Source organism: Lissotriton helveticus, chromosome 3_1, assembly GCF_964261635.1.
Source record: "Lissotriton helveticus chromosome 3_1, aLisHel1.1, whole genome shotgun sequence".
Lineage (NCBI taxonomy): Eukaryota > Metazoa > Chordata > Amphibia > Caudata > Salamandridae > Lissotriton > Lissotriton helveticus.
Genome location: NC_136061.1, coordinates 1,473,048,083 through 1,473,192,261, shown reverse-complemented (window position 1 = coordinate 1,473,192,261; position 144,179 = coordinate 1,473,048,083). Strand labels below are relative to the sequence as shown.

The 144,179-nt window shown below is 44.9% G+C and overlaps 1 long non-coding RNA gene across 1 annotated transcript; it reads right to left on the bottom strand.

Annotated features, from left to right (window-relative positions):
• Positions 1–55,996: 55,996 nt before the first annotated feature.
• On the bottom strand, positions 55,997–139,786 carry LOC144825005 (uncharacterized). The gene is made up of 4 exons (XR_013609235.1): positions 139,706–139,786; positions 139,172–139,235; positions 134,417–134,449; positions 55,997–57,538 (listed from the first exon to the last, which is right to left on the bottom strand). It is a non-coding gene; the product is annotated as an uncharacterized LOC144825005 (long non-coding RNA).
• Between the last annotated feature and the right edge of the window lie 4,393 nt (positions 139,787–144,179).

The window sequence follows — 144,179 nt, the reverse complement described above, 5'->3', positions numbered from 1 at the left end:
CCCTTACCTCCCCTCGTCTAGCCACTTAGATCCTCTGCGGAACTCATAGTGCAGAGTTGGAGCTGCTGGAAGGTGGGCTTTTGGGTACTGCTCCTGAGGAACAAAACAAAAAAACTGCAAACCTTATATTAGGTTCCTGACAGAATAATCCGCCCAAGAATTCAGTTCCTCCCGAGCAGTACACAAAAGATGGCCACCATGAACCATCTCTGTGCCTTGATGAATAATCTCCAGAAGGAGCTTACGGCTAGCCGTCAAGAAACTGCAGCCTTAGCTGGTAAAGTAATCCAATTACAAACTCGATTGGATTCTGGTCATACCGCAAGCCCTTCCCAAACAAATGTTACAGGTTCCTCTTCATCTATTTCTGTGTCAGTACCTACACCTGTTCCTCTTGCACCACCTGAGAGATTTGCTGGGGAACCAAATAAATTTCAGACCTTTTTGACTCAAGTGCAATTGCATTTTATGATTAAACCAGCTTCTTTTCCTGATGCTCAATCCCGTATAGCTTTCCTAATTTCCTATCTTAGTGGGGATGCAGCAATGTGGGCAGTTCCTTTGGTTCAAGCTGATGATCCTTTGCTTTATAATTGGACCAACTTTAAACGTGAATTTGAGAAGATTTTTGACAGAAGGACTATTACAGGATCTGCTGATAGAGAGTTACTTGAACTAAAACAGGGGAATAAGGATCTCGTTCATTACCTTACACAGTTTAACCGCTTGATAGCAGAAACTGAGTGGCCCGAGGAAAAAAGGGCAGCCCTATACTATCAAGGTCTTAGGGATGAACTTAAAGATCTCATTGCCCCTATAGATCCTCGACCACGGTCTTGCGCCGATTTAATAGCCCTTAGTTTACGATTGGATCATCGGGTTGCGGATCGCAAAGGTGATAAAAGAAAAACTGATGTTAGGATTTTTACTAGAGCAAAGGAAAAATCACACCAAGACGGTGGAGAACCCATGGAAGTTGGTAGTTTAAGAAAACCATTAACCACAGAGGAAAAAGACAATAGAAGAAAAAGCGGTCTCTGCCTCTATTGTGGGAAAAAAGGTCATTTTGTCAGAGACTGTCTTCTTAAGCCAAAAGGTTCCTGGCCCCGTGATAAAGCTTTGAATAAATCGGAAAACTAGGAAACTCGAGATTGGATCAGGAGGCTTTTTCGAGTTCATTACCCTCTCCTGCACAGTCGATTGCTAATACTTTACAGTTAACAGTACCACACTTAATTCTTAATGTCCAAATCAAGATTACTGAGCAGAAACGTCTGCTGGTAGCAGCCATGATAGACTCAGGGGCGACCGGGAACTTTATTGATACCCAGTTTGCTAAAGAAAGAGACATACCGATTTTAGAAAAATCTAAACCAGAACTGGTGTACGCTGTAGATGGGACACAATTAACATCAGGAATGATAACTCATTGTACTAGTGCTCTTCTTATGACTTGTGACACGAATGGTAAAAAGCCTCAAGAAAGTATTTCATTCGAAGTGATTGACGCACCTCAGTTTGGAATAATTTTGGGGATACCCTGGTTAACCTTACACAATCCAGCAATAGACTGAGTAAACCGTGCTGTTGATTTCTCTTCTCAGTGGTGCCAACAGGAGTGTTTTTGTTCAAACAAACAATCTAGAGATACTCCAAGTGCCTTGTTGCGTAGTGCTTCAGCTCTTTTTGTATCCACTGCTGCTGAAAAAGATATCGAGTTACCACCTGTTTATGAATCTTTTGCTGATGTCTTTAGAGAGCAGAAAGCAGAAAGTTTACCTCCTCATAGGGATTATGATTGTGCTATTGATCTTGTGCCTGGGGCCAAAATTTCTTGCAGCAGGATTTACGCTCTAACTGACCAGGAAAACCAACATCTCTGAGACTATTTGGATACATTTTTAAAAAATGGCTTTATTAGACCCTCCAAGTCTCCGGCTGCCTCACCTCTTTTTTTTGTGCCCAAAAGTAGTGGAGAATTACGCACTTGCATAGACTACCGAGCGCTCAATAATATCACCATTAAGAATCGGTATCCACTACCATTAATACCAGTTCTCTTGGACCAAGTGAGATCAGCTACTATCTATACCAAACTTGACTTGCGAGGAGCCTACCACTTAGTTCGCATAAGACCTGGCGACGAGTGGAAGACGGCCTTTCGAACTCGTTTTGGCTTATTCGAATATTGTGTAATGCCCTTTGGCCTATGCAATGCCCCAGCCGCATTTCAATTTTTCATTAATGATGTCCTTAGGGATTATCTAGATCGATTTGTCATTGCTTATATTGATGACCTCTTAATTTTTTCATCTTCCCCGGAAGAACATTTACAACACGTCAAAACCATTTTATCCACTCTAAGAACACATGGTTTGTTTTGTAAACTGTCAAAATGTGAGTTCCACACTAAAAAAGTTGAATTTTTGGGTTTCATTCTTTCACCATCTGGCATAACTATGGCTCCTAGAAAAATCCAAGCAGTAATGGAGTGGCCCACTCCATCCTCAGTGAAAGACATCCAACGGTTTCTAGGATTTGCTAATTTTTACCGCCGATTCAATAAAAACTTTTCAACTTTGGCTACTCCCTGAACCCATCTTTTGAGAAAGAATGTGAAATTCACTTGGACTCCGGAAGCAGAACGATCGTTTCAAGATCTCAAAAGAACTTTTACACAAGCACCGGTTCTACGACACCCTGACACTGAAAAACCCTTCATAGTTGAAGCCGATGCTTCTGACTACGCCATTGGAGCAATTTTGTCGCAGAAGGATGTAGAAAGCAATGAATTACATCCAATTGCTTTTCTTTCAAAAAAGTTTCTACCTGCGGAAGTCAACTATACAGTAGCAGAAAAAGAACTCCTAGCTATTCGACACGCTTTCAAAGAATGGCGTCATTATTTACTTGTGGCCAAACATACCATAACTGTTTATACTGACCATCGGAACTTACAATTTTTACGATGTGCAAAAGCTTTGACTCCCAGACAACTTCGTTGGACATTGTTTTTTGCAGAATTCGATTTTGTAATTACCTTTAGACCAGGGATCAAGAACAATAAAGCTGATTCATTATCGCGGTATGACATAAAACCTGATGATGCACTTCCTATTCCCAAACCTATGAACATGCTGTCTAGTAACCAGGTTATTGGGGCCACAATGTCAGATATTTTTTTTGACCAAATAAGACAAGCTATGCCAATACCAAAACTGTTATCTTGGGTCCAAGAAGAACCAAATAGATCCATCCATCAACATTTACCCTTTCACTCAGATTTGCTATATGTACCAACAAAAGGTCTACAAACACAGGTTTTGCAGTGGTGTCATACAAGACAATTAGCTGGCCATCCAGGAATTGCAAAAACCAAAGAACTAGTACGAAGAAATTTCTGGTGGCCAACCTGGAGTAGAGATGTAACTTCTTTTATTCAACTGTGTGACATTTGTGCTCAAGACAAGACAGAACATGGAAGTAGAAAGGGTTTGTTACTTCCTCTTCCTACTCCAACTGAGGTTTGGGAAGATATTGCAATGGATTTTATCACCGACTTGCCAGAAGATCAGGGAATGACAACTGTTTTAGTTGTAGTGGATCGTCTATCAAAGATGGCACATTTTGTTGCTTGCAAGAAACTTCCTACTGCTTCCCAACTCGTACAACTTCTTTTACATCATGTAGTGCGATTACACGGTTTACCACGATCTATTACTACAGACCGTGGACCTCAGTTTATCGCACAAGTTTGGAAGAATTGGTGTGCTTCCTTGAATATCAAAAGCAATACTTCCACAAGTTTCCATCCCGAAACAGATGGACAAACGGAACGGGTAAACCAGATTCTGAAACAATATTTAAGGTGCTACCTATTCAAGAAACAAGGTTCTTGGACGAGTTTTTTATGGGAAGCAGAATTTGCATACAACAACTTGCAAAACTCATCAACAGGAATGTCCCCGTTTTTTGCTGTTAATGGTTGACATCCACATTTCTCACCTCTATTATTGACTCAATCAAAAACAAACATACCTTCGTTGGATACACATTTCCAAGAAATGAGAAAGGTCACTGAATCATTGCAGAAAAATTTACTGAAAGCCAAAGCTTCTTATAAGAAGTTTGCGGATAGAAAAAAAAAAAAAAGCCCCAGAGTATCAACCAGGAGACATGGTCTGGCTTTCTACTAAAAACTTTCAGTTTAGGAGACGTTATAATCAAGAAGAGTTCGAGGTTCGCTGTATTAAGGATAGCAAACGAATTAGAGGGAAGTTATGGTACCTTTTGTCCTGGAAAGGTTATGGACCAGAGGAAGACTCTTGGGTTTCTCAGGAAAACATTCATGCTACCCGTTTGATACGGCAATTTCATACACGTCACTCTGATGCCGTGACTTGAAATTCCCCTTGAGAGGGGTGTTTCCATTTTTGTTGGGGGGTACTGTCAGGATCTGTCAAGCTCCATGACCTTTTCTCAGTACCTTCCTTGGCCTTGCTGTACCTTGCTGATTTGATCTATATCTTATTGGGCCTTACTATTGTTTGCCTATGACATTTTGCCTTATGTATGCACCTTTTGTTCGCTGATAACAATGTATGCCATATTATCCCACTGATACTGGTAATACTGTTAGTTTATTCTTTAGGCCAATGCTTGTTTCACTGAATCATTGCTTACTCGTTAATTTACTTGGGCCAATGCTTGTTTTGTAGTTAGTTGCTGCTAAGGATGTTTTGTTCCTACGCAGCCACCATAGTTACTCTTGGGTCTATAAAAAGGGACCACGCCCTTGGATCCGTGCGGATTATTCTGGAGTGTTCTGCAGAGGTGACTTCTCCCTGCTCTGCTTCCTGAGGCTACGGTCATCTTCCAAGGACTTCGTTTCCAGTTTCCTGCAATTTGGTGGTTTCCTACCACAGAGATTCGTTAGAAGACGCCGCAGGTAGGATCCATCCTATTTTCTTTCGCCCCCATCGTGAAGAAACCTTTTGACCTGCGTGTCTTGGTGCAATTCCGATCTAGACCTTCATCTGGCGTGTTTTGGTGCAATAAATCAATCCTGTGCAAGAGTTTATTTCAGAACGGATGTCTTTCAGCTGAAAGCTCCGATTTTACATTTTGGTGCAATAAATCTGTCCTGTGCAAGAGTTTATTTCAGAACGGATGTCTTTCGGCTGAAAGCTCCGAGTTTATATATATTTCATGTTTTGGCAGTCAAAGTATTACTAGCAGACTAAACATTAGAAGTTACTTGTTAAAAAGAAATAATTGACGCAATATAATTGTGAAATTCTTTTACATCAAGATTTTTTTTGCCACAATCGAGTTTTTGGTTTGTTTATATTTCTCTTGACATAATCTTTGCAGACAGTGTTTAGGCAGAGGTTAATTACTCAAGAAGTATCTTTTGTGACAAACTATTCAAACAAAGAACAAGTAATCTTTGGGTTCTTTTAGCATTCAGTTTCATTGGAAATATAAACGAATGTGATTATTTGATGTCATTTAATTGCATAAACCTATGAAGTAGATCTGAACTGCAAGAGTCTATTTAAATACTTTTCCTCATTATTCTGAATAGAAGAATATCATTAAGGAGTAGAACATATTATTTAAAGTGTAACCATTAGCTTTTATTTCCGGAATTCAGGGATTTAGCGTCAAGAATTCCAACTTAGACACTACAGTGGACCTATGCTCCTGTGTTCCAGTTTTTTGTGTTTATCTCGTTCCAGATATCCCTCCCCGCAGTACCCTCCCTTACCTCCCCTCGTCTAGCCACTTCGATCCTCTGCGGAACTCATAGTGCAGAGTCGGAGCTGCTGGAAGGTGGGCTTTTGGGTACTGCTCCTGAGGAACAAAACAAAAAAAACTGCAAACCTTATATTAGGTTCCTGACAACGGGAAGGTGACGTGCGGTGAACTGAGGTAGGGCCACACGAGCTGAGAGTGTACTCGTCAATGTCCAAGGGGAATGTCCCGGAGGGTTGCGGAGGACGGTGGAAGGTGTCCTTCCAGGGCATGATGCTGTGGGCAGAAGCAACCAGAAACAGGCAAATGGCGGAGTTGAATGCTACAGACTCCACTTTTCCACCTTGTCAGTATCAGTTACATGTAGAGGACGACAACCTCCAGCCCATGGGCCCAGAAGCCACCGACGTACAAACAGAGATCGACCATGAATTTCAGGGCACACACTCAGAGGCACCAGAGCTGGAAGGGGATGCAGTCTGAGATGAGGCCTGTACAATGACATGGACTCTGCCATGTAGAGGGCAAGACTCAGTTCAAAATGTATGACCTACTCCACCGCAGTGTGTGCCTGAGCCAGAGGTCATCAGAGGCCCACAGCCACATGTGGTAGGCATGCGTGGCACAGAGTCAGTAGCACCAGGTCAGTTGTTGGTAGTGTCCCATCACCTCCGTAAAAGTGAGCCTTTTCTCCACAGGACTGAAGCGCGTCTTCGTCTTACTCCTCTCCTTGCGTACTGTGACATGAACACTGCCATGAAGATATCAAGACTCAGTTCCAAAAATGCGACCTAGTTGGCCGCAGTGTTGGGCGATGGCTGCAGTCAGCGGGGATTAACCGCTGTCCAGTCATCTCCTCCTGAATCTCTAACACATAACGTTGGAATGCCATTTGTATCAGATTTGTGGGTGACATAGGTAGTGGCACCATAGCTGAGCGTGTGTTTAGCCTGCGACAATGCCGTGTCCTGCCGGTGACAAACAGCATTGGATTGGTGTGAGGCCTGCAGGACCACAGTGTGGGCCAAAGGCCGCAGTCAGCAAGTGCCCACAGACATGTTTGGTGCGAGTACTATTCACAGCCTTGGTGGCACCACATCAAAGGGAGTATAGTGGCTTAACCTCAGCCTTAAATGATGGCCCCTGCCAGGATGTAATCAAGACTCAGTTCAAATTGTGTTTTCTCCTTTTTCGCTGTGTCTGCTTGTAGAGTATGTCAACGAGAATGGAGTTCTGTGGGCCTGTGTCGCTGAGTCTGTGATGGTCCAAGTAGGCTGCCAAGGTGTGGGCCTCGGGTCTGGAGCTTGCACAGGCATGTGGTGGGCCCTCTTCAACACACGCCGGTGTAGGCAGATGAGCAGTGAGGCCTGGGTGCGCAGGGGCGGGAAAGACGGTTTTGGGACCAGCGTCCCAGGGTGCAGCAGGCGCACAGATTCGCAGGCAACACCGCTCATGGTGAGGCGTAGGCCTCCTGGCGGGGTGAGGGGTACCACCCTGGCAGGGACATTGGGCATTCCAGTAGAGAACCATGCCCAGAGCTACGTGCTTTTTATTGACACCCCTAGGCTGGCCTTACGTATGCCGGGCTAGCCCACTCCGCACACGCTTACAGGGGGGGAAGTAACAAGCTACATTTCAGCGATCTTCCCCACTGGCTGGAGTGACATGGTTGCGTCCACTGTCCAGTACACTCCATACACCAGCGGTGTATGTCGACATGGATATGTGTGTGGTCTGCATACTGCAGCACATCCATGCCACAATTGGCATTGTGTATTTTCAAACAACAAGGAGCCCCAATATCGTCAGCACAGGACCTCGGGGAGCAATGATTATGAGAACAACAGTGGTCCCATGCAACATTAATTAAGTATCTAGATAAATACAGACACAATGGAACCTGTATTCGAATGACTTGTCCAGCCGGACAGTGGTCACAATCCTTTAATAAATTCAACTGGATAAATAGAGAATATCCTTCAACACTCTCTCGTCGTGGGGTACAAGCCTGTACCACATTCAAACACACAAAACACTTTAGTACAATCAAAGTGCACAGAAAGGGCTTTTAGGCAAAAAAGCAAAACATTTTCTTTGGATCATAATATGAACAAATGTTTTCAAGATGCGCCATTACAACGACAAGGTACATATTATATACACACAGTATATGGCACACAATTAAGTCGACGGCGTTTCGATCCCACTTTTTAAATCAAAGGGATCATCATCAGGACATTTTAATAAGTGCCTAATAATTTCAAGCCTCTAGAACCATACGATAACTTGGCATAGGGTCATGATAAAAGGTCGCCGCGATGGGGACCAATCAAATAAGAATGGATTGGTACCGGTTAAGTCGGTATCACAGGGATCTCGCATTGCGAGCTGGATTATGCTTGCCAAGCATAATGTCCTGATGATGATCCCTTTGATTTAAAAAGTGGGATCGAAACGCCGTCGACTTAATTGTGTGCCATATACTGTGTGTATAAAACATTTGTTCATATTATGATCCAAAGAACATTTTTTGCTTTTTTGCCTAAAAGCCCTTTCTGTGCACTTTGATTGTACTAAAGTGTTTTGTGTGTTTGAATGTGGTACAGGCTTGTACCTCACGAGGAGAGAGTGTTGAAGGATATTCTCTATTTATCCAGTTGAATTTATTAAAGGATTGTGACCACTGTCCGGCTGGACAAGTCATTCGAATACAGGTTCCATTGTGTCTGTATTTATCTAGATACTTAATTAATGTTGCATGGGACCACTGTTGTTCTCATAATAACAATTGGCATTGTGTACATTCTCATTCATGGGTCACTTGCCTCCTTTGCACATGCCTGGTTCCCACCTCTACCCAAAATCTGCTATTGTGTGGCTGAGGTGCCATGCCGTTGAAGGCTTCTGTGCACGGCTGACCCGGGGTCCCCACAGTGAGTTGTGCTGCTGTGTCTGGTGGGTGAACATGTTGTTTGGCATGTTGTATGTGAGTCTGTAACATGCACATTCCCGGAGTTGTGAGCTGCATGATTGTGGAGTTGAGGTGTGTGGTGTGTTCATTTTGTACTTACCAACAAGCAAGGCATTGTTGTAGGTGCCATCCTGGAAGCGCTGGTTGATGATGGACTGTCAGGAGATGTAGTAATCATGCACAATGCCTGTGTAATTGGCGACGACATTGAAGAGTCCCCGGTGGTCCACTATTGCTGCACATTGATTGAATGCGTGTGCTTTCTGTTGCGGTAATTGTGTGCAGTGTCGGCAGGGGGCACAAGTAGGACATGTGTGCAGTCTATTGCCCCCAAATCATGTGGGAATCCATCTATGGTGTAGAAGCCTTGCTTGGTCTCCAGCTGTCCTGTGCAGTGTGGGGGAAGTATAGGTACTGAGGTACTGAGGTACCAAGCTGATGATGGCATCCAGGACAGGTATGAGGAACTTTGATAGCGCTGGCTGTGAGACTCCTCCGACTCTGGCGGCTGTTGGTTGGAAGGTACCAGAGGCCAACAGATCCAGCACAGCCAGCAGCTTTGTCTGCGGAGGGATGTTGGTTGTCCACTGTGTTGGTACAGTCAGCCTGTGGGCAATGATGTTCAGGATGCGGAGGATGGTTGTCCTTTTGAGCCTGTAGTGGGCAATGACATACTCTGGTGTCATGTCTGTGAGGCTTGTGCATTTTCTGAAGGTTTGCTGTCTGTGTCTGCGCTGCCTCTGTGGTGGTCTGGGGCTGGTGCGGGGGTTCCGGGGGTGGTGGCGGTTCTGGGGGTGTTGGCGGTGGGCGTTGTGGCCCTGTTGGGGCTCCCATCTGCATGATCAGTAGCTCCATGGCATCTGTTGTTCTTCAGGTGTGGCGCTGGGCTGGGCTCCCTTTTCTGGTGCAGGCTACCCTCTGGCTTTGCATCAGGTCAGACCAGATGTTAATTTCCTGCTGCTAACGTGCCTTATCGCATGTTTTGTGATCTTATTGCCGTTATTGCCGATCTGGCTGGTGGTTGTGAATGTTGCGGAGTGGTGCTGTCGCAGCTTTTTGCACAGGAATGCCTATTCTGCATCTCATTAGCAATAGTTGCCGGGGCCCTCCGTGGTGATGTTTTTGGCTGCTGCTATTGCAGGTAAACTGGTGCTATGGGCTGTTAGCACTAGCTTGTGAATGGGGTGATATATTTATTGCGACTTTGGCTGCGATAAAGTGCCGTAAACTCAGCGATGGCTCTTCGAGAATATGCCCCCTATGTGTGCTGCCATCCTTCCTGTCCACCCCTCAGCAATGCCCACCCCTCACCCATCTAAAAAACAATAAAAGTTCCTGGGGGTCTGTCAGCCTCCATACCACCCTCTGCTTTACTTTCCCATTCCTATCTCACTCTTTCCCCTCGCGATTTGAGAGGAGGATCCAGCGTTCAAGTGACAGTGGTTCAATGAGAGCTGCTCTTCAGTGGGCCCCATGATTTGAAGACTGTGCGGGATTGTGAAAAAGCATAGCTGATAGGGATTTCTTTTATTTTCCTTTTTTTCTATCACCATGGATCATAAAAGTACAGATACTAGAATATCACATTTAAAACCATCCAATCCAAATCCGTAAGCAGCATGCAAATTACATACCTCAAAAGTACACATGTTATACTTGTTGATATGCTATAATTCCTACAATTCTTTATGGAAATTCCAGCATGAGCAGTGCAATTTTTGTAGGCACTGTATTTACAACACCTGTGGTCTACACAATACTGTGAGTACACAGTAGCTACATAGAATGCCTTTGTGCAACAAGTACAAACACAAGTAAAAGACAGAATTTAAAACCAAAAAACGTGCAATCACAAAAGCACAACTTAAAACAAAATGTAAAATTCAATGTGACATAATCATTAGGGAGTGTTGCATAATATAGTACAAAATACGATAAATCCCGCACCAAACCCTCCGACAGAGTTAACCTAATAATTGCGGATACATTTTGAGTGCCAAATCCAAGCAGCCATAACAAATCTTGAAACTACAAAAACCACCAACCTAGAGCCATCAGTCCTTAAGATACTAAGGGACTCCATTTGTTTTCTGATGCACAAGCTCCTACACAAAGGCAATAGTCATTTTTTCCGCTGACGGTCGCAAGCAGGACAGATGACCAAGATGTGAGGGGCAGTCTCTGAGTATCCTATGCATGTAGGACACTCTTCACCCTCATTTCGTATGCCAATCTACTTTGTGCAGAAAACCAAGGTGGAGAGGGACTGGTACCTAATCTGTGTAAACAGTTTCTGTGCCACAAGGAGGTTCATATCGTCAATCTCCTTTTCATACACAGGGGGCATTTTGAAATAGACAAAATATATGTGGCGAGGGTGCCTCTGCACCTTCATACAGTCTCCACAGATACATACACTCCCAATAGGCAGATTTGTTAGCCGTTTTAGAGACAGAATTGGATTATGCCAAATATTTTTTCAGCCCCTACTTACCCAATGAGGTTCTGGCAAACAACCATGGTATTTTGTAGGCACATGGGGTAGATAGAAGATTCTTGAAGGTTTCCCCATAAGCTTCTAGAACAGGCAAGGTACAGAGACTATGCCAATAAAGCAAAGGCCTGGACTCAGCCTCAAAGGAGATCTTCCTAATTGCACAAAGCAATAAACAATGGAATCAGGGGAATACTTCTGGGGAGGGTGAAAAGGGACCTTATAAAACTGCTTTCTGCTGATGTTACGATGTTACAGTTGGCATGGCCCCAAATGTCAGAGCCATACTGTTAGACTTGGCCCTTTTTGCAGGGTTATCCCTGAACTTTCTGCCTCCCTCATGGTATTTTTTCTGACCTGGTGTTGGTGGTTTTAGGACTCTGGGCACATTATCACTGCTGTTCAGTGCTAAAGTGCATGCTCTCTCTAAGGCACACGTGGTAAGATTGTTCTACACCTGTTTGGCTTATTTACTTTACCTATCAGTACCCAATAAAGTGGTATCTCATATACCCAGGGCCAGTAAATTAAATGCTACTGGTGGGCTTGCAGCGCTGCTTGTGCCACCCACCAAAGTAGCCTTTCAAACCTGTCTCAGGCCTCTGCCAGTGCAGGGCCAGCACGCGCAGTTTACTGCCACTGTGACGTGGCACCTAAAGTGGTTGCCATGTCTGTGACTTACCTTTTACTACATATCAGTCACCCCTAAGGTAGGCCCAACCTAGCCCTATGGGCACGGTGCAATGTAGGTAAAAGGTAGGAAATGTGCCTTAACTAAGTGGCATGTCTTGGTAGTGACAAACAGTCATATTGGTTTCTCACTACTGTGAGACTGCCCTCTCATAGGAATGCATTAGGGATTCCCTGATATGTGTTTCCATGGTAATTCCTGATCAGGGAGGTGTAGCGTAGTTTGGTATGTTTGGAATAGTGGTAATAAATGCTGCATAATGGTGTGCACAGATTTATTAGCACTATTTTAGAAATGCCACTTTTAGAAGTTGGCATTTCTGTGTGCTATATGTCTTTGTGCCTCCCTGATGTGTAATGCATGTCTGGCTCTGGAGTGACAGGGGCTGGGTGAGTCAGCGCTAGGCTGAATAGGGAGATATGGATTTGAAGTGGTGGGAGGAGTAGCACCTGGGTCTGAATAGGACAGAGCCTACCTCACACAATGCTTGCTCCACCCCCTGTAGTGTATATGGGGCCAGGACCCAACACTAACAATGAAGGTGTGGTGCACTGTAAATAAAATATGTAAGTGCCCCTCAGAACTGTTTTGGACTGGGCCCCAAGCCATGTGCCAGGGCAGAACAAAGAAGACATGTGGTATAAGTATTGGGGCTGTGACCCCATGATGTTGTTGTGCTGTTGGTGCTGGCTTTGGGCTGAAGGACTGCTGGGTGCTAGGAGGAACTATCATAAAGCCTCCCTTCAGCTAGAGGGCCCAGTGAGCCTGCCTTCCTAGGCCCTGCTCTCCCCCTGAGGACTTTGGGGCTTAGCGCATGGTGAGCCCTTGATCCTGCCCCTGCAGTACAAGAGCGCAGGATTCCTTGGAGGTGCACATTTTGCATGTTGGATCCTGAGAGGCGGGCTCCTCCTTCAAAGTGTACCATGGAGCCTCATGTTCTTGAAGTGCCCTAGTGCTTCCCTGCCAAACTGCCTGGTTGCTAGAGCTCATGGGTAGCTCTTTCTGGTGACTGCCCAGCGCTGTGCCTAACTTGTGTGGAGCTTGCTACTGCGCTGCAATTGACCGCCTCTGTGGTCTGAGCAGATGGTCACAGTTGCAGGGTCGAGGAGGCAGCCGAAGTCGACAGAGATTTCGCTCCGTGATCCACAGCACTTCGCCGGCGGGGCTGAGCCTGGTTGCGGGCAGTAGTATCTCAGTTGGAGAAGCAGGCGGAAGTCAGGCGAGACAAGCCTGACTGTAGGCGGGCGGGACCATATGCCAGGAAGTGAACAGGGGAGGAGGACACATGGTCCCTCCCTGTGCGGCGGAAAGTGAAGCCGCAACAACTACCGAAAGACCCCAGGGGCTCCCGTGTTGCTGAGCAGCACCATGTCCCTAGAAGGCAGAGCCAAGCGAGACCAATTCTCAGACAGCGGGGCAAAGAAGATGAAGCCGATGGAGGCTTAGCCCTGTGTCACGCCGCTGCTGCACCATGCCTTGCCAAAGGAATCAGTGTATACCAGGAGGGTGGTGGGGTGAGTGACCCCGCCGTGTTTGGTGTCCCGGTTGGAGGAGGCAGGATTGAATAGCCTGTGCTCCATTGAGATAGGCAGCAATCCCACTTGATTGCAGACCACTGCCCAGGGTGATCCGTCTTTTGCGTCCAGCGTCCAGAAGGAAACCCCCGATGGAGGACCCGGACAGGCTGAAACAGATTGGAAGTACCTCAGGAATTGGTGCTGGGGTGCGGGTTCATATGACCAGCTGATTACTCAGATGATACCTCATTGGAGGGGTATGCAGGCAACACTAGCACTACGGGGTGAGCCCTGTGTGAGGCGCGACACCTTTGGTGGGATAGCCCATGCCACAAGGTTTGGGGAAATTGTTGTGTCCAATGTTACCAGGCTACCCAAGAGAAGGTCTCATTTTGTTTGGTCCCCCTGAGCAAGGAATATGTAACTTTTCTTGTATAGTTTCACAGTGTTCATAAATTGATCAGTTCCCCAATAACAAGGCTGTTGTGTTGTGATCTAAAACACAAGATACATTTGTTTGAAGAATATTGTCTCACAAGTCCATGTGAAGATAAGAATCGAAGAAGAATAAAATATACCACGGACATTCTATTTGGACAATTGTTATTGGTTGAACTGATCAATTTATGAACATTGTGAAACTATACAAGAAAAGGTACATATTCCTTGCTCAGGGGGACCAAACAAAACGAGACTTTATTAATGCAATTGTGACAAATTGCAATTTGGCAGTACAGGGTGGTGGCTGTCTGGACTCCCTTAGTAGCAGAGTACAAAATAATTCATAACAGAAACACCTAATCCATCAGACATTGCGCAGGAATACCTTACTACCCATCTGTTGGAACTTACCCAAGAGAAGGCCAGGAGGCAGCAGCGATGTATATGTGATGCCCTAAGGTGGTGACAATATATATCATACTGTGCAGTTTGATCCCCAAAGGAGGGGGCATGCTGTGTTTACAGAATAGGCTGTGCTGCCAGTGTTTACTATTGTGCGCTGTGGCAGATGTCTAGGCATAATGTGCTATCCTTAGTACCCATGTGTGCAGTGTTTATTATGGTACACTGCTGCTGATTATGTTTGGCATAACATGCTATACTGAGAAGTGCTATGATGGTCATGCCTCATGATTGATGCCTAATGTGTGGTGCTAAGAGCACCTTTACCAGTAGAGACTGGTTGTGTGTCTTCCTCAATACTTGGGTGTTCTAATAGTGATGACATTGGCCTGATTCGCCCTATAATGTATACAATCCCCTGTAAAAGTAATACCTTGTGCCAGGTGGCACAGTGTACATATGTGATTATGCTCTAATGTGTTTTATGAGTAATACAAAGGCTATTTCTTTATATAACCTTGTGTGGAGTTTCCTTTGGGGTGTGCCTAGTGTGTCGCTGCTGTGTGAGTGTGTTGCACAAATGCTTTAGACATTGCCTCTTCGATTAGTCTGACTGCTCTGCCAAGCTACCAAGGGGGTGAGCATGGGTTATCTTCAGTATGTAACTCCCTTGCCCTGTCTAGAGTGGCTGAAGTGCTTGCCCTAGCCAACCAGCAAATCCCATTTCTAACACATACATAATGGCATCCAGAGCATTTACATTATATATCGCCTGTGCTGCAGCAACTCTCAAGCAGATTTAAATAAAAATCTTTGTCAATCATGTTGTATAATGTAGCAGTGAGCAATGGGATTTTCGGACCTGCACAGACCAGTCTAGGTTTTATGAAAGCCTTAACTCTAGATAGTCAAAGTGGGATACCTGGTCTATAAGGTCATTGTTAGAATACAGCTTAGATTTCTAACCCTTGGTCTTTGCAAAATTAAAGGTCAAAACTATGTTACAAAATGTTATAAAATCGTTCAGCAGCAACGAGTAAGCTGCTTTTTTCATGCAAAAGGTGAACAAAATGCACCTACAACTGGCTGAAGAATCTTTGAACATTGACTCCAACTTACATTTGGATCCATCTGCCACTCTCTCAGTGAAGGAAACTCCTAGAGCCAAAAGCTGCTCTTAAAATTAGCGCATGGCCACTAATGGATCTTCCATCCTTCTTGACGGCCTTGGACTCCATCAATTCTGGATCTCCACTAGACCATCTCTCCCCTGCTAAGCTCAGACTATCCAACGCCTCTGTTCTAAATGTGATTGTAGAGATCCTTGACACCTCACTGAGGAAGGGAATCGTACCTCAAAGGTGGAAGCATGCTTTGGTCCTTCTTCTAAAAATAAAGCCAATCTGGATCTCCCTAGTTGATCTAACTACCGCACTATCTCCCTTCTCCCACTTTTTTAAAAAATGTTGGAAAAACATGTTAATGCTGAATCTTAACATTCATTGAGACCCATTTGCTCCTCCACCCATCACAGTCTGGCATTAGGATGGCACTCAGCATAAGTCTGCTCTTCTTGGCGTAACTTAATGTCTCAAACAGCATATGGATTTATTAGAGGACCGTCTCCTCACAGATTTCATGCAGCAGCGCGCAACGTCCCTCACATATCGGAAGCTCCTTAACAATATGCCCGACCCTACACTTAGGCTGCGGGACCAATGGGTGGCACATGTGGGAGATATGGACGATACGGAATGGTTGACGGCCCTGGCATCCCCTAGTGAGGTGGGCATATCAGCCAAGTTCCGACTGGTGCAACTAAAAATAATACATCGGGTGTATTACACCAGAACCACCTTGCACAAGAGAAAACGTGCAACGCACCCATTCTGCCTTAGGGGATGTGGGGAGGAAGGCACACTTTTCCATACCCTGTGGGATTGTCCAATTATAGTAGAATACTGGCGACAGGTCCTGCGCACTATTTCACAGACACTAGAGGTTTCCTTCCTGCCCGAACCACGAAAATGTCTTCTGAATATATGGGACCCCACTGATCTCACTCGCTATGGTCAAACCTGGGGTACACTCAGCCTCATGGTTGCAAAGAGAGACATAGCGCAGAAATGGGGCGTGACAGAACCCCCAACGTTAGCGTTGTGGTGTAGAAATATGGACTTGATCATGATAACGGAGCGCACAGTATATGTAACCAGGGGGAGTCCGCGTAAATGGAACAAAATTTGGGCACCTTGGAACACTTTCAGGGGGGACTTATGTGACTTGCTGCCAGAGGAAGATCTGGATAGTTCAGATGACGAAGACGGAGAGATATAGAGATGCGATACACTCGCGGACTTATTTAGCCAGACGAGATTCATGAGATGAAACTGCTGTCTTGAGAATTGATGCACTGCCTAAACTTTCTTGAACAAACATGCATGTTGTATTACGGATTATTTGATCGCCTGTCTCCTCCTGTGCAAATGTAACTTGATTATGTGATTGCTGTCATGATTGCCAATGTTATATTCAATAAATACACCTCTAAAAAAACAAATAAAAAAAAACAGCATATGGATTTGGGAAAAACCACAGCGCTCATTCTGAGCACGGCCTTCGATACAATGTCTCATGCCATTCTGACTGGCAGACGAGTCAGTGGGCATTGAAGGCTCAGCCTTGAGATTGCTTGTTTCTATTCTGAGTGACTGCCCCTTTCAGGTCTTCTCCACCTCCGCAAGATCCAAGCCTTTAGCCTTGACCTCCGGTGTTACCATAGGGTTCTGCCTTGATCACTGTGCTCTTTAAAATCTGCATCCAACCATTAGCGGACTTAATAGAGAAATGCAGGCTCACCCTATTCACATACGCCGATGACACACAGATCATCTTTTCTCTATCATCCGCGCAGCACCATGATAGATCTTTGCTGAACATGGGTCTGAGGAACCTTTAATTATGGATGAATGAGAGCGTGCTTAAGCTCAACAGTGATAAAACAGAGGTTTTGGTCTTGGGTAATAGTGCCTCCCTCGGGGGCCCCAAACATAGCCTGGACTCCTAAGAACCTTTGCCTACCCTATCTACCAAATCAAAAAATGTGTGTTTCATCATTCATGATAAACTCTCACTGAAACCACAAATAGCCAAGGTCACTGCCATCTGCTTTTCAACCATTAAATGGCACAAAACAAATCTTTGGTTAATTCCCTTAGCAGCCAAAAGAACTGTCATTCAGGCATTGGTCATATCCAGACTGGACTATGGCAATGTGCTGTACCTAGAGGCTGATATGACCTCAATACTCCATTTGCAGATGGTTCAAAATGATGCTGCTCGGCTACTCTTTCACTTACCTCGGAGGGCCTCAGTTACCCCCCACTTCAAGAACTCTACTGGTTCAAGGTATCCAAACGCATTGAGTTTAGGGCTTTGTGCTATATTATTAAGGCCAAATATGGCCTAGCGATGCGATACATTTAGGAACTGGTGACTCCTTACTCGCCCACTTACCCACTGAGATCTTCAAGTCAGGCGCTGTATTCCATATGTAGATTTCACTTCCCCTCGATTAAGGGTCACTTCTTTTTCTATCTAGGCCCCACACTGTGGAATGCCTTGCCTGCCGACCTCAGGAATTGGAATTCCCTGCTTGCTTTTTCGCAAAAAAATGAAAACTCTAATTGTACTGTGGATTATTTTTGTCGTTTCTTGGACTTGTGGTAACTCTATATAAAATATACTTATTTTTGATATAAATCCTTGTGTGGTGTCCATTTGTAGTGTTGTCACTGGGTTACTGTATGTGGTCACAAATGCTTAACTTACAACGCCTCTGAGATAAAGCCTTGCTGCTCGTGCCAAGCTACCAAGGGGGTGAGCAGGGGTTATTTTAGGAGTGTAATCCCCTTATCCTGACTAGAGGAGAGGGTCCCTATTTGTCACAAGTACCTGACTGTAACAACTAGAGACCCCTGATTCTAACACTGGTGGTGAGCAGAAGGGATTCTGGATTTGCATTTGTGACTCATATACAGTGATTGGTGAACACTACTTAGAGAGTGCAGACCATAACGCTACCACGTACTTCTGATACTTGTGTTTGCCAGGGATCTCCATTTTGCGAAAGTAATGTCTGATTCAACCATCATGGAAGAGGCAGCATCCGTTGCATCTGTTGACAGTGATTGGGAGGAATAGAAAATGGAAAGCTATACCGACAAGCAGCTCAGGAGCTTCTGCAAAAAGTTTAAAATTCCCCTGACTGGAATCTCCAGGTAGGCGCAGTACCACAAGGGGCTGAGGGCCTGGATGGCGGCAAGGAATGCCCCTGAGATTTAGTGGATTATCAGGATGCAAAGCAGCAGCTTGGTGGACCACTGGGTCCTGAAAAGAGAGGTGCACCCTCCCCAGTGGGTAGCAGTGTTTCTGCCCAAGGCCTCTCTGCAGAAGAGTTGGCAGACAGAAAAGAAAACAGGATGCATGAAATGGAGATGGCCAAGCTCAAATTGAATGGGCAACTGGAGTTAGAAAGTAAGAAAATGGCTCTAGAAGAAAAGAAAATGCAGTTTGAGCATGACTTGATAATAAGGAAGCTTGATTTGGAGCTCAAGAGCCTTGAGGCCATGAGTGTCTCAGCCCAGCAACAAGAAATTTCGGTAGCTCAGGAAGTGAGCTTTGCTGAGTGGGAGGTGGAGTCCAGCTCAGATGGTGGCAGCAAAATTGAATTTTCTAGTGCTGAAGCAGTAGTTCACACACCCAGAGATGTGGCACCTGACTTGGAGGGGTTAACATACACCAGGAGGTTCAAGGACATGAGGTAGCTCCAGTAGTGTACAGTGTTCCTGAGGGAAATAGGGTAACTGGCGCTGGGGTTCATGGTCCTAATAGTGGGAAGGACACTCTACTGACTCTAGATGAGAGGTGCAGGGAGAGGGGTTCCCCCAAGGTTGAACTCCTGGTATGTGAGTGTGAAGACCACCCAGAAGAGTGTGGGTTGAATGACAGAGACAGTAAGATACTGTCTTGCCAATCTTAGTAGAGTGGTGTGGAGTACGTGCGCGAGGCACTGGATTGTGAGGTGAAGGATAGTTTGGTGCTCGTGCCAAGCTACCAAGGGGGTGAGCAGGGGTTATTTTAGGAGTGTAATCTCCTTATCCTGACTAGAGGAGAGGGTCCCTATTTGTCACTAGTGCCTTCCTGTGCCAACTAGAGACCCCCAATTCTAACACCCATCATTTGAGGCTTACAACATGGCAGTGCAGCTGTAGTGGGTCTTGTTGTGGTTGGCATGGTGATACATGGGGAAGACATGCAATGGATCCAGTTCCTCTTAGCTATCCGTGATCCAAACGTTTCTGTTTCCCAAAGCCACGCCCCTGTTCACATGATCATTGCAAGTCAGGATTGCATTGCATGGGTCTGACTAGAGTCTCTTACCTTACACACCATGTCCCACCGTATTCCCTTATTTACAACAAGGGGTGGTGATGGACAGAGTCTCTGAATTAAGCAGAGTACTCTCACCCAGTCAAGAGATCAGGGCTAGATCCAACACCGTTTTTTAGCTCATTGCACCATCCCAGTTTCAGAACCTGGCTGTATGCAAATTAGTCTGTCCCTGGCCCAGTGCATCATGGGAACAGGGCAGACCAGACTACAAAAGCCAATTCTTACACTGGGAAGGAAACAAGCTTCCGGGGACCGGTTTCTGGCATTACAGCCGTCTTCGGCCCGGCTTGCTTGAATCCTGATGGTGCAATGAGCAAGGGACTCACATCTGAGTATACCCTTCCACGCTTAGGGTGGACAAAATTATTTACAACAAGGGGTGGTGATGGACAGAGTCTCTGAATTAAGCAGAGTACTCTCACCCAGTCAAGAGATCAGGGCTAGATCCAACACCGTTTTTTAGCTCATTGCACCTTCCCAGTTTCAGAACCTGGCTGTATGCAAATTAGTCTGTCCCTGGCCCAGTGCATCATGGGAACAGGGCAGACCAGACTACAAAAGCCAATTCTCACATTGGGAAGGAAACAAGCTTCCGGGGACCGGTTTCTGGCATTACAGCCGTCTTCGGCCCGGCTTGCTTGAATCCTGATGGTGCAATGAGCAAGGGACTCACATCTGAGTATACCCTTCCACGCTTAGGGTGGACAAAATTATTTACAACAAGGGGTGGTGATGGACAGAGTCTCTGAATTAAGCAGAGTACTCTCACCCAGTCAAGAGATCAGGGCTAGATCCAACACCGTTTTTTAGCTCATTGCACCAGCCCAGTTTCAGAACCTGGCTGTATGCAAATTAGTCTGTCCCTGGCCCAGTGCATCATGGGAACAGGGCAGACCAGACTACAAAAGCCAATTCTTACACTGGGAAGGAAACAAGCTTCCGGGGACCGGTTTCTGGCATTACAGCCGTCTTCGGCCCGGCTTGCTTGAATCCTGATGGTGCAATGAGCAAGGGACTCACATCTGAGTATACCCTTCCACGCTTAGGGTGGACAAAATTATTTACAACAAGGGATGGTGATGGACAGAGTCTCTGAATTAAGCAGAGTACTCTCACCCAGTCAAGAGATCAGGGCTAGATCCAACACCGTTTTTTAGCTCATTGCACCATCCCAGTTTCAGAACCTGGCTGTATGCAAATTAGTCTGTCCCTGGCCCAGTGCATCATGGGAACAGGGCAGACCAGACTACAAAAGCCAATTCTTACACTGAGAAGGAAACAAGCTTCCGGGGACCGGTTTCTGGCATTACAGCCGTCTTCGGCCCGGCTTGCTTGAATCCTGAGGGTGCAATGAGCAAGGGACTCACATCTGAGTATACCCTTCCACGCTTAGGGTGGACAAAATTATTTACAACAAGGGGTGGTGATGGACAGAGTCTCTGAATTAAGCAGAGTACTCTCACCCAGTCAAGAGATCAGGGCTAGATCCAACACCGTTTTTTAGCTCATTGCACCATCCCAGTTTCAGAACCTGGCTGTATGCAAATTAGTCTGTCCCTGGCCCAGTGCATCATGGGAACAGGGCAGACCAGACTACAAAAGCCAATTCTTACACTGGGAAGGAAACAAGCTTCCGGGGACCGGTTTCTGGCATTACAGCCGTCTTCGGCCCGGCTTGCTTGAATCCTGATGGTGCAATGAGCAAGGGACTCACATCTGAGTATACCCTTCCACGCTTAGGGTGGACAAAAAGGAAGCTTGTTTCCTTCCCAGTGTAAGAATTGGCTTTTATAGTTTGGTTTGCCCTGTTCCCATCATGCACTGGGACAGGAACAGACTAATTTGCATACAGCCAGGTTCTGAAACTGGGATGGTGCAATGAGCTAAAAAACGGTGTTGGATCTAGCCCTGATCTTTTGACTGGGTGAGAGTATTCTGCTTAATTCAGAGACTCTGTCCCTCACCACCCCTTGTTGTAAATATTTTTGTCCACCCTAAGCGTGGAAGGGTATACTCAGACATGAGTCCCTTGCTCATTGCACCATCAGGATTCAAGCAAGCCGGGCCGAAGACGGCTGTAATGCCAGAAACCGGTCCCCGGAAGCTTGTTTCCTTCCCAGTGTAAGAATTGGCTTTTGTAGTTTGGTTTGCCCTGTTCCCATCATGCACTGGGACAGGAACAGACTAATTTGCATACAGCCAGGTTCTGAAACTGGGATGGTGCAATGAGCTAAAAAACGGTGTTGGATCTAGCCCTGATCTTTTGACTGGGTGAGAGTATTCTGCTTAATTCAGAGACTCTGTCCCTCACCACCCCTTGTTGTAAATATTTTTGTCCACCCTAAGCGTGGAAGGGTATACTCAGACATGAGTCCCTTGCTCATTGCACCATCAGGATTCAAGCAAGCCGGGCCGAAGACGGCTGTAATGCCAGAAACCGGTCCCCGGAAGCTTGTTTCCTTCCCAGTGTAAGAATTGGCTTTTGTAGTTTGGTTTGCCCTGTTCCCATCATGCACTGGGACAGGAACAGACTAATTTGCATACAGCCAGGTTCTGAAACTGGAATGGTGCAATGAGCTAAAAAACGGTGTTGGATCTAGCCCTGATCTTTTGACTGGGTGAGAGTATTCTGCTTAATTCAGAGACTCTGTCCCTCACCACCCCTTCTTGTAAATATTTTTGTCCACCCTAAGCGTGGAAGGGTATACTCAGACATGAGTCCCTTGCTCATTGCACCATCAGGATTCAAGCAAGCCGGGCCGAAGACGGCTGTAATGCCAGAAACCGGTCCCCGGAAGCTTGTTTCCTTCCCAGTGTAAGAATTGGCTTTTGTAGTTTGGTTTGCCCTGTTCCCATCATGCACTGGGACAGGAACAGACTAATTTGCATACAGCCAGGTTCTGAAACTGGGATGGTGCAATGAGCTAAAAAACGGTGTTGGATCTAGCCCTGATCTTTTGACTGGGTGAGAGTATTCTGCTTAATTCAGAGACTCTGTCCCTCACCACCCCTTGTTGTAAATATTTTTGTCCACCCTAAGCGTGGAAGGGTATACTCAGACATGAGTCCCTTGCTCATTGCACCATCAGGATTCAAGCAAGCCGGGCCGAAGACGGCTGTAATGCCAGAAACCGGTCCCCGGAAGCTTGTTTCCTTCCCAGTGTAAGAATTGGCTTTTGTAGTTTGGTTTGCCCTGTTCCCATCATGCACTGGGACAGGAACAGACTAATTTGCATACAGCCAGGTTCTGAAACTGGGATGGTGCAATGAGCTAAAAAACGGTGTTGGATCTAGCCCTGATCTTTTGACTGGGTGAGAGTATTCTGCTTAATTCAGAGACTCTGTCCCTCACCACCCCTTGTTGTAAATATTTTTGTCCACCCTAAGCGTGGAAGGGTATACTCAGACATGAGTCCCTTGCTCATTGCACCATCAGGATTCAAGCAAGCCGGGCCGAAGACGGCTGTAATGCCAGAAACCGGTCCCCGGAAGCTTGTTTCCTTCCCAGTGTAAGAATTGGCTTTTGTAGTTTGGTTTGCCCTGTTCCCATCATGCACTGGGACAGGAACAGACTAATTTGCATACAGCCAGGTTCTGAAACTGGGATGGTGCAATGAGCTAAAAAACGGTGTTGGATCTAGCCCTGATCTTTTGACTGGGTGAGAGTATTCTGCTTAATTCAGAGACTCTGTCCCTCACCACCCCTTGTTGTAAATATTTTTGTCCACCCTAAGCGTGGAAGGGTATACTCAGACATGAGTCCCTTGCTCATTGCACCATCAGGATTCAAGCAACCCGGGCCGAAGACGGCTGTAATGCAGGAAACAGGTCCCCGGAAGCTTGTTTCCTTCCCAGTGTAAGAATTGGCTTTTGTAGTTTGGTTTGCCCTGTTCCCATCATGCACTGGGACAGGAACAGACTAATTTGCATACAGCCAGGTTCTGAAACTGGGATGGTGCAATGAGCTAAAAAACGGTGTTGGATCTAGCCCTGATCTTTTGACTGGGTGAGAGTATTCTGCTTAATTCAGAGACTCTGTCCCTCACCACCCCTTGTTGTAAATATTTTTGTCCACCCTAAGCGTGGAAGGGTATACTCAGACATGAGTCCCTTGCTCATTGCACCATCAGGATTCAAGCAAGCCGGGCCGAAGACGGCTGTAATGCCAGAAACCGGTCCCTGGAAGCTTGTTTCCTTCCCAGTGTAAGAATTGGCTTTTGTAGTTTGGTTTGCCCTGTTCCCATCATGCACTGGGACAGGAACAGACTAATTTGCATACAGCCAGGTTCTGAAACTGGGATGGTGCAATGAGCTAAAAAACGGTGTTGGATCTAGCCCTGATCTTTTGACTGGGTGAGAGTATTCTGCTTAATTCAGAGACTCTGTCCCTAACCACCCCATGTTGTAAATATTTTTGTCCACCCTAAGCGTGGAAGGGTATACTCAGACATGAGTCCCTTGCTCATTGCACCATCAGGATTCAAGCAAGCCGGGCCGAAGACGGCTGTAATGCCAGAAACCGGTCCCCGGAAGCTTGTTTCCTTCCCAGTGTAAGAATTGGCTTTTGTAGTTTGGTTTGCCCTGTTCCCATCATGCACTGGGACAGGAACAGACTAATTTGCATACAGCCAGGTTCTGAAACTGGGATGGTGCAATGAGCTAAAAAACGGTGTTGGATCTAGCCCTGATCTTTTGACTGGGTGAGAGTATTCTGCTTAATTCAGAGACTCTGTCCCTCACCACCCCTTGTTGTAAATATTTTTGTCCACCCTAAGCGTGGAAGGGTATACTCAGACATGAGTCCCTTGCTCATTGCACCATCAGGATTCAAGCAAGCCGGGCCGAAGACGGCTGTAATGCCAGAAACCGGTCCCCGGAAGCTTGTTTCCTTCCCAGTGTAAGAATTGGCTTTTGTAGTTTGGTTTGCCCTGTTCCCATCATGCACTGGGACAGGAACAGACTAATTTGCATACAGCCAGGTTCTGAAACTGGGATGGTGCAATGAGCTAAAAGACGGTGTTGGATCTAGCCCTGATCTTTTGACTGGGTGAGAGTATTCTGCTTAATTCAGAGACTCTGTCCCTCACCACCCCTTGTTGTAAATATTTTTGTCCACCCTAAGCGTGGAAGGGTATACTCAGACATGAGTCCCTTGCTCATTGCACCATCAGGATTCAAGCAAGCCGGGCCGAAGACGGCTGTAATGCCAGAAACCGGTCCCCGGAAGCTTGTTTCCTTCCCAGTGTAAGAATTGGCTTTTGTAGTTTGGATTGCCCTGTTCCCATCATACACTGGGACAGGAACAGACTAATTTGCATACAGCCAGGTTCTGAAACTGGGATGGTGCAATGAGCTAAAAAACGGTGTTGGATCTAGCCCTGATCTTTTGACTGGGGGAGAGTATTCTGCTTAATTCAGAGACTCTGTCCCTCACCACCCCTTGTTGTAAATATTTTTGTCCACCCTAAGCGTGGAAGGGTATACTCAGACATGAGTCCCTTGCTCATTGCACCATCAGGATTCAAGCAAGCCGGGCCGAAGACGGCTGTAATGCCAGAAACCGGTCCCCGGAAGCTTGTTTCCTTCCCAGTGTAAGAATTGGCTTTTGTAGTTTGGTTTGCCCTGTTCCCATCATGCACTGGGACAGGAACAGACTAATTTGCATACAGCCAGGTTCTGAAACTGGGATGGTGCAATGAGCTAAAAAACGGTGTTGGATCTAGCCCTGATCTTTTGACAGGGTGAGAGTATTCTGCTTAATTCAGAGACTCTGTCCCTCACCACCCCTTGTTGTAAATAATTTTGTCCACCCTAAGCGTGGAAGGGTATACTCAGACATGAGTCCTGTGGTAAATAAATAAATAATACCCTATTTTTGACTAGACATATATCATAACAGATAGCTCAATAAATAAGAGTCAAGATTCGAGGTAGTAGGAGTTTTGCAGGTTTAATACAGCATAAGGACAGGAACAGGACAACCTGCATAGGAATAGGATGACAGGGCCCAGCAGCTGCTGGGGCTGGGTCTGGGATGAGCGCGCTCTAACTTTTAATAACAATACACGAGCATATATACATAGCGCAAACACATAGCATTACATTGCAGTAGGCGTAGCAGTGGGTGGAACAGAAGGCGTGACGCGTAGCAGTCGCGAAAGATAAGAGTAAAAAGAAGGTGTAACTCAGACATGTGATGCAAACGTAACAGAATATGTCATGAATGGGCGGAAACATAGGAGGGGGCTACCTAAGGAGCCGGGACCTCTAACCTGATGGTGCGCGCAAACTGGCAATGACGTGTTACGAGGAGAAGCTGGGGGCTATGAACTCTGTGCTAGGAGCAGAGACTAAAGTCTGGAGGGTCGGAGCGACATGTACCTAAACCCTATCTAGTATCTGATGTTTAGAGAACATGTTGATATAAACTAGAAGTCATGAGGGGAAAGGCTAACTGACTCTAAGACTGGAGCATGCATTTATTCTACCTGTAGTGCGTGATGAAGAATATTAAATGACCATTAAATACAGTATTTCTCTTAACATGGAGCCGCATAGGCTAGACAATGACGGAAACTATTGATGTAGTTCAGTAGCTTAGGAATGCAGAGAAGGAAGACTAAACTGATAACTGGAATCATAACATAGTCTTGGCAGACTCAGAGGCAGAGCCAAGCTGCACCGGGCACTGCGAGGCAGGAAGTAAGTGAAAGGTCGAGGATACAGGTGGGGGCTGGATCACTCCTCAGCGAGGCTTCAGGAGACATGAGCTGAATCTGATGTCCGGGCCCTGTTGAGGCCTGGAAACGGGGACTTTATAATGAAATAACGTGCACACTGAGAAACGTGGCAACGTAGCTTTACATAGGCCTGGTATTCGTAGTATTCACGAGGACTGGAAACTGGCATACTAGAGGAGGACACAACTATAATTGCGTCATTAATCGGACATGGGGAATAACATATGCATATTGGTCATGCACACATAACATATGATGGATGACACGTAGGGACACAGAACATGACAAAATTTACTTTTCCACATTCCCTCCTTGTCACTACGTTTCCATCAGGAAACATCAATACTCATGATACCATCTATCATTTCATACAGTACCATTTGTTCATCTCGAATTGTCTTGGAACGGGATTTAGAACGGGGCTTGGGACTAGGAATACAAGAGGTAGCACACATGCCGCAAATCGCAGGGCCACATTGTATACAGAGGCAGCAGCTGAATATGATCGCTACTGCGATACCTAGAAAGGACAGGACTTTCCATCCCCAGGCGGAAATTATATTCCAGAACCAACCGGACCATGTCCAGGTGCCTGGATCTTGGTGTAATAGATGGGCAATTTTATGAAGTCTGGTTATAGCTGAATAAACAGACGGCGCGTTATTTGGAATAAAAATGCAACAACTGGATCCGATGACTCTACAGGCCCCGCCCCTATCGGCCAGTATGACGTCAAGGACGAGACGATTCTGGAGCACAACAATTCTCATAAAGGATTGCTCTTCGGTTAAGTTACCTAGAGCGGAGGCAGTCTCATCTACTACAGCTTCAAGGGTTCTTGTTAACCTACGGATTAGCTTACTATTTACAACTGTACCTAAATAAGGGAACACACCTTTATCAATATCAATGAATTGCTCTGCAGCAGTTTCAGTATAATCGACAATCGGGAGGTTTCTCTTGTGTCTAGTATGTACTAGGAAGGAGTTCCTAAGGAAAACAGGTGGCAGTAGGAAGGCAATGTAACAGGTTCCCTCCCAATCGAGGGGCAGACGAGCATATGCAGTTTGACCACAAACAAAATAAGAATGACGTGAAGCTTTAAAAATAGATTTCCCACTGTCACTATACTGGATAATAGTAGTACAATCACTATGTCCTACGTGTACAGAACCATTATTTCGGACACATAATTCGCCTTTGACTGGTAATACTGAAATAGCAGGTGAGTCTGGAGTAGTATCAGACTGAACATTCAGGACCATGAAATTCGAAGAATAGTCACCTAAATTATACACTTCATTTTCTAGATCTAAACCTGTTCTGTGGGGGAAACCTTGCTTGTCTGGGAAACATGTACTGTTAAGAAAAGACATGTCTGTTGAGGATGACGTTAACGTGGACCATGCTCCACACGAACCATTATGTGAAAAAGGATAAGGAAAAAGTGGCAGAACTCCCTTCGGTGTCTGGAAAGGGGGGAGTCGACCACACACCCAACAATTAGTGGCATTGCTGGTCTGGTGTGAATAATGTAACATGCGGATAAATGTATTGTTACGCATAGCGAGGCGGTATGAATATTCGTGAGGAGGCAGATCACTAAACGTGTGTTCTACTGTAACATTAGAAGGCTTATTTACATGAGGAACTGGAAAACACAGGAAAAATGCGTAACTAGTGCAGGAAATCATTATGCTGAGAAATAATATGAAACTTAGAAAAACGATACATCGGTTTGAGTTTTGACTAACTCTCTCACTATGGGGGTCTATTTTATACATATCAGAAACAGTCTAACCGTTTCACCTAGGGGAGGACTTAGACAATCAAACTGACTGACTTATTTTACTAGACCGGAGTTTCTGTTTATACTCCTGCTGCGGAGTTTTCTCTACCAAGGGAGGGGTTGTATCAATGTCATTTGCGGGACAGTCCTTAGGAACAATGTTTTGACAAGTCTTGATATCCTGGGAAATGATTTTAAAGACCGGCTTTAATCCGTAGAATTTCTTGACGTGCGAAAGGTGCACCCAGCCGCGGCGTCCTTCCAATTTCACAGCTGTACGGGTGGTGAGGAGGACCTGACGGGGCTCCTTCCAACGTGGCTCCAGCGGACTTGATCTGTCAAAGTTCCGGACGAGCACCATCGAACCTGGAACGATTTCATGCGGTGCCACCTCGGTATTGTCTGGAAATGCGGCGGCAACCTGTGAACGACATGAGTTGAGGGCAGACATCAAGGAAGCTAGGTAATCTGTCAGCATATTACATGAAACATCAGTAATACTTCGGGGTCTAGGAGTACCCCACATGTTAGGGGGGCGGCCGAAAACGACCACATACGGGGACAGACCTGATCTGGAATGTGCGACCATGCGCATGTAAAACAAAGCGACTGGCAGAGCTACTAGCCAGTCCACACCCTTATCTTTACATATTTTGGCAATTCGAATTTTCAGAGTCTGATTATGTCTCTCGACTAGACCGGCTGCTTCAGGATGGCGTATACAATGAAACTTCCACTGGTACCCTAACAACAGGGAAACGTGCTTCATCAACTCAGATGAGAATGGCTGACCGTTATCAGAATATACGACTCTAGGGAGTCCATATCGAGGGAAAAACTCACGAACCAACTGCTTGGCAGTGGTCGCGGCTGTGTAATCGGGGACTGGATATGCTTCTGTCCACCTGGACAAAGCGCATACAACTACAAGGACATACTTGAAACCTCGACATCTCTCCATCTGAATATAATCCATCTGGAGGACTTCAAAAGGGTGGTCAGGGGGCTGGAAACCACCTTGTTCCACCGGGACACTTTTACCTGGATTAAACTGACAACATATCATACAGGTACGGACTTTCTGCTTGGCTGCAGCTCGTAAATGCTTGTTAAACCAAATGTTCTGGATACTGTCTAACATTGCTTTTTCTCCTAAATGTGCTGGACTATGTGCGGTATTAATGATGACTTGAACCATAGAGTCGGGGAGAAACCATGTGGTTCTACCCTTTGTTAACCATCCTTGATCTGTCTGGACCCCTCCTTGTTCAGACCATTTCTTGATTTCATCGGGAGTAGCATGTAACTGGATATCTATGACATCTTGAGTAGGGTCTTTAACTGTCATACATGTAGTCGGATCTGGAGTATGTGTCTGTGTCGGATTAACTTGAATGTCTGGAGTCTGTGCTGTAAGCTTGGCTGTGCGATCTGCTAGATCATTACCTTGGGAAATAATGTCAGTAACTTTCGTATGTGCTTTGCATTTCATGATAGCAATAGATGTCGGTAAGTGTATGGCATCTAACAGAGCTTGAATAAGGAGACCATGCTGAATCTTGGTTCCATGAGAAGTCATGAAACCTCTCTCCTGCCAGAGCACTCCAAAGTCGTGTACAACTCCAAATGCGTAACGTGAATCTGTGTAAACATTAACTTTCAGGTTCTTGGCGTGTATACAGGCTTGTGTCAGAGCAACTAGCTCTGCTGCTTGAGCGGACAGGGTATCAATACGGTGTGTTTCAATAACTTCGGTGTCAGTAGTCACTGCATACGCGGCGACTAGTTCTCCTGTACTAGATCTCATACATGAACCATCCACATAAAGTGTCAGGTCAGGGTCTGGTAACGGAATATCTGTCAGATCTTGTCTTGGCTTTGTCGTAATGTTAACTACTTCCACGCAATCATGTGTGGCTGGATTTGAATTAACTGATGGTAACAGTGTAGCAGGATTCAGGATGTTGCAGCGTCTAATTTCTATGTGTGGCTGAAACAGTGTCAATTCATAACCTGTTAAACGTGCAATTGTCAAGTGCTGTGTTTGTGTTCGGTTTAAAAGAACTTCCACGGAGTGTGGGACTTGTACTGTCAAGGAGTGTCCTAAAACTATGGAATCACTTTGTCTGATAGCTAGGGCTGCGGCTGCAACTGACTTGAGGCACGCAGGCAGAGCCTGGGCTACAGGATCTAGTGTGCTCGAAAAATAAGCACAGGGCTTGTATTGTCCTGCTTGATCTTGTGTAAGAACAGATAATGCTGTACCTTCACGTTCAGTAACGAAAAGTGTAAAAGGCTTACTGTAGTTCGGTGTAGCTAGAACTGGAGCTTGGCATAAAGCTTTCTTTAACTCGTTGAAACTAAGTGTATGTTCAGATGTCCAAGGGAGGACAGTCGATACGGCTGCCTCCTGTGTTGTTAACTGTATCAGTGGCTTGGCTAGAAATGCATACTGGGGAATCCATTGTCTGCAATAAGAAGTAAGGCCGATAAAGGCACGTACCTTGGGTCTTGGGCTGAGGAAGACTCGCTATTAACTGGATACGGTCTGGTGTCAACTGCCTACCCCTCTTGGACAGTAAGTGTCCTAAGTAGACCACTTGCTGGACACAGAATTGAAGCTTCGAAGGGGACACCTTGTGTCCCATCTCGGCTAGGAAATACAGAACCGTCAGTGACGCTCGCTCGCAAGCACGTTCAGAACGGGCTGTGATCAGTAGATCATCGACATATTGGAGCAGGGCAGTGTCAGTTGGCATGTGAATATTGTCTAGTTGTCTCTTAAGTGCTTGACTGTAAATACTAGGGCTTTCTGTGAAACCTTGAGGAGCGCGTGTGAACATATAGCTCCTTCCATTTAAACAAAATCCGAAAAGAAACTGGCTGTCTGGATGGATGGGAACACTAAAAAATGCGTTCTTGAGGTCTATGACAGTGAAGAACGTGGCTTCGGAATCAATGGCTGTCAATAGGGAAGAGATATCTGGGACAACTGGGTACTGAGGAATAATACATTTGTTAAGTTCCCGTAAATCAATCACTAATCGATATACTGGGGGTGCATTTGGATCAGTACGTTTCATGACTGGAATGATCGGAGAGTTACATACATTGGAGTCAGTTTCTACAACTACTCCTTGAGCCATGAGCTCGTCAATAATTTTGGATAAGGCTGCTACAGCCTCAGGTGGCAATCTATACTGCCTGATTCGTGGTAACACTACACCTGGTTTCAGGGTCACACGATGGGGTGTGATTTGCATGTAACCTACATCAGTTGGACCTTGCGCCCATAAATGCTGCGGAACATTGGACAGTCTGGAATCAAAATCTCGTAATACATAGTGACCCTTAAAGTCACGTAGGAACAGACGTATTCCCTCTGGGGAACAACATATAACTGCACCTAACTCTTTCAGTGTTTTAATGCCTAATAGATTTTCTGGACATGACTTAGTAAGTAACAGATCAGTAGTGCGGGACAATGGACCTACTTCTAGAGTGACTGGCTTTGAAATCTCATTAACGATAGGCTTTCCTGAAAATCCAAGGGAAACATTTCTTGAGCCTGAGAGCGGAGCCCCTGGAACTTCGGCATGACTAATTGTGGTCCTACTTGCCCCTGTATCAATCAAAAACTTTCTGTCTTTCCCTAATACTTGACTGTGAACATAGGGACCTTCTTGATCTACAGGTATCTCGATGAGAGGCAAGCCTACCTCCCTCTCTAGGCTGTTTCATGAATATGGCTGGTACTCTGGATACTCAGACTGTGCATACTGGTACATCTGCGATGTAACATGCTGTGTTGCAGCAATAGGCTGCGGTGCTGTAACTGTCTGTGGTGCATTCTGTGACTGAGGAGTCTGTGAAACTTGTTCTTGTCTAGGCGGACGTGGTCTTTCTTTAGTCTTACCAGTAGCTATGTTATGTTTCAGAACTGCACACTCATTTATAAAATGACCTGGCTGTTTACAATAATTGCAGTTCCCTTTAACGGGAGCTGCAGGATGACTGGCTTGATTCGGACCCCTCTTCTGACTGTCTTGAGGAACAGATTGTGCAACTAGTACTTTCATTTTCGTGTCTTTCATACGTTTTCTCTCGTGTTCTTGCTCTTCCCTGATTCTATTCTGGTGGTACTGGAGCATCTGGAGCATCTGGGACGGAGTATTTGCTTGCCAGGTGCTTTCGACTTTCAAAACTCGGTTTTTAACTTGTGGGCTTGAATTCTCGACTAATTTAGTAACGAAAAGGTGAGGGTATGACTCACTACTTGTCTTGAGGCCACTGTTGATACTAAAGCACTTTTCAAACCTAGAATAAAAATCACTAATATCTTCATCTTGTTTCTGTTTACAGGCTGAGATTGCATCCCAGTCTTCTTTTCTCGTTGTTAATAATCTGGGTAAAACTTGAATTAATAATTCTGGTAATTCTTTACATTTCTCTCCAAGACCAGTACCTGGTACACGTATCTTATTTTCTGCTTCTAGGACTGCCCAATCTATCTTTTTCTCTCCCACCTCCCATTCTTTTTCCTTTAGCTTTTCATACACCCCTGCGGGCAGCAGAACCTTTAACATTTTAATGATATCTGGGTAAGTGTATTCTCCCATACGGAGCATGTCTTTTAATTCTCTATGGAACCCTGCTGGATCTTTATCATGACAGGGAATTAATTTCTTCATTTCGAGGAGTTCCATCTTTGTGATCGGAGTGTATACAAACACTCGCTGCATTTCGCCACCCGCTCCTCTGACTGGGTGGACTTCTCGTAACGGATTCTGTCTGTCTATGTAGAATGATTTACTTTCTGGGGGTGAGACATGAACAAAATGCGGGTTCAAGAATGTTCTATATTTGTGACGCTGTTCTAGAATGACACTAATTAAATCGGTACCTAGACCTCTCCATCTATACTGGAGTAACTCGTTCAAGATATCATGTAACGGGCCTGGATCAGAATGTTGACCCTCATACAGAGTAATGAGGTGCTGAATCATATACATACCCACCAGTCGCTGCTCGGCTGGGGGCATTTTCAGAAACATTTGTGCCACTATTTCGTCTGGAAAAGTGGTAGAATCAGTAATCCATCTGACTGCTGATCGGACTAGTTCCTGTTCATGCATAGTACTTAACTCACTGTAACCGATTCGTGATTTCAGAATGTGATCGGTAGCTTGAAATACTTGTTCTAGGGAACCTTGTTCTGGTGCTGAATGATGGAAAGTTGGCTTGTGTTCTAGACGTAAATGGCGATCTGGAAATCTAGGTTTTCCTACATACGCTATTCTGGCAGTATTCTCATCGTCTTCCTCTTCAGGATCAGAGGTACTTTCTTTCTCGCTTACTTGTGCTGCTTTACGCTGTTCGTGTATCTTTATTATCTCTCTACGGATTTTCTTGTACATACTTTCCATGGCACCAATGGTATTGTGCTTTCCTTCGGCTATATTATCACTCCACTTTGTCAGGGTTTTCATTTCTTCCGGGTCTTTAGACGGATAATCCTGTTCCCTTATTAGACAATTAATTAAGAACTTTAATATCATGCGCTGAATATCGGCTTTCCTTTGAGACATGGCATCACTAATACTTTGTGGGTCATCCCCTGTACGGATGAAACGATATATCCTGTCTAGATCTTCTTTCATATTCGGCAGGGTGACTAGATACTCGGTCACTCTCCTTACGCGTACGGAATATAAAACCATATTAAACTCGCCTGGAACTGGGTCATAGACACATTCGCCAAGGGTTTGCCTGATTTCTGCAACAGACTTATTACTCTTAGGAGTACGCTGTGATGCTTGAGCATGTAATTCGAGTGCTGATAAACGCTTGTATGGTGGCGGAGTTTGAGGAAGACCTCCTCCTGCGGCCCCTAAACTAGAATCATCAACTGATGCTTTTCGTCCTGGCAGGGTCGGTAATTGTAACGTGGGCTGGACTTGTATGGCGGGCTGACCTGGGGGAGCTGTTAAGGGCACCCCGGTGTCTGGAGGAGCAGGAATTACCTGATTTACAGGGACTGGCGGAGTGCGAACAGGATTTGCATATTCTGGGACTGTGTCGTCCAGATAGGACGAAATAAAAATATCAGCTGCGGTCGGTTTGTGACGTAGCTTGGTCGGAACTAACGGTGGCGGGAAATTACTGGATGCCTCCGGGGTCGCTTTTGGCAAGCCTTTGGCAAGAAGAGGATACATACCCTTAATGAGGGCATTCCTCTGTCTGTCTGATTGCTCAGTTCTAACTCGTTCACCTATCTCGATTAATTCTCTTTCTTGGGCTCGTTCTTGGGATTCTCTACTTAGTTCTGACTTTCTGATTTCTTTTTCGGTTCTTTTATGAGCTTCTTTGCGCCATAACTCGATGGCATCTTTCTGTGATTGTCTGGCTTTCTTTTTCCATAATGCCTCTTCTACTCGCATGATGCATTCGGCATCCCATGTACCCGATACGGGCCATCTATACTTTTCTTCTAACTGTTTGGTATATTCTACCCATAAATCTAGATACAATATGGCGCTTATGCCATGTTTCTGATACATAAAGTGACCTGGACTGTCCCTGGGCGGGACGGGAACTGCTGCTTCCAGCAGACCCTTTCTAGTTTTTAACTGACGTAATTTTGAGAAGAGCGGCATGACTGGACTATAATCTGGACATAATACAATACACAATAAACACGAAATCACGTCGCACTCATACCACAACATTAAAATACATGACGGACATTTAAAATAACAGTTCGAACAGAATACTACCTGGAAATACTGAGAACAGAACACATGAATTTTCTCGAGAACAGAACTGACTAGAACAGAAACGAGATGCACTGCTGAAACAGTACGAAACTTACCGGTCTCATAAAGAGACACGTCAGGACCCGTATCCACCGAAGTGGACACTTCGTTTGTGGGACTGTGTACCACCAACCCACAGACCAGAGTCAATTAAATTGACCCTGTCTAGATACCACCCCAGTAACGGTACTCACCGGGCAGCAAGAACGGAAGGCCTCGGACTGGACTGGACTGCTACGACGACGAACTTCGGACTTCAGTTACGGGTGGACCTCCGGATACCTCGGACCTTGGACTCTTGGCTTGGGCTCTGGTCGGGACTCGCCGCGTTCCTCCACCGTCTCGTCTGGATGCTGGACCGCCTCCTCCGTCTCCTCCGTGGGCCTGAGGGATACTTGAGCAGAAATATCTGCCACTGCGCAGAAGAGTTCCGTCACGACTGCAGAGGGTCAGGGGTCGGCGTGGCTTCACCGACGCGTGGGGAAAGGGCAAGTCCCTATTCGGGCGCCATTATGTGGTAAATAAATAAATAATACCCTATTTTTGACTAGACATACATCATAACAGATAGCTCAATAAATAAGAGTCAAGATTCGAGGTAGTAGGAGTTTTGCAGGTTTAATACAGCATAAGGACAGGAACAGGACAACCTGCATAGGAATAGGATGACAGGGCCCAGCAGCTGCTGGGGCTGGGTCTGGGATGAGCGCGCTCTAACTTTTAATAACAATACACGAGCATATATACATAGCGCAAACACATAGCATTACATTGCAGTAGGCGTAGCAGTGGGTGGAACAGAAGGCGTGACGCGTAGCAGTCGCGAAAGATAAGAGTAAAAAGAAGGTGTAACTCAGACATGTGATGCAAACGTAACAGAATATGTCATGAATGGGCGGAAACATAGGAGGGGGCTACCTAAGGAGCCGGGACCTCTAACCTGATGGTGCGCGCAAACTGGCAATGACGTGTTACGAGGAGAAGCTGGGGGCTATGAACTCTGTGCTAGGAGCAGAGACTAAAGTCTGGAGGGTCGGAGCGACATGTACCTAAACCCTATCTAGTATCTGATGTTTAGAGAACATGTTGATATAAACTAGAAGTCATGAGGGGAAAGGCTAACTGACTCTAAGACTGGAGCATGCATTTATTCTACCTGTAGTGCGTGATGAAGAATATTAAATGACCATTAAATACAGTATTTCTCTTAACATGGAGCCGCATAGGCTAGACAATGACGGAAACTATTGATGTAGTTCAGTAGCTTAGGAATGCAGAGAAGGAAGACTAAACTGATAACTGGAATCATAACATAGTCTTGGCAGACTCAGAGGCAGAGCCAAGCTGCACCGGGCACTGCGAGGCAGGAAGTAAGTGAAAGGTCGAGGATACAGGTGGGGGCTGGATCACTCCTCAGCGAGGCTTCAGGAGACATGAGCTGAATCTGATGTCCGGGCCCTGTTGAGGCCTGGAAACGGGGACTTTATAATGAAATAACGTGCACACTGAGAAACGTGGCAACGTAGCTTTACATAGGCCTGGTATTCGTAGTATTCACGAGGACTGGAAACTGGCATACTAGAGGAGGACACAACTATAATTGCGTCATTAATCGGACATGGGGAATAACATATGCATATTGGTCATGCACACATAACATATGATGGATGACACGTAGGGACACAGAACATGACAAAATTTACTTTTCCACAGTCCCTTGCTCATTGCACCATCAGGATTCAAGCAAGCCGGGCCGAAGATGGCTGTAATGCCAGAAACCGGTCCCCGGAAGCTTGTTTCCTTCCCAGTGTAAGAATTGGCTTTTTTAGTTTGGTTTGCCCTGTTCCCATCATGCACTGGGACAGGAACAGACTAATTTGCATACAGCCAGGTTCTGAAGCTGGGATGGTGCAATGAGCTAAAAAACGGTGTTGGATCTAGCCCTGATCTTTTGACTGGGTGAGAGTATTCTGCTTAATTCAGAGACTCTGTCCCTCGCCACCCCTTGTTGTAAATACCACCGTATTCCCAGCATTCCCCCTGCTGGTCCTCCCACAGTTTCCTGGTTCCCACACTGACCTGTGAAGCTGGCACAAGCAATCCCTGACAACAATCCGTGACCTCTTTGCCGCAGGCCATCTCCTTACCTTTCACCAACTTATCTCCGACCATGCTATCCCTCTAGGGCAATTCCGTACATACAGACAGCTGCACCATATATGCCACATGCTTTTGTCTATATACAACGAGGAACCTCAAACACCCTTTTATACTTTCTCTTCTACACAGGGGAGCATGGCGCCATGTGAGAACGTGGTTCTTTAGGGCCAGACTGGAGCACACTGGTATTCCACTTGTCGCATTGCTGGGCAAATAGGAGTATGATATTGGCAGGGTATTGCATGACTCCGAATGCGAACAGGCTCTGGAATTTCCCCAATGAGTGTCTAGAAATGGCCATTTCAAAAACATTCAATTCTCCATTCTGCACCAGGCCTACCTGACACCAGAGCTACTGAACTGTTACTTCAATATCACTCATCTATGCTGTCCACACCGCTGCACGGCTTTCTCTGATTCAGCATATGTTGCCCTGCCTCACCTTCTCCTTCTAGTGGTTACAATATGATGACAGAAGTTACCAAACTCACTGACCTCGAAGCATGAGAAGACTGGCCACTTGGCATTTTTATGCGTAGGAAGTGACACAGGGTGTGACCATGTTTTACCGGCTTGGCCTCCTGCTGGCAAAGAGAATCCTAACCTTACAGTGAAGGGTTGTACATGCCCCTCTGGTCACTACTTTGCATGGAGTGCTGCAGAAATGGGGGAGGGCAGAGGGTAAGGACCTGCAAAGCAAAGAAATTCAGCATCTTTGTAAGCAAGCAATTTCAATAGCTTGGGATACCCTCCTTGACCACTTTTAGCAACACACTGCAATGATGACTTTACCCCCGTGAAGCTTAATAGGCCTGACAGTTACAAATACATGAGTCTGCTTGTCACCTAAGTCTTTTAATCCCCCCGCTGGGAGATCCAGAGTCCATACGTCCTATACACTTTAAGGCTGCCTGCGTATGACCAGTGGCGAACTAGGAGTCCCCCTCAATCCACAACCATCACCAGACACAAGCCTTTTATATGCCAGGCCCATTCCCTGGCCCAGCTCCCTGTCTGCACAATAGATGAGGCTCTGCCTTGGCTCTGTCTCAGTGCTCTTGGTAGTTAAGATCTGATCTACCTATCAGTCCAAATTGCTACTTCCCTACCCTACTTCAGTGGTAACTTCGCAGTTCGTTTGAAGGACTATTAAGCAGGCAGCAATACAGTGTCTCTTTACCTGTTACCCATCAGTGAGATGTATTGACAGTTACCTCACTTACTCCTCTAGCTAGCACACATGTTGCTGCCATGCAAGTCTCTGTGTAATGTGATGTAATGGGTACTTGTATAGCGCTCTGTTACTCCACGGAGTGTGCTGGCTCTCTACACCGCAGAAATTGACTGACGAATGACCAAAACCTTTAATTCTGACTGAAGAGCCATGTTTTCAATGTCTTCTAAAACTTTGCAGAGTCTACAGTGTCCTGTAATTCCAGGGGCTGTTTGTTCCATACCGATGTTTCTAAAAAGTAAAAGGACTGCCCACCAGCTCTGAATCGCTGAACCTGAGAGATTTTGGCAAAAAAAGTGTTGTCTGAATGAAGGCATCTAGTTGTAGCATAGGGAATAGTCCCTGCTCTGAGGTTACCGGCACCAGAGTGATGGAGGGCCTTTGGTAGCAGTACCACTGTCTTGAGGAGAATCCTCTTCTTAATAGGGAGCCAGTGCAATGACCTCAAATGTGGAAATACATGTGTTCTCAATAAGAGACCCAACAGGGTACAGGCTGCTGTGGATATAACTCCCACTCATTGGAACCTCGATACCGAGAATATTGAGGCTGGCCTAGCCCGGTACAACCCCACTATTAATACGGCCATTGATGTCCTGGCCCCGTTAAAACTAGGGACTAAATCAGCGAGGCATACCCAGTCAGGTTGGTTGACTCCTGTACTTAAGACAGAAAAGAGCCCATGCAAAAAACTGGAGCGGCGCTGGCGGCTCTCTCATAATGCATTTGACAAAGCACGCTATAAATCACCTCTATATAATTACCATAAAAATATATAACATGTGCACAAAGTTCATATTGCACTGCAACTAGAGCAGGCCAGGAAGGCTCCTAAAACCCTTTATCAGACTCTTAAAACTTTTACTCACCCAGATACATGCAACAATGAGCAAGCCCCGATGCAAGCCCTGTGTGACCAAATTGAAGTACTGGGTTTTTAAGAACCCAGTGGTGCCAGGGAACACACCCTAAGACTTCGAGTCCTTCCTGTCCCAGACTACAGAAACACAGAGTCTTCTTGGTGAAGTCAAAGATCGAATTTATTGGCTGCAGCCAGTAACAGGTATCCTAGAAGTACAACACGGTGTATATTCTCAGGAGACTGCTCAACCTCACAAAGCCAGCCATCCGTTTTTATACAAAATATTATGCTTTAGGCAAACATTCCTTATTTTACAGTTGACCATTCACATATTTTGATGACAAAGAAAAAGCAGATTCATGATGACAAGCCCATTTCAGTTTGTCCAGCCCACAATCAATTTCCCGGCAAGGCCCAACATTTTCATCAGATATCGGACGGACCCCTAATAAAATCGGGCACCTCCTCCTCGTAAAGCAAGTCATAAAGAAAGAAACAGAGACAGGTGTGTGCGAGATTAGGCATGGCTGTGTTCAATGAACGGTTTATGATATGCAGCACCTTGATCCTAATCTCGTTCGGCCACCGCAAAAGAAACTGGCCGAACAGGTTTGGCTTTGGGCATTGGAGTCAGCTTGCCCAGGTCACACAAAAGTCAGTTAAAGGTGTACGTGTCCCAAATGACTTTATTCGGCCTTAGTCATCGGCCTATGTTAGGGCAACCACAAAATGGCTGCCATACACAAAATGGAGCTCGAGGGTTCAGGACGAGATCCCTGATTTCAGGGTGATCTCGCCACTTGAATACGCCGAAAATGCTCGTATATAGTGTACTTGTCATTCTCGGTCCGCTGATACCAAAATCGTCATGATACGACGATGTTTATGACACGGGTCCAGAATTTTCAGTACTACAGCCCCTCCTTTTGCCCTTACATAGGCAATCAACCTACACTCACGCTAATCTGAGTCCAGGTCTATATTCATAAAATCATTGAGATGTTGCTGTAGCATCATCCTATTACTTAGCTCGTCCCTTGATACAGGTTTCCTTACACATGATGTAGCACAGAGGCCACATATAGCAGGAGCACACTGTACGCACAGACAGAACAGGAAAAGGATGGCTAAAATCATCCCAATGACCATCAGAATCTTCCATCCCCAGGCGGATATCAGTTCCCAGAACCACCCCATCAACGACCAATCTCCTTTATCCACATGAATAGATTCAGAGATCTTATGTAGTTTGGAAATGGCCTGGTACACTGTTGGAGGGTTATCTGGAATGAAAACACAGAACCGCGATTGGATCACTTTACATACCCCACCTTGGTCTGCAAGTATGACGTCTAACACGACCCTGTTCTGAAGGGTCATAAGGCGATCCGACTGGAGCTCAGCAGTCAAGTTACTAAGGGCACCAGCAGTTACAACTACGGTGGATTCAACCACCCTCGTCAATAGCCTTATGTTCCTGCTGTTAACCATAGGTCCCCAAAACGGCAGAAAACCCTTAAAGAAGTCTCCAAATTCTTGTCCCACAGTGTCTTCTTTACTGAAGACACCTCTAACTATCCTAGTCTTATGGTAATCTGCCGCAGCTGTGTAGTTGGGTGGCAACAGGAACGAAACAAAACATGTGCCCGAGAAGTCAGGGGGCAACCATGTGTAGGCTCTATCATGACAGATGAAATAGGTACCCTTAGCTGCTAGGAACGAAGGGGAAGTCTGAGACGCAAAAACATATGTCTCAGTGCAGATACTCTTCCCTAACTGAGCTCCGGGATTCTTGCCATTACCTTGCAGACATAGGTGACCCTGATGGGGTACAATCCAAATCGGGGAAGATCTCTTTGCTCGCTGGTTTTCACTCAGAGTAACTCCATATCCGGTCACGTTCCATCCAATATACGCTAGTGTCTCATCTCTCGGGATAGTCTCATAGGCAGTAGCTTCTCTAATCATATCTACTATACCCTTAACTAGAGCACTATTCTTTGGATTATCTTTTACAGAACGTAGGGGGTGGACTTCATGGGCATAGATGAACATCGTTCTGTATGCCCACACAGAACCATTATGGCTAAAAGGCAGGACCAGATAAGGGATACCTTTATCAGTAGTATGAGGCATAAGACCACACACCCAACAGTAGGTCGTGTTCACTACTAATTGGTGTTGGTGTAAAAGCTGAACGAAAGAGTTATTGATAAACTCTAATCTCCTAACGGATTCATGTTCAGGAAAAGGGTGAAAAGAATGTGAGGAAACAGTAGAAGGAGGCATGGGCTGTACAGTTGGTGCAAATGTTACTCGAAAATAAAATAAAACATATCCTATTAAAAACATCATTACACTAAGCAACATAAAAATGCAAAATATCAAAAAGCTTTTTCTGGTCATTATTATACACATTTTGGTTTTAAAGTTCATCTCTTTGGCAGGTCTCTCCATCTCGAAAAACTCCATCCTCTAACCTTGCTGCTCGCGGAGGTAGGGTGTTCCGTGCCTAGGAATGCGCCTGTCAGTCCAAGGGAAACGCCCAAGAATCAACCAGAACCGTCGACCTTGTGTCTTCGGTTTGCACTCCAAAGACTTGTCGCCCGCGTCCCTACAGCTGAACCCGGATGGTGGTTCGAAAAACAAAAATAAAAAAGTTTCTCAGATGAGAGAGCTGCGTTTTCAAAAATAGCAAAGCAAAAAGGTTTTTATTTGTCCATAGTTCTCGGCCTCAGATTATAACAGCTTTTTCCAGGTAATGTCTGGTCTTGGAACAACAGTTCTGTCTTGGTAGTGTCCAATCGAACTGACGGTGGCACAGCTTCCTGTAAAAGATTGTCACTTTCACGTTCAGATTTTGTTCCTTTTACGCGTGCATCGCTGAAAGGCAGAAAACGAGGCACAGTCTCAGTCTCAGAGTCAGCAATACCCTCCTGGACCCACCGGTCGTACGGCAGAGGCAAAGGGACCCTCTTACAGTGTACGCCGTGGATCCAGTTCCGCTTGCCTTCCACTCGCACGGCGGATCTTGTTGACAAAAGGACTAGGTGAGGGCCGGTCCAGCGGGGCTGATCATTCTTTGTCCGCTGGAAGTTTTTAACTAAGACCCATGAACCAGGATCGATAGTGTCCTGGAGCTTCAGAGACCTGAGGCAGAGTATCGTGAACCTGTTGGTGTAAAACACGCAATTTATCCGTCAAATCATACAAATAATCAAGCAATACAGGGTGTTCAATCTCACTGAATTTTGTCGGCCTAGGCACTCCCCATATGTTGGCCGGGCGGCCGAACACGATTTCGTAAGAACTAAGTCCTACTCGTGAATGCACAGTCATTCTTGTCGATAGAAGTGCTAATGGTAAGGCATCGGGCCATTTAAGACCAGTGCTTGCTTGTATCTTGGCCAGTTTAAGTTTTAACGTGCCATTGTAGCACTCTACTAGTCCAGCTGATTGGGGGTGATTTGCAGCATGGAATTTCTGCTGGATTCCTAGCCCTTCACATACTCTCTTCATCACTCAACCCACAAATTCACTCCCATTATCACTCCAGACCATTCTCGGTAGGCCAAATCTGGGGAAGAATTCTTTGACAAGGGCTTTAGCTGTGGACATGGCAGTGTTGTCTTTCAGGGGATATGCTTCTACCCATCTCGAAAAGGCACAAACAACAACGAGTACGTATTTCAAATTGTTGTACCTTTCCATGTGGATGAAATCTAGCTGCAAAACCTCGAACGGGTACGTTGGAGGCGCAAAATGACCAGCTGGAGTTGCAGTTCCCCTACCAGGATTGTATTTCAGACACACCATGCAATTCTTGACCACATTCTCTGCACACTTAGGAATTCTAGCATTTTGCCATACCGGAGCCAACAACTTACAAATCCCTTTCACACTGATGTGAGCCATTCCATGGGCCATTGTAACCACTGCAAGCACATATGCATCGGGTAACAACCATCGCTGATGGTCTGACAATTCAACCCAACAACCATTTGCATCCAATTTACCCGTACTCTCTCTCCACACACTCAACTCTTTCTCTGTAGCTTCAGCTTGAATAGACTTCACACTCTCTATCGTATCTTCACACATTCCGATGTCACCAACCCATCTCGCAGGGCCTGCAACATACATTTGACTCATCACATCTCTCGCTGTTTCTTTTGCGATTTCATCAGCAAATGCATTACCACGACCAACATCATCAGTAACCTTCTTATGTGCACTGCATTTCACAATCGCGACTTGCAACGGCAAGGTAAGTGACTCGAGGAGCTCATTCACCAACTGACCATGCTGAATCTTAGTTCCATGAGACATGAGGAACCCACGTTCCTTCCACAATCGTCCAAAACTATGAGCCACACCAAATGCATACTGGCTGTCAGTATATATGGTCACTTTCATTCCTTTTGATAACACACACGCTCTTGTAAGTGCAATCAACTCTGCTGCTTGAGCTGAATTATGTGGGATACGTGCAGCTTCAACAATCGTATGCAAAGTCGTAACAGCATATGCTGCAGTCGTATCACAATTCGGAAGCTTGAAGCATGAACCATCCACCCATAAGGTACCATCACACTCCACAAGAGGAGTGTCTCTGAGATCTACTCTCCCTTTCGTTTCTTCTTCTGTATTAAGAAAACAATCATGCTGTTCAGAAACATCTGTTTCTGCTACAATCGACAACAACGTAGCTGGATTCAATGTGTTGCATCTTTTTATGTGCACATGACTCGCTAAAAGTGTCAACTCGTAACCTGACAATCGAGCACTAGTTAAGTGCTGTGTCTTGGTCCTGTTTAACAAAATGTCCACTGCATGTGGAACCATTACAATCAACGTGTTATTCATCACTAAACCAGCAGATTGTCGAATAGAAACTGCTGCTGCCGCTGTGGCTCTCAAGCAACTCGGCAACGCTCTAGCTACCGGATCCAAAGTCGACGAAAAATACGCGCATGGACGTTGCTTGTCCCCAAAAGACTGTGTCAACACTGACAATGCACAACCTTCTTTCTCATGGACATACAGTGTAAAAGGCTTACTGTAGTCGGGGGTACCCAACACAGGAGCCGAACACAATGCATCACGCAATTCGGAAAAACTTCTCTGACAATCCTCAGACCATGGAAGGGGATTCGGTGTATCTTTACGAGTCAATGCCACCAAAGGTTTGGCCAGCAAGGAAAAATTCGGTATCCATTGTCTGCAATATGACGTGATACCCCAGAAAGCACGCACTTCTCTCTGTGTCACAGGCACACTCAATTTTGCAATTGCCTGAATTCTTTCTGGGGTCAGTTTCCTTCCCTCCTTCGATAAGAGATGACCTAAGTAGGTCACTTCTTGTCGACAATATTGTAACTTTGAAAGGGACACTTTGTGATGCAAATCAGACAAATGACGTAACAATGACAACGTTGCTTCTTTACAAATATCCTCAGTATCTGCAGCGACTAGCAAATCGTCAACGTACCGAATGAGCGTAGCGCCATCAGGTAGAACAATTGTATCAAGCTGTGTTTTTAAAGCCTGACTATATATTGATGGACTCTCACAATAGCCTTGGGGAGCGCGTTTGAACCGGAAGCTTCGTCCTCCTAAACAGAAGCCGAAAATATCCCTGCTCTCCTCGGCAATCGGGATGCTGAAGAAAGCATTCTTCAAGTCAATCACCGAGAACCAAGTCGCAGAGCTGGAATCATAGTCAATAGGGCAGTGATATCAGGAACGACTGGAAATTGTGGCACAACGATTTTGTTCACCTCTCTAAGATCAATCACAAACCTATAAACAGGTGGCTGAGAAGGGTCAGTACGCTTCAAAACAGTCAAAACCGGGCTATTGCAAACGTTGCCTCGTGTCTCTTCAATTACATCTTTTTCAATCAAATCATAAATGATCGCTAGCAACGCTTTCTCACCTTCACTAGAGTTCTTGTATTGGGGAATACGTGGCATTTTAGCATTCGCTTTTAATGTCACAACATATGGCGGTATTTCCAAAAGACCCACATCATTAGGACCAGTAGCCTAAAGAATATCAGGAAGAGATAACAATTCTGCCGGAAGTTTATTCTTCAACAAATACATTGGGGAGACCACTTTCTTACCCAGTGTAAGCTGTACTCCTGAAGGAGAACAATACAAGGTTGCATACAATCTTTTTAACATATCCAATCCTAACAAATTCTCACCACAACCTGTCATCAGAATAAGGGGTGCTTCGAATTCACAAGGTCCAACAGACAGAGACATAGGACTAGAAATTGGGTTCCTAACCGGGGCGCCAGAAAAACCTACTGAAACATTCATTTCGCCAGACAAAGGGGCGCAAGGGAGTTTAGAGTGCATAATAGAACTCTTTGTAGCACCAGTATCCAACAGAAAAGGCTCTGACACACCTGATGTAATCACCTCAACATAAGGTCCACTCTGATCTACTGGAACTGAAACGACTCCCTCTCTTTGTCTATGGCTGTCCTAGCAATCATTACCTTCCATATTTTCATCTTCTGCATAGTAGTCATCAGCATAGTACTGAGTCGTCCTACCGGACGCGTTATTCTGCTGATCAAAACTATTCATTGAATTCTGAGGAGGAAATAGACGTGCGTTCTGGGGGAATCCTCCACACTCTCTACCTCTAAGATTTTGTGAAACACCTCGACCTCTTGTGCTAGAAACACCATTCATACGCTGTAACAGCATTTCCAAACAACATGTCGATATCGGCTAAATTCATAATGCATGAGTCTGCAGTCTGAGATAGTTCCTTGTAATATCCTGCAGGATTTTTACGGGGGTAAGGCAAAGTCTGCTTAAGGGCCAAAACTTCAGCTCGCTTCCAAGGAACATGTACAAAAACACGCTGAAAGTGTGCTGGCACAGCATCAATTTGATTAGCGACATCAGCTGCAACGGCATCCTTCCATACCGGAGGAACCTCTCTCATTGGGTACTGTCTCGCTTTCCTCCTAACAGAGGGACCGGGCTCAAACAACGACCGAGAGATAGCCTCCCTTCTAAATGACAACAATGTCGCAACTGCTCTTTCAACATCGAAACCCACAATCATTCCTTTTGCAAACTCGAACCATACACGGCACAACTCAGGTGGATTGGGCTCCAAATCATTATCTTCCAAATCCTCACAAAGAAAAGCACACATTTTTTCGAAAATGTATCTCTGCTTTGGTGCTTCCCACTGGTGGAAGACATCCATAACAGACCCTAGCTCATACCTTGTGGGATCTGTAACCCATTTATGTGCCAAATAATCCAACGTTTCCCGCTCTCTAGAGTCGGGCAGTTGACTACGCAACTGTTTGTGCGTTGAAACAGGGGTCATACTTGCTGCCCCAAAAAGAGGAGATAGGAGACTAGCAACAGTGTCAGTCATTCTCTGTTGAACAGAAGGAGAAGTTGACGAAAGAACAGGCGGAAAAGCAGAGTGAGGCAAGGCAGATGCAGATGCAGACGCAGTAACAGGAGGAACATCAGAAGAGGTAGTCGATGCAGTAGGCAAAGTTGTAGGGAGTAAAGGCGGAGCAGGTAGCAAAATCAGCGGCCCTTGAGGGGGCTGCGCCGTAGCAGTAAGAGCCAACTGAAGAGGAGCTGGCGGTTGTGGAAAAACCTGAGGCACAACAATCGGAGGTTGCACAACTAAAGGTTGCATAGGTGCAGTAGCACTCTGCGCATAGGGTGGTGGCGAATTCAATAAATGTGACATTAGAGGGTCTTTCTCAAGTTCTTTTGCTGCATTCTGCTGAAGAGGCAGCAAAACTGGATAGCATTTATCGATTACCATTTTACGATGCCTCTGCAACTGCTCACTCGCTTGTTCTTCTTCATTATCTTTATACTGCATAGCAGCTTGCATTATCGAAATACCCTTTTCTCTTTTATTCCTTTTAGCTAATTTAATTTCTTTCTGTTTGGCTTCCTTTCGCCATAGGCGGAAAGAGTCAAACATCGCCGGCCGGGCTTTCTTCTTAAAGAGTCTGACCTCTAGATTATCTAAAACCTCTGTGTCAAAACTACCATATTTGGGCCACTTTAGAACACCATCCTTCCTGGTGTATCGGATCCATACTTCAATATATGTGATGGGGCCTACGCCATGCTTCACATAGATAACCATTACATGAATGGGGTGGCCCATAAGGTATGGACCTGGACACTTATAATTATCAACAAACAGTGGTCCTAAACCTATTGATTATATCATTAGATCAAATCTAAAACAGTATCGATATTCAAAACAGGAGACCATAATCAATATGTTATCTATAACTCAAAGACTCTATCTTCGAACAGAACATTGCACCACGGATAAAGAAAATATGTTTCAGTTTAATATTTCTCTATATTCATTCATTTACATTATTTTTGTCAATAAAAAACGTAGGTTGCCCCAAGACAGGAGCGTGCAAAAAGAAAAGATGTGATCCAGAAAATGAAAACAAATGAAAAAAAGGGGAAAGGAATTACACAGTAGTGATTAAGAAATAGTTTACACAATTTTACAGTCAATACTGGGTACAAAGTTCACCGTATTGAACACCTGGCCAACAACTGAGTTCATATAATTGCAATCAGCACCATTTGTAGTACATATACATAGATGTTCTAAATTATGCACTGTCTACAATGTTGGCTAATAAGTGGTCCTAGGTGTATATATTGAAATTGTCGACGTTTCGACTCGACTTATTCCCAAACGGGGATTTGGACCTGGGGATGGCGAGTCTTCATCAGGACAAGGGATAAACGAGGCAACCCAGGGGATATTGAATAACCCCTTTGTGATAGAGAAAACGATGTAGGCTGATCAAAATTTACCACATCTCAAAAGGAATCCTTCTATTCATATATTGATCCATGTCCGATTGACACTAATTCATGTTTGACATGGTGGGCAGTACCTTAGTGTTAGTGAAAAAACACACAGGACCCCCAAGTCGGTCAATTTTTGAAATTCTGCTCCGGGTTATACTGGACACTGGAGTAAGCTTCTATATTGCTCCTCCAATGATTAAAAGGCAGTGGTACTCCAATTTGAAACCAGCCGTTATATTGAAGATAACAGCGTTACCATCCGAGCCTCACAGTGCTTCTGGATGGCGATACAAATTAATATGCTTCCATTAAACGGCTTCACAGAGCCGCTCTGCCTCACGGAGGGAAAATATCTGCATCCGAGCCTCCCAGTGCTGCAGGGTGCCGTGAGGCAGAGCGGCTCTGTGAAGCCGTTTAATGGAACCATATTAATTTGTATCGCCATCCAGAAGCACTGTGAGGCTCGGATGGTAACGCTGTTATCTTCAATATAACGGCTGGTTTCAAATTGGAGTACTACTGCCTTTTAATCATTGGAGGAGCAATATAGAAGCTTACTCCAGTGTCCAGTATAACCCGGAGCAGAATTTCAAAAATTGACCGACTTGGGGGTCCTGTGTGTTTTTTCACTAACACTAAGGTACTGCCCACCATGTCAAACATGAATTAGTGTCAATCGGACATGGATCAATATATGAATAGAAGGATTCCTTTTGAGATGTGGTAAATTTTGATCAGCCTACATCGTTTTCTCTATCACAAAGGGGTTATTCAATATCCCCTGGGTTGCCTCGTTTATCCCTTGTCCTGATGAAGACTCGCCATCCCCAGGTCCAAATCACCGTTTGGGAATAAGTCGAGTCGAAACGTCGACAATTTCAATATATACACCTAGGACCACTTATTAGCCAACATTGTAGACAGTGCATAATTTAGAACATCTATGTATATGTACTACAAATGGTGCTGATTGCAATTATATGAACTCAGTTGTTGGCCAGGTGTTCAATACGGTGAACTTTGTACCCAGTATTGACTGTAAAATTGTGTAAACTATTTCTTAATCACTACTGTGTAATTCCTTTCCCCTTTTTTTCATTTGTTTTCATTTTCTGGATCACATCTTTTCTTTTTGCACGCTCCTGTCTTGGGGCAACCTACATTTTTTATTGACAAAAATAATGTAAATGAATGAATATAGAGAAATATTAAACTGAAACATATTTTCTTTATCCGTGGTGCAATGTTCTGTTCGAAGATAGAGTCTTTGAGTTATAGATAACATATTGATTATGGTCTCCTGTTTTGAATATCGATACTGTTTTAGATTTGATCTAATGATATAATCAATAGGTTTAGGACCACTGTTTGTTTATAATTATGCTTCACATAGAGCTCATAGGTTGGAGTTCCAATCGGAGGAACCGGACACGAGTCCTCCAATCGGGAATCCCTATTACAACCAAGACAAAACAAATTTCCAAGTCTGCTAAGACCAGGCATCTTCGCTCTCTATTCTAGCTTCAAACTTCAAAGGATTATCGAAATACGATAGTCTCGTGAATACACGAGTCCCTCGGCTTTGGTACTTGCAAGTTCCAAATCAAAGATCCCAAGGGGATACCCAAACTAAGAACCAAACTAAGGACTGGGAGACTCTCCACTTATACTTAACAGAGGTATCGATGACGTCACCAGAAGACTCGTCTATCGTTTCGCTCTACAAATCATCAAAGGGTCCAAGACAGGGCAATAGTCAGGGCAGCAGTCCTTCGTAGCCGTCAGGAAGCAGGGAACCTCGCAGCAAAGACTTTCGGACCACGAACGACATACAGGGGTCGATGAAGTGGTTGGCCTTCCTCCAGAATTTTCACACGAAGCTCCTCACGAACCTCTAGCTTGGACCGGTACCGCTGAAATCGCCCTACGTTGGGCGCCAACTGAAGTACTGGGTTTTTAAGAACCCAGTGGTGCCAGGGAACACACCCTAAGACTTCGAGTCCTTCCTGTCCCAGACTTCAGAAACACAGAGTCTTCTTGGTGAAGTCAAAGATCGAATTTATTTGCTGCAGCCAGTAACAGGTATCCTAGAAGTACAACACAGTGTATATTCTCAGGAGACTGCTCAACCTCACAAAGCCAGCCATCCCTTTTTATACAAAATATTATGCTTTAGGCAAACATTCCTTATTTTACAGTTGACCATTCACATATTTTGATGACAAAGAAAAAGCAGATTCATGATGACAAGCCCATTTTCAGTTTGTCCAGCCCACAATCAATTTCCTGGCAAGGCCCAACATTTTCATCAGATATCGGACGGACCCCTAAAAAAATCGGGCACCTCCTCCTCGTAAAGCAAGTCATAAAGAAAGAAACAGAGACAGGTGTGTGCGAGATTAGGCATGGTTGTTTTCAATGAACGGTTTATGACATGCAGCACCTTGATCCTAATCTCGTTCGGCCACCGCAAAAGAAACTGGCCGAACAGGTTTGGCTTCGGGCATTGGAGTCAGCTTGCCCAGGTCACACAAAAGTCAGTTAAAGGTGTACGTGTCCCAAATGACTTTATTCGGCCTTAGTCATCGGCCTATGTGAGGGCAACCACAAAATGGCTGCCATACACAAAATGGAGCTCGAGGGTTCAGGATGAGATCCCTGATTTCAGGGTGATCTCGCCACTCGAATACGCCAAAAATGCTCGTATATAGTGTACTTGTCATTCTCGGTCCGCTGATACCAAAATCGTCATGATACGACGATGTTTATGACACGGGTCCAGAATTTTCAGTACTACAAAATTGCTATGCATTTCACAAAGAAAATCGATTTAATATATGACAACATTACCCGAGACGGAAGCTGCCAACATAGTTCCCTTGGTGGCAAGTACTGTTCCTGCCTTGTATACAGAAGCTAGAACACTTCCCCTCGCTGACGCCCAAGGAGGTAGAGTTTCTACTCAACAAGGTTAAATCTGGCTTACCTCTCGATATCATCCCGGCTAAGACCACCTCACTGCTGTCCAAACAGCTTGCTACCCCTATCTGCTCTTTACTAAAACTATCACTGGAAGAAGGACTTCTCCCCATTGTGTGGAAGGCAGCGCAAATAATGCTGATATGCAAGAACCTCAAGGTCCCTATGGATGGCCTATTTAACTATCGCCCTATCTCGCTGCTCCCTCTCCTGAGTAAGATTTTAGAAAAACATATTAATAAACACCTCTCGGACTTTGTTGAAGCCTCTGGTTGTCTGGATCCCTTTCGGTCAGGCTTGAGACCCAGACATAGCACTGAGTCAGCTCTGATTGCTGCCATTGATAACATCAGACAGTCACTCGACAATGGACAGGCAGCTCTATCGGTGCTGCCTGACCTGCCGGCGTCTTTCGACACTGTCTCTCACCAAATCCTGCTCAGAAGACTCAGTGAAATTGGAATTCAAGGGACTGCCATGCAATGGACACAGAATTTTCTGTCAGACTATCAACTTGGGCCCTTTTCAATCCGAGATGACGGTACTGACTCAGGGAGTACCCACGGGATCCGGTCTCAGTCCCACTCTATTTAACATTCATGTTGCCCCATTGGCAGGATTACCTAGGGATTTAGGGTTCACACCTATCTCGTATGCTGATGATACCCAGCTTCTACCCTCCTTTGACAAAAACAACCCCAATACTCAGACCATCTTCCCAGAAGGTATGAAGACCATTGCCTGGTGGATGAGAAATAATTTTCTCCAGCTTAATGCAGGGAAAACTGAAATAATGCTGTTTGGTGACGCATCTCTGAGATGGTCTCTGAACTGGTGGCCAGCGGAGCTAGGATCCCCACCTACCCCCAAGACCATGGAAAAAACTTGATGGTCTGCCTAGACCAGAAGTTGCTATTGAAGAAACAGGCCTCTAATACCACCGTGTACCTGCTTCCATGTCTTAAGCCTTTTGCGAAGGGTATTTCCCTTCCTTCCCCTGTCCACTCGGAAAACCCTTATCCAGACACTAATGATAAGTCGCCATGATTATTGCAACACTCTGCTGATTTCAGCGAATGAAGCATCATTAAACAGACTACAAGTGGTCCAAAATACAGCAGCCCGGCTCATTTCCAATGCTCCCTCCCGCACCTCTTCCCTTACCCTCTTGCAGAGCTTGCATTGGCGCCCAGTGCGCAAGCAGGTCTATTTTAAGATATGTTGTAATGTACACAAATCTCTAAATGGTAAAGTTCCCAGTTATCTAGCAGATACATTTATGAAATACCAGCCTCCCTGGGGACCTTGATCTGGGTCCAAATCTCTTCTTGTGGTTCCACACTGCAAAAAATCCCAGCAGGGCGGTAAAGTGCTCTTCCATTTAGCCCCGACTTATTGGAACCAACCACCCATCCAGTTTCGGGAGTGCGACGATCACTAGCAGTTACGGATGCTTCTTAAGTCGGCACTGTTTTAATTGGTCCCTTTCTCTGGAAGACGACAGCAAGGTCCTTGTGGAGAGACTCCTTGAGGGGTGATTCAAGTGCTTTATAAACTATAAATCAAATCAAATCTGTGTTGTGGACCACCTGCAATTTATTGATGAGAAAGTCCAGAAGAATCAGGTACACAAAATTGCCATAGCCAATCCTAGATGTTATTAGAGCCTGTAGTACCTGTTTCTTAGCTTCGAAGGAAAGAAAATGAAGAAATGTCCTCAGCACAAGCAGCAATCCAAAACATGTCCCTACTAACGTGTTTTGTTGACCTGAGGTACAAAGGAAAGATGGTCATCAAATTAAATGTGTAGATTCCTTACTGATCGAGCTTGGTGACCGGGGGGGGGGGGGTAGGAAGGGGGGACGACACATCCACTGGCCTAAAGGATTGCCAAAGCACTATTGCCATAGTACCAGAGAAAAGTTGCATTGCATTTGAGCTGGCAGCTTGTTAACTACAGAAAAACTGCTGCCAGACAGGTGCAGTTTTTTCACCAGGGAACACTTCCTCCCTACCCCAGGAGAACAGTAAATGGGTGTCATCAGCATAGGAGATGAGAAGGGCGGAATTCGAACGTCTTTACCTCGCCCCACAAGGAATGAAGCCAGCCAGCTCAGTACATAACTCCTAATTTTAATGGACTAAATCCGGGCCAAGGGAGTGGTGTAGGGTACTTGTTGAAGGCTGGTGCAGTTGATAATGTTTTTTAATACATAAAGGTATTGTAGCACTGTCTTTATTCTTAAAGAACACCCCAATACAAACAGTTTATAAAACACAAACTTACTGCTTAAAGCCACTGTCTATATTCTAAAAGATACTAGAAAGTCCAACTGATCCTTCCAATACATCCACTTGAAGGGATGGTGACATAGGCCTCACCCATAGGTTTTCAGAGTCACTGCCCTCAACAACTTTATTTAGGACTACATCCGACTGTCCAGGTAACACTACAACCTGGGTCATTACTTTCCTTTGCAGCCTTAAAGAGAGTCAGTCTAGAGAATTGGCCTTTTCAGGAACAGTCCTTCAACCGTCTTCCTCATCAAGAGCTCCAACCAAAGTCAATTCCCTTTTGGTCTGCTGGATCGTCCAAGTCTCAGTTATTCCAATAACTTCCTCTGGCTTTAAAGAGGCCACATTTGCTGACAATTGAGATTAACCTTCAGAACCTGGTTCAAAGGAAAATCATGAATCACACCTCAGTCCTAAGTCAGGTAGACAGCATTACTCTGACAGCATTCCTCTTCTTGCGATTTAACTAAATTGGACCTTATTACAAGTTTGGCGGTCCATGGAGAGCCTTACCATCGGTGGCCGTCCAACCGTGGCAAGCCCAGCCATCCAAAAGCTGTATTATGAGTTGGGCAGATTGGCTTTACAAAGACCGCTGTGAAGCACTGACACTACCAGGGAACTCCGACCATGGCGCTCTATGAGGCTGTGGGAGGCTTGGACTGCCAGTGATACTGCCCGCCCAAATGCGAGTTGCTTTACAGCCAATGTCACCATGGCGGTCAAACCACCACACCCTAGATGGCAGAAAGGGAGTTGTATAATGCCAAAACTCACCTCTATTCACCTCTACTTATCTTCTACTGTGATGGAGCCCATCGGACACGTCTTGCCACTGCTCTACCTGCTCAACCACATTCAAAACCAAGTCTGTCATGGATGAAATTAGTGGTAAGTCATACAACTACCTGTTGCCATAGACTCCTCTGCAAAACAGTAACCCGCCATGAACCAGGCAAGGGATATGGGGTTCCTAAGTAGTTTGCACATATACAGGGACCCTGGCTGGGATTGTTTCAGAACAATCTTAAAACATACGCCTCTAACAAGCCCTCCTAGACCAAAACCTTGATACTGCAGAGACACACTGTACACAAATATACGTGATTGCAAATTATAAACACTGATAGTAATGTGTGCATTAAGTTCACAACAGCACCTCCTCAACAATATCACAGCTTTAAATGTCTGTCACACACCTCTTTCTCACTTGTCTCCCATACTACTACTGTTCTTCACTAGTCATGCAGCTTGCCATTTCTCAAGTGTTGGGAAAGTGACATTGAAGTGAATACAACTACCATGAGGCCTTATCACTCCAACTAAGATTCTACACTCCTCTTGCCCCTTCTCGCTTGTCTACCACGCCACTCTTGGACTTCACTTGTCATGCAGGTTACCATTTGTCAAGTGTTGGGAAAGTGACATTGAAGTGACTACAACTACCATGAGTCATTGTCACTTCAACCCTACCCAAGATGCTAAACTCCGTATGCCTCTTCTCACTTGTCTGTCATGTGACTACTGAAGTTCACTCATCATGCAGGTTGCCATTTGTCATGTGTTGCTAAAGTAACATTGAACTGGCTACAACTATCATGAGGTTTTGTCACTCCAACTCTAGCCAAGATGCTACAGTGAATGTGACACACTCACATTGCAAACATCCCAGGTCCGGTTCTGATGTCAAAGAAACATCTGTATGGATGTGTAATTAAACTGAAACCCTCCCTCTCTGCTACAACTCTGTATTGGTCTCGCACCTATCACCCACATGAAAAGGCAATGTCAGTCAGTGGAATTACATATGATCAGTGTGAGAAGTATTCTAAGGGCACAATGGAAACTCTCTCTGCAGCATGGATATGCCTCAAAAAGGGGGAACCTTGAAAGGCTGGGGCACAGTATATTTTGCACATGTCTGACAAACTCCATTTGCACTGGACCTAGAAACTGAGCCATATCAAGGACAACCTATAGCAGAACCAAGTACTATGCATGCGTACGCAGTGGGTAAGTGCAAGTTATGAAAGCAAACACAGATCTAACAGCATGTGGCACACATCTGTATGAAATATCTGCACGTAACACACAGCAAAATGTACACGTGTTCATGCAGGACTCCACAAAGGTATGACAAGATGAAACCCTCAATTTGTGGCTACACAAATATCTAACTTCAGCACATGAAACACATATCCAACCTACATCAAAGGGAGAAGTGCAAGCTAAATGATGTTGACAATGGCCAGGCCAAGCTGAAAAACTTACCACATAACATGTCACCCAATGCAATGTCTGCCACACTTGGATATCATCCCACATAGACATCCATACAACATTTCCCCTTATCCTGTCTAACTCCAGCACATGGCTCCAAGGGCACATCATAATAACCACTTCAACTGAGTCAGCAATTCAGGAAGAAACAAATACAACTGTACTCACACATCGCTAACTATACAATAACATCAAATTGTTGGAAAAGTAAAGGACCAATGTCTTCAAAACTGAGAAAAAATGTATTCAATGGATGACAAAACAAAGGCAAATGGCCAGTAGATTTTGTTATTCATGCATAGCCAGCACAAGGCTGTGACACAAAACTTGCTTTTATGGACACTGTCAAGTGATCTTCTCACAAAGGGGCATCCATTGGGCATATCAGGTACCTCGAAGATGGTACATGGGAAGGAGGGGCAGAGGTTTAGGGAGGGGTGGGTTTGCCCTTTGCAGGGTGCTTCTTGGGTTTGGGGGGTTCTGGGGTGGGTTTAGCTTTAGGAGTTTTTTTTCTTTTTTGGGCTGGGCTCAGGGGGATGGGGAGGCTGTTTTTATGGGTGGAGTTGGAAGTGGAAGAGATAGGTTTGGGTGTGGGAGGAGTTTTTGGGACTTTGGGACAAGGATCAGCTTTCACAGAGGTAAGGGCAAAAGCAAACAAGTGAGATTCATGTGGAAAACAGGTAGGGTGTTGGGGATGGATTTTGGTTTGCGAGGAAGAGGACGTGGAAGTGGAAGCTAGGTCTGCTGTCTGCAATGGATATTGTGTTGGTGTTTGTTATGTGCATGACTGTGCAAGTTTGCGTTTTTGGGTGGGAGTGATGTGGATGTGCTGGGTGTTGTGCAGGGGTCAGTGCATGTTGCAGTGATATCTTTGGGTATGGTTGTGTCTGTTTGAGGGTTCTGTGATGTTGTGGTGGTGTCTGCGTATATGCTGGGTGCTGAGGAGGGCTCTGTGGGTGCGGTGTCTGTTGGTATGGTAGTGTCTATGGAGGGGTCAGTGAGTGTTGAAATAGTGTCTGTGGGCATGCGTGTGTCTGTGGAGGGGTATGTATGTGTTGCTGTGGTGTTTGGGGAGAACTGAGGGTGGTACGGAGAGTGAGTATCTGCTGTGTGCATGCATGTTCGTGTTTTTCAGATGCCTTCTGTTTGTGTGTGGTGCCTGTGTGTGATTACGTGTATGCATGCTTAGGTGTGCGTGTGCTTGGGATAGGAAGGGTAATAGGGAATGTGGCTGGGGAAGGGGTGGAAGTTTGGGATGGGTGGAGGGCTGGCATGAGGAAGAAGGCCAAAGCCTGAAAAGATATCTGTCGGGCAAACATGGCAGTGTGAATGCCTTCCAGGTAGGAAACCACCTGGTTCAGCTTGCTGCTCTGCTCCTGGAGGGGATTCAGCACTGCAGTCTGACTCACAGAGATGCTCCTCAGGAGGTCAATAGCCTACTTATTCAAAGCAGCAGGATTAACAGGAGCTAAGGTGCCCAGAATGAAGGCAACCTCTTCCCTCTTAAGGGAGAGGGAATTGCCAACTCGTGGGGGGGACAATAGCGAGGATGGCGATGGAACTGGAGGTGGCAGACAAGGATGAAGGTAGAACTTATCCTGTTGAGTCTGCCACCACTCAGAAGTGTCCACTGGAGGATGATTCAGAAGATGACAAGCTTGAGCTGATGTCCTCTGGGGCACTCCTCACACCCTCTTTGTCACTGGGTCCCTTTGTGTCTGACGACTCACATCCAGAACCATTGTGACCAGCTGTGTCTCCACCAACATTGGTTCCTTCTCCTCCGCTTGCACTGGATGTATCTGAAATGACATGTAACATGGGTTTATTGCAATTGCGTTTCCACACCTAACCATCACAAATCCACTGAAACATTGGAGAAGTACACATATCACACCAGCTTCATGGTTCACTCCATAAGCTTAAAATTTAGCATGAGCATGCATGTTGCATGATCTGCAAACAGTTGGGTCCACTCTTGTCATAACCCAAGACAGGCCCAAATTAATTGATGGAATTCTCTATACTCCATCCTCATGTCCATACTAAGACAGTTGATCACCTTGAATACTTTGGCACCTGTTGCATACCATTGTAAAAAGATGTAACCAAATAGGATGGATGCAACTATGAAATTTAGACAATGCTCACACAAAGCCAGATGCAAATAAATCTAACTATTACTCTTAACACATCATGATGTCATGAAGGACAATTTTAACATCAAGGTGCCATCAATTACTGTTGTTGCAGATATCATGTCACATGCAAAAGCTCATTGGTCACTGATGAAACTTTGCACTCCAAATTACATCATATGTCCACTACCTAAAAGGTCAGATTACAGCAGTACACATGTAGTTGAGCTATGTATCACATTTTGCAGATAGAATTCCATGTACACATTGAGGTTCAAACATTTGGGAGAAAGTAATTCTGATTTTATACAACACAACACTCCATATAGCTATATGAACATCCCCAATCCTGCTTGGTACAGGTGATGACACCTGTCATAGATTATATATCCACAAGTGAATACATCTTTGATGGTTTTGGGTGTCCATGAAAATCTATGACCTGAAGATTTAGGAACACTAGAGTCCTAATGGGCAGACACATCACACCACTCTTTAGTATTGAATACTTAGATTGCCTTGTGAGGATCGGTGTAGACACTCACATATGTTCCCCGGAGTTCTACATCTCACTCACTGAAGCATGTCACCTGTCAGTGAATGAGTGTATTGAAACATTATTGCAGATGAACTATCAACTGGCAAATGCACTACTGCTGATGACATCAGCAATGTCTGCACTCCATTTTCAGTGTATAACCAGCACTGACCAATGGGAACTGTTGTACAGTCACTGCATGCACTGTGAACTAAATGGCATGTCACATGCAATAGGGCCACCATCAATTGGGAGACAGTAGTGAGGGTATATCAGTTCTCACGCAAGCAAGACCAGCTGCCAGTGTGCTACCATTGTTACCCAGTTTCACTGGGAATATGAGATGAGTACTCAGTCAGTCAGAATATCTTTATTCGACTTATTAAAGTCATACAAAGAAGAGAAAAAAAGTTAAAAACATTTCATACAATTTTTCTTCGTTAAGAACAATAATATAAATAGACATTTTAAAAGGTGTTTACAAACAGTTAAAAAAGTATTACATTCATAAAATGAGTATAAGTAATGAAGCATTTACTTTAGGGCGAAGTTTGGCAGACAGCTTTCACCCTTGAGGCGGCTACCAGAAAATTAGCTATGCAAAAAGTAATGTGGGGATTAGGCAATAATTGTAAAAAGAGCAGGGCCGGTCTCACTTGAGTAGAACCAGCCTCTTTAAGAACAGGGTACAGATATTTTTTTCTCTGCTCTAAGTACAACCCACAAAACATGACAAAATGCATTGTGCCTTGCACAGAGAACTGGTCGCATCTACAGGGAGAAGCTAATTCGGGCTTCTGCCAATTTTTAAAAGAACCTAAATAAAAGTGTAACAAATTAAATCTAAACTTAGTTAAAAGAAACCAGTGAAAAGGGATTGTAACAAATCCAAGATAAGGTGCAAGTGAAGATGAGCTAACCAGTAGGCAATGTTCCCTTACTGATGGTTTCTCCAATTCGCGTTCTTCACGACATGCTTCCTTCCTTCCCCTGAAAGATTTTTTTATAAAATCGATGTCATGCGTCTTAATATTCTCAGGGGAGGAAAAAAGCTCCGGTCTTCCCAGCTCTGAGAATGCTTTAGCCAAATAGGCCAGCCATGGGATCTTGTTAGAATTGTCCAAAGACAGAACGTCAAACATAATTTTATGGTTTAGAGGAAGATCTTCGTTCATCCACATTTTCAGCCAGAAGATCAAAGGGGCCATGCTCAACGTGTCTGACAAAAAATGTAGGCCCACTTCTTTGTGAATAGAATAGGTTGGGGTTGACTGTGGTACAGAAAGCAAGGTTCTAATGAATATATTCTCTGCTCTCTGAATTAGATCCAAATTTACATACCCCCACAAAGCGTAACCATATAACGCAATGGCCACAGATTTGCTCTTGTAGATTTTTAACAGAGCTTCCATAGGCCTAGCCCCTAGCTTACCAGCAAAGCCCAAGAGTGCTGATGATGATCTAATTACAGCCAATCTATTTGCTCTTATCTGTGGGCCCCAGGTCCCTTTCTGATCAAACAGTACGCCTAGGTAGGGGAATGTAGATACCTTAGAAACAATATCCCCCCTGCAAAAAAATGTTTTATGTCTCTTCTTGCTGCACTCACGCCCCAACACCATTGTATGTGACTTGGTCACATTTACCTTAAGATCCAATCGCTCCATAAATGAACCGAAGGCATCTAAAAGGTGCTGGAGGCCAACACCCGTACGAGCGATTAGTACGGCGTCATCCGCATACAGAAGTGCCGGGATTTTATCAGCTCCTGCATGCGGGACGTCGGCTTCCTGCTCCCCTAGGTGTGCGCCCAGACCATTAATATAGATGGTGAAGAGCAAGGGGGCTAGTATACAGCCTTGCCGTACCCCCTTTAGGGATTTAAAAAGGGGAGTACGTCTACCATCATTCGTTACGCGTACAGCTGCAAAGAGCTCCTGGTGCAGAGTGGCCATGAACGAGACCAAAGCCTCATCAATGCCCATCTCCAATAAGATGGGCCACAGCTTTGACCTATTGACCAAGTCAAAAGCAGAGGAGAGATCCATAAATGCAAGGAACACGGACCCCTCCTTGGCCACAGTATATTTGGAGATAAGCAAGTAAAGATTAACGCACTGTTCAAAGGTCCCTTTTCTTTCTCTGAAACCATATTGTATTTCGGACAACCCGCCACAGCTCTCAACATTTTCCCTCAATCTAGATAGAAGGACTCTACCTAAGATTTTTACAGATGAGTCCAAGAGGGATATAGGCCTATAACAGGCAGGATCATCCCGCTGGCCTTTATTTTTAAAAATAGGGACGATAGTAGATGTACCCCATGAGGCAGGTACTGGGTTGCCATTAACTGCGCTAAACACGTTTGCCAATACCTCTGCCCACAGTTTTGGTGAGTATATAAAAAAGTCAGCGGGGACACCATCAGGGCCGGGTGCCTTATGCTTTGTGGTCGCCAGGATAGCTTTTTCCACTTCTTGGTGGTTAAAAAAAATGGGACGAGCAGCTACAATGACCGACGGGACACCTTTGGTTTCTTCATCATCATCTCCGTAAACTTTTTTAAAATGAGACAGCCATTTTTCATCGGAGATAACGCAGTCCATGGGTTCATTATTATCGTCTGGGAATAGTGGCTGTTTGATAATCTCCCAAAATTTTTTGCTGTCCTTCAACATTGCCGCTGAAAGGAGATTTTCCCACGTTTCGCGTTTGATGGTGTCCTTTCGTTTCTTTATGGCAGCTTGTAGATTTTCCTTAATCTGGTAATATCATCTTTTACCCTAGAAGTGTTTTTTAGAGCTGCCAGCAATGATCTGTGAGCTTTAGAGCATGCTGAGTCAAACCAGCGCTTGTCTCCTGGGGTTCCTTTTTTTGACTTAACTAAGAGATCTTGTGACACCAGGCCACATATTACCTCGAATGCCTCTACGATTTCTTTGCCCAACCCACAAGCATGTTTACAAATCTCAACCTTATCCTTGATCTTAGGAAAAAAAAAATCGTAAAATTTTTCCGGGATCACTTTAGACCATTTCACTCGCCTATCTTGGTCAGTAGACTTCAATGGGTGGGCGAGCTTTACTGTTGTTGGGGATGTTCCCATATGGGCTCCCCACGCCACTTCGAGTACTACCGGGTTATGATCACTAAAGTGTGTTTGTACTGTGCGATAATCCGTGACCCGGTTTAAAATACCTTGTGAGACAAAGATGTAGTCTATTATTGTGCCTTGATGGGCACCAATAAAAGTTGGCAGTCTCGGGCCGCCATCTGGTTCATGCAAGTCGAAGTTAGCAAGAAGTTCTTCTAGCTCCTCCCCCTCAGTGGAGTGTTCAAAGTGGGATCCCTCTAGTCCTTCATCCCCATCATCACTACTTCCCCTACAGGCTAAATTACACGGGTGAATATTAAAATCGCCTAATAAAATATACTCGTAGTCGTACTTGATATTCTGGCTTACTAATTTTAAAATACTATCTAGGTTAGTGACATTACAACCTCTATGATCACTGTTCCCAGAATTATAAAAATGTATGTATATAATCCTGCTACTGTTGTTAGTCGCTCTTTCTACCATTAAGATATTATGGGAATCGGTGCTAATCTGCCTACAGCTTCCCTTCAAATCTAAAGAAAACAAGAGTACAAGGCCTCCCTTGGCTCTCCCCATACGACTGGGAACTGCTGGTTTGGTAAAGCTAGTAAACCCATCCCACCAAAGGTTGGCGGATGTGTCCCAGGTTTCCTGGAGAGTAATAATATGGTGGCCTAAAACAAAGCTTGACCATGCCTTGTCCTGTCGTTTGGCATTTAAACCCGCTATGTTCCAGCTTATCATCTTGCAAGAATCTGTAGATTTCTTAGATTCTGGGTGCCGCACCAGTGCCCCTTCAGATACTCGTACCAATTGGGTCCCCTCAATAATTCCCACTTTCAGAGGGCTCTGTGAATTATCACTAACAAGGCCCCGGTTTGCACTGTGCTCAGGCAGATTTATTGTGGGAAGATGATCACTCTTTAATATAACTTGGCCTTATTGCACTATCTGATAGCTGGGCTCGCTAAGGTCTAGACCATTAATATGTTGTCCACTCTTGGCTGATGGCGCATTAAAAACATCTTTTGCCAGATCAGTGTCCTCCATAAGTCAGTCGCAGTCATTTAAATTCGATAGAACTCCATACCTATTCCCCATTCCCAATCCCCTGTCAAAAGGGGTAGCTACCTGGCCCCATCCACTGGCTATCATATTCCACATGGGTCGTGGGGTATTTGGGCGCATCAAAGGCTGTTCATTTCCCATCCGGGATATAAACCCATTTCCCTGCCCTCTGTGGTCATAACCCGGGGTACCTAGTCCCCATCCATTTATAGTGGGCCCATTTAACATTGGTGTTCTGGCTGGTGGCTCAGTCGAATAGTTATATTTTCCCATCCCGCGACTAATCATAGGATAAGAACAATCATTGTTATATCTGGGTCTGATTTCCCCTCCCCAGCTAGTGGCTTTTGTATATCTCCTAGGTTTAGGGATATTGGGGAAGGTAGCAATCTGGATCTCACTATAGAAAAATTTCAGGGTAAGGGGGATTATAGAGCCACTTCGTCGTTGAGGGGGAAAAATGTTAGACAAGATATTTGGGAGTACATCTGCATTAGCGAAGTTTAATATCACACAATCCCCCTTAAACTTTTTTGGCTTGTTCCCAATCCATGGTACCCTCCTTGTCATTACAATCTCCCCTGCTAATTGATCAAGCCCTTGGTATGCCATACGCATATTGTTAGTGAGCCAGTGTAAGGCTTTATCCTTTAGACCCTGATTAGATTCTGTTTTGTCATGTGATATAACAGGAACATTTGCCAGTACGAGTACTACTGGTGAGGCTTCCATGATAAATTGTGATGAGTCATCCCCTTGTTGTAATGGTGCTGACACGACAGATATTGCTGTGGGGGGATCTCTTACTGCTTCCTGATTGGGTACAGATGGTGGTGGTAGCTGCCCTAACGGAATAGTCTGTATTTGGCTTTCCGTAGGGGTGACCTCCACATCTGTAGCCACCGGTTTTATAACAAGAGCAACTAGATTCTCCACCTCTTCAATCAGCTTACATTGTGACCCACCCAACTTTTTAACCTCAGCAGTTAATTTGTCCAGTTTCCCAATCAATGGCTTAATGATAGTCCTGATTTTCGTGTCTATCATATCTTGAATCCTGTTAAAAAGGTCGTCGTCAATGATACGTCTAGACTCAGCGTCAACATCAAACTCCACATTTTTTCCTTCGCGCCTGGGTGGTGTGGCCGGCTTTTTCCTTCCTTGCTGTTTCCCCCCGCGTTTTGGCTGAGATTTTCTGCAATTTCTCACGGCCCGTACTACGGGCGGCGGGGGCGATAGAACTTCATCAACCGTATCTATCTGTTGGTCAGAGTCAGACACTACATTTCCTGACAAATCCACTAGCTGGTCTAAGTCTTCATCCTCATTACCAATGTCTTGAGAATTTGAGTCTGGGATATTTATAGAGGGGTTTAGTGACGTTGTGTCTGGCATTAATGCACTTGAGGAAGGACTTGCTGGGAGCAAAGTTGGTGATTGGCTCAAGCCTAGGGATTGTCTTCTTTCGTTGTTGATCTTACTGACCACTTGTACTAAATAAGAATCTAAAGTGTTTAGTGGCTCAGTGACAGCAGGAACCAATTTCTTAGGCATGTTTACAGTTGGATTTTAGAAAGCTATCAGGTATCTGAGTGAAACTCACAGAGTTAGCTCCGAAGATGTTACACAGAGCTAGCAGGACAAGGGGATATAGCAACCATGCAACAATAGACAGTTTCTTGGTCCACTCAACTAATAAGCCATACATAGATGATGTCTAGAGTTCAGTAATGTGCAATCATACTATACAACACTGATACACGGTGAATTACTCCATCGGGTACAGTACCTTGGCTGATAGATGGTGGAAATATCAAGGGGGTGGCCTTGCCTGGCCTTTTCGTGCCTCTGAGGGCCACAGAGGGCCCGCCCTTTGCCCGGGCTTAGCCCCGCGCTGTGCCCCGCTCACGTCCCGCTACGCGGAGGGGGCGTTGTTGTTTTAAGCGCCTCCGGGCGCCTACTTGCGCGTCACTACCGCACGCCCCCGCAAAGGCTCCTGGGGGTTGGAGTCCCCCCGCTCTGCTTCCGCATTGGTGGTGAGAGGCGGCGGCAGAGTGGACTCAGCTCCTGCTCCTGGTCCCGCTGGCAGACTCGTTCTCTGCCTCCACAAAGGTAGCGTCTCCTCTGTTCCCTGCAAATGTTTGTATGGGCTCTTTTCACTGAGCAAGGTGTCTTCTCAAAATGAGAGAGTTGGATGTAGACAGGACTCTGCTGTCTTCCAGGTCCGAAAGACAATGGACACAGCACAACAGCATTCACCTACTACCACACTTACACCGACAATGACACATCTTGCTTGTGGCATATGGGCTACCAGCAAAATGGTTGGTGAAATGCCTGTCTCTAACACTCAAAGTTGCCAATATGACATGTAAGACGCTGGCCAGCACTCACCCTCGTGTTGATGCTATTGGGCCCTCACCTGACAGTAAATATACCATTGTATGTGCAATAGGTAATACAGTAGCCAAGCAGATGATTTACATTTATTCAACTATTTAAAAGTAATCCACTATCTACACTGTTCATTTCTGAGATGTGCAATAGGCCTGTACAGTATAAGCAACACCATTAGAAACTTGTCAACAGACATTTTTGACTAAGGGGACAGTCATTAGTGATAGACACACATTGACACTGTGGGTGAATGGAAAGAAGTATCAGGTCAGGGAATCACCTCTGTCACCATGCCTCATTTTATCCATGTAACAGCTATTAGGGCTACTAGTGCTACAGGTGATGCTATTTGGGAACATCAAAAAATCAGCAGGTCTACAGGGATATTACTCTTTGCAACAGTTCTCCTTCCACAGTCAGGTCTTGCTCTCTGGAGGCTGAGATTACTTACCTCACATGAACTTCACATTTCCAAGAATCCAATAAAGAAGTGACACTGGAAGCAGCAGGGGGGCAGGGGGGATCGGGTTAAAAATAAAAATAATCACTTACCTCCCAGCTGACCAGCAGGCTGTCCAGTCTTCACTGCCTCACCTGCATCCTGTTCCTGGCTTCATGAGATTAACAGGAAGCAGGAAGCACCAGGGATCCCTTGTCCCCCGCAGCCAATCACAACGCTGCAATTCCACGTTGTAATTGGTCTGAAAGCCGTGACACAGCGCTCAGTCACTGGATTGAGGGGTGGGCATGTACTTCACGCAGGCTGTAATGAAGCCTGTATGGAGAATATGTTGTATGTGCTTGATTGTTTGGGCAGCCCAAGAGTGCCGGCCAATCCCTCATGCTCAGATAGGGAGTGTAAACCACTCCTCCCCCTGCTTTGAGAACATCCCAGCCCCACAAAGACCCCACAAAGGGAAAAATAAAATGATAATAACCTCTATGGTGTAGTTCCTATTTCCCTTATAGGCTCTGCGCATTGGAATAATATACACTATAGTTTTTGCATTGGACTGAGGACAGTATGCCCCTATCGAGAGTATTAAACCTAATTAATTTGTGTGCCAGCTAACTCAGAGGTCACTAGAAACTTCTCGAATAAACAAGAAGGGAGTATTTTCTGACAACCGCATAAACATGACAACTTTGTTTCCCTTAGATTCGGAACAGTCTTAGAATCTTGGAAACAATAGGTAAGAGTTTCACTCAGTCAATCCAGCATGCTTAGTTTCTTCAGAGTTACACAGAAATAGATAGAAGGGTGTTTCAATAAAAGGACTTATTAAACAGTCGTATTTCCCGCGCAAGAGATATGAGCTGTAACAATCGCAAATCAGTATGCGAAATATAATACGTACATCGTAAGCAGTAAGAAGAAATAATACTGCAATAGCATGGTCTTTTAGCTATAACATATATTCATATATACATACATAAATAACACAGGCTAAAATATGGATACTCATCTGATGCTTCTAAGTAGTTCTACCCAAGTGTACCTAACCTAAGCGTAGTACGAGGTAAGAAGTAGGTGCCGAATACTAAGCTAGTATTACGTTTTGTATGCCAAGAGTCCCTCTAGGTTCTAGTCGTCTCCATACCTTAGAATGAGAGAGGTTGGAATCTCTTTCCTGGATCTCAAATTCTAACACCCCGTAAAGGGAGTCAGAACACCGGTAGCTGGAGTCTACGCGAGCAGAGAGGACAGCATCTGGTCAGTGCGTCAGGCTGGGATACGACTCATCCTGGAGTTGTAGTTTCTTCCGAACCTGCAGAGGCGAGCCGTGTCTTGCAATCGAGCTGAGCCATGGCTTGCCTTGGTAAGGGAAGGTATATTTATACCTGGTAGTTGGCTAGAAATGTTAGCATTGACGTAAAGTTGGGCAGAGGAAGATGTCACTAATGAACCCCTTAAGGAATAGTAGTTCATGCATAATAAATGAGTTCTTGGAGAAATCTATAATCCAAGCAGTGAAAATCCCAAAGGCTTAAGGGTGTTGTTTTTAATGTGGGATGGACTGATGTAGGTGACCATGCCTGTATTTGGATAGCATGGCTGATGCCTAAATAAGGACTGGGATTCTATGCCTAAATAAGGACAATGTGAGTTGTGCCTATATAAGGACATGATTCGGGAAACCTATGTACCGGTATCTAAATCGGAACACAACACCTCAAGTTATTCTCATTTTATTTTTCCTTTTTATACACTGCATAAAGCAGTGGGGCCACGCTCCTCCGCCTTTAGCGGAGGAGCCCCCACTGATTTCTGCCCATTTCATGTGTGAACATGCATTTGGGTGGCACTCTGAAGGGGTCTGTGAGCTATAACTACCTCTCAGACAACTATTTTACAAAATCTACTGTGAGCTGAGTGTTCAGTGGAACGGTACAGTTGGCAAAAATCATCCTCAAATGCCAACAACAGAATAATGACATGGCTCATGGTGTAAAGCCTACACAAAACAATACGTATACGCCATGATGTGATTTGAGAACTAATTGTAGTTACTATGAACCTGATCCCTGCACAGAGATCTGCCTGTAGCACAAGTAGAAATCCCTCTTATCACGCATTGTAAAGGTGACATTCTCTCCACAAAGTCCAAGGCCCCATTAACCATCACATGTGTGCCCGAGGTAGGTACCACATAAGGTATGCAACCAGCATAATGCTTACACTCCGACACGCAGAGGCAAATTGTAACCTATGGAAATGGAAAGGAAGCAGGGAAATGGAGTACAATATGTATTTGAGGAACTTACCTGTTCCTCTGGTGAGCAATAGAGCTTGACATATGGGGGAAGTGCCTCATTCTTCAGGGCATCGAGCTCCTCTGGAGTGAAGGGAGTGGCACTATAACCTGTAGTGTGTGCCATTATGGCACCCAGAGGTGGCAAACAGCAGCTAAAATGGAGGAGGCTGATAGCAGCCGTGTCAGGAGGCAAGTGAGAACTTTTCAAACCCCTGCATACATATGTGCCGCATACGCAGCCATCAGCATGGGCGCACAGAGCCTCGGATAGCGACCGCCACTATCCCCTGCGTTAGTCTATGGCTCTGACTGTTCTGCATGTGACCGCCTACCACGCAGTCACCTACTGCCAGCAGTGTACGTACAACAAGTCCTATTAGCGAGGACAGGAATCCGCCATGTGAGAGGTTGGAAATACTTTATTGGTGACAGTTAAGTGTGTCACCACCACTACAAAGAAGGACAAACATGTTTACATTTAAAATGCTCCCATTCCCATGTCATGTCCAGTACAAAACTTAATCTGTGTAGTGCATTACTGTGCACATAGGTAAAATGTGTGTGGCGCACTGTACACCGTGGTTGGTGATATGTCACATGGAAAGTCATGCTACCCTCACTATAGTGGCAATTTTATTTTTCTGAATTGATGATGTGCACAGTTCTGTAACAGATCTATAAAGGCCACCTGGGGATAACTGGTGGATGTTTACGATTTTACATTGATGATGTAAACTGAGTAGTGCTTCATGAAGCATTCATGTTCAGACACATTACCTTTGCCTTACTTTTCACATATGTTACTTTGCACACTGCAACCAATATACATTTTTGTGTTACTCCTCACATATGTACCTTGAGAGAGGGAGGAGATGTCATGCTCCAGTGTGTACTGCCCATTTCCAGACCTACACACCATGAAAGAGCGACATGCAATCCAGAAGTTCAGTTTGAATCGTCAAGTTATCCTGGCTTTATGTAATCAGTTGGAGACTAATCTCCTATCTCACATCAATAATCCTACATAAATCCCACCACTTGTTAAACTCATGCCAGTTTTGCATTTTTTGACCACTGGCTCATTTTGAATCACTGTCGCTATTTCAGGTGGAATGTCACAACATATGTTCAGCGGGGTCCTCACAGAGGCATTAGCAGCACTTTTGAGACATGTGGGCAGCAACATCTAGTTCCCCAGATGTGAGGATTTAGTCACTGTGAAGCGGAATTCTATGGATTTGGTCACATCCCATATATAATTGGATCTATGGATGGCACCCATGTTGCCTAAGTACCACCACACAACAGGGAGCAAATCTACTGGAACATGAAGCCCTTCTATTCTATCAATGTGCAAGTTGTCTGCTTACCAGAATTGTACATCTCAAACATCTGTGCCCAATTTCCAGGATCTGCACATAATGTCATTGTACTGTGGAATATCACCAAACCCTAGCTTCAGTCACAACTACTAGCAAAAAGGGCATGGCTTGTAGGTAAGTGTGATCTTCCCTAACGTTGTGTGGGAATTGTCTGGTAGTAGGATCTGAAAGTGTGTAACTAAATGCTGCCTGTCCGTCTCTCTTCCATCTAGGAGAATCAGCGTATCGCAACCGGCCATGGTTGCTGGCACCGCTGAGGAATACTACAACATCAGGGGAAGCCTGCTCCAATGAGGCCAAAGTGCTTGTAGCACATCACTGACATTTGTTAGTGACATTCCACGAGATGCAAGCAACACTGGATTGAATTCACTCTGTGGTCAGAAACTGTTGTACTGACATGTGTCTGTTTATTTGTATATTTGATGTAAGATTCCTTTTGTGAGGTAGGCAATATGGCTCCAGCTGATGATGTAGAACTAACCTATTGTTGTCAGTTGAATAAGATATTGTCAGTCGTATCCCCTCCTTCCATGTTGTGAAAGTCTGCAAGTGTTTATTTGAATAATTTCTTACTTGCTATTTGTCTGACATTGTATCAGCCTATGATTTGATCAACGGAATAAAGATGTTCTCATCCCAGACACTTGTATGCTTGTATTGTTGTGACATGATAGCGATCCTGAGTTGAAAATAGTTTACATACAACATATCCAGGCTTCCAGAAGTCCCTAGTTATGATATTGGAAAGTTCACCAGGAAGTACATTCCTATTGTTATATTCTCGAGCCCTCCAACTTACCTGCCAGCTGCTGGTTCCTCCCGGAAGTCTTTCTGCACCGAGCCTTCAGCTAAAAAACAAAACTTAAAATCCCCATTGAAAACAACAGGTCAACCGACCCCAAAATAGAAAGCTGCACCCAGCCGCTCCTACGCCGCTGTAGGTGTACTTTGTGGGCTAAACCAGATCCCCCTTTGCCCTGAGCCTAACACCAGGAGCTCGGCTTTCATAGCCTTGTGGCCTGCTCGCCAGCAGCCACCAACCGGAGGCCCCCCATCCCTCATTAGATAACATTGGGCCTCAGCACTCTGCACCCGGCTGCCCTAGTGCCGCTGAGAGTGTAACATAGAGTGCATCCTTTACCCTGGGGGAACCCTTGTTCTAACCCCAGAAACTCAACACCAAAGACCGATTACTAACCTGGTAACCGTTAACCTAATTTCTCTCCAGACTGTTTTTCTCTGAAAAATGTTCTAAGTGTGGAGTTGATTTGTATGGAAACCAGAAAAATAACAATTGTGCAAAACTGTTTTTACTTACCTTTTCTCTAGGAAATGTCCCAGTGTGATATCTAGGCATATTACACTGAGTAGAAAAAGTCATCTCAAAAGTAACATAAAAGTAACTTAACTGTCATTTTCATTGCAAAGTTGATACAAAGTATATGTGCAGCATTTCACAGTATTGCATTACCAGTAAATCAAACTGTAACCATTTCAAAGTACATTTACAATTGCCTTTCAAACTGTATATTTACTGTAAAGTATTTATCAACTTACTTGTGCCAGGCTCGCTTGGTTCTAGAAAATAACATAACTAAAATAATATGTTTATACAAAAACAATTGGTCTGAAGTTCTGTCTTTGAGTTTGTGAAATCATTTGCTGATTAAGTGGGTACAACAAATGCTTAACACTGTCCTCTGATATTGCCTTACTGCGCGACCACACTACCACAAATAGAGAGTAAGGTTCTATCTAACTTTGCTTTTGCCTACCTTTGGGGTTCTACTGGACTCTGCCCTTTGGTATAGTGTATACAGAGCCACCTTTCTACCCTGTGGAATCCTCCTGACATGCACAACTGTGTGCTCCAGGCATGTCAAGGCATGCGCACACTCTGAAATATACAGGTGTGAGAGATGGTGTATGTGCCTGCTCGATGACACAGCAGACTTACACAGATGGGTCACAAGGATGGCAAGTCTTGTCATGGAGTCCAGTGGGCACAACAACAAGTTACAACATACTAATACCACATAGAGCAGACACACAACTATAAATCTATGCTTCAGTCACCAGGTGGTGCAGTCTAGTATTTAGTGATTGTCAGTGACTAATTAGCTTGATTTGGTTAAACCTTTAGAAGTCGCTGCTTAAGTTAATTAACATACTACAATAAAGTCCACAGAATATGCGACTGACCTGTCTACATTCACTTATTAAAGTGAAAGTCAGACTTACTTGTTACATCTTTCAAGTGCATGCTCAATCACCTGAATTATCACCAATGGCTGATGCGTTCAAAGAACCCAGGCCTAAACATACACGTAATGTGAAATCTCCCCACCCTAGAAACACATTTGCCTTAATCACGATGACAGGCTTTTCAGGCAAAAGTTGTTTACTTACTAACGTCACTTTGCCAGGCTCCTTAAGTATCCAAAAGTCTTAATGTCCTGAAAATTGTGCCTGTCACTCTTCAAAAGTCTACACCACTTTGCTTGCCGGAGTGGAATACCACTTTCAGTTATATCATTTGAAAATCAATGGTTCAGGAGGAGGTTCACCGAGGCTTGCGACAGGAAGTCGGCTGATGACATGTATATGACTCCAGTACAGGCTGCGTGGCTCTCATGCTCTGTCATGTTAAGTTAGGAGTTCTTGAATTGATTACAGTACTTGTATGGACAGGGCACCGGTAAGCTCCACCATGCGGCCCAGTGCAGAATTTTTGCCAAACTCTGCCACCAAGTGGAGTGAGGAGTTGTGAAAACTCAGTGTACTCCGCCGGCAGAGCGAAATTCACCACCCACGCTTACATGACATCTCCAAAAACTATGCTACAAATACAATATAATCATAATGTGAATTAGTCCGTTCCAGGACCTAGTTGTGTCTAATACAGGTAAACTTCAAACTTGTATGTTTAGCATTGTTCATTATGTGAGAAGTGCAGAGTCATGGAGTCATATGGCATTACTAATGAGTTGAGTTTCCTTCATGACTGACATATATTAGGGGTACACAGTTGTTATGGTGTTACTCATGCCATCAATAGTTTGAGTTGATGGGTCCAGGCCACCATCAGGCAAACTATTCAGATGTACATCTGTGTGGGGCACTGTCTGTACGTTGCACAGTCCATGATGAGTATAGAGCAGCTGTAACATGGGAGACAAGTGGAAAGGGGCAATAGAATTGTAGCATATCGGTCAGAGTTCCAATCACAAGGCCTCATGCTAGTTGTAGTCACTTCAATCTCACTTTAGCAACACTTAAACAATGGTAAGCTGCAACACTAGTGAAGATCAGTAGTTACTTGGCAGACAAATGAGAAGGGGCAAAAGGAGTGAAGTGTCTTGGTTTGAGATCCAGTCACAAGGCCTCCTGGTAGTTGTAGTCACTTCAATTTCACTTTAGCAACACATGACAAATAGTAACCTGCATGACTAGTGTAGATCATTTGTAACATGCTAGACAAGTGAGAAGGGGCAAAAGGAGTTCAGCATCTTGGTTAGAGTTGGAGTGAGAGGGCCTCATGGTAGTTGTAGTCATTTCCACCTCATTTTACCACACTTGACAAATGGTTAGTGTACCATAGCTGTTGACAACATGTATTGGGGACGGACCATACATTTACATTTGAACACGTATCAAGTTGGGGAAGATTACTTTTAACTAGACTAGTGCCCCGTGGGAATAAATACATTGAGTTAGGACCGCCGAGACCTATTTTAACCCTTTCACTCACTGCACTACCAAGCCCACACACCCGCACTCACCCTATGGCTTCATCCAAAAAGATCTCTGCTAAAGAGCCCCTTTGGGTGCTCGTCAGGCATTGCAGCGCCGGCCCGACGAGGAGAAAGGCCCAGTGATGAAAATGACATCCTTCGGGGTGTGTGAGGGCACTTTTCAGAAAGTACGTTTCTTCCCTTACTCTTAGGAACTGTACACTCCTTGTATTTCTCATTATTTCTCATTATTTACAAGCCACAGAAAAACATAAAGTACACTAAAGGGGCTGAGAGTTATCATTACAATGACAAAAGTAAGTATTTCCATCATTTGGCCAGCCCAATGGAGTAGATAAAAGATGATAAATAATACTTGCTCTGAACTTAGGCTGGAGATTACGCTTCTACACCTGCTATATATCCCAGACATGGTTGTAAATTATAGATAAGTATATTCATTGTGCATGATCTCGTGGAGGGTTTAATTAGTGTGGTATCATCCCCTCTTGATGAGCAATATTCAAAAAATAAGTTTTTTGTAAATGCAGCTGGTCAGATATACATATTTTTTCTGGAAAATAAGCAAAATAATTAAAGGCCGCAGTCTTGAACGATACCTTGACAAAATGTAGCTTTACTATTAGCCCAGATTGACAGCCACTGGAACAAAGGACGTACATGTATATTGCCCTCAAAATAATCAGGACCTAGCTCCTACTGATAGATGTAAGGAGGTACACTACAAGTAGCCCCAGAAGATTTCTGCAGAAACATTTTTCTTCCACTAAGTGACCCAGACTCCAACCCGGTAAGTGGCCACTCAGACACATTTGCTCCTATAAATCTCCTAAATCCATTTCAATGGTTGTCTCTCATTCTTTCTAGGAACATTTTTTCACATCTCCTTGAGATTGTATAAATTGCTACTTTTTTCCTTGTATCTGGCTTTCCCATTTTATTAGGTTATCAAAATAAACATGTAGGTGGTAGAAAAAGGGAACTGTCTTTAAAGCATGCTAATTGTTTGAAGACAATGTCTTCTTAGTTGACTTCGCACCTTTAATAAGTACATATGATTTTAGTTGCTGTAGCAATAAATTAACCTTTTTGGGTCTGGATCGTTTGACCTGTCATGTGCATATAGCAGAACAGGGATCACCCAGTCTTTAATTCTGAGTTCCTCGTTTGCAACTGGTTCAATTGATAAGTTCAAGCAATTTCCATAAAGCATAAGTATCAAGAGTGCCAGGACACAGCCCCGTCACAGTCTCCTTCTCAGTTAAAAGCACTCGGAAAACTCACCATTAGGGGAAAACCCACCATTAGGGCCATACCTTAATTGCGAGTGTACCCACTTTAAATAGTAAATAATAGCTCTTTTCACTCCCCTGTTTTCCAAGATCGTTCATAGCTTGAGGAGGCTGACTTTACTAAAGGCTTATGTACATAAAAGTCAGATTTACTGAGCCTTTAAGTGGTAAGATGTATTTACAAAATATTAGTTGTAGATTTACATTTTCAGCAACCATTCCTTGTCAGGCCACATGCTAAGAGTCAGAAATATTATGCTAGTCAATGGTCCAGTCTAAAACCCTATTCATTAATATGTGCCCTGCCAATTTAATTTTACAATTGATACGATAAATATGGCAGTAACAGTTAGGAATTCGTCCATCCATATTTTAAAAATTGACGCTGTAAGAAATTTGGAGGTTGGAAGACCGAGGTTTGAGCCCTTGGAAAGCAGCAGCCACAATCCCCTGCAGGGTGGACCACAAAATGTCACTAAATTAACTTTGTGTTTAATCCTGATTAGCTTGACACAAAAAGCAGTCAGGTGCAACTTAGAGGCAAAATGTAAAGATTTTATGCAGCAAACAAACAGTGATATAGTGAAAAACACAAGAAGAGCACATAGAGCACATTATAATATATTATTTGCCACCAACATGACAAAAATCTAACCAGTAGAAACAAAGTTATGAATTGTTAAAGATTTCAGGATAAGTAGTGCCAAAAAGGACCAACAATGGATTCTAGTTGACCTGGACTGGGTGTAAGTCACAGGCTCAGGCCAACTGTGATGGAGCGCAGGTCAGCTACAGTCACAGGCTTAGGCCTCCTGATGTTTTACCTTCTCAAAGTTCAGGCCAAAAGTCCAGTTTGCAAAGCAGGGGGACATGATGAGCAGGGAGTGCTTCACAAGAGGCTGACAGGATAGCACGAAGACCCGGTCAGGTATCAAAGACAGGCATTGCTGGAGCTTCCGTTGGCGGTCCCCACGAGCAGTCGATGGTGCAGTGCATAGGGTCTAACTGAAGGAGCCTCGTGCTGAATCAGATGCAAGCAGCATGGTCTAGGTGTGAACAGGCCTGTTCACAGTTATGAAGGGCCCAAACACTTAAGTTAAGTTCTCTGAATATCACCAAGGGTCCCGAACCTGGGGGCATCACTTGTAGGTCAGGATCTCACTTCAGGTGCTGGTGCAGGATGTTGGATGCAGGATGTTGGAGAGCCTTTTATGTCCATGAGCCTCAGATCAGCAGGCCAGCAAACTAGCCCTTGGAGTCACTCTGGTAGCTATGGATTCAAGATGAAGTTGCAGGTCCATTTCTTCTTCCCCGGTAAGAGGGCAGCAGGGCAGGAAGGCAACAATTTAGCAATGCAGCAGCAGGTTAGCAGTCCATCAGTACTGCAATCATTTTAGCAGCACAGTAGTCCTTTTTCCTGGCAGAGTATCCATAGGTCCAGAAGTATGCTGAAGAGTTAGTGTTAGGTCCCCTTTTTATACCCTGGTTGCCTGCTTCTAGACTGTGAAAGAAGCTTCTAGCCAGTGGCTTTAGAGTGCATGGAATTTCCTGCCTCCCCTGCCTTAGCTCCAGACTTGCTGTAGTGACCATTAGAGTTCGTTAGGCCCATTGTGTGAAAGCAGTGCATAGGCTAGTCAGTTGCAAAAGGGGCTGTGCTCAGCTTCATCCCCGCATCCAACCAGTAGATGGCCAATTCAGAGACACCTAATCCCTGTATCGTGTGACTGTCTATGTGGAATTTATAAAGTCTAACTGTCAGTTACACCCAGTCATGTGACTCAAAACAGGCTATAGACACAAACGAGCTAAGGGCAGGAAAATATCAACTTTCTAAAAGTCGCATTTTCAAAATTGAAATGAAAAGCCTTACTTTACTATTACAGAGAGTTCATCATTACAATTTCAAAGACACCAAACATGAAATAGCCATCTGTTCCAAATTGGAAATTACAGTGTATTAAATGTAATAAAGAATCCACAAAGTTATCCAACGGAGGGAGTAGGCCTCACAGTAGTAAAAAATAAATAAGGGAGTTTTTCACTACCAGGACATGTAAAATGTACAAGTACATTTCTAACCCTTTGGTTACAGAGCACCATGCTCTATGGGCAACCTATGGCCTACCTTAGGGGTGAGTTATATGTAACAAAAAGGGAGATTCAGGCCTGGCAAGGGGGTTTAAATGGCAGTTTAAAACATCATTCAGGCTGCAGTGGCAGGCCTGGGACGTTTTAAGAGGCTACTTAAGTGGGTGGCACAATAAGTGCTGCAGACCCACTGGTAGCATTTAATTTACAGGCCCTCAGTAGCTGGTATACCACTCTTCAGTGGACTTACCAGAAGATAAATTATGTCAATTGGGTATTAGACAGTTTAACCATTTTCAGAGGGTAAACATCGTTTACCACAAAGTTTTTACAACGCGGTACCTTTAGCACGCATCCCTTACAACGCAAGTCGTTACCACGACTTGCACTGGAGGGCGCTAAAGGATTAAAAATAGTAAATTTAATATCCCAACACCTTCCCTAGGGTCCACGGGGACTGGTGTTAGAATAGTAAATTATACTATTCGAAATCCGCACCCCCAACGCAAGTCGTGGTAACGACTTGCGTTGTAAGGGATGCGTGCTAAAGGGATGCGTTGTGACGGTACGCGTTGTACCGTCATACATCCTTTTCAGAGTAGTGAGCATAAGCCCTTTAGCACTGGTTGGCAGTGGTAAGGTGCACAGTGCCCTAAGGGCAACAAAACCGATTACAGCAAAAAGTGGAGGTAAAATGACAAAAAGTTTGGAGGTGACCCTGCAGAGAATGCCAGGTCTACCAGGCACTATAATTGAAGTAGTCCAAGAATGAGGGGTAGAGGTGGATCCTATAGCATTTAGAACATTAGTTAAGAATGGAGCACATTGAGGAGAAGTGTGGCTCAATGGTTAGAGCGGCAGACCCTGATGCAGAGGTCTAGCCCGGGACCAGGGTTCAATTCCCCGCCTCGGCGGGTCTTGGGCTCAAAATTCCACGGACCTGATAATTCTCACCTCGGTGCCTATTCCAATCATGGAGTCCCACTCTGCAACTCTGGGCAATAGCTTGCTTAATCTCCACAAGAGCCCCCACAACGCTAAGGATGCCTGGCCTCCACCTTGGGGGTGCCCAGGAGTGGACACCTCACAGGGAAAGCCAGGATGGGTTCCACAGCAGTATTCGTACAAGCGCCTTGAGACCCTTGCGGGTGAGTAGTGCGCTATACAAGTATCAATTTACAATTTCACATTTATTGGTATTAGCTTTAAATAGGTGTAGTGAGATTCTGTCAGGCCCAGGGGCTCTGTAGGAAGGGCTATTGAGTAATGCCTGAGCCACTTCATCAAGGCTAAAAGTGGGGCAGGATGAAACCCTAGGATTAACTATAGTGTCCTGATCGAAAATAGCTAAAGTAATCTGACCAGGAGTTTTAGTCTGAGAATTCCCTATCTGAATGTTTGTGAAATTAAAAGCACAGGCAACAGTACCATAAATTGAAGAAAAGTGTGCTAATCATTTATCAGCAGGGATATCCGTAGTTAATCTCTGAGTCCCAGAGTTTTCTGTAAAAGGTGCTCATTCACAACATACCAAAAACCTATAGAGTCTTTGGATGTCAAGGTATCCCTCAACCTTCCTAAGCTCTATTGCTAAAAGAATTATTTCAGGAGTTGATGGTCAGTTAGCACTCCAATCTACAGACTTGTACTAATTGCTGTTTATTTATTTATTTGTGAGTTTGTATAGCACTTGAATCACTCCGGCAGGAGTATCTCTGCGCTTTTGACCGGAAATCAGCAACATGATACGGGGATGAACTAGACTTCATTTTTAAAGAGAATGGTTTTTAAAAGTTTACGGAATGTCAGGTGCTCTTTACATTGTCTTAAGGCCAAAGGTAACTTGTTCCACAGCTTAGGGCCAGTGGTAGATAAGGCTCTGCCTCCGTGTCTTACTTTTTTAATATGAGGGACCACGAGAAGGAGATTGTTACTAGATCTGAGAGATCGTGCTGGAACATAAGGAATAAATTTCCTTTATGAGGAATCAAATTCAAAGTCGATCTAAATCTGTGATTTGACTTGCTGCATTAAGTATAAAACCAGCAAACACAACGTTTAGAGGAAATAGCACCTACGGGGCTGACACAGAGTTGTTAAGAACAATAGAGAATCTATCAAAAAAGCAAATCAAATTGTATTTGGACCCTCATTGTCCCCTATTTAAAGCATAATATCACCAAAAGCCGAAGTAACCACCCTAATCATACTGGCTTTCTGATTGAATGATACCCATCGCAACCGTCTACTGTGTTTGATTGTATAATTAATATGTGGCTTAGGTGATTTCCTGCATTTAAATATATACTGCAGGTATATTTTATTAGGATAAAAGAAGCAACGTTGTATTCAACGGTTCTAGCTGAATCCTGAGCTGAAAAGAGGATATACAGAAGAATAATATTGCACAGGCTCCATTTAACCAACAATTCGTAGAGTTGTCAACACTTGAGGATTCATTACATTAGAGGATCTAGTTGTTAAATAGTAACAAAGCAAATCAATATCTGGTGAAAAATTTATATGAAATGGTACATTTTCAACAGTGATATTAAAATCACCTGTTATAAGGAAGTGGATTTTAGATTTATGAGCCTTCTCGTCCGTCTGTCTTCATTCATTCACTGTAAAAAAGGACTCTCTTTTCAATAATGGAGGAGTACAAATTTGATCTTGGAATATTGTTGGTCTGGGTAGCAAAGTCAATATAAGATAGTGAATTGCTTTTATAATTCAGTACAATATTATTATATTCCAGGATACCTGGCTCTGATAATGATGGTTATCTAACATTCTTTGTTCCTGGTACCCTTTATTGCTCTGGTAGGGTAAAGGGAAGGCAGTTTATATGGGCAAGATTAAGTTCTGAATGGGCTATCTGTAAACACAACAAAGAGAAAGTTAATATCCTAGTGAGTGAGATTTATATCAGAAATGAAGGCCTCTTATTGATTACTTTTCTTATGATGGAAATAATGAAAATCCATTATAATGATGTCTTGTCTAATATATCTTATTACATGGACATGTTCTGATGAATGCACTAATGTGTTTTAAAACATTGGAATGTTGGGAGCTACATTAAAGACAATGGAGTAGATCAGGGCTGGTTTGAGCCGGAGCTCATTGTAAGCCTGAAGCTCCAACAGTAGAATGTTTGTCTTTCTATTCCTCCCATTTTAATTTAGAACATTCTATCCTTAGTGGGTGGAATGTTCTAATGGCCTTACAGCCCTTCAGCCTCGGGCTATAATGGTAGTTAAAGGCCCTTTCCTCTTTCTAGGCCCTGTGGCTTGGGCCTATAACTTGAGTTTAGGGTCTTTAACAACTGGCATAGCCCTCAGCAGTGGGCTATAAGGCTAGAAAATATATTAGTGAATTTATCTACCCTTCAATGTTCTTCTAGAGACAAAGACATGCAGTTGGGTAGAAGTTAAGTAAAAACAAATCATAATTAATGGTAAGTGTGGCTTCTATAGAGAGCCACTGAAGTTTACACAGATTCTAAATCTGGCAACTCACTCTATAAATAGCAATAGTTGATAACAAAACTCCTTATCCACTGCTGCTACATCATAGAGGTCTCCTATGCCAGGCTGACAGGGCACTTTGAGAGCATGTCAGTGCAGCACTCTTCTTAGGCTTTGACTGAAAGCAGAACGCACAGCTGTAGTAGGGGGAATTAAGGCAGTGAAGGTGATGGGAGTTGGATAAAGATGGCAGGTAAGGTATTTGGCTCACATTTGAGTCAGGAAGTAGATGTCAAGTTACGTATGGCACCCAATTACTCTTCTGTCACTGCAAAGCTGTTGAAAGCAGAGACAGATAATTTTTGGGGGCCATACACAACATAAAATAATAAATAGTGTAAAGTGAAATCTGAATGACATCATAGACAACTCTAGCTTCGTTCTCGATGTCTATTTGATGTCACTCAGTATCCCTTGGTAAATAGGATCCACATAATTCACTGTTATCCATATATAATTAAATAATTTGAGTTTGATCTCGTAATGTCTCCAAAAGATTTCTGTAAGAAATTGCGTTACTGGTTGAGGGGTTGAAACCCTACTCAAGCAGGAACCACAATCCTTGTCAGGGTGAAGTCACAAGCAAACCCTAAATTAACATGTGCTTAACCCTCTGGTAACTGGCACAGAGCACTCAGACTTAAGTTAGAGGCAATGTGTAAAGTATTTGTGCAACACTTCAAACAGTAATACAATGGAAACACACCACAAAATGAATCCCATGCCAAGTTAGAGGAATTGAGTAATCTTTAATAAATAAAACAAGACCAAAACAACAAAGTTGGCAATTCCAAATTCATCTCTATGCTCATGTATGGCTCAAAGTGCAAACAAGATGCTATAGAAGTGTTTTCAATCTAAGCTACTATAAGAAGCTGAAAGACGCACCACTAGAGTCCTTGAAATAAATCATAAGTAGGTATCCAAGACAAAAAACTCATGCGGAAACCTAAATTGAGGAAGGCAATGGATCCTCTTGAGTCACAAAATATCTTTAAGCTCAATTCAACCTCAAAGCTTACTGCAAAATTGCTGTAGAAAGCAGTAAAGATACAATTGGGATTGTGAACAAACAAGAGCTTTCTAGAAAAGCCCACACAAGTATGTGTGAGTCTCTGAACCAAGATTGGGGGAAAGCATCATATCTAACCACCCCCTTGAGACTTAGATGTGGTTTAATTCCCGTCAAAGGCCATAAATTCAGCCGCTTAACTCGACCAATGGCACACAACTGGCGCCTATGTAATTACAAGGCAGAAAGTCTGACCAGTGTGATAAGCATCTGCCCAGCCCTGAACAATTTAAGATCCTATTGTCAGAAACCGTTGTTACACAAATGCAGCATAAGACAATGCCTTCTTCGAGTGCCTGACCGGCCGGAGTGGATGTGCAGTGATCAGTAAGATGTGTGAAATTTCTTAGAGAAGCACTGAAGCAACTAAATGTACTGCCTGAGAGCCACTAAGCAGGGTAAACTCTTTTATATCCTTTTTAAACCTTCAAGTCATCATACCGCTGGTAAGCAGGTGATGCCGTGAGGAGTAGGAGGTAGCCCAAGCAGTCCTTATGTAGTTGGACCTCTTTTGGGTTTGCCAGTTTTTCACCTCCAAAATAGTCACTCAGAGTATAACTAAAAGGGACTTTGCCATACCACTGCAGTAGCACTTTACTTTAAAAAAACACTACTTGTTATTCTAGTTTCTAGCATAGTTGCAGTAATGCTTGCTAGCTTTTATTGCACATGTCACTTTTATGAGTCTGTTCAACTTGGGGTGGTTTAAGATTGCTTGTCACAGATCTGAAAATAATCGGGCCATTAGAGTACAGTAACAATGAACCTGCTCAAGCTGGTCACAGTGCCACTTCATTTTATCAGGGGTTAAAATCGCACCTTAGTTACCAGGGAAGTTGTTGCCTGCCAGTCACCTGGTAATGCGCGACACACATTACCTGCAACATTCAGTTTATTTCCCATTGGTTTGTTACTGAAGTCTGAAGCATACAAGTCACTTTGTTGGCCAAAGAAGAATGCCTTGGCCCTGGAAATCCATCAAACTGCTCGAGTAGGGGCTCAGCTGGGCCCCGACTTCATTTAACCGCATCGCTGCGGCGCATTTTCCCGCTGTACGCTAAAGTTTTTAAAAACCCGCGGTTCATGACGAGCTCAGCTCGTCATGAGCGTACGAGAGGTGTACCTCATGACGAGCTGAGCTCGTCATCAGCGTCAATGTGGTTAATTGGATCCTCCAAAGGCATGACGGTCACTTCTGATGACAACTTGGAATCACTTGGGGCTCCAGAAGTAGTCTTATTTCTTTCCAGCTCCCTGCCATTACAGGTCATCTCTGCTGACTTTCATATGACATCTACATAGTGTCCAGCTCTTGTCCCCCTGGGGCCTGAACTGTGCCCTAACCCCTTCGCTGTTTAACATTGCACCTTGCACTATAGTGAATTATGCTTATAATTGAGTACATCCAGTTACAGCATAATTGGCTGGTCAAGCACAGTTGTTCTATTATGCTAAATGTTGGAATTGTACATGCTATATTATGTCTTTGCTAAGCTTTTCTTATTTTTAAGAAGTATGTTGTTTTTATATTGTGATGGTTTTAAATAAACAAATTAATCAATAAAAACAAATCTAGCTGTTGGAAATGGGATCCCCGGCTGGCCAGGGCTTTCGCCAAAGTCAGTCAGAGACCACCACCCCCAAGTCAGGGCAAGGGAGTTACATGCCAAGATAACCCCTACTCACCCTCTAGGTAACGTGGCGCGAGCAGCAAGGCTAAACTTGGAGGCGATGTAAGTTAAGTATTTGCGCATGCACCCCAGCAACAACAACCAAAGGCCCACCACAAAGGAAACTCCACACAAGGTTATATAAAAATAGCCTTTGTATTACACCAAAACACATTAGATAAAACACACACTTTACAATGTGCCAGGGGCACGGGCAGAATTTACAGGGGATTATGTACAAGACAGGGCCACCTGGACCACTGTCAGGAGTCAGAAGTAGCACTTTCAGAAATAGCACTTAGAACATAGAATATAGCACAAAATAGCACACAACCAGTAATCACTGGTAACCAGGACCTCACTAGCATAACCTGTACTAGGGAGAAAACAACCACCTATGTATTACAATACCTGTAGGGGTGTAAGAGGAAAACACATGATGCAATGCATGACATTCATTCAGAGGTGTAAAAACAATATCAATTGCGCCAATCTCACAAGTCACCACCTGTGACTGTCCATGTGTCCCAATGTCAGGGCCTAAACGTGGCAGCTGCCCACGAAGTGCTGGGCAGCTGGAGATGAGGATGGGGCCAACGTGGGAGCCTCTCTAGGCTCCGCCCAACTGACTGTCTCCTGAGCCGCTCTGGGCTCGCGAAACAAATGGCCCCTGCCTCTCTGGCTCGCAAAACAAAAGATGCAGCCTCACTGGGCTGTTGGGGTCCCTCACGGGGGACCTAGAAACACTGGGGGTGCCTCGAGCCACTCTGGGCAGGAGGCACCAATGCGGGCGTGTGGGAGTCCCTCCTGGACTCAAGACTCAAGTAGTGCCCACACGAGCCCCTCGGGCTCTGAAAACAACTGCTTCAACCAAGAGCCTCTCAGGGCAAGAGACAAAATGCCCTCACGAGCCTCTCAGGGCTCGTTACCACTTTTGCCCCCTGAGCCCTTCGTGGGCTGAACAAATATGCGGCCAGAGCCTCTCCGGGCTCAAAGAAGGAATGCCCCCGGGGCCCCACTCACCGGCTTCCTGTGGCGGAGGGAGGGGCTCCTCCTCTTCACTGGGGACACACGAGAGCTCCCGCTCCTCGGGGCTCTCTCCTCTTCACTTCGCTTGGACTCCTCTGAGTCCAGGCTGTCCCTCGAGGCGGCGGTCTTCTTTCACGAGAGCTCCCGCTCCTCGGGGCTCTCTCGGCACACTTCTCCCTTCTCTCCTGGGCTCTCCCTCGCTTTGGGAGCCTGGGGGGGGGAACAAGGAAAGACGCCGGCTTCTCCCCTTACCGGAGCACGGGGTGGCCTCCCGTCTGCTTCCGGTTGCCTCTTTGTCCTGCCCCCGGCCTGCCTGACTTCCGGGTCGCGGCTGCGGGGGCGGGACTTCCGTCGGGCCGCTCACTGATTGGCCGGCCGGCCAACCACTTCCGGGTCGCACTTGGCAGCGGCCCGGCAACGTTTTAAAAACACTCCGGGCTGCGGCGGTGACTCCACAGGAAAATGCGGCGTGGGCAGCCGCTCAACGGGGAAAATAAACAATAACTCGAGGTGGGCACTCGAGGGGCTCAGCACTACTGAGCAAATGCCGGGTGGGCACCGGCTGGGCAATTACGCGCTCCCAAGCGCTCCAGCCAGAATAAAGCGCTGTTAGGCGCTAGAAGGAAAACGAAGCGCTCCCAGGCGCTAGGAACCTCAGAAAGCGCTCACCAGCGCAAGCAATAGATAAAGGTCCACAAAATGTCCTTCAGCAAGGCAGGGGGGGGCAAGGCTGGGCCCAGAGCCAGCACACTGGGTCTCCAGGCAGGGAGACACCCCAAGTGGCGGTCCTCTGGCCCAGCGACAGCAGCAACAGCCCCCTCAGGATCCTGGAAGAGAACAACTTCAGTGGGGAGACAGCCCCATTTTTATACAGTGCATTCCTTTGTCTGAGGGTGCAGAGTGGGGGCGGAACCAGTCGCAGCTGGTTCTTGAGTACTCTGTTTACCTCAACCACCCTCTCTATTCACTGGCAGGGCTTGGGTCATTAGACACACCACAGGGGGGCGGAGCCAGCATTGTGTGGGGAAAACCCAGCCCATCCAGGACACAGGTACACTCCTCCCACACATTACTCATGCAGATCTCCCACTCACCACCGGGCAGACCCATCCAGACTTCCTGGAGCCTGGCATGCCAGCCAGCTCCAGCCAATCACACGCCAGCACCCTCACAGCACACGTACAGCCATGTCTAGAAATGGCGCTTCGCTACTAGACACATACATGCTGCATACACCATCTCGCAGCATTCACTCTCACGAGTTCACACATACCAGACTCAAGCCTGTACACCCCACGCATCAGGAACTACCAGGGACACATACATTCCCCATGCATTTTTATGGGCGGGCAGGCCTAGCTCAGCACATGCACTCAGAGTGCGCACGCACTTTCCACTGGGACACAGTGAAAGTGCGCAGAATCCAAAAATCACCATCTCCAGGTCACCATTTCAAGCAAAAAGTCTCGGGGTGAACCTGCCCTAAGGGCCAAAGTCCAACATAACCCCCTTCCAGCCAAAACGCAGGGGAGACCAATCACCACCGTGATGGACTTCCCTGCTTGGGGCGATAGAACACGGACGCGGGCCCACAACTGCAGGGACACCCTCCTGTTCTACGCCATGGTGAACCCAGGGGATTCCTTCTAAACACACTGTCTGGACCAACTGGGCTACCCCACTGGTACTCCCAAGTTGTCCGCGGCCAGGACCAGGCCCTGGGCCACCCAGGTGCCACTGGTCCATGCCAATTCGCAGAGCGGGGGGTAGTAACCCCTGGCACATAGGAGCCATTCTCCACTCTTCCTGTCTGCAAGACAGGACTAGACTGCCACTGGTTCTCCAGCCTAAGGCCTACAACCTCAGGCGGACCAGGAGTCTCAGGGAAGGCTCTCCTCCCCTTACCTCTTCTTCTAGGGTTCCTCCTCCCTCTGCGAGGGGTACCCCTAGAACGCCATTCCAACCCAGGACTTATCCACTCAGGTTGCACCGGGGTCAGAGGTGGGCTCTCCCACCCTCTGCACCCCCTTCCAGAGGTCTGCCCTCTCCCACCTGGAGAAGTTCCTCTGGAAGAAGAACCGGTCAGGACACTGGTTACAGTCGTCCTACCCTTCAGGTCAGGCTGATCCTGAACCTGGCCTTCCAACCTCTGGTCTAAAACCTTCGGTGGAACAATTGCCTGGCACTCCAGGACTTCTGGGGATTCACACGCAATCCCCCTGAGGCTAACAAATGTCACATCGGTTGCGTGACTGTCTGTCTGGCGCAGATCTCCCGCCCTCTGTCCACCTGACAGTGCGTGACGATCCCCCAGACCAGAAGTGGTGTCACAATGGTCACTACACGGGAACCTAGCCCAACTGGGTAGTCCCTGACCCACTGGTCCTTCCACTGGGGAACTCCCCCAATCACTCCTCACTCTGGACTCCTGTACCCTCCCTACCGGAGCGGTACTGCCAGACTCTAGAACCATAGGAGCTCTGGTTACAGACGCTCCAGGTCCTCTACTCACTAGGAGATCTTCCTCAAGTGGACTAACAGGACAGCCTAGGTCCCCAACCTGGTGTTCCCTACAGAAACCATCCAAGTCCTGAGGCAGGGCTTCGGGCGTCTGGGGAACCTTGGTCTCCCCCTCACTCCTGCTCCACTGAGCCAGGCAGTGAGCCCCTAAACCCTCCTCGCTATCCTGGGACCTAACTGGGCTACACTGAGCCTCTTCCACCACGCTGGGCTGGAAGATCCCTGAACCACTACTTTTGGAATCCCTCACCAATGATTCTGCAGAACCTCTGGCCCTTTCCCAGCGGTCTGCTTCCTCCGCCAGCTCATCAGGATCAGTGCATTCCAAACTCAACAGGTGCTGGCGCAACTCTAGACAACAAACACCAAGGAACTGCTCTCTGAGAACCATGTCGAACAATATGTCCCAATCACATTTCGTGGGCTCCCGTACCCAATCACACAGGGCTACACAACAGTCATCCACAAAATCTTCCCAAGACTGATGAGACGGTTTCCTAAGGTTCCTAAACCTCAACCTATTCTCCTCCTCTGGGGAAACAGGAACCATACTCTGGGAACTGGGACTTTCTACACTGTGATTTAAATAGCTGCCACCACTGGACCCAACCCTCCCTGGGGGATCCAGACACTCAACACTGCGCGCAGGGGATAGTCTACCCTCCAGAGCTACTTTGCCTCTGGTGGCGGCCCTCTCAGCCTCCTCTATCCTGTCCTGCGCTAAGACCCTCTCGGCCTCCAGCTGTTGCTTCTTAACCTCCAGCTGTTGCTTTCTAATGCCCAGCTGTGCCATAGCCTGGGCATGCTCCAACCTGAGCCTCTCTAAAGCCAGCTGGTGCTCCCTTTCTCTCCTCCTATCTTCCAGCTCCTCTGGGGACAGGTAAAGGGATGAGGCGCTGCCTCCTACGCTGGACCCAGCAAGGGACTCCCTATCTATGGGGTCTCTACTCTCTACTGGCGTCCAGGGGCTATCATCTTCTTCCTCCTCTTCTGAATCTTCAGGGCTCCCCACAGACCCACCACCCTCCTGGTGTGAAGCCCGGGCCCTTTCCTCACTGCGCTTAAAATCCCACTGACCCTTTTGCCATAGGATCAGGCTGCTCCTAAGTTCGGACTGAGTGTCTGACTCATCCACCCCTATGTCTCTCTCTTCACAGAACCTTACCAACTCTCCCATACTGTATCTAAACAGATCACAGACATCAAAAGCAGGCACCATTCTGGCGGACGTTCTAGTGAAGAGATCACACAGGGAACCTAGGGGTCTGAGCTAACACAGGAGTACACAATTCACAAGGTATTCAGCAAGCTCTCTACCCCAGAGAACTCACACTCACTTGCCTAGTGCCACACACCATTCATCCACACACAACCCCCCCCTCGGACTAGTAAGGCAGTTTCTACCACCCCTGACTTCTCAACCTGACCACACGTGACACAGGTACCAGACTCTGGGCGCGGGGCAGGGGAACAAATGCACTGGACACAATTGCACAATGATACCTTCAGGAGAAGAAAATATGAAACTTCCAAAAAAACCAATCCCCTAAAATGTGGTCATCTAAAATGCAGAGTTTTGTGGTGCAGCCAGCCGCTACTAAGGTACAAGGCAAACACAAATCCTTATCCTCACCGCTTGCCGCCAATGTTGGAAATGGGATCCCCGGCTGGCCAGGGCTTTCGCCAAAGTCAGTCAGAGACCACCACCCCCAAGTCAGGGCAAGGGAGTTACACGCCAAGATAACCCCTACTCACCCTCTAGGTAACGTGGCGCGAGCAGCAAGGCTAAACTTGGAGGCGATGTAAGTTAAGTATTTGCGCATGCACCCCAGCAACAACAACCAAAGGCCCACCACAAAGGAAACTCCACACAAGGTTATATAAAAATAGCCTTTATATTACACCAAAACTCATTAGATAAAACACACACTTTACAATGTGCCAGGGGCACGGGCAGAATTTACAGGGATTATGTACAAGACAGGGCCACCTGGACCACTGTCAGGAGTCAGAAGTAGCGCTTTCAGAAATAGCACTTAGAACATAGAATATAGCACAAAATAGCACACAACCAGTAATCACTGGTAACCAGGACCTCACTAGCACCACCTGTACTAGGGAGAAAACAACCACCTATGTATTACAATACCCACGAAGTGCTGGGCAGCTGGAGATGAGGATGGGGCCAACGTGGGAGCCTCTCTAGGCTCCGCCCAACTGACTGTCTCCTGAGCCTCTCTGGGCTCGTGAAACAAATGGCCCCTGCCTCTCTGGCTCGCAAAACAAAAGATGCAGCCTCACTGGGCTGTTGGGGTCCCTCACGGGGGACCTAGAAACACTGGGGGTGCCTCGAGCCACTCTGGGCAGGAGGCACCAATGCGGGCGTGTGGGGGTCCCTCCTGGACTCAAGACTCAAGTAGTGCCCACACGAGCCCCTCGGGCTCTGAAAACAACTGCTGCAGCCAAGAGCCTCTCAGGGCAAGAGACAAAATGCCCTCACGAGCCTCTCAGGGCTCGTTACCACTTTTGCCCCCTGAGCCCTTCGTGGGCTGAACAAATATGCGGCCAGAGCCTCTCCGGGCTCAAAGAAGGAATGCCCCCGGGGCCCCACTCACCGGCTTCCTGTGGCGGAGGGAGGGGCTCCTCCTCTTCACTGGGGACACACGAGAGCTCCCGCTCCTCGGGGCTCTCTCCTCTTCACTTCGCTTGGACTCCTCTGAGTCCAGGCTGTCCCTCGAGGCGGCGGTCTTCTTTCACGAGAGCTCCCGCTCCTCGGGGCTCTCTCGGCACACTTCTCCCTTCTCTCCTGGGCTCTCCCTCGCTTTGGGAGCCTGGGGGGGGGAACAAGGAAAGACGCCTGCTTCTCCCCTTACCGGAGCACGGGGTGGCCTCCCGTCTGCTTCCGGTTGCCTCTTTGTCCTGCCCCCGGCCTGCCTGACTTCCGGGTCGCGGCTGCGGGGGCGGGACTTCCGTCGGGCCGCTCACTGATTGGCCGGCCGGCCAACCACTTCCGGGTCGCACTTGGCAGCGGCCCGGCAACGTTTTAAAAACACTCCGGGCTGCGGCGGTGACTCCACAGGAAAATGCGGCGTGGGCAGCCGCTCAACGGGGAAAATAAACAATAACTCGAGGTGGGCACTCGAGGGGCTCAGCACTACTGAGCAAATGCCGGGTGGGCACCGGCTGGGCAATTACGCGCTCCCAAGCGCTCCAGCCAGAATAAAGCGCTGTTAGGCGCTAGAAGGAAAACGAAGCGCTCCCAGGCGCTAGGAACCTCAGAAAGCGCTCACCAGCGCAAGCAATAGATAAAGGTCCACAAAATGTCCTTCAGCAAGGCAGGGGGGGGCAAGGCTGGGCCCAGAGCCAGCACACTGGGTCTCCAGGCAGGGAGACACCCCAAGTGGCGGTCCTCTGGCCCAGCGACAGCAGCAACAGCCCCCTCAGGATCCTGGAAGAGAACAACTTCAGTGGGGAGACAGCCCCATTTTTATACAGTGCATTCCTTTGTCTGAGGGTGCAGAGTGGGGGCGGAACCAGTCGCAGCTGGTTCTTGAGTACTCTGTTTACCTCAACCACCCTCTCTATTCACTGGCAGGGCTTGGGTCATTAGACACACCACAGGGGGGCGGAGCCAGCATTGTGTGGGGAAAACCCAGCCCATCCAGGACACAGGTACACTCCTCCCACACATTACTCATGCAGATCTCCCACTCACCACCGGGCAGACCCATCCAGACTTCCTGGAGCCTGGCATGCCAGCCAGCTCCAGCCAATCACACGCCAGCACCCTCACAGCACACGTACAGCCATGTCTAGAAATGGCGCTTCGCTACTAGACACATACATGCTGCATACACCATCTCGCAGCATTCACTCTCACGAGTTCACACATACCAGACTCAAGCCTGTACACCCCACGCATCAGGAACTACCAGGGACACATACATTCCCCATGCATTTTTATGGGCGGGCAGGCCTAGCTCAGCACATGCACTCAGAGTGCGCACGCACTTTCCACTGGGACACAGTGAAAGTGCGCAGAATCCAAAAATCACCATCTCCAGGTCACCATTTCAAGCAAAAAGTCTCGGGGTGAACCTGCCCTAAGGGCCAAAGTCCAACACTAGCTATCTATGCTAAGTTAATTTTTCACTAGAGCATAGGTTAGCATTGGAGCTGCATTGTAACACTTTACAAGTTTAACTTTCCATTGGGAACAGATTGGAAAAGTAAATTGGTCTCCCTGGACTCACACTTTTAAAACACATCTTTTAGTGAAGTAGGTTTTTAACATGCAGGTCTGAAAATGCTATTTTTAAAACATTTGCTTTTTATGGGAAGAGGTATGGTGCAGCGGCCTGGGTGACTGACTTCGGAACCCAGGGGCTCACAGTTTGATCGCCGGCGGCAGATCAGCCCAACAACATGTGACTCTGGGCAATAGCTCACTTAATCTTCCTGATGGCCCTCAGTGCCTTGACACCCTTGGGAAATTGCTCGTGCTTTACAAATACTGGACATTTACTATTGCATTTATTACTTTAATCATTCTGTGCCTCTGCCTGTTATTGAAATACACATCTGGGTTGGGTGACATCGGGGCTTTGTGCATTCCCACTAGACTGTCACACACAAAGAGAGTTGAAGTGTGCCCTACATAACCCATAACCAGGCTGATGGGACTTCCTGAGCTAGAGTGAAAGGGAAGAGCTGACACTTGCCTTTGCCCACAGAGAGTAGCATACCCCCCTCTGTACTGAGTCTGAAACAAGTGCAGTATAGGGGATGGTTTTGTGCACTACAAAGACCTTTCTTTGAAGTTTCCCAATTTTAAAGGCTAAAATAGATATAAGTATAGACCTCTGACACCAAATCACCGACATCTGTGACACTCAGTCTCCGATGCATTCCCAGCTCTGTGCGGGTTCGCAGCAATGCATCAACTACAGGCAAGTGATTTGACAATAAAAGTACGGTCCCTAGTTGGAGCTATTGATTTCTAAGCACGGCATTTTGATTTAATCTTGCAAAATTAGGTGTTTTGACTTGAATATGTTGAATTCTTATCATTTTGGTCCTGGTCTACTCAGATAAAAATGGGCTTTTTTATGAAACTGGGGTGGAGTACTTTTGTGGTGTTTTCACAGTTTTACTGTGTGTGTGTGTGTGTGTGTGTGTTCATGAATACTTTACACATTTCCTCTTTAGCTTAGTCTGACTGCTCTGTGCCGAGCTACAAGAGGGTGAGCACAGGTAAACATCTAGGGGCTGATTACGATGTCGGTCTGAATTTCCTCCTCCAGACACCGACTCGGAATCAGGACCGACTGACTCGTGGTCGGCGATTCGTCCTGAATGATTACAATGCTTCCGAACACTGTTCGGAAGGACTCACTTTGACTTCAATGGGAGCTTGTTATCTGACCAACAACACAGGCTCCTATGGGGAAAATGGGTGTTTGCTGAAAACCTTTCACACTGTCACGGGCACCCCATGGTGCCTGCCACACAGTGCATGGCTTTACAGGGGGGTCCCTTGGATACCCCCACTGCCCCCAACTGAAGGCCTCAGGATAAAAGGGACTTGCTAGGGGCCCCCAAAGTCAGTTTCCGACAGCCTTTTTGTGTCGGACAGACCACGTCGGAAAATCTGAAATTGTAATCAGTCGGTCGGAACCGCTGTCAGTAGAGCTCTACGAATTGGCTCAGACCAACCCAGATTCTCTGAGTGCCGGTCGGAACCAATTTGGAATGACCAAATGGCTCCATTTCCTATGGCGAGCATCGTAATCGGTCGGTTGGAATTCTTTCTAACTGATTCGGTAGGATGGGTTCCAACACGGTCAAGGAGAATCCTGCTGTCAGTTGGGGGCTTTCTGACCGACATCGTATTCAGCCCCTTAGTATGTACTCCACTTTCCCCAACTAGGATTCTGGTTCCTACTTGTACAGGGTGTATAGGTTTGCCAAATAGAAGCCCAATTCTTAACAGTGGGATGTAGTAGCCAACACATATCCTGATTTGTGTTGGATCGTATCCCACAGTAACACAACATTGTGCTATGCTATGGAAGGGGGTGCTCCTTGCATTTGTTCGTGGGCGTTGTCATGAAACCATTCATGGTTTTTGATGAAAATCTTATCTAAAAACATTGTTAGACAGGAATTTGCAGCATAATCTTATGAATCAAGGCACGCATAGCAAGCAGGAATGTTTTCATTTCTCTCAGTTTTTCCAACTTTACATATGTGCTGCATTGTACAGCACACATGCAAAGTGGGAAAAGCCTTTAAAGCACAGTTTTGTAAAACATTTTCTTCAGAGAAGACACATATACTTGCACCATGGTGTACGAGTGTGTGCGTTGGAGTGTGGCTGCAAAAGCGCGGCAGCTCACAGGTAGAGAAACAAGTATTAGCATAGCCAATAGGTCTTGTCTTTGGGACCTTACAAGTGTTCAGCTATGCAGGATATTATCCTGGGTGGAGTGCCGCCAGGAATTGTTGAGCTATACAACTTTCACGACTCGCTCCCTGCATTCTTGTGCCCACCACCAGGGGGCTGAATTGTGGGGGCCCCCCAGTGTTCTAATAAGCTTCCAGATCCTCCCCTTCATGCATTTACTGACTTCCAGTCTTTTGGATTCTACTTGCAAATTGCCATCCATTCCCAATCCATGCCGGGTTTTGTGGATGCCCGCAGGGAAATGCGTGAAGCCAGCCTGCTCATGCCTGAAACTTCGTTACCTAGAATTCCCTGATCGCTACTCCTTCTCCACCCCTGCAGGCCAAGGATGGGTGGAGGACTCCAGTTCACCTGTGGCTGGCTGCTGCCAGCCTGCTCACACCTGATGCAAGTGAATACTGTGAGCTCTTTTGAGCTTTGGCTCCCATCAGTCCAGGGTTGGTCATTGTAGCTGTGTTCCGGTGAGACCGATCCTTGTTTCCTGAGCTTTTGATATTCCTTGATTCCTGAGCTATAGTTAATCCTTGTTCCTTGACTCCTGAGCTATAGCTATTCCTTGTGCCTGAATTAGCACTGCCTGCAGTTCTACCTTGCTTCCTGAGTTCCTGAGCTAGAGTTATTCTTTGTTCCTGAGCTTCAGCAATTTCTTGTTCCTGCTTTGCACTGCTTGCAGTGCTCTCTTGACTCCCTGTTTCCTGAGCAGTAGCTATTTCCTGGTTCCTTGAACTAGCACTGCCAGCAGTGCTACCCTGGCTCTTGAGCTTTTGCTCAATTCTTGTTTCTGCTCCTGTGCAGCCTTTAGTGCTACTGTGTTTTCTTGTCTTCTGATTCAATACAATTCTTGTGTACCCTTGTGGCCTCCCCTTCTGTATATCCTTTTCCAGTCCCTGCTATTCTTCCCATTTCCTTGCTTACATTTCCTAGTTTACTGATTTGGTATTCCTGCTATCTTGCTTCTATTACCTTGCATGTTTGCTACTTGCTTTCAGCCAAGTGTGTCCTGTGATTTCCTTCCTTTCTTGTTGAGCACTCCTCCTTGGTAGCTCCTTGTCTACTGTACCTCTATTTAGTTTTGCCCCCTTGCTGTTACTGCCTTGCGTGTTCCGGTTTGATCACCAGGATCCATGGGCTCAGCAGATAACATAGGTGGTGTTTCTTGTTCACTGTGAGTATTGTCTTTGAGTTACATTTATAACATCACCATAGGTATCAGCTCCACAGACCCTGCCTTTGCATGCATATCCTATATGTGGGTATTGCAGACCGTATAAGTAACAGCAATTGTGGGTGAGCAAATTACTGAGCTTCAGTTTTACCGTGTGGAGCTCCCGAGTGCTTTACCCCACATTCCCTTTATTGTTAATGTTGTTCTGTGTGTATATATTTGTATATATGTCTGCACGCCCATCCTGGGTGTAGTTATTCTGAATGCTAAATTGCCTCTTGAGTGCCCATCCTTTGAGTCTTAGCCATCGTGTTCACTTGTACAGGCATCCCCTTTATATTCCTTGTTCTCCTCTGACTCCCTGTGTGATCCTGGGCAGCACTGTACTCCTCTTTCTGTGTACGTTTTCTATCCAGTTCCCAGTCCTTGCCCAAGTCCCTGACTGTGTCCCATTCAGTCCCGGACAGTCCCTGACAACAAAAAATCAACACACTGATGGACACATGCATACAAGTGTGCTCAATCTAACTACTTAACGTGATATATTTTATCTCCATATTAATAATCTCCACCCTCGGTTGATGTGTCGACCTACTGCCAGGGTGTTTCTATGCTATTCACATGTGATGGTGTAGTGTAGTTCCTATATTCCCAATAGGCTCTGCACAGTGGAATAATAAATCCTGTAGTTTAGACGTAGGACTGAGGTCTCTACCGAACTTATTAGACTTAATTGTGAGTGCCAGCTAGCTCCGAGGTCATTAGAAACTTTCTCGAATTCACAAGAAGGGATTAGTTTCTGACAACCGCATAAATATGACAACTTTGTTTCCCAAAAATAGGAAATCAATCTCTAGAGTCGCGGAAACAATAGATAACTATTTTACTCAGTCAATCGTGCATTCTTCGTTTCACCAGAGGTGCTGAGAAAATAGAGAGACGGGCATTTTCAATAAAAAGTATTTATTGAACAATCTTCTTTCTCAAGCATAAGAAATGTACTGCTACAATCGTAATACTGGTTATAAAGTACAGGGCATATAATATGAAAAGTATTATAAATTAGTACTGTAAAAGCATGATATGGTTTCTAAGCCATGAGTTGCCTAAAACATATAAAATACATACAGTAATAAAATAATGACTAAAAGTACTCAACTGGTGCTTCTAAAATACGCCTACTCCGGTGTACCTAACCTAAGTCTATTACAAGGGAAGAAGTAAGTGTGGAGTAGCTTAAGTTTAGTATTTCTCTGCCAAGAATCTATCCAAGAATTCTCTAAGGGTCTAATCAGCTCCGTACCTTGGTTTTAGAATGAAGGAGGTCTTGTATCTCTTATCTCAGGACTCGATTTCCCAGGAACCCGCAAGGGTAGCCTGGAAACACTGGAGCTGGATTTCTCGGCCGGAGAAAAGACAGCGTCTCTCAGTGCGTCAGCTGGAGGGTCGGCTTCCTTCGGCACTTGCGGCTGCAGGGCGTCGGGCAAGTAGTTAGTTGATCTGCTACAAACCACTGTGTATTTGTCTGGGCAAATGTAGGCATATTTATACTTTGAAGGTGCCGAGTTTGACGTATGATTGGACTTAATAACATCATCAAAGACTTACAGCCTGATTCATGTACGGGCCGTTTTGCGTGGCCCTAATAGCGAATCATAGCGACTCGCTATTGAGGACACGCAAAACGGTATTCATGTAGGAATTGCTAAATAAATAGCGATTCCTACATGTTCTCTATTTGCGAGTAGAAAATTGCTACTCGCAAAAAAAGGAATAACTCCCCATGCATTCCTATGGGCCAAAAGGCCCATAGGAATGAATGGGGAGTATCCCTTATTTGCGAGTAGCAATTTACTACTCGCAAATAAGATAGCGATTTTAAGGGTGCCAGGGGTGTCCAAAGGACACCCTGTAGCACCCCTAAAATGCACATTTGAACAGGTGTTGCGCACACACATGTCCAAGGGACATGTGTGTGTGCAACATGCAACTTAGAAAAAAGCTTTTAAAAGCATTTTTCTAAGTTGTTGCTATTTACCGAGAGGTCTGACCTCTCGGTAAATAGCGGCCCAAATTTGCAAAATCGCAATTTTTGAAAGTGTCATGAATAGCATTTAAGGAATCTCTAATAGAGATTCCTTAAATGCTAATCCTCGCATATTAGCTAATTCTTCATTAGCGATTTTTGCATTTGGGATTGTGAATCCCAAATGCCAAAATTGCACTCGCAAAAGGCAAGATTCTGAGAATCTTGCCCTTTGCGAGTGCAATTTAGCTTCATGAATCAGGCTGTTAGTTCTTTGAAAACTTCATGATTTCCGAGATAAACTAGTATTCAGGCGAGGGGAAGTCCCTAGCTGCTGAAGGCGGGTTTTTCTAAGAAATCATTGTTGATTATCGGAACTTAGTGGAAGTAGCCATGCCGTATTTGGGCTGTATAGGCTTAGTCTAAATGTGGTAATGATTTCTATGCCTATATAAGGATCTGGTACTTTATACCTATATAAGGGCATGAATCGGGAAAATTACACTAGGGTCCTAGATTCATTTACAACAATGGAAGGGCTACATAATAAATAAATGCATGCACGTACAATAAACAATGACTTTGGAAATCTGAGGCCACACATAGGCCTACCAGTAGAATATAGCTAGTATTATTGATAGTAAGCAAGCCTGTCTAAAGGCAAGTCAACTACCCTGGACATAGAAGGTGAGAGTATGCAGGGAAGAAGACCATCTGATGGTCATCATCTATAAATAAGTAATAATACATTTAATGAGACTCAGCACTATGAAAGGCATCTGTTGAACTGGTCTGTTACTCTCTCCTGCCACTTAACGCATTGGAATTACCCATTATTATTATTTTTTATAATTAATTTGTTTAAAAACCTTTATTTAGCATGAAAAAGAATACAATTACAGGCATACTAGCCTCTGGGCCGGCCAGTTACATATCTGAAAAACAGTGTAATATTACACAGCTCATCAGCCGACAACCAAGGGTCCGGCAGCAATGGTGCATGATGTTGGTCAAATCTATAACGATAGGATATGGAAAGGTTTCATTTTTAAAACAAGCAAACAAAAACATCGAAGAAAAGAGAAAAAAGAGGCTGCAGTCTAAAGTGTTGTGACCGTTCCATACGATACGGGGAGAGGCAATCAAAGACAATATGGAAAGCAGGAGAACCTCCAGGAGAAAAAGAAGGGTGTGAGGAAAGGGGACCCAGAGCCAGAAACATATCAATAATGTGATACAGGGGGGAGCCGAAACGTACAATCAAGGGGAACAAGGAGTGTCAGGGGGATCAAGGAAGGGGGGATCACATATCTCCCCACGGTATGAGTTCCATTGGCCCCATATCCTACCCCATTTTTTGGGCCTGCCACGGGAGATATAAACAGTCTTCTCTCTGAACATGCACCAGTCCATATTTTCCTCCCATTTGGAAACTGATGGTGCCCTCTGAGATCCCCACAATTGTGCAATGTCCCTCTTCGCAACCATGTTTCCCAGTGTAACCCACCGAGTTTGAGCAACAGTGCAATCGTTCGTTCCCATATGTTCAACAGACAGCGCCTGACTTCAGGTAGCATCTCAACATTCGTCACCTCACTCATCACCGCATGCAATCTAGACCAAAAAGACACAACTTCCAGACATTCCCATATGATGTGAAGGAAGGTAGCAATCATACCACAGCCACGTCGACACAGTCCATCCTCAGAAAAACCCATATGCATCAGTCGCGGACCCGTGACATACACCCGGTGCAAAATCTTCAGCTGGACGAGTCGCAGACGCGCCCGAATCGCAACCTCTTTAGGAGAGGATATCGCAGCCTGCCAATCCTCATCATCCAATTCCAGCCCATCTTTAGTCCAGGTATTACGAAGCTGAACAAGCAAGTCTGATCGAGTATTGATACGTTTTTTATAAATAAGGGAGATAGTGCTGTCTGGAATATGTCCGTCCAGCACCCTGTCCTCCAGGGGGGAGCTCTCCGGAATATCAGAACCGGTTGGAAAAACAGACCGAATGGCATGACGAACCTGGAGGTATCGAAAATATTCCGAGTCATTCAAACTGTATTCCTGTTTCAATTCAGCAAAGGTCTTAACTCTATTCTTAACCCAGAGGTCACCTATCTTGCTAATACCAATGAAGTCCCACCTATCAAAACCCTTGGACATCCACAATTCACCAAGCCTCTCCACGGCAAACAGAGGGGTCGCCCTGGACAGCTTATCTACCCATCCAGTAGCCGCGGTCGCGCTGCCCCACACCCGCACAGCCACCTCAGTGGGTCACGTCAAGTTTTTCCTAGCGCCCCGAGAGTAGAGAGCCCTGTAGTAATCTCCCCCGGGTAACAGCCACCGGTCCATCTCGAATGCAGGATTCGAGACTGGACCGTACATGGCATGGTTCACAGCACTCAGCTGAGATGCCCAGTAGTATCTTCGTATATCAGGTAACGCTATGCCCCCATCGTACCAGGGCAACGTAAGCTTAGCCAACGCAATACGGGGTCGGCCAGCCCAAACTAACTTTCTCTGGAGGCATTCGATTTCACGAAAGTAGCTAGCCGGCACTAAATCAAGTGTGTTTTGTACGGCATACAAAAAACGTGGGAGAGACATCATTTTGAACAGGGCCGCCCGTCCCAGGGGGGACAAGGGTAGACCACACCATGCAGCGACGTCCGACCGAAGCCGGGCGAGTGGAGGCAACAAATTACGCTCATAGCGTATCACAGGGTCAAGTGAGATATAGACCCCTAAATACTTAAAGCCAACATTAGAGACCGGGATCGGGCATACTCGGGGCAGGGAAAGAGGACCACCGGTCAGCGGGAAGATACACGACTTGGACCAATTGATAACCAACCCGGAGTTACGTCCAAAGGAACTCAATACATCAAAGAGGCCTCCTAGTGACTTACAGGGGGACGTCAGGTACAGTAAAATATCATCGGCATACAATGATATACGATCTTCGAAGTCAGGGGACCACCGAATACCCTTTAGCGAAGGCTCCTAACGGAGCCAGGCAGCAAGGGGCTCGAGCGCAAGTGCAAACAATAACGGTGACAAAGGACATCCCTGCCTTGTGCCTCGCCCGAGAGCGAAGGGTTCCGAGACTCTACCGTTAACCACAACCTGAGCCAACGGCTGCTCATACAGTAGTTTGACCCATGCAATAAACTTCGGACCAAACCCGAACTTAGCAAGAGTAGCCCACAAATATGGCCACTCAACGGTATCAAAGGCCATCGAGGCATCGAGAGAAACCAAGATGGCCGGCTCGCTGAGAGTCCCCGCCCTCGCGATGACGCCGTGAAGACGACGGAGATTGAGCGCAGTATTGCGTTGGGGGATAAAACCCGACTAATCAGGGTGAACCAACTCGCTAATCACCGTAACCAGCCGGTTAGCCAAAAGTTTCGCCAATATTTTGGGTTCAGCATTCAAAAAGTGAGATCGGGCGGTACGATGAACAGCGCTCGTGGGGTTTACCATCCTTAGGGACAACCACAATAGAGGCCAGCCTCTGGTCCCTGGGAAGGGATCCAAGGTCTCGCGATGCCGCAAACATACGAAGCAGATACGGCGCCATCTTATCCGGGCATAGCTTATATAACTCAACCGGTATACCGTTGGGACCAGTGGCCTTCCCCGAGCGAAGGGAGCGTATAGCGAGCGTAACCTCGTCAATGGAAAAATCAGCCTCCATTAACACTCCGTCCGACTCCGAGAGACTAGGCAACTCAAGATCACGAAGCAGCAAGCGCGAGTCCTCCTCCGGCAAGCCCGAAACCGGCGCGTATACAACCCGAAAGTGCTGGGCAAACACCTCAACTATCTCAACCGGGTCCACGACTCGCGTTCCATCAACTTTCTCAACTACAGGCACAACACGATTCATCCTGTCTCGCTTATCCAGCCAAGCAAGCAACTTCCCCGCTTTATCACCCACATCATACAGACGCCCCTGCTGCACACGATTCATTGCCTCAGCCGAGTCAGTCACCAAGGCCCTGTAATCAGATTGCTTAAGGGCCAAGACATGCAATTTCTCGGGTGTAACCCCTGCTTCCAACCGTTCCTCCAGTACGGCAATCTCAGACTCCAAGTTCACCACCTCCTCATTTTTGCGCCTCCTCTCACCAGCAACCAAAGACAGGGTCTGACCACGGATCACAGTTTTATAAGCCTCCCATAGGGAGACCGGGGAGGACACCGACCCCTCATTTTCAGAAAAATAAAAGTTCATACACTTGACCACCTCAGATCTGATTCTGGGGTTGTGAAAATGCCATGGATTGATTGGGGCAATCCGGCCCCAGCCCCCAGACGTATATCGATGTGGAGCCATAGTGGGGAGTGATCCGAAATTCCTCTAGCCAAATGCTTGATTTCACGCACCGAGACCAACTGCACCACCGGCACAAGGATATAATCCAGTCTCGAGAGACTTCCATGGGCTCCCGAGTGGAAAGTATACTGAAGCCGCCCAGGGTGCAGTTGTCTCCAACAGTCTGCCAACCCAAAGGCGTCCAAGAATTTACCCAGCCATAGCTGCGATGTAGGGAGGAGCCTGGGAGGGCTGCGGTCACTCTCACCATTCACCACAGAATTAAAGTCTCCACCCAGCACAAGCAAGCCATCGGGCAGGCCCAGAATCACCTCACCCAAATCGGTGAAGGTAGTAGACTGCAGGCCAGGCGGGACGTAAATAGACAGTATGGAAATCAACTTCCCTTCCCATCTCCCAATAATAGCGGCGTATCGGCCTCTATCGTCCAACACCGTGCCATCTATCTCCAGGGGGAGGGAGTTCCTAACCAGGATACCAACCCCCCTCGATCCAGAGGTGAAGCCGGAATGAGCCTCCAAATGGTAACCTCGTCTGTTCAGTGCATGACATGTGTTGCCCACCAAGTGGGTCTCCTGGAGCAAGACCACATCCGGGGAACATCTCTTCAAATATTGTAGTACAATCCCACATTTTATCTTGTCCCCAAGACCATTAACATTCCAGCTCAACACCCTAAGTCCCTCACCCCCCATCCCAGAAGAAAGCGGACCGCCCTCCCCACCTCGAAACAGCCACATGATAGCCAATGTAAAACAAAGCACAGCCTAGAAACAAACAAAGAAAAAGGAACCCCCCCCACCACCCCCAGTGAACCCATCAAACTCAAACCCCCCTCCCTGCACCCCTGCGGTAGACCTAAGAGCCACCCCAACTTGCAGTGTGCCTGTCGCCCCATTAAACTAACCTACACAAAAGAGAGAGAAACCCCTAGAGGAGGAAGATCCCCCAAACCCCCCCACCCCCGGGCACGCACACCATAACAGAACATAGTCTCGGAGCCACTGCCATGGAATCAGGCTCGCCGATGTAGACTCACTGCTCCTGGTCCTCCGAACCTCCTTCAGCGCCTCTCGAGTTCCCTGGGCCCTCTTGGCGCGTCGGTAAAGTGTCCAACCAGTCACTAACCACCTCGGGCGGTCGAAGAAGAACGCACGCTCTTCATGCTCCATTCTCAGGCGGGCCGGGAAAAGCATAGCATATTTCAGTCCCAGTTCTCTGAGACGCCTCTTCACACCCGTGAAGCCCATACGTTGTTTCTGGACTGCCTGGGTGAAGTCCGGGTAAAAACTGATCGAGACATTGTCAAATTTAGTGGGACCGGTCGTTCGTGAAGCTTGCAGGATAGCGTCTCTGTCACGGAAATTGAAAAGCCTGGCAATTATGGGCCGCGGAGCGGCACCCAACTTCGGCTTACCACCCGGGACACGATGAGCTCGCTCCACTGCAAAGAACTTACTTAGGCCTTTTAGTGCCAAATGTTTCAGCACGAGGTCCTCCACCAGGATATCAACAGGCAAATCAGCAGAGTTCTCCGGGACACCCACGATGCGGACGTTATTGCGTCTGGCCCGGCCCTCGAAATCTTCCAGCCGATTGGCGCACAGATCACAAATAGTCCGAAGATTGCGGACAGTGGTCTGGAGATCCGAGACGTCCATGGTCAAACTAGCAGTCTTGATATCAAGGGATTTGACACGCTCGTTGGTTTTCCCCAGGTCCGCTCTAATGAGGGTGACATCGATCGCCACCGTATCTATCTTGGCCGCCAAGGTTTCATATTGCTGGCCCATGGTGGATTGGACACTCGCAATAGCGCCCATAATGTCCTTCAGAGTTGGCTCCTCGTTTTCAGGAGTGCCATCACCGGCTTCCTCTAGGGCACCACTCGACCCGCCCGGGGAGCCCCTAGGCCGAGTAAATCGATCGATGGTCTGAGATTGGGCGACCCCTCCTCGGGACGGGCCTGTAGCGGCGCGCCTCTCGACGACCGCCCTGCCCGCCATGACGGGCAATGAGCTCCGACTGGGTCTGTAGGATTCAGCCAAAACAATCTCCGTCTCGCGAGCTCGAAGCGGTGAGAGGGTAGGGACACAGCGCTGGCCGAAAGTTGGCAGCGAGAACAGAGCTGGAGTGCCGATCGACGACTGGGCGTTCACAACAGCGACCAAAAACGAAACCGAAAGTACACCAGGGGCAGAGGGCGTGGCTCATCAGCCGTTGTTGTTCGATTGCCACCTGGGTACCTCGGGGACTCAAGCCCCCGGCTGGCATACGATGTAGGCCTCGAATTCCAGAGTGCAGTAAGTCCGTTATCCGGCGGCCAAATTGATTCTTGAAAAAGACATGGACATCAGCAGGGCATCAATAAAAAGTACCCGTCGTCATAATCAGGATCATTCGCAGGATAATCGCGGGAGGCGGAAAGGGTCGCGGGAGCCCTTAGCTCACGCGTCCATCTTGGAATTGCGCGAAGCCCCTCCCCCGGAATTACCCATTATTGAGTATTTATATTAGCAAACAAAGCAGATCCATGCCCACCAAGAATGAAATATTAGCTTATATTTTCTTCTTCAATAGCTCAGTACCATGTTCGTAGGCCAGAGCTATCCAACAGTTGCAAGTTGTTTTCAACAACACTGGATCCAAAATAGTAGTGTTTTATTTTTTGGGAGGGGGATGATTGGAAATCTATAAATAAGACATAGGAGCATGCCCCCATCTTGTTTGGTGGAGTTGCTTAGTGGAGATACTATGCCCTCCAATGTTTACCAAAAATCCTTAGCAGACACTTTATAAGGAACTCAGTCTCAATTTGGATTCCATTCTTTCCAAAGTACAGAAACCACCCTATGGTGGTATCTGATAACCTCAGAAATTCCAAGGCAGCAGTGCAGCTCTGACCCTTTTAACACTGCCTCTCACTCAACTCTGATTTCTAGTCTTTTTCAATTTTGGCATTTATAGGCCGGCACTTAAATGGCTTGTCTCTTTCTTTTCTAACCAATTGCAAACAAAGCTTGCTCCCTCAGTTTCGGTCATCCCCAGTTCCCATCACCTGCAACATTCACCAATGTTAATCTTTAAGTATGACATTATTCAACACCTATTCTCCACCTCTGTGCCACCTCTGGTCCACTCTTTCAGCTCCCACATCATGTCCTATGCTGATGATACTCAAATGATTTCTAATATCTCAGCAAACACCTCTGCCACCCAAACGCCTTTTAGACATGTTTGTCTGTAGTGGCAGACTGAATACCATCAAACTGCTTAAAATTGGATACCTACAAGATGTAAGTCCTTATTTTTGGTAAACACCCTTCCCCCTGGTCTTCTGATTATGGCCCCTCAGAGCTAGCCTTCACTCATATCCCTGTTTCTGTTGCTTAGATCCTCCGCTTTCTATTTGACTACACTTTTTCCTTCTTTGATCATATCAATCAAGTAGCAGCTATCTGCTTTTCTCGCCCTAGAATACAAAAACAGGCATTTGCAATGCAATAGGTCTCGCATTTACACGAGTTTGAGCTATTGACATTGCAAATAACAATGCCATTTATTTTTGGTTTTAAAACAAATAAAAGGCATTGTCATTTACAATACCAATAGCTTAAATTTGCGTAAATGCGAGACCTATTGCATTGCAAATGCTTGTTAAGAATGTGCCCTACAGCCCCTCTTGTACAGTGAGGCAGATAAGGCACAGAAAAAGTAGAACAATCTCCCATACTCTGTCACCACCAGATTAGCCTTAATAGCTGTTGTGAAGGGTATGTGCTGTCTACGTACATCACTGCCACACTCTGCATAAGATGAAAACACTTTAGGCAAGCTCTTAAATCATCCTGGCATAAAGATCACAAGAGCTAATGTTCCGAACCAGGAAGTAGAGTTTCAAAGCAGAGTGTGACACTGCTTGCGAAGGTGAGCACAAGCAGCTCCAGACCATCAAATAACAGCAGTTGGGCCGGTGTGAACAACTTATTTACCTCTTCACACTATTTGTCGCAGATGAATCAGGATTTAGAGCCGATCTCAGAGCTTTTACTAGAATGAAAACACAATGAAGGGTCTCAAAACATTTAATCGAATAATGTTTGCCATACACAAAGCAGAATTTTAGATCCATTCACTCTTGAATAATATAGTGTCCAGCAGGTAATCTCACAATACAAAGAACAAGCTGTCGCCACTGTGCGAATGAAAAAAAGATAGTGCTTACCGATTAATGAAGGAGACATTATAACGCCGCAAGTAAAAGATCCAGTTCTGATAGGCAGTCACAAAAGGAGACAGGGCAGTAACAAGGCAGGACTAAGAAGCCTCATTATCAATCGGAAGCCCTCATTTACCATGGACGGTGACGCCAGCCAGTAAAAAATATGGGCGGAGCTTCCACTGCACTTCCACATCTGTCCCTACTACAATATGCCTTGCAGAGCGAGCAGCTCATGCGCTGCAACGCTAGGTTCGACCTAAAATGGTGACCGAAAATGTGTTGGTAACAGATAGAGCGTGGTTTGGACGGGAGTGTGGGATTGGTTGGAGCAGGATTCTGTAGCAACGGATGGAGAACACTGGATGCCACAGGAGTATGACTGGCGGGCGCAGTCCAGACATTTCACTGAAGTGCATTAGTGCCCACTCCAAGGCATCCTGTTCCAATATGATGGTTTGTATTTGCATAAATGTCATGCTGCAACACAATATGTTGCAATGACGACTAAGGTGGGCTGTTTTACCAGATGACATGCGTTACAAGAGAATGCAAAGCAAGAGAGGAAAGAAACAGTATTTTGTTTCACTTAACATTCACCATCACTACTAATCTGGATTTGTGTATAAAGCAATTCATAACTCTGAGCCAATCCTCCTTAAACAGAAATACACCCTTCTCTACCTTGACAGTCCCTGTCTATATCATCTGAACATCTTCTGACAATTTGCACATTTTCAGCATTGTCGGTCTGGTAGCAGCCTTTTCTCTTAGTGTGCAACCATAGTGTGAAATTCTCTTTCCGTGGACATTAACACTCCTCCCTGTCTACGATATGTGATAGAAAAAAAATGAAAGTGTAGCTTTTGGTCCGATTTTGAATCCCGCTTTACTTTACCTGATTTACAAGTGCCAGGATGCTACAATGTGGACGACAATCATGTTCTATAATCTGATTAACTTAACACTGGAAGGAATCTCCCAAAAACTGAAATCTGATTTTACCGAATTTCCAGTTTTGAGTCACCCTGAATCATCGAAACAATATCAGATTTTAAACTCCAAGTTCCTTTAGCGTGTTCTTCATATCCATGATCGGATGCACCAGCACCTCAGTTTGGTCGTCCACATTTGCCTCTGTTTTTTACACCTCAAATCTACAATTCTTAGTGAGGACGACCTTTGCCTTTAGTTCAGCATGAAGCGCCATAATGTAAGTCTAGGTGTTTAATGTCACCTGCAGACAAGGGCCCTCTTAATGATCCTCTCTCAGACCCTGTTGCCTTGAGTGGGAACTGCTCCCAAATAATAATAATAATAATAATCCACATTTGTATAGCGCACAATCACTCGTTAGGGTCTCTAGGCGCTGGGGGCCGTCGGGAAGATTAAGCAAGCTATTGCCCAGAGTCGCATGGTGCTGGGCTAATCTGCCGCCGGAGCCGGGGATCGAACCCTGATCCCCAGATTCCAGCGTCAGTCGCCCTGGCCGCGGCGCCACACCTCTCCTCTAATTTGGGAGATTTGCACCACAATTTGTGCATGGATGTGTTGTAATCTGGGCATGATCAGGAAACCCCTCTCCTACCATTCTTGCAGGTAGGCATGCACTTGCCATTTCCAGTTTTGAAAAAAATGTGCCTGAAGGTGTGTGTTTTGTGGTCTAAGATAGAGGTCAATAAGCCAGCACTGAACACAGGGTAACCAAATCACCATAAAGCCAACTTCAGCCTACTGTGCTGTCTCTTTTCACATCTCAGCCTCTAGTTAGATTCCAGAGCAACTATGAACAGTTGACAAGGATGGCTTGGGCAGGGCTTTAAGTGGGCTGGGTCCTTTGAGCACCAGCAGTTCTTAAAAGTAGGTGCCGAGATGGGTCCCCTCTCCATTTTTACCTTCGGGATGGAGGAAAAAAAGCATAACTCTGCAATAATACCATCTGTCACTTCTTTTGATGTAACTTCAAAGAGACTAATAGTTACTTTTTATGTACCGAAAAATAGGATCAAACAAGTCATATTCATATTTCGAACCACAGAATGTCGAGCCGATGTGAGGCTTGAACTTGCTTTTTCAGATAGGGAGAGGCGGCAGCTCTAGTATAGTACATTCACCTCCCACTCGACCACCACTAACTATACTCTGGCTACAATGAGCTCTGTTGGGCTATCCCTTGATTTTAAAGTATCAAAGAAAATCTGCAAAAATACATACATTTATTTTGTATTTATTATTTTCTCCTGTCGCTTTTTTCTGTCATATTTTTTCAATTGCATTTTTTAAATGGCAAAAACACCATACTTGTTTGTGTCCATATGTACAATACAAATCATAAGTGATGAAACATTAATATAAGTCTATTAGATGTACACATTTAAAATAATTAGTGCAATACATACATACAAAATAACACTTAGATATGTCCCCATACCATAATCACATTTGTACTAACCTCACATACAGTTATTACATACCAAACATACTCATACACTTATCACATCACATTCAATTATTTTCCAGCTTAAAAATGGCTTGCAACTGAAAACTCATGGTGAAAATTCTTCATTAGTATCCATGGTTATGCCGCCAACTGGACGATGCGTGTTTTAGGGGATACAAATAATTCAATCCACCTTCTTCAGGACCGCTTGCTCTCTTTCATTTAATGAGGCGGAGGTTGGGTGGGGGATCAATTAGTCTATATCTGGCTGATTTCCTTTACACAATGGCACCCCCTTGTGTCCAACTTTTGTGTACTATTGGTCAGTAGCCATCCATTTGTTATTAGTTCTCCAACTACTATGGTCACTCTCTTTGATATCCTTTATTTTGTTTTTACGTCACATTCGTGATATGGACAAATTATGCAGCTATGCGGGATCCATTATTATTATTTGGCTGTTACTTTCACTTTCAATTCAATTCAAATGTCTTTATTTCGATTGAATTCATCTTAAAAGACAGTTTCTACTGTACATACGGCCACAAAAAAACAAACAGGATTAATAAATATAGATTAAAAAATATACAATTCCATAGAGTATTAAAAGACACTTGGTATTTAAAATAGTCGAAGGTGGACATGATTATAAATAAAATTTACATTGTAAACAGGGTAAAATACTTTAAAAATGTTCACTTCAGCGTATGTCACTGTCCGTACTCCCGACAGCCGCAGACCTGCTTGCCAGAAATGAAGGGAGGCGGCAGCTCTAGCCTTATGCCACAACCTCAGCCAAAAGAATGGAAGTATTTTCATTATTATATACAACGAAGTAATAGCTGTTGCTTATTTTTCTTATGCAACTTACCTCCATTGACAAAGCCAATAGTCCTGGCCTTTTGTAGGTGTAATCAGGGCCGGCGCTAGGCATGGGCAGCGTGGGCAGCTGTCCAGGGCCCACGCCTGCTTGCAGCCATGGGGCATCGCACCTTTAAAGATTGCAAAGTTTCGAGGCCCAGGGGGCCCTCTGGGAGTTTCTATTTTTTCAATTGTTATCAATTTCCCTAGCTGGCCCCTCTCGCCTAATTGCTGAATCTGCATGAGGATATCATCGATTAGACAGTTACTTAAAGAGCCCTCACTGTGAAAGTCACCCCCCTTGTATAAATGACAAGCCGGATAACCTGCAGGGCACCCAACAAAAGATTGAATGATGGCGCATCACAAGGGAAACTGCTCAACTAGGATGAGGGGGAAAGGGAGCAGAGGGGTGAATGAAAGGGGTAAGACAAACGGAATAGAGTGAGAGGAGGGGGAGAGCAGTTGAGTGTGAGTACAGCGGGGAGACAAGAGTTGAACGCAGAGGAGCAGAATCAGCACATAAAAGTGTCTGGAATAGGGCTTTAAGTGTCCTGGGCCCTTCTAGTTTTAGACCCGGTGTTAAATAAAAACGGAGATTGAAACGGGCTCCGATTGGGCCCTATATTCATGTCCTTAATTTTAGCTGCAAAAACAATGATCCAGTGACTGCGCAATGAATGTATAGCACTTTCGCCAGGGTGGACTGGCCTAAAGGGTAATTAGGCAGTGTGTGATGGTATACTCTGTCGGGTAAGTATGAATGCCAGTTTTATGACTGGTTGTTGGCCTGCTTTATGGTCAGGTGAGCCGATTTTTACTGTTGATTTGGGAATCGGAGGTTCTCTTGCACCAAGTCTGCCCTGGTACAAACCAGACAGTGCATTCTGAAGCAGCTGTGCAGAGGGTGTCAGCATTCAGGGCGTGAGACAAAGCAGAGTGGAATTGTGAGCTGTCATCGGGTTTCTCAGGGCAGAGGATATGACTTAGACCATAGACTGGAATGGAAAGCAGGTGACATTTTGTTCAATTATTAGCCTGGTGCAGCCCAGGTGGGGCGTGTTGGGGCAAATTAGGTAAGGATGGTCAACACAGAGGCCAATACGAGCCTTGTCTGATGATGTGGTGCCACAGCCCTAGTGCTGTTGACTGAGTCTAATTGTCTTTCTGCCGTCTGAAGAAATTTAACAGTTTTGATGTTTAGTTTGGGATTTAGTGGATTAAGATAGGCAAGGTACTCCTCACTCCTATCCTGATGAAGTCAGGATGAAGAAGGGATTTGCTATGCAGCAATAGTTGAGGGCTGATGCATAAAACATGGATTAGGTTTTCTTACCCTTGCACACATAGGCGCCAGCTAGGGTCATGGGTAGCAGAGTGGTGCCAAGTCTGGAGATGAGCTAGAAAGTTCCACTCGCCCATTCCTAGAGCCACAAGCTGTGCTTCAATTCATATTGGATAGGCGTAGGTAATGTAATTCTGTTGGTTAGTTAAGGAGTATGAGTTCATGACTGCCCCTGCATAAAGCTGCCAGATTCTCCAATTTTGAAAATTTTTGGGCTGTGACACATGTTAATTTCTTGAAGACCTGGTGGGAGAGGTGTTTACTCCAGGCTTTGGTTAGTGTAAATTCCCTCAGTTTGTCATCAAGATGTTCTCAATATGATGATCTCTGCCTGGATTGCTTGCATCCACCATATTAGGCTATGCATGGAGTCTGGTGGAGTCAGTCTGGGCCTGTGGCAGAAGTTGAGAAAACAGCTGCGTCTGGCCCAGTGCTGTTTTAGGATGTTATACTCTAGACTCACTTGCGCAGATGACGCTCTCTTTGGAAGACACAAAGTCTTCCAAAGAGCAATTTGTCCACTGACCTAACTTCCTTTCACAGAGTGATTTCGTTCCCGACTGTTAATGTTAAATCAATTTTTACTTTCATTACCTGGAGGAACGGATCAAATCTGGGGCCTTGCAACTTTGGGGTGATGTGCGAGAGAATGAACATTGGGCTGGAGCAATGGATATTTATAGACCGTATATGAGGGGTTAATGACCATTTGCTGTCTGGAAGGATTCCCAGGTGATTGTAGACTTTGTTGTGCTGGAGCCCAATACCTTTAAGATGCCACCTGTTAGCCAAATATGGATTTAGGTTTAATGATACTGTCTTGGTTTCTGCTTGGTTGATTTCGAGCATACTTTCTACTGTGTAGGCATGAAGAGCGGTCAATAGCCTTTGGAGACGGATCTTTGTCTGGCTAAGGAGCACCAGCTCGTCTGAGTATAACAGATGAGTCATTCTTTGTCCTCCTAGTTTGGGTGCGTGGCAGTTTGACATGTTTTGACATGTCTGCTATATATAGATTAAAAAGCAGAGGGTCCAGGAAGCAGTCTTGCTTCAAACCAGAGTTTGTGGGGCTCCTCCTTGAAATGCAGATTGATCTGCACTTAGGTTTTAGTGTACAGCTGCATTATTGCTCTTAACAAGAGGTTTTGTTATATTTCATATTGGTACCCTGCTACGGGTCCAGGGAACATTGTACACTTTTCCCTACATCATCTCCCCGTCATTTCATATGAACAAGCCTTATAAGGACATAACTACAAATAAGGACAGAATGCCTTATAGGGCCATAACGCCTTATAAGGACTGCAGACTTTTATGGACTAAACCTTTTACCTAGTTCCAGGCAGAGGTCATCCTTAGCACATATGAATGATTTATGAATACACTCTCCAGGAGGTATACTTCACCTCTCCCATTGATACACAAGGTTTAATCCCCAACGTAATCCTCATACTGAACAATGGGTAACACATGCACATAGACTGTATAAATACATCATGTCTTGCTATCAGTAGTTAGGAGGGAACCGAGACTTCAACGCCGACACACTGACCAGAGATGCTGCAGGTCCTGACTGTCCCTTGCGGGGTGTCCAACTCAAGTCTAGGACGAAGTCCCACACTCCCACTATTAAGGTAATGGGGTTCGACTAAATTCTAGTGGGATTCTTGGCTCTTAGATTCCTGGCTCTTAGACTCTTAGGCTTAGGCTCTTTTTGCACCTACTCACATGCTAGGTACATTTAGGTACATCTAGACAGGCATCTTCGGAGTACGCACTTTATTTTATAAATGCATTTTATATTCATGTATGTGTTCATGACTATTGCAAAATGGTAGAACAATACTATTGCTTTTTATTCACTGTAGTGCTGACTCTATATCTCTGCTACTGTGTCACAGTTGTAGCAGCACATTTCTTTACATGTGAATAACAACGGTACAATACATTCTTATTGTAAACATGCCCGACTGTTTCTTTTGTGTATCTCTTTGAGAGAAAAACAAGCAAGCACGAGTGACTGAGTGAAAAGTAGTATATAGTTTCCACAAGTCTGAGGAATCAGGGTTTGTTGTGTTCTAAGGTTGCCAAAAACTAACCTCTCTGATAATAGGAGATTCTAGTGGCACTGCAAGCTAGCTAATACAAAACATAGGCACATATTTGGCGGGGTGTGATCCATAAACAGCACAGGTCCTGAATAAAGGGTACTATAGGAACTACACTACATGGCGCCCAACATGGTCTAATGGCACCCAACCATTTGGTTTGGTACTTATTTAGCAGTAGAATCTGAGTAGCCAAGTCCTGCTTATTCTCAGAGACCCTACTTACAAAACCCAGGGACATCTGGAGTGGGTAGGAAAAAACTCCGCCACAGCTGAGTAGGTGAAATATCCTATTTATTCGCTGTTGGCTAATCAAGCTTGAAGGACAATTTTCCCAAAATTGTGCATAAAAACCTTTTCTAAATTTTTTTGGACAGTTATTCAGTGTCTTAAACACGATGTCTATCGAGAACTGAGATTTAAACCCAATAGACCAGGTACTTAATCACTCAGAGGGTGAGGAAGATAACGATGCAATAGAGATTGCACCCAATGTAAGACATACTCTGACAGTTAAACTACTCAAACATGTGTTAGCACTCAGAGAATGTGTAGTAATATTTGGGATAGAGGCACACGAAGATTTCAAAATAGAGGTATTCTACTCATGGATTACATTCCCAGCAGCAATGCCGTAACAAAACCTTATCATAATTATAAACATGAAGAAGTTCTAGGGGTCTAAAATCCGTTTAAGGAGATTGAGTTTCTGCTTACTAACCAGGAACATATTTTCTGGTTTAATGGTGCCCTACCCCATACAAGAACAAGGGAAAGGCTTGGTCCTTTAGGGAGACCTGGAGCAACATGGCCGATATTAGTGACCTACGCACCATATCCAGACATTGACACAATGCCAGGTGATGAACTGCTTGTTCAACACAAAGAGTTGATAAAACTCTACAGAAACATGACAAAGTTAGTCTTAAGGACACTCGCGGTCCAGCCAACAGTAATTACACCTACCGCAGCGCCTACACAGAGCACAGCTACTAAAATTACTCCACTAACATTACACGTGGTAATGGGCAAAGTGCCCACAAAACGTGAACAAATTATTTTCTGGGTAGCTCAGAAAATATCCCAGTTAGAAGCAGTATTCCCAAATATAACACCATTTAAAGAACATAGAATGTTAATCTGCTAGCCTATGGGGATTACAATACACAGTTAGAGGATTGCACTTCTTGTGGTACAGTCTTTGCTGACATATATACCAGAACTTCCTTAGCAGAACTACCAGGTGTATTAAGACAAATACAAAATGAGTACGGAGTAGAACCTGCCCTAAACTTATGGATGAAGTTATTAAATAACTGCAAGCAGGTATCAGCCATAATACTAGCTAATATTAAAGGGGAAGCAGCATCAGTGTCAATCCGCCAATGCCTACGGGAGTTCTCTCCACTAGAACAGGTGAATGAACTACCCAAAATAATTGAAAAACATATGCAGAATTAGGCATGGATAGTTTGGGGGGAAGAGCTTTAAAACCTCAACTACAGGGCAGTCCTGAAAAGGACACTGCTAAGTAGATACCTACTTCTTCATCGGGGGAAACATGGCGGCGGCTGATTGAGCCGCGGCAGTGCTCTGTCTATGGGCTCCCGCGTTGGTGTAATTTGGGACGTATTTTTACCGTATCTTCGGTGAAACCAGTGCATTTTTTTGTGGCATGATTCTCCGCATTTCCGCAATCCTGTAATTCCGCGTAGTGAGGGGTTGACGGCGGGTTGAGCGGATTAGCGGTTTTCCTCGCTGAGCGGCGTCTCTCACCATACACCCGCTCCCATGTGTTTGGGGGCGGAGTTTGCAAAGCCTGCAGCGGCGGCGGTAGACGATTGTTTACAGGAGTCTGTGTGCTCCTTGCCAGTTAGCCTTCTGGTACAGAGCCCCCTGCCTGTTTCAGCGAGGGAGTGGATCTGGTCGCTGGCCGCCCTGGAGCTCAGGAGGGGTCGCCGCATTCGTGAAGCTCTGCTTAAGCGGCACTGTTTGGCTACTGTCTCTGCACGGAAGGAGCAGTGTGAGGAGGGAGAGTCTTTGGAGGAAGTGCAGCCTCAAGTCTTACATCGACACCAGCACCAGATTGAGAGAGACGAGACCAGTACCTGTGGTAACGGGGGTGACGATAACGGTGGTGGAGGGGGAGGTTTGAAAGGTCCGGTGATACCTGTGATATCTGTTGGCAAACCAGTAACCAGGGAGGTCCCCCGGAGGGGTAGAGGAAGGGGAAGGGGAGAGGGAGCACAAAAGGAAAAGGCAAATGTATGGATGTAGTTGCTGACAACAACACTGAAGACATTGTAACTTTAGTAGGCTCTGCATCCCAAAACTCCTTTTTTAACCCCTCCAGTTCTAACGCTGGTATAATCAAAAGCGAGGAGAAGGATTTAGCTTCCACTGGTGCCAATAGCAAAGAGGAGGACTTGGTCTCAAAGTCACCTGCTGGCACTAATGCCAACATTGTTGATAATAAAAATAAAAAATTGTCAACGTATTTAACAGGCCAAGTTAAAGCCAAGCGGGCGTATACCCCTAAGCTAGCAAAAAAGATTAAAGCAAAGAATTCCACCCCTGTATCAAAAATAACACCCTCACTGCGATCTTATTTTAAGGCAGTGCCTCAATTGGTACTATTGGGCGATAACATTCCCCTCATTCCGCAGGATACAGGTGAACCTATGCCGGAAGTACAGATGGCCACTAATGAAGCTGAAAAGTCAGCTTTGGTGAACATGGAGAGCCCGGTTGATCCCATATTCAATCCTACACTAGAAGGTGTGGAGGCGCCTAAGGGTAATAGAATTTATGACGTCGTCAAGAGTAACAATGCTAGCAACAATGCCAGTAACAATGCTAATAATGATAACAATGACAATAATGATACTAACGATAGCAACAAAAATAATTTGGATCAAGAGACCCTCCCAGGGTCAGGAGAGATGGGCCAAGCTGATTTAGCGGATTGTCATACCCCGAGTGAGCTGATGTTGCCAGTACCTTTTTCCTTGGTTCTGGCTCCCCCACTGGCCCCCCTCTCTCTTTAGCTCCTCCTATTGTCGCGCCTGGGTTGAGTTTGCAGTCAGTCATTCAAGATGCAGGTTCAACGACAGGTCTAGGGGGTCTAGGGGGTGGGGAGGGTACTGGCATTGCCCACGACGTATCCCATGTTTCGAGCACGGATTTGGTTACCACACTTCAGGCTTCCTGTCAGTCAATGTTCTCAACTTTGGCCGCAGACATTAAAAAGACCTTCGAGACCTCTGCATCAAATCAAGCCGATATTCGCTGCTTTTGTCAATCTTTGGACAGTAAGCTTGGCGCCATTACTACTAGAACAGAAGTCCTTGAAGATAAGGTTACTGAAGTGACCATCAACATGGACGCTACAAAGGCGGAAATAGTGAACCTTAGACAAGAGAATCAGAGCTTGTCCGACAGGATGGAGACCTTAGAAAATAATGCCCGGAGGAACAACTTGCGCATTTTGAACGTTCCAGAGGAGAAAGAGGGGTCAGATATCAAGCAATTTGTGGTTTCTCTGCTAAAGGAAGCATTGCGATTAGACTTGACTGAACAGGAAATAGCCTTAGACATCCAGCGCATTCATAGAGAGCCTTTCCGGAGGAACCCCCAGAGGGTAAAACCTAGAAAGGTTTTGGTTAATTTTCTTACCTATTCTGTCAAAGAAACCATTCTGAATATTGCGTTGAAACAGAAGGTTGTAAACGCTAAAGGGTTCAACTTTCAGATTAGATCGGATTTATCCAGAACCACACTCGATAAACAATGGGAGTTTGGCAAGAGGTTGGAGGCCTTTAGAAGCTATGGGGCTGCTGCCCAGTTGGTATTTCCGGCAGCACTAAGAGTCATGCACAAGAATACCATGCATAACATAAGATCAGTGCAGGCTGCAGATCAGATGCTGCTGACCATGAGTAGAGGATCGGGGCCTGCTAAGTAGTTATAGGCCTTCTTATATTCTACCTTGTTGGGTCTTTTGTGGTTTTTCCTCCCTCTCTCTCTCCATTTAGTTTTTTGACATATGCACTAACATGTGCACTTACATTTAAGTCATGGTATGTTGAAGAGTATAGACCTCTATTGGCACTGTATATAATGAAAAAATAAGAAAAAGAGGCCTATTATTAAAATAAAAATGGTGGTGGGTAAAGGGGAAAAAGGGAGAAAGGGAAGGAGAGTAAAAAAAATATATTAGAGTTAAAAAAGATTACATATACAATCTTACAAAAAAAATATATATAAAAGGCTTGTCGCCTAGTTAATTTCACTTAGCATAGAGTGTCATGCATGTGGGCTCTTGACTCTTTTTCTGTTTTTATTGTTTTGTTGATCCCTTCTTTGATTTTTTTGTCCCCGGGGGTTTCTCGTTGGTTTTAGCGAGAGTCCATAGCAGGGTGCTATCTCTCTGGTTTTTTCCAGATAGATAGAGTGGGGGTTTCCCGAGGGGGGGTTGGGAGTGGGAGGGGGTTAGGGGGGGGTGGAAAAATTAAAAATTGTCCTCTAAAACGTCCTTTAATACATCGTCGAGAGGTGAAAAACAGGTGTAAGCTATTACATAACTTATGTACGGGAGTATGGCAAGATTGGTCCTTGGTCCTTGTTTTTTTTTTGCTCGAGTGGGAACTCCATCACAATGAATAAACTCCATATTCTGTCCTGGAACACTAATGGTCTTCGAACTTGTCCAAGAAGAAATAATATAATGCAATATCTACGAAATTCGGCAGCTCAAATAATAGTGCTCCAGGAGACGCATTTGGCAGAAGCTGAAATACTAAATTTGCTGGGTAAGAATAGGTGGATAGACTTTGGTGTTGTCATATGACAATCATCACATATTAGGGGAGTGGCCATTCTTTTTAAAAAATCTATCAGGGCGAGGTTGGTTTCTAAACAGGTGGACCCATACGGCCGTTGGGCCATAGCCTCAGTTATTATCTCAGGTTCGCCATTTACTATAGTAGGATACTATGGCCCGAATCAGGATGATCCATCAGTTCTGGCTACACTCTTTTCACAACTATACCTATTCCCAGAGCCGGTCATTTTGGCAGGTGATTATAACGTGGTTCTTGACCCTCTGTTGGATAAATCACCTTCCAGTAGGGCCAAAACTTTATCTAAAACTAGGACTTTTTTGTTAGATAATATGAAAACACTAAACTATAATGATATATGGAGGACACTTCATGGATCTCAAAAGGGGGTCACTTTCAGGAATTATAGATTTCACCATCAGTCTCGTATTGACTTTATTTTGATTAGTCATATCTTGGTTAAACAGGTTAAATCAGTGAGTCATTTACCTTTCCATCTTTCTGACCACACAGCCATTCTTCTTGAGTTAGAGGTCATGTCCAGGGCCTCTGCAAGAAACTGGTCCTTCGATAGAACAATCCTCGCCTCATCTGACATTATAGAGGCATTAAATCAGGAAGTTAGTTTTTTTTGGGAGATTAATCAGGGCTCTGCTCCTCCTGGCATCACATGGGATGCGTTTAAATCCACATTAAGGGGGTATTTAACCAACAAAACTGCATATAAAAACAAGATATATAGGGAATCAGTAGCCTCGCTTGAATTGGAGATTGAGGGAGTTCAAACACAAATCGACAGGTTCCAAGTATCATCAGGGGCCATATTAGAGGACTTGCAGGATAAGCTAACAGTTTTAAAAGGAGATCTTTCCTCAGTCTTGAATGCGCGGGTCTTGGAGAGGAGGGAGGCCAGCAAATTGGCCCATTTTGAATACGGGGAAGGCGCGGGTAAGCTCCTGGCCTGGAAGGCAAAGACAAACAGAGTACGAAATAATATCAGTTCCATTAGTAAGGATGGAGTAACACATTCTACTGATGAGGGAATTAGTGGGGCTTTTAGGAGCTTTTTTAGTGAAATATATTGTGAGGACAAGAATGTACAACCAAATCAAGCAATGGAATGGTTGTCTGGGATTTCCCTTCTAGCCTTATCACCAGAACAAAGAAATGCTCTGGAGTGCCCTTTTTCATTGGAGGAAATACGTTCGGCCGTTTTTAATAGCAAAAAAGGTAGGGCTTCAGGACCGGACGGATTACCATCTGAAATCTATAAAGTAATCTGTTCAACAATTCTTCCCTACCTAACGGGCCTGTTTAATAATATCCTGCTGGATGGTGCATTGCCCCCCACCTCTTGGGATAGGGCCTCTATAACTTTGATCCTAAAGCCAGGCAAACCAGCAACTAACTGTGGGTCATATAGGCCGATTTCAATTCATAACACAGATTACAAAATTTTTGCTTCGGTGTTAGCAAATAGATTGGGAGCGATGGCAAATAACATTCTCCACTTGGATCAGAAGGGATTTGTAAAAGATCGGTAGCTATACGAGTTGACATACGACCTCATCGGCGCAATAGACATGGCCACGTTTGCATCTCTTCCTCTGGCAGTTCTTACTCTGGATGCCACAAAGGCCTTAGATACTGTAAACTGGGTATACCTATCGGAGGTCCTGGAAAAATTTAATTTAGGTGATAATTTCAGGCGGGCTGTAAAGCTTTTATACAAAGATCCTTCCGCCTCTCTATTGGTTAATGGAAAACTGACAGAGCCATTTAGTATTACGCGCGGAACCCGCCAAGGGTGTCCCCTTTCCCCTCTTTTGTTTGATTTATATATAGAACCTTTTGCCCAACTAATTCGTGATAACCCTAGTATTAAACCTTTTATTTTTGAAGGGTGGGAGCGGAAAGTCACTTTATATGCGGATGATGTTCTTATTTTTCATCCGAGTTAAGTTCGGCGTTTTCAACAGTGATATCCATTGCAGAGGAGTTTGGGGCCGTATCTGGCTATGAAGTCAACGCTTCTAAAACTGATATCATGGTTTGGAATCATCCGGTGCCGGTGGCAGGGGCACAGCCCAGCTCTATCCTGAGATATTTGGGCTTAAACATCTATGCAGATATTAATAAGATCGTCCCTTTAAATTTCGCTCTCGTGGCTAAGGAGTGTCGTAGGATGATGAGAACATGGTCAACTCTTCCTATCTCCCTGATAGGGAGGTCCAACCTGGTTAAAATGACTATTTTACCTAAGATTATGTTTCTGTTTAGCACTATACTTCTTTTTTTTGATCCATCCATGATTGCAAAACTCCAAGCCGAAATAAACACATTTATATGGAACCACCATACACCGAGATTGGGATGGAAGAAGATAAGACGTCGCCGAGAAAAAGGGGGCCTTGCGGCACCAGATTTGCAGTATTATGGATGGGCCTTTCAACTCTCTCACGTCAGGATGCTTTTAAAGACCCCTAATTCCTCCGGGTGTGGGAAACTATTTTCAGCACTTCTTAAAGGGGAAGAAGTTAGGCCTGTGAACTTTTTGTTAAAGTTTGGTGACTCCAAGTATTTCAAGAAAGTCAAGCTAAAGGTATTAAGGGATCTAGCTAGAACATGGGGCAATTTTAGACGTGCACTTAAACTTGATTACTATCACAGTAGGGCTCCACTTTGGGATTCTCCGGGCTCTCCCTCTTGGCTCTTAGATAGCCTAGCTCTACCTGTTGGAGAGGCAGGTCTTACATCATGGGGAGACCTGTTTGTCGAAGGTACCCTATTTTCCTGGGAGGCTTTGAGCGCAAAAATAGGTACGCGTTTCTCAAGATTTAAGTACCTTCAAATTCAGAGCTGGGCTCATGCTCAGAGTCAGGGTAGGGGCAGATTTAAAATAGGTGCTGAGAATAATCTAATATCCCAACTGATAGATAAACCACCTTCTAAGAAAGAGATCACACTGTGGTCTAACCTCATGATAGACGAGACTGATGGTGAATCTTTGCTCCCCCGCTCGCTCTGGGAAACATATATCACTAACATAGATGTGGAGAGTTTGTGGCTAGAATCGTTTAAAATCTTGGGGGACATTGTGAAACCTTCTTGGCTTCATCGTAACCATCTGTTCACATTCCACAGGGCGTATTATTCTCCATTACGCCTATCAAAATTTCCCAATAATGCTTTGGTTGCTTGCCCTAGATGCGGTTTGGTAGCTGCATCAGATCTTCATATGTTTTTTGAGTGCCCATCCCTAACATCATTTTGGAATGAGATATGTATATCCCTTTCCTTGGCAGTAGGGTCTCAAGTTAGTCCTTGCCCTGTGTTAGTTTTCTTTGGCATCCTACCAGAGCTTTGTGGTATGGGTACAAAAATGGTCTTCTATGGGTGTCTGCTGGCTAGGAGAGAGATTTGTAAACGATGGAAAGACAAGTCACCTCCACTTATTACAGATTGGCGTGCGTCTATGCTACAGACATCAAAATTAGACATGACCAGAGTGGGGAACCCAAATAAGAGAAGATTTTGGCTGTTAGTGAATTGGTAATCATGGAATATAATAGCATGGGTTTTTTTTTTTCCCCCCCCCATGTCCAATGATTACGCTGCTTGGAAGGGTCTCCATAACTGGTCCCCTTTGGCTACACATATCCCACAAGGGTGATTTCGTCTACGTAGTGGGTATAATATAGCAGCATGCTAGCCTAGATGGTATCATGTAACGAATAAGAGGCTGATGCTATCCACTGTGGGGAACTCCGGCAGGAACCATTAATATCCCCCCCCAGTATATCTGGGTCAGTGTCCCTGTCATCTCCTCTATCTTTCTGTTACTATATGGTCACCAAGGGCGAATATGAGGACAAAAAGAAAAAAAAAAGAAAAGAAAAAAAGATACCTACTTCTTCTAAAAAGAAGTGGGATAATAAAAAAGAAAACTCTAAAGACAAGAGATCTCGGTCCCAAGGTAGGTCTCCTCCACAGGAGCCCTCTGAAAAGAGTTACAGCCTTAGGAATAGGAAAAATATTAGAAAACCTGACAGGTATCAGGATACTGATACACGTTCCTCTCGTTCGTTTCAGGGCTCGAAGAAAAGCTCAGAAAGAGAAGGACAGTTAGAAAATAGAGAGGCGTGCCCACAGTCCAGATACAAGCAGCACACTCAAGACTTTAATTCTAAAAAAGAAGATAGGCAAAATCTAAAACCTCAATTTAAGAAAAATAAAGTTGCTGGTCTGAAAATTAGACATGCCCAGAATTCTGAGGACACAACTTCTGAACAGGGAATGGGCTCTGACGATGCTAGACAGTGCGGCAGAAGTAACAATAGCTCGCCTGAACCTGAAGGAATTTCTGGTGACAGCGGAGTTGAATGATTACATCACGGTGGAAACACCAGACACCAGGGTGAGCGTCCCACATAAATTATATGAAATAACACTGCGATTGGAGGGGGACAAACCCAGGAAAGTAAAACATCATTTTTGGAAGAACTTATCATTAGTTATGACATCCTGTTAGCTGAACAAGATTGGCCGCCTGCATTCGTAATGGAGTGCCCCAGGGGAGAAAATATAATTTTTCCTGCATTTTCCAACCACGTTCCCGTTCTCCTTATACATATGCACAGGGGTAGGCAGTTGCCCAAGCTCCGGCATTGTACGAAAATCACGCAGGGTGGGATGAGAACTCAACCTACTATGTGATCCTGTTAAAAGTTTCACCTAATGCTCAGAGGCAATATCCAATAAAGCAAGAAGCTAAGAAACAGGTCAGGGAGATCTTAGATCAACTTGAATACCAGGGGGCCATTGAAAAATGTACATCTCCAATGAACAATCCTTTGTTTCCTGTCTCTAAACACGACCTTACATTTCATCTAGTTTTAGATTTCAGACATTTAAACTCATGCACAAAGACATTTGCTGTCCAAAATGCACATAGTGCCGCATTAATGAATAACATTGTGCACAAAAAATACAAAACACACGTGATATATCAAATGGATTTTTCTGCCAAAATATAGTGCCAATTTTGTCGACTAGCACAAGGGTATTAGAATAGCTCCGGTGTATTTCAGCAAGAGTAACTGATTTACTTTAAAATTTGATGAAGAAGAGTTGTCCTATGTGGATGACATTTATCTGACAGACGACGACTTAGAGAGGCACTTGACCAGGGTAAGCACCATTATTATGGGATTTTGCCAGAGAAGGCTATAAATTCAACTTTAAAAAATCAAAAATAGCCCACCTCAATGTCCTATTTTTGGAATATGAGCTGTCAAGTGAAAGTAAAAGCCTGGCAGCTAATTTTTTAGAAAACTGTGCGCTGCTCGAGCCTCCAAAATCATAAAGAAATTTTACAATCAATACACGGATTCCTAAATTTCTGCAGGACATACATTTTAGATTACACACAAAGGGTAAAACTTTTCTATGACTTAATAAAACCTGACTTTTCATCCAGAGATTGGACACAAGAACATACTACTATTCTTTGTTTACTCCAGGAAGACATGATTGCTTCCAAACACTTCCAAACACACGTAAACGTACGCCACTTAGTGATCCGAATAATTGTGGGTCAATGCGTGTACACTTATTTGACCTTTAATGAAGGAGAAACTGTACCAATCGCTTACAAATCAGACCTGTACACAAATGCAGAAATGCGTTTCACTTCAACAGAGAAAATACTGACAGCCGTTCAGACTGCTGTAGCAAAAGAAAGGTGTCAAGGGAGGTTTCTTTTAAATATTCGCGATAAACCTGAGACCACTAATTCTGAGGTTTTTGAGCATTTATTCATCTTAGTTTTGATAATTCAAAAAGTCATTCATAAATTAATTGGACATGTCTTTCAAAAGGAAACACCACGTTAGAAAATCACACAATTGCAACACATTTGTATGCATGATTTAGAACCATTTCTTCTGTGAGACAATACATACAACACATACATAATACCAAACGTTATTTGTGACAAAAATAAATAAAACAAACTAATGATCACAAGACAAGCTTCGATAAATTATGTGTGCCAGCCTGAAATTAAACCAGTCCTTCGTTTGCAATGAAAACACAAGGCGGACAATTGCGCATTCAAAGACACATGTCTACTGTACTGCCTGTGGGAGGGTGGGATGCATATCCTACTTAAGGATGTTGTCAACCTAGATCAAGGGGAAAATCATTTCTATTCAGTCCCCTCATGGCACACTCTGTTCTACCGTCCCCCACACTCAACAGCCAACACGTTTCGAATCCCCAACAATTCTGGGATTCTCTTCAGGACTCGGACTTGGTTTAGTTTGGGCTCTAAAAAAATACAACAAAAAAAATATGTTGCTACAAATCTGACGACCCCTTGTATGACCAGAACTTAATGGCCAGCACATGTATGATAGGTATCTCAATTGTGCTGCAGACAGATGCCAATTATCTGTTCTTCAATTCATAGTATTAATCGAGGCTACAAAAATATAGACATCAAGGCATTAAATGTATGATGTACTACATGAGCAACACATCGTATTTCAACGATCATGGAACGGAGTTCCTACCTTAAATTTTATAGGCGTGTGGAAGCTCTTGATAATGATTTAAAAATGGTCCAGGATCTAGAGATGGTAAGTGAAATTATTATCAGTACTGACCGTGCCTGCATTCTGTGCGCCCATTAGAGTTCAACAAATGTAGTTAGTGCTTGTGGGCGCCTCGCCGTGAATTTCTTCTGCAATAATCCTGGCTGTTTCCTGTGTGAATGGAAAACTACATGAAAAGAGGCTCCTGGATTTTGTGAAACCCCAACTATCCTAGTAGCAGATTGTGACTTGCCTTTTATTTCAGCCATGCAAAGGCAGTTCGAAAATCATCTTGCTCCTCTCATTCAAACTGGCAGCTCTTGGTAACTGCCACTGATGCTTCCTTAAACAACCTGGAAGCAGAACTGTGAGGTCAAAGGACCCGGGGATTGTTGACCATTTAGTCCAAGTTCAAAACGGTTGACATTTCAGAGTTTAGTAATTTCAGATAACTTATTCAAGCCGTGCAAGGCCGTGTTAAATTTCATAATGAGAAATGCCTCTCTTCGTGCCAATACTGTCTCGGGGTCACCACCTCTCAGGTTTGTCTTTATTATCTAAGACAAAACAGTCCTTGTAAAGATGTTCATTTCTGTGGTTCAAAGTTGTAAAATGTTCGACCATGGGGGCAGTAAGAATTTTATTCTTCAACCGTGAGCGGTGTTGCACAATCCGTTTACGTACTTCTTGCAAAGTTTTTCAGTTTTTGGATTTGCAATTCGTAAATTAATTGTGATGCCAGTGTCTCTGGCCGTCAGTGAAAATGCAGCCCTCAGTGGTGGAATTGCATACAGAACATGTTCCACATTTGTGATGCCCTTGCACAAGTGGAAGATTTAGCATGGTGCAAAGTGTAGAAGTTTATTTACTTTGGCCTGCTGTGTTGGCAACAAATTGCCAACAAATTGCAATGAATTATCAAAACTAAGCAGAACAAATGCTCAAAAACCTCAGAATTAGAGGTCTCAGGTTTATCGCCAATATTAAAAAGAAACCTCCCTTGAGACCTTTCTGTGATTTCAATATTTGGGTGGTCCAGTCTGGGGAGTACTGGACCCAAGCCTTCCTTGTTTACAGTAGCAAAAGAAAGAGCACTGGCTCAGGGTAAAGCATTATTGTTGTAACTCCAGTACCAGCTTTAAAAGCAGTTACAAAGGCCAGTATCCCATATGCCAAAGCGTTACATCCAAGATGGATACAATGGGCTAATTCTCTTACTGCAACAGAGGTTGAATACAGATTTGATCCAAGTTTAAAAACACAAGCATTCCTGCAATATGAACAAGAATTTCCTCTACCTAATGAAATCTTGCCTCCAGAACGATATGCTTATATTATTTATACTGACGGATCTGCGCAACCGGCCATAGGAAGTAAGCAGCAATATTTTTCGGCATGTGCTATCGTTAAAGGTCGCATGCGTGATGGTAAGTTCAATCCTAGTTGCACAAAAATGCAATCTCTAGGAGACTGCACGGCCTAGTTGGCAGAATTAAAAGCACTAATACTGGCACTTGTAAATACAGATCACGAATTGCCCACACTAACCGTGTGTGATTCTTTTTACTGTGTACAGTCGTACAATGAGTACTTACAGCATTGGGAACAAAATGGGTTTAAAGACGCGAAAGGAGGGACACTTAAGCACAAAATGCTATGGGAACAGGCAGCAGTATTGAAAGCCGAACTACCGAGGACTCACGTGATCCACACACTGAGTCATCAACGTGATGGCATTCACGCTGAAGGGAATTAATTGGCTGATGAAGCCTCAAAGGGGGCTGTTCACACGGCTTCTGCAGCTGCACTGACTCATTTAAAAATGAGACTAGATGGAGATATTATGGTAGCTGTCATCGCATCATGCAAAGGCAGCACAGCAGAACCTAAAAAAAAATTCACTCAAATACTCCTACAAGTTAGATGCACAAAACATTCAATATGTTCAGATTCCTGGAGTGGGTGATAAAGTAATACCAAAAATGGATCGTAGGTAAGGTTTAATACTAGCTGCACACGAGGGTTTGGGCTCTCCACACACAGGCATTACAGCGACTATTTCTCTACTGAAACAGCGCTTTTCGTGTCCAGGGTTAGATAAGCAAACTAAAGACTATTAGCCATATGTAGGTAATCTCAATTTACCTATTCTTAAATACCGAATTTTACAGATTCTGTATTTAAGAATAGGTAAATGGGATGTAGATAATTATTCGATAAATTTTACCGAATCGGGGGATTTTAACACGCTTCTCTGTAGGCTTTCCTGCCACATTGAAGACACTGACTGCCCTACCTCAGGCGATTACCAACACTTTGAACACAACCCCAAAGGATTGGCATTAGAAAACCTCCTTGCAAACGTTGACCTCTATGAACCGGGGTTCAATGCCTACAGTGAAAGGGTTATGACATATAGTGCTAGAAACTCCGAATCCATTATTGACTACATTTTTGTTTCCCCTGGATTATTAAGTTGGGTCGTCTTTTACAACGCAGTTGTGGCTGCGTTTAGTGACCACACCCCAGTCATCCTTGAGCTTGCCTGCTCTGCGGGCCTACTCAAGGAGGGAACAACAAAAATGCCCGCGCAGGCTGTGCGGCCCACGGACCAAGGAAGAAGGCTGAAGTGGTCCAAAGTAGTTCCAACTGAGTTTTTTAACACCCTAAGCAGCAAAGCCCGCAATGAATTAGATATCTGCCAAGACAACTCTAAACAGGGGGAGGATGTAATCATCGCCTTTGATACCTTGTGTGCTTTAGTTTCTGATGAACTCACAGTTAAACCCAGGAAAAAGACTCGATCGACCAAGGGCTGGTTCAACAAAGCCTGCTCGAAAGCACACACTTGCCTCCTGAATGAACTAAAAAAATCACCTAGGGACAGAAGGGAAGTTGCCAGACTAAGAAAAGAATACTATAATATTATTCATGAATGTAAAGAAGCTCTTAAAAAGGATGCATGGGCCTCACTAATGGAAAAGGCCACCTTAAGAGACAGCACTAGCTTCTGGGCTATTATAAACAATCCCCTGTTTTCTGGAGAAGTGAATGATATCCTAGAGGCCAACATCAGTGAGGAGGATTGGTTAGCTCATTTTAAAATCATCTATGGGAGTGACCAAATATGTGAAACACCTACTATCCTCAAATCTAATCCCCTCAAGCCAGCACTCTCCTTTAATATGGTAGAAGTTGAAAAAGCCATAACCAACACAGTAGGGAAGAAAGCGCCAGGCCCAGATGGCGTCCCAGCCGACATGTTTAAGGCCAACGTCTCCTTTTGGGCAAACATCCTGACCAATGTCTTCAACGCCGCCATGAAACATAGCCTGCCTGTCTCCTGGTCACACGCCACCATCATTCCAATCTTCAAGAAAGGCCAGAGCGGAGACCCGAGGTGCTACCGCCCCATCTCACTTATCGACTCGTCTTTCAAAATCTTGGGGAAAGTGATACTGGCAAGGATCGACGAATGGGCTGGCAGTAATAACATCTTATCAAATGCCCAATATGGGTTTCGTAAGGGAAGAGGGACGGAGGATCAGTGCCTCAACCTACATCTGATCCTAGGCAAATATACAGTGGCATCCAGAGGATCAATCTACCTAGGGTTCATGGACCTGTCCACAGCCTTCGACCTAGTGAATAGGTCCAGGCTGTGGGACATCCTCTTGGAATTGGGGATGGACCCTACCCTGGTTCATTTTCTGGCTGAGGCTCATCGGGACCTAGAAGCGTCCATCAGGATGACACAGGAAGGAGCCTGTACTGCTGGATTCAAGTCTACCAGAGGGGTGCGACAGGGGTGTATCCTCGCCCCAATGTTATTTACACTCTATATTAACCACCTTGAATCCACATTGGAGCTGGCAACACTCGACGTCCCGCGTTTTGGTGGACTGACCACTCCGGTCCTCCTTTACGCGGACGACGCGGTGCTCGTGGTACGTACTCCTCTTGGGCTACAAAGACTATTGACATCCTTCGATGCCTTTATGACCTCCCTTGATTTAAAAATCAATACAGACAAGTCCCATGTTATGGCTGTAGGTGGCAGAAAAAATAAGGACATGAAGACCTTCTATTGTGCTAATACTCCTATTTCCAATGTGAGAAAATTTACCTACCTGGGGGTAGTATACGACGATAAGGGCACGTGGGCACCTCAAATATCTGTCAAAACCAATGCCATGAAAAGAACAGCAGCCGCCATTGTCGGCTTTTCAAAACGTCTGGGAGGTAAGCCCACGGAAGCAATGCTGGCACTCTACAGAGCGAAATCAATCTCAGTAGTAAGATACGGGGCTTCCATCTGGGGTTATTCCAAAAATATAGAATTAATACAGATGGAAGAAAACAGATTCTTACGTATGCTACTAGGATTACCTCAATCTACAGCCACTTTTTCTGTCCATATGGAACTAGGACAGGGGTATATCAGTGACATCATCAAACAATCCCCTATCCTGATGTGGTTAAAAACATGGCTGAACTCCAACTTAACTCTGAACCACACAATTATGAGAGACTGCCTACTTCTGGACAATATGAAAAATATCACGTGGCTAGCATATATTAAAAAAACACTAACTTCCCTGGGCCGCCCAGATCTTTTCCATAAACCAGACTGCATCGTTAAGAATGACCTGGAATGGTTCAAAGTGACTTTTTTTAAAGTGAGAGAAATGGAGCGGGAGAGCTGTGAGCTTGCGAAACCCACTGTGAGGGAGCACTATATTTCCAAAACTACACCGGCCATTGAAACTTATTTAACAGTAGTGTCTATTCCATTACATCGCTGGTTATTAACCAAACTAAGATTTAACCAGATTCACTTGCTGTTAAATGACTCGAAGGCATGGGCCAAGCCAGAGGACTTAGCGGCCTGCAAATGTGATGGTTTTTCTCTGCAGGACACTGCTCATTTTATGTTCTTCTGTGGTATATATGATTTGCCCAGGAAAAAGTATATTGTTCCATTGCTTAAGAACAAGGGGTTCGTCCAAATCAAGCCTGCCCTATTTTACTTAAAAAAGTTAGATTCACCACTATTTATGTTTAGTGTCGCTAACTTCTTGGTAGCTGCTTTTCGTCTTAAAAAACGTTCTGGAAATAGATAACTTATCAGTTTTTGACAATACCCGATGGAATTATTGAAAAATTTCTGCATTTTTTAAAATTCTGTAAATATTTTAATTGTTCTATTTTAACAGTGACTGCAATCCGTTGTAACTGTACCCCTTAATTATGTATTTCATGTCTACGTGCTTTTTATGATTCGTTATGAATCGAAATAAAGTCGTTTTGAAGTTTACCGAATCGGTAGGATTCAGTAATTAAGAATCGGTATTTACCGATTCGGTAATTCCCATTCATTCCTATGGGCCTGGAGGCCCGTAGATATGAATGGGAAGCCATTTAGTATTACCAATTCGGTAAATACCGAATCGGTAATAGGGGAAACATTTTCAAGGGTGGCAGGGTGTCACATTGACACCCTGTTGCACCCCTGAATAGTGCATGGGTGCACATGTGGCACACATACATGCCCTAAGGGCAGGTATGTGTGCCACATCACACTGTTGTAAAAGCAAAATAATTGTTTTTTCAAAGATTTCCGATATTTACCACCAACTTGTAGTTGGTGGTAAATAACGAATCCTTAACTCAGGAGTGCACTAACTTGAGTGCTTCCTACAATATGGATTCGGTAATTTAGTGAATCGGTATGTTAAGAATTCAGTAATTTCGACTGTTACCGACCGGTATTGGGCGACCTACATCTGGCCCTATGTCTTGAAATGTGACATCTGCCAGCAGATGAAAGGCTCCACCGCTGCACGCCCGGCACAGATGCCATTACTAAAATCTGGCAAACCTCTCGCATGTGTATACTTGGACCACTGCGGACCCTTAGAAACGAACGGGGCTTACAGATATATCATGGTTGCAGTGGATTCATGCTTGAGATTCTAATGGGCATGGCCTCAGCGTTCGGCTGATGCTCGAACTGTTATAAAAGATTTGCGAGTCTTTATCGGCACATACACAGTTAGCACGGTACATTCTGTCTGCTGCCCTGCATTTAGCTTTAGGGCTTACAAAGAGGCCATGGAAGGAATGGGCTTAGCATTGCGGTTCTCATCTCCATACCATACTAAGGGAAATTCGGTTGTGGGGAGAAAAAAATGGGACTTAAAGCAATCTTTAACAGCTTGGGTATTAGGCAAGGGCGGTAGTTTGGTCACACACCGTTATGGGGTACAGCGGGCATTAAACAACCAGCCAAGAAGCTCTCTAGGAGGTGTCACTCCATATAAGGTCCTCTTTGTGACACAAATGCGGGTACCTGATCTTGATTGTGAAGGCGCAGTGGCGGATGAAAAACCATTTGATATCCGTGATCATTTGGCTGTTTTACAATATCTAAATGAATCCAGGACAAAATACAGCAATATCCATCTAAAGCAGACCGTCATTGAGGACATCAAGTTAGTCATGGCAAGACCTGTCTGGATCCCAAAAGTCGGGGATATGGTTAGAGAGAAAATTGCTGATTAAAAAGGAATTTGGACCCTCTTACAGAAAACCTGTACCAGCCCTTGCAGTACACGGAACAAGAATAGTGCTGCTCCTACCTCTTGCTGGAAAAAAGGAGAAAAGATTTGCCTCAATCAACTTAATCAAACCACACTATGTGGAAGATGCTAAACAGTGGGCCTAGTGGACTCCGCTGTAGCAGACGCTCTCCTCTAGCTACAATACAAGAAGTTCAAACAGAAAGACTCATCACGTTTGAAGAGCCACCTGTAAGGAATGAAGGACTAAGCAACAATGCTATGGAACTTGTTCCACTTGAACCAGACATTCAAATTAAAAATGAAAATCAGAACAATTTTCAAGTTGCAATTAGACCAAATACAGCATCTACATCAAAATGCCTTGTTGAGAGAAAAATACAATGTCAACTAATCCCGATGCAATTCCTTCAATTGATCGAAAAGCTTCTGGCTATTTCTTTAACTTTGATATGTTTTCTCTGGATCCAAGTGAGCTGGAAACAATGCCAGCCAAAACACCATTCAAGCGAGAATTAAAAAACTTCTTCTCTTTCTTCAAAAGACATACCTGGTATCACCTTGGTTTGAACTCTGGGTAATTCCTGGGATATTGTTTTTTCTTTTCTGGCTAGGCTTAGTATTGCCTTTTAGTATGCTTATCAATGGACACTATATACAACAAGGTTCCACAGCCCAGAAGGTCAACATCCTACTGAAACCACATCCATCATCTCATCGTGAACAAATAGACTTGTCATCAGAAAACATTACAGCTGTTCCTATACCCGATGGTATAGTATGGGACAAGGTTGATTTCAACATTTTTGGCCTGACCAAACTTTTTAAAATTCATCATGTATATAAAATCTCATTAAGTGATTTCAATACTTCCAGTACATTTTCTGATGATTGGGACACTGAAACAGTAAACAGCATGTTGCCTGATTTAGAGAAAACTGCTGCATTATTGTAATAATGAAATGTTAAAGGGTTCTACAGACTATAACAAATTGTACTGTTACCAACATTATGGTCATCATTTCCTTCACAAATCCATTTTGGCTAGTAAAGTTTTTGAGTACCATCAGAGGGAACATTGCCCAAAACCACCGAAAAGTAGTTCACAAACGTTTGCACAGAAATTTGCATAATTTTCTGGGTTTAACACCACAGACCCAGCCTCACTTTATTATAAGATTGTACCAACATCAGCACTGAAAATTATGTTGACAAACACTAAACAGATTTACTCTGCTTCCTTTTTGGCACCATTGACTGAAAAGGGTTTCAACCTATGGAAAGACAAAATTGACTCTAAATTGATTTCAGGTTCAAGGGACTGGCAAGTCCAGGGTACAGAAACACTATTAAGAGCATGCCTCATTCCACAGCAGATGATCTTTTTAAATGAAACTGTGCAACAGACAACCTGTCTTGGAATATCCAAGATAAAGGACCTGAACACTCCAAAGCTTCCTACACCAACACAGGGGTGGCAGAATTCTTCTACAAAGGAAGAGGCAACAGTTGCTGACGTACTAAAGTACATTAGATCAGACCCTAACTAGAAGGAGTGGGGGGTTTGGCCCTTAGACACACACACATGTCATAAATGGTTCCTGCACATCACCAAGGGACTCAGTATGCATAGGCCAGACCCACAATATGTACAGAGAGAACATCCAGGGGTAGTGACATCCTATAGTGTTGGGAAGTTGTGCCTAGAATGGCTAGAAACCTCAACACTTGCAGAAGTGAAACAACACTTATTTTTTTTCTCACAAGACATGGATCTTAGGGACTTTCTACTAGGACTTAGGAAACAACGTCAACAACGTTTCATATATGAAGGCATTTATGCTGCCTATAATGAAATCTGGAAGATTTCCAAACAAGAAGCCGCAGAGAGAATAAGAGAAATAAACCGTATAAACGTAGAAAAAGTGTTAGCTCTGGTGGATAATGGGTTAACAACTTTGGCCTCCAGAGTATATTCATTGGGCAACATTGATTCCTCTGCTATTGACACAATGGATCAGGATTTAGCCATATTACAACACGGCCAATCACAGTTACGTTCTATTTTGTTATTGAGCTGGACGCTGCAATCTTTGCAAGCAGGATTTGTGACTTGGCGTTTTTTAAACAGTACGTCTCTGTTTTCAGAATACAATCTAACTAATACACAGAAAGAAATGGCACAAAGGGAGCAAAATACACAATGCTGCAAATTGAAAAACTGGACAGGCTACCATTCACAGGGGCCGAAATACCATCCGCTGCCAAATCACTCTCCCAGGCACTACCTTTCAGTTTCACTATTGCCTGGAGCAAAGGCAGGCAGGCAAATATGAAAAGTTGGGGAAAGAGTAAATTAGGAAATCTTGGGATTTACCATATAAATTTCGACGCCGAAGTGGGGATCGAAAAGTGTTTCTTAGTTGTACCACCTGCAAGAGCGCTTTAAGCGGTTCTCTCATGTGCCAAGATATTGTTTTGCATGGGACCTGTAATGGTTCAGTTTCGAATGTGTCTTGCCACATGAAAGAAACTCAAGCTGCCATGATCACGCCAGCATTTGAGTTACTTTCGAATGGGAGTTACTTGATGCTGAACGATCAAGGTTGTTGTTGGATGCTAACGGGTATTGCCTATCTGGTCACAGTGAACACCAGGGTTACTTGCTGTATTCAAGTATTGTTTTCTCTGACAAATACAGTCAGGGAGCTGCCAGTATGGCCTTCACTGAATGTTTCTTTTATATAGTTTGATGCTTTGAGCAGAATGAAAGCCATGCTTTTACAGCATACCGTGCCGTTAACCTCCGCTCGAGAAACCTTTGAACTTCAAGTTGCACGGACCTCAACAGAGATATAGGCGCTAATACATACTAACTGCCCCCGACATTTCATAGAAATGATGGGTCGTATTGTTAATATGTCAGATACGAGCGGTATTGTACACCTATTTAAGACCATAGTGTCAGGATGCATTAACACCTTCCAGACCATCCTTGGAGTTATTCCTAACTTTATACACTCCATACTTGGAAGCATTTTCGGGGTTCTACCTCTGATCCTGCTTGCTATTGCTGAATCCTGATTGTTGTTTACCTGCTACGCAATGGACGGACCATCCACCAGCGAGATTGCAAAAGCTTTCCTGGAAATATATCACCGTGAGCACATGGTACAACATCTAGGTGTATCTCGCCTTCGAGAACTAAGTGCTTCTTGGTTACTGTAATTCAGACCAACCTTTGAAGACTGCATCGTACCTGTTTCCCAATGCCGGTTTTGCTGAGGAAAATGTGAGTTGGACATCTGTCTGACACCTCTAACGGAGACGCCAGCAGACTTAGACTCCAGGATGGAACCACTGTGACCCCATGCTCGTTTCTGTCCTCAGTGCATTCCCATCTTAACACATGCATTCCTCGAGGATCCGTAGGTGCCCTCAAACTGAGTTGGGTTTCAGCTTCACCCTTGGCACCGAGGTATCAACTACAGCACTGGCTGCCTCTACAACTGCTGTTGGCAGCACTGATTTTCATCTATGCACTCTTGACATGCTATGCGAGGTACTACAATGTTTGTCCCCTACGGCAGCAGGCAGCGACAATTTTATGTCTCCCAGCCAGGACATATAATCTGAATCTGGCTCACCATGTGATGGGAAGCTATTCAGTTTTTCTTTTCCCTTTTTTCGCTAAAGAACTTTTTTCAAATTGAAACTTTCGATAACAAAGCATGGCCTTCTAAGTACGCTTGCAGTAGTTTAACTTCTGTTATCGAACTCATTTAGAACTGTGATTTGCGGAACTTTACTACAATGTCAAACTTAACAAAGACCATTTTCCCTCGTCTTTTAAACTGTTTTTAATTGATTTTTTTAAACGGTTTTAGAAACATTTTAAATAAGTGCTTGATAATTTTATGTACTGACACCGTTATAAATGTGTATCTTAAATGTGTATTATTATTGTTAAGCATTAGGTGGAGTGGGTGTTATATTTCATATCGGTACCCTGATATAGGTCCAGGGAACATCAAAATCTTTCCCTACATCATCTCCCAGTCATTTCATATGAACGAGCCTTATAAGGACATAACTCCAAATAAAGACAGAATGCCTTATAGGGACATAACGCCTTATAAGGACTGCAAAGTTTTATGGACTAAACCTTTCACCTAGTTCCATGCAGAGGGTGGATTTTTCCCAATCGATATTGCTCAGACGTCATCCTTAGCACATATGAATAATTTATAAGTACACTCTCCAGGAGGTATACTTCACCTCTCCCATCAACGTACAAGGTTTAATCCCCAACTTCATCCTCATACTGAACAATGGGTAACACACGCACATAGACTGCATAAATACAGCACCTCTTGCTATAAGTAGTCAGAAGGGAACTGAGACTTCAAGGCCGACACACTGACCAGAGACGCTGCAGCTCCGACAGGCAATCGCTCCAGCTGAGAGTGGTCTGACTATCCCATGCAGGGTGTCCAACTCAAGTCCAGGACAAAGTCCCACACTGTCACCATTCAGGTAATGGGGCTCGACTAAATCCTAGTGGGCTGTCAGGTCCCCCACTAAAACGTTTTCAATCCAAAAGAATCTCCAGCCTTATCAGAAAGCAATGGTGATTGCTGCGTTGTCCAGGCTATGTAAACAGCCTGGGGCACAGGATCGAATTCAACATGGCGGCAAGGAACCCCGTAAGAGCAAACAGGTCAGCGCTCTAGTCAAAACGGCAGCCTTGAGTGATGCAGGTGAAGCGCGCGGTAAACTGCGCACTTCACCTGAGCTGTGAGCGGAGCAAGAGGTGTATCCAGGCGTCGCGTTAGTTTAGGGACAAGAAGAAACGCGTCGCGAGGTTCAAAGAGAAAATACCAGAGTTCGTGAATTCCTAGATAACAGTAAGAATGTTCCTTTTATTATTGACGAAAAGTTTACCTTGAATTTCTGAACTGCGCATGCTCGGACTCCGAGCCATTTCTATAGCGAGTGCGCAGTGTTACCGTAGGCCACCTCAGAAAATACAGAGACAGCACAAGTAATAAAAATATTCTAAGTATCTTCATGTTGGAAGGCTTTCTGAGAGGTTACGTTGTGTTTTCAAAGGCTAGTTATCCTAAGTCTAGCACAGTAGTAGAGGCTTGAGATAAATGAGTATAGTTACAGGGTATTCACTAGCTGAAGAATTGTTTAGAGTCTCTCATAGAACACATACACGGCAGTGAGTCAACTGTAGTGTTAATAGCGTTCAGCTCCTGGAATAGCACATAGACAACAGTGAAGTAACTGTTGTTAATAAGAAGGTTTTCAGGTGAAGAAGAAGAGAAATACGTACTAAGACTTCAGTTTTCTATTCTGTAAGTAAAACCTGAAGGAAGAAAAGATAAAATTAGAATTAGAGAAAGAACATTTAATAATACCTATTCATTACATTATAGTGCATCAGATAATGAGTAGAAGAATACTGAAGTTTAAGAAGAGAAAGTAAAGGCACACAACTACTGAGTAAGTTCAGAAGGCAGACAGAAGAATAGTACAATTAGGAAGAAAAGAGTATAAAAGTGATATACATGTATTTTATTTTTCAGCACATTTAAAACAGTAGCGCAGAAGAAAAAGAAGCATTTTCGAGAAGAAGAAGAAAATAAGAAGACATTGTGTGCATTCTCTTCTCTGTCCATTCCCCTTTCCCCGTTGGGGCTCTACTGGCTACGCATTTATATATTGTGTGTGGCTGGGGAGTCCTGAGGAGGAATTGGGAGCCTGCGTCGTTCTGCTCCTGTGTCATTGGCCAGCAAGAAAAAAGAAGAGCTGGTTCTGACATGGGCTTCTTGGCTCTTAGATTCCTGGCTCTTAGACTGTTAAGCTTAGGCTCTTTTCGCACCTACTCACATGCTAGGTACTTTTAGGTACATCTAGACAGGCATCTTAGGAGTATGCACTTTATTTTATAAATGCATTTTATATTCATGTATGTGTTCATAGCTATTGCAAAATGGTAGAACAATACTATTCCTTTTTATTCATTGTACTGCTGATTCTATATCTCTGCTACTGTGTCACAGTTATAGCAGCACATTTGTTTTACATGAGATGAACAAAGGTACAATAAATTTTTATTGTAAACATTCCTGACTGTTTAATCTGTGTAACTCTCTGAGAGCAAAACAAGCAAGCACAAGTGACTGGGTGAAAAGTAGCATATTGTTTCCATGAGTCTGAGGAATAAGGGTTTGTTGTGTTCTAAGGCTGCCAAAAACGAATCTCTCTAATAATAGGAGATTCTAGTGGCACTGCGAGCTAGCTAATGCAAAACATAGGCTAACATATTCGGCGGGGTGTACAGAGTCAGTCTACCACCAGACCCACAGTATATGTTATCCGTAAACAGCGCAGGTCCGCCTGATTGCCCCCCTGAATAGGGATCTTGAATTGCTCAGGATATGTTTAATAACTGGTGAAGAGGTTTGATTGATGAGAGCTCGCAATTTGCGGTTGATCTCACTTTCCAACAGCTTTAGGTCTTCTGTTAGTCTATATTTTGTTAAAATCATTTTGCATGGCACACCGCAGCTCGCCCTTTTGCATGTGATGGAGGAGATTGGGGGTAATACATACAAACGCCATCTGCTGCTGCTGGGCCTTACTTTGGCAAAACGGGATATTGCCAGGAGGTGGAAGGATGTACAGGCCCTCCCGTTGGCCACCTGGAAAAACAGCCTTGACTTCTGTATGGGGCTGGAACAGCCTATCTTTGTGGCCCGGGGTTGCCCATGTAAGCACTACAGAATTTGGAAGCGGTGGGCGGACTACAGGGGGTTGTGGCTAGACTCTCCGACTACTGCAGACGATCTCCCTGGGGACTGAAGATGGAGGTTGATTGTTTGGGGTTGATGCGTGTGGGTAGGGGGGGATTCGGGGGGGTGTGGGATTTAGGGCGGGCTGTTATACTGGCTGTTTTTTCCATTTGCATTTATACCATTTCTTTTCAGCTGTCATGTGCCTATGTATGTATTGGACCCAGTGGACTTTGCGCAACTTGCGGGGGGGAGGGAGTTGGGGGGGGCCTATTTCCTCATGGCCAACGTGGTCATTTATCTGGTTGCATGGGCTTTTATGAAAATGTAATTTGCTCTTCTGTCCCTGTTACATTGCTGCTGCTGCTGTGGCTTCTGGGGTACAGAGCCCTGCAACTTTGGTGCAAATTGACAATAAAATTTGTTTAAAAAAAAAATCAGTTCACGTGGATTGTGCGCCTGAAGTTAGTTTGACTTGGAATTCATATAAAAAGCATATCCGTTGTTTAATGGGGGAGCTGCATGGGGGGGACACTGTTGGGTTGGGCTCTTATCATGACAACTTCTTGACTAATTTTGTTGTCCCAGTTCTGCCGTTTTAAGCTTTCTGTCCATCTCCAAAGTTACATTATCTTCTCTCTCCATATACAACTATTTTGTTTGAATTTCTGTTACTTTATTGAATTACTTATATTTAGTTGTATCGTTCCAAAATAAAGTTTCTTAGTTTAAACTAAAAAAAAAAGCTTTCTGCCCACATGCAGGGGCTGTTAGGAGGAGTTGCTTCCAGTTATGCGCTAATGGTGAGGTTGATATTTTGCGCCTGGTGGTTGCTGTCAAGGCACTTGCCTAAAGAGAAGTCTTCAATGTGATTGAAAAGTCCCCCCATGCAGAGGGTGAAATTTATATGGGAGATGAGCTTGCCCACGGTTCTTGTCCAGCCGAGGGAGTGGGGTTGTCACCAGTGAAGCAACCGTTGATGAGCCTGAGACCTAGGGAGTCACATTCTTTTAAAAAGAGTTCTAGGAAGGGGTTCCGCCGAGTGGCTGGGGGTAGGTTTTGCGTTGTGGATTCGAATTAAATATCCAGGCTGTTGACCTTGCGGCCAATCGATCCTCCAAAAGATTTGTGTTGAAATCACCTGATAGTATGATGTTTGCATAGAGATATTTTAAGTTAAAAGATGAGTTAGTAGCGACACCAGTATTTTCATTGTCGCCTTTTTCCTTGATTTGGAGGGATTAACACCTTCGCTGCGGCGGCTATTCCGCCGCACTGCTAAGGGAGCAGGGGGGGGGCGCGCGGCGCGCCCATGATGGTGACGGAACCGTTCCGTCACCAGCCTCGGTTGAGCTGTGCGGATGACAGAGCGGTTCCGTCATGGCCCCGCCCGCTCAATAGAACGCGCCGCGCAGGTGCGAAATCAACGCCGCGCAGGCACGACGGGCGGGCCATGACGGAACCGCTCCGTCATCAGCACAGCGCCACCGCGGCTGATGACGGAGCGGTTCCGTCATCAGCACGGAAAAGGCTAGTGTAGATGTTGATGATCAGAGCGAGAGGCCTTTACTGTATTGGACGATACTAGGTGGATTTCTTGAGCCCTGGGGACTTTAAGTACGATCTTCTCCACTGTGTAATGTAGTAAAACAAATAGAAAGGCTGCGCATTGGACTGCCAAGCCTATTGATTTTCATGGCTGGTTTCCAAAACTTGACGAAGCCTGTTAAGGAGGCAGTTGATTGGGGACAGGTCTCTTATTGCATTAGGAGGTCCAGGTCCTTCCAAAACGATAGAGGTTTATTGTTTTATAGTTTTTATAAGAGTCCTTGTGTGTTACAAGAGCATAGGCTAAATTTGGCCCTGCACAGGCATTGCACATCTTGAATTGGATTGGTTTGTCATAGGGTGTTTCTGGCTTGAAGAACGGTTGGCAGCCAGCCCTGGTTGGAGCAATTTGGCTTAGACTTGTTGGGGTTATGTCCTCCTTGTTAGTTTTCGTTCCCAGTTGGACGTTTGCCTTGAGGGACAGTGCGGGTGCGCGGAGCAGATATATTCAGATCTTGGGATCCTTGTGCTTTTTTTAGTATAGAAAAAGTCAGATTATTATGTTGATGCAGAAATGCTGTTGGATATCCTTTGGCCCTTGCCCGTTCTATTTTTCTTCCCCAACTTACAAAGACTGTTGAGTTGGTCTAGATAGTTTCTACTCGTGTGGAAGAGAGGAATAAAACCTGGGTATGTTCTGGATTGTGCTTTCTTCTTGGCTCCAAAAACTCGATTGCCAGGATGTCTGCTAATCTTATGTGCTTTAGGCTTGGAATTGATTGTAACAGAAGGATCAAGTTGCCACTGTTTAAGATGTCATGGGCTCCCCTTGATTAGTATTCTGGAATGAAGACCAGCTGATTGGGATCCGGAGGGGCTGGCGGCATGTATACAATACAAAAAACAGACGTTGTGGAGGGTCAAGGGGAATATATTTATTGACCTGTCTGCTCGCACCCCTATTATCAAACACAAAACACATAATAGAGCAGAACAGGTCTGGAGGTGGTGTGTAACTATACTAGTGACTATGAAACAACAGGATGCATGAGCGAACCAATGCTGTTGGGAATGTTGGAAACCACATGGCTGGTACAAGACCCATCAGACCACCCTTGCGGTGGAGTTTACGTCACGTGGGAATTGCTGATTAAACCAAACCACATCAAGCCAGTCAGTGCTGGTGTGGAAATGGATATCAGGCATCCAGCCATGATGTTTGCCATGGAGTGGACTTAATAAAGTGCAGTGCTTAAGTGGTGGTGGTGACTAAAATTGACTACACAGATACTGACGGAATGTGTATACAGAAATCTTTGTGTCAAGGTTTAAAAACACGCCTGGTAGTAGGACTACCTCATGGCGCTGTGCAGGTTGGTCGACATGTTTCAGCTTTCGGGGAATTACCCCAGCTTTCTTCAGGACCCTATATTTAAACTAGCTACTGCAACTATGACTACTAGGTGATAAAAACAATAATAAGTTTTACTAATAGATAGGTTCATCGATACATATCTACCAGAAACCTCAGTGCTTGAACGTCCACTGGCGGGAAAGAAGTAAGTCTTCTTCCTATCAAAAAACAAAAATAATTGTACAACAACACTAGTTCACGCATATGACATCATGAACGTCCAGAGAGACCGTAAAGGAAAACACACCTGCATGAATAATTGACATTCTGCATAGATGGAAAAGCATAATAGCTTAATCACTTAGAGGCATTTCCTCACAGTGATACTCACCCAGCCTTGTGTGGGTGAAGACCTCACCTCACCCGGCAACCGCTCGGGAGTATGAGGCCCCGCTCTACGGTGTAGAAAAAAGGGAACAGTGAGAAACTCTACCATGCCCAAGCCAATTGCTCTACACACATAACCCAAAAAACGCATGAAGGAGCCCGTCTGTCAAGGCAACAACCACACACACCATCCTGTATGACACATAACATGTTTAATATCCAACCTCACATGACAAAGTCTGGATACTTAAGAGTGTACAGGCAAATAAAAGTGCATCTAGGTAGTCTTGTATAAAGTTTACAAACAGTTGTCTAGCCCATAGATTCCTATGCAACCCAATCAGAGGAAGGGCATAGAGGGGAAGGGTAATTGATTATCAAAGAATGCTAAGCAAAAGAGTCCCCTCTCGTGACACTCCGTGTCGAGACTAAAGACCCATCCAAGACACCTCTGATGGTGTGTAGTCAGCCCAAGCCGACTGGTATTGCCAAAACTGATTAAGCTGCTAAAACTAAGAGAGTCCAATGGGACACTCACCTGTCCGTCGGTGCCCCTGATCGTTTGGCCGAGCGGAAGTGAAGGTGATTGTAGAACCGCCCTTCCTGCTTAAGTAACCACCGAGGGATAGGCAGTGGAGTGGAAGGGGCGTGCACTGTACCGAAATACCGGAGCACACGCGGAAGCAGATAGTACTCTGTCGCGCATGCGCAATCATTAGGACAATCTCAGAGTAGGTTTTGAGATGCAGTTCATTGCTTTTGAAAAAAAGAGAGTTAGATTGGCAAACCGCTGATTTAAATAAGGTATTGTGCGCCTACCACTCGAAAAATGCCTGTAATTGAAATAGTATCTTCCTCTGAGCTCGCGCGCATAAGCACACCGGGAGACACTACTCCCATGCGCATGCGCCCGGCGGAAAGCGCTTTCCTAAGCTTATAGTACACCGCCAATGAATCACCAATCAACTTACAAAACAGATGGTCTTATTATAACATGAAAACATTGAAAAATGCTGTGCATTCTCGTCGTGGCAATGTCTGCATTGCGTCCAAAACAAGTTTATTTATTTTACTGAGATTGCATATTCTTCCAATCTACACCGGAATACATATGGAGGGGAAATATACAAATTATTCCAAAGTATGTATACAATACCATGGGTTCTCAAGATTTGAGTCTGCAAACTGTACGATTGATTGGAGACAGCATGTTTTTTGCTGTTAGAAATTCAGTTGGTACTCGAAGTTTGAGTCGGAGAATGGTGCAATTGGATGAAGTAGTCACAGTCGCGTGCTCTATTAGATGGTTTGGACCTCGGATGGGTACCTATTTTGCTGTGGGATTTTTCCTCAGACAGCCTTTTTGACTGGTTGTTTGTGTTGTTTGGAGAGACAGAGTGGATGGACATGCCTGTAGAAGATTGGGATGGATCTTCTGCTGTCCGATTTTAAGAGGCTGATAAGTGTGTGCACTTGCTGCTGCTACTGGGGAACTTGCTCTGTTTGTTGATTCTGGACTGCCAGGTCTGGGGCCAGTACCGTAGAGTTCAAAGGGAGAGAAATGGTGTTTAATTGTGTTTTGATGAAGATAGCATGAAACAATTCCTGTTTTATGGTGATTGGAACTTTTGGGGTTTTGTTTCCATAGTCGTTTGTGGGAGTGTTTGCTTAGTCTAGCTGGCTGTGTGGCAATGGATTGAGAAGAAACACCAATAGATTGATGAGGCATCTGTGTGAATGTTGCCTGAGCAGGAGAGCAGGCAGCTTTGCCGAGTTGTTGAACGGTGCATGCTGTTGTAGCTGAGTCTAGATTTGTGGGAGGGCATTTTGAGAGGCCTTGCCTTTTGCTCGATTCCTTGGGAGGGGACTGTGGAGTGTGCTCTCTTCCTGTAAAATTGTGGAAGGGGAGCTGTGACTTGAGGTCATGCAGCCGGGTTTCCTTGGCTTGCAGCAGGGTGGCGAACGTGTTGAGAACATGCATTCACGAAGGTCAGCACTCTTGCACTCTCCTATTGAATGATGCAGGCACCAGCAGTGTTATAAAGCAGAGGTGTTATGAGTGTGTGTCACATCGTTAGGCATTTCTTCTTTTTCTTTTTTTACCAATGTTACAGAGCATTAGCAAACATCATTTTCTCTTTTTATCTATGCTGTGCAGCAGCATCAACAAACATTGGGAAAGCCAATAGTTCCCAAAGGTAAGACCTATTGGCTTTACCAATGCTTGCTTTCTCATGTTACCCTTCGAGCACTATTTTCCTGGAAACAACACCACTTAACACCTATGTCAAAACCAAAGCATTAGTAATTTGCACGCAGCTTACTAAGAACCAGTGCTAAAAAGATGCAAAGGTTGTTTATTTAATGCATTTTTATAAAGCGTGGAGTTTACCCGAAGGTGTCAGAGCACTGTACAATAGAACCAGTTACGTCGTTACATGAGAGAACTGTTACAGGAATGGAACAAACAAAGGTAGCAGTCCATAGAATCAAAACAACGCAGGCAAAAGGAACACATTATCAAACACAGAATGTACAAACAAAAATATGAATATATATGACAAATTTACAATGACTAAAGAAATTCCTGGCGAAAAATAGCAGGCCATAGAATCAAAACAACGCAGGCAAAAGGAACACAATATCAAACACAGCAAGCACAGAATGTACAAACAGAAAGCACCCGTTTTAGTACTAAGAGTTCTAAATGAGCTGGAAAATGTCCCGTATCGAGATGTCAACGGTCTATCACTGATTCAGATTGCACTGCCTCTTGCTTCTTGTTTCTTATTGTCAATTTGAGTGAACAGAATTGTGGGTCATTCTTGCAGCAAGACTAGACAGCTCGGGTGAAGAGTGCTTTTGACACTTGAGAGGCATGAGTCATCATAGGAGCCTTCTGCTTCACTGGTGCAGACAGCATTGATTTCAAGACTGTATTGTTGTTTTCCCATTTCATGCTTAAGCAGTCAGGGTAAACACATCGGCCATTCAGACAAGATTGTCAATGAAATGCCTTGCAGCTATTCTTACAGAGTTCACATTTCATCGAAGGCATTAATTCGGCGGATAGAACCAATATCTCGAAAAGATATAGTCCGGGACTCTATAAAAAGCAGAGAAAGCAAGTGCGGAATAGTCGCATGTATGTGTAGTCTGCAATTAGTTGAGTTTGAGCCATACAAGAACAACCTTAATCCAATCATATGCAAGTCTACTGAACTATGACCTAATACGTTTCTTGTTTGTATTTGCATTCAACTGCCGTCTTTTAGCATGTCACAATATAGAACAGCGGATTGAATATAACATAACTTGTATGTCCAGGTGAAGGAGCCGAGTTACAGATTCTAGATTTGCTCTAGAACATCGAGTTGATGGTACATTTTCTCAGCATGAAATCATGGGGGGGGGGGGGAAATGGATAGCAGATCAATCATTTCAGTTCCAATTTACTGTGACTCTTAACAATCATAGACTACTGTATAATAATAGTTGATCTATTACAAAGCTAAGAATAACTGGATAAACAGGCACCTCAAAGTGAAGCTGTAGAAATACATGGAAACTAATACAAAGCCAGCGTGTGAAGTCTTCCTAAGAAGTCTCCCCACATCTGTTGGATCAAGTAGCAGAAAACTACTAAGACAGAGCTTGTTCTAAGATGCTCTCTCTCTCTCAAGGCAAGGCTGAAGTCTCTTGGACACTGTCCCTAGTTACGAATCATCAATATCACAGGTAGTATCTAAGAGTCCTTTCCAGATCACGCTATCCAGGCAGGCCACCTCCTCATAGGTAACTTTCCAGTAGGCAGCAATGTTTCCAAGGTTGGCGGGATGACCTTGATTCCCAGGCTCATTTCGAGGAAAAGTACAACAGTTCTCCACTATCATTATCAACGCTTAATGTATCCTCTTCTCCTAAGACTAACTCCTAAAACAAAGACATTATTCTACGTAACAAGGATGATTCTTCCACCTGCAACAGAAATGTGAGATAGAACAAATCCAATATGCACATATAATTCAACTATTAAATCTAATGTGAGAGCTTCCAGGAAAAATGCATTTCAGGCCTATAGAAATCAGGCAACATAAGAAAATGGAGCTCAGGCGTTTTGAAATTACAAATAAAATGAATACTTTTTACTGAGCTCTTCTAAATTAACACGTTACATAAGCACATCAAATACTTTAATAATTGTCAGTAGCATAACCAAATTCAGCAATTTAATGTTTTCAGCTAATCACATTTAGTTTCAATGTTAATCTCTTCACGTTTATATCAAAATGACCCTAATACACCACAATTCATACTATTACAGTTCACGTTCTGTTTCACGTTAATGCATCAAAGGTATATATGCGGTGTGGACCACTCATGATTATAAAGCTCCTCTGCAAATGAAAATTGAATTTTGTGCTACATCACAAGCATGTACAATGATAACAATTGAATAATAAAGGGGATGGTGCTTGAAAACAAGAGTCACGTGGGGATAAACACCAAAACAAGGGGGCGGACATAGAGGGCAAAAGCAGAAAAATGCTTCATTTTTTTGATCCTCAATTGGGAATTAAAAAAGGGGGTCATAGGTGTGCCCTTAATAATTAGGGCAGTCAATCACCTGTACGGGGATTTATCCTCACACCAATGCCTAAGGACTTGGTGTCCCAAGGAAAAGATAAAAGAGATTCGGTTGAGTCTTGTCTCATCATAATGGGGAAATGTGGCAGGTTTGAGACTTTATATCAGCCTCATTGATCTCTCTTGCTGATTAAACTAAACCCTGGGTCTAATTTTCTGTGTTTTTTACATCAGAAGGGATTCATTCTTCCCTTGCTAGGTGTAGCCCACATTTGGAGATTAGGCAATTCTTGAGGACTTCCAGCCACGTTTCATTTGTGTGGGTTTACACTAGTTGCCTTTCTGGTTGAAAAGAGGCAATATCAACATTGTGCAGAGCGAAATTAAGCCTATTTAGCCCAGCCCTCTTTTCTTTTCTTTACTTT